At 42.4% G+C, this 121,896-nt stretch overlaps 4 protein-coding genes and 2 pseudogenes across 12 annotated transcripts; 2 read left to right on the forward strand and 4 right to left on the reverse strand.

Moving 5' to 3' along the window:
* Positions 1–12,913: 12,913 nt before the first annotated feature.
* LOC111175385 (large ribosomal subunit protein eL6-like) lies at positions 12,914–14,479 on the reverse strand (annotated as a pseudogene).
* A 4,980-nt stretch (positions 14,480–19,459) lies between these two features.
* On the forward strand, positions 19,460–36,939 carry SYNC (syncoilin, intermediate filament protein). Its single transcript, XM_022575109.3, is given in 5 exon segments — positions 19,460–19,602; positions 24,701–25,844; positions 33,470–33,594; positions 35,203–35,248; positions 35,251–36,939. Coding segments are annotated over 5 exon segments (1,395 nt in total). The 5' UTR covers positions 19,460–19,549; the 3' UTR covers positions 35,278–36,939.
* Positions 36,775–54,535, reverse strand: RBBP4 (RB binding protein 4, chromatin remodeling factor). The gene is made up of 12 exons (XM_022575108.3): positions 54,404–54,535; positions 53,696–53,843; positions 50,546–50,691; positions 43,803–43,976; positions 43,342–43,457; positions 43,068–43,228; positions 42,845–42,971; positions 42,383–42,460; positions 41,620–41,696; positions 41,140–41,197; positions 40,942–41,052; positions 36,775–37,781 (listed from the first exon to the last, which is right to left on the reverse strand). The coding sequence occupies exons 1-12, from the start codon at positions 54,417–54,419 to the stop codon at positions 37,716–37,718; spliced, it is 1,278 nt and encodes a 425-aa protein (XP_022430816.1). The 5' UTR covers positions 54,420–54,535; the 3' UTR covers positions 36,775–37,715.
* A 178-nt stretch (positions 54,536–54,713) lies between these two features.
* On the forward strand, positions 54,714–96,873 carry TSLIG1 (tRNA splicing ligase complex subunit 1). Of its 9 annotated transcripts, none has more exons than XM_089896873.1 (9): positions 54,714–54,813; positions 54,938–55,066; positions 63,357–63,381; positions 63,658–63,779; positions 63,994–64,076; positions 65,022–65,074; positions 67,086–67,122; positions 85,052–85,112; positions 92,696–96,865. In XM_089896873.1, the coding sequence occupies exons 4-9, from the start codon at positions 63,707–63,709 to the stop codon at positions 93,028–93,030; spliced, it is 642 nt and encodes a 213-aa protein (XP_089752999.1). In that variant the 5' UTR covers positions 54,714–54,813; positions 54,938–55,066; positions 63,357–63,381; positions 63,658–63,706; the 3' UTR covers positions 93,031–96,865. The 9 variants fall into 9 exon arrangements, with proteins under 9 accessions (XP_089752999.1, XP_089752990.1, XP_089752985.1 ...); XM_089896895.1 differs by lacking the exons at positions 54,714–54,813; positions 54,938–55,066 and adding an exon at positions 55,090–55,299 and having other exon boundaries at positions 92,696–92,797; positions 96,132–96,275; XM_089896864.1 differs by having other exon boundaries at positions 54,718–55,066.
* Positions 65,456–67,016, reverse strand: LOC115801802 (transmembrane protein 126A pseudogene; annotated as a pseudogene).
* ZBTB8A (zinc finger and BTB domain containing 8A) lies at positions 75,543–121,302 on the reverse strand. Its single transcript, XM_022575103.3, has 4 exons — positions 118,889–121,302; positions 89,947–90,767; positions 87,121–87,290; positions 75,543–82,558 (listed from the first exon to the last, which is right to left on the reverse strand). The coding sequence occupies exons 2-4, from the start codon at positions 90,764–90,766 to the stop codon at positions 82,226–82,228; spliced, it is 1,323 nt and encodes a 440-aa protein (XP_022430811.1). The 5' UTR covers position 90,767; positions 118,889–121,302; the 3' UTR covers positions 75,543–82,225.
* Positions 121,303–121,896: the final 594 nt, after the last annotated feature.

Below are 121,896 nucleotides of genomic sequence, written 5' to 3' on the forward strand. Positions count from 1 at the left end.
ACAGGTGAGGAAACTCAGAGAGACAAAGTGACTTGGGCAGGGTCACACAGATTGGAGGGCTGGTCCATTGGTGTCCTCACCCCGTGCTCTGGGCACACAGGAAGGGATGGTGTTTGGAGACAGTGGACAAGGGGGCTGAGGGGCTCAGGCATACCAGTGGGTGACGCCTGCAAAAGCTGGGTGGAGGGAGGCACTAGGCCCATGGTCCTGCCAAAACGGCCCCTTTCCCAAGCCCCAGTGGAAGGCAGACCCTCCTTCCTCCCCGCTCCCTGCTCTGCCCTTGCTGTTGTTGGCTCAGCTCTGAGGCACCTCTATCTCATTCCTCAGCATCTTCCATCCTCTCCTCACCGTGCCATGCTGAGAGGAATAGCAAGGACCTTGGCAGGCGGTGTCCTACCGTTCTGCACTCTGCCAGGGCACAGTGTTCCCATTGTCTTGAGCAGTGAGAGGTGTCCAGGTCCTGGGGAGGAGCGGGGGATCATGCCAGGCCTCTACTCTCTCCTCAGGCTGCTCAGCAGCCTTCTCTGGGGCCCAGGCTGTTTGTCCACACAACAGTGGACAAACACTGAGTTTGAGTGACATTGGGCAAGTCACCTCCCTCCTCCTGAATGGGGCAGCCCATGTAGATAATACAGAAAAGCAAGCCAATCAGCATTCTCCCATAGACCTGGACCATCCCTGATATTAACTTTTGATTGATTCAATTGCATTTAATGTGGCTAGAGTCACAGATGTGCCACTAGCTGTGTGACCTTGGGCAAATTTCTAGACTTCCCTGAGTCTCGGTTTCTTCCTCTTTAAAACAGGAATAACAATAATAACACCTCCCTACCAGAGTGGTTGTCGGGGTTGATTTAGATAATGCCTAAAGCAGGTACCACATAGTGTTTAAAAGAAAAAAAAAGAGAGATACTTAGTATTATTGGGAGATATCTGATTACAAACTGAATTCATGCTCAAAGAGAATCTGGGAAATGCAGAAAAGTACAAAGTTGTAAATCAAAATCACCTGTAATTCCACCCAGAAGCACCTTTTTTGTGATGATTTTCTTACACAGAGTGGAGTTGCCCTCCCTCACCCTCCAAGAGAATGACCCATGTGCTTCCAGGGAGGATGGGTGGATAAATCTGCATTTTCTGCATCCTCTCTGGGCCTCCGGTTCCCTGTCTGGAAAGAAAAGGGTTGAAGTAATCAGGGAAGACAAATAGATTTAATTTCATATGCTAACTGCTGCCTCAAATGGCTCTGGGTTCACAGTGCCGTGATCAATTAATCATGTCTGCCATGGACGCAGGGGATGCAGAATGGAGCAGTGGTAGTATATGTACCCTGTGTAGCCACTGTGTAGAGTCTAAGAAATCCCTAAGAACCACTTCAGTTTTTAACATTCTAAGAACCTTTCCCCCTTTTCATTCTACTTTCTGTTCCAGATCCTGGCTTCCTCTGGGGAATGGGGAGGGAATCCTTGCTTCTTCTCCCACCCAAGGCCTGTCCTTAGCATACTTCTGGGGTCTAGTACCCAAACTAGCTCCTACTTAACATTCTCCATAGTTGTACCTTCTCTGCAGAGCCCAACTAAGGCTCTCCCCCAGTCAGGCTCCAAACAGGGGAGCTGGGGAGGGAGGAGGGTTTGGGTGTTTTCCTCACTAAAAAGGAAATATGCAAATAGCATGCCTTCTAGCAGTCATTCCTCACCAGTCCAAGCTTGGGCATTTGAATATTAAATGATCCCATGCAAATGAGCACATCCTCTCTCCTTAGCAGCCCTGCAGTTCTTTGGGCAATAGGGCTTCAACCCAACCTGAGTGGATGGGTTCAGGGTCCAGATAGCCCTCTCTGCAGGTGAGAAAGGACAGTGCCTGAAGGACTCAACTGAAAGATTTACCAGTTCCCATTCCGGCGTGAGGGCTCTGTGAGGCGGACCTGAGCTCAGTAAGGGGACAGAGACTCAGAGAAAGCTAGGGACTCTCTAGGGATGGGGATGGGCTCCATCAAGGGGGAGGTTCTCTGTAAAAGAGAAAGGACTCAGGGGCTTCCATGGTGGCACAGTGGTTGAGAGTCCGCCTGCCGACGCAGGGGACACGGGAAGATCCCACATGCCACGGAGCGGCTGGGCCCGTGAGCCATGGCCACTGAGCCTGTGTGTCCGGAGCCTGTGCTCCACAACAGGAGAGGCCACAGCAGTGAGAGGCCCGCGTACCGCAAAAAAAAAAAAAGAAAAAAAAAAAAAGAGAAAGGACTCAGTGATGAGGAGCGGGACGGATGGTGGGAGTTCACTGAGGTGGATAAATCTCAAGAATCTGAGGTGTGGTCCCACTGCCCATCCCTTTCTCCCCCTCCCAGTCCTTCAGGCTTGCCAAGGGCTATAACCTGAGGGGCCAGTGGGGTGGTCCCTGAGATCCCTGAATAGGGTCATCCCAGGGTTCCAAATGTCTTTCTGGAAGCTGCCTCCAGCCTAAGGACCCCAGAGGTGGGAGGAAGCTCCCAGGAAATGAGAAAACCTGGGAAGGCTCTCTTGTCCCCCATGGCCCCAGGCCAGACCTCCCTCTCACTGGCTTCTAGGGCCTTGCTCTCGGCCCTGGCTCCCTAGCCCCTAAGGCCTCACAGTTTGTTGCTGAGGACTGTTTGGTGTTGCCTGCCTGAGGCCCCATCTCACTCACTGAGCTCCGTCCTCCCCACTGAGCCCCCAGGCCCCTCACTGAGCCCCCATTCCCCTCACTGAGCCCCCATTCCCCTCACCGAGCCCCATCCCTTCACTGAGACCCCCCATCCCCCTCACTGAGCCCCATCCCCCTCACTGAGCCCCCATCCCCTCACTGAGCCCCCAGGCCCCTCACTGAGCCCCCATCCCCTCACTGAGCCCCCAGGCCCCTCACTGAGCCCCCATCCCCTCACTGAGCCTCATCTCCCTCACTGAGCCCCATCCCGCTCACTGAGACCCTCATCCCTTCACTGAGACCCCCCATGCCCCTCACTGAGCCCCAACCGCTCACTGATTCCTTATCTCCCTAATGGAGGCTTGTTGGTAAACCTTCGTTTCCCGGATGAGCCACTGCAAACTGCAGCCCTGAGACCAGTGTTGCGTCTACCCAGCCTCTGGTATACCCATTTCAGCCACATCCTTGGCTTTGTCCTGGCCCAGGGCCCAGGTCGTGAGATGGAGGAGCCAGAGGCAAAGGGATCAATAATAGCCTGGAAGGAGAGCCCAGCTAAGGGCCTTCTTGGTCAGCTTCCATGGTGGCTCTGGGCCCGTTCTGCCAGTGGCACGGATGTTGAGATGCTGCTGCTGCAGAGAGGCAGCTCCCCCTCTGGCTTGCCAAGACTCAGGCCAGGCGCTGGAGCAGAAGAGCAGGCATCGGTCCCAGCCCGATCCCCTGAACAAAGCTGCACTGTGCACACCCTCCCATCCCCTCCACCCCTCCCCTCAGGCCAGGCCAGGGTCGGGCAGGGCCACACATGGAGGCCGGAAACAGAAGGACACCCAGGCAGCGAGGGGGCAAGGGAGAAAGGCTGTGAGCTCCAGGGTCAGGGACACAGAGTCAGACCTACAGGCAGAGAGGCTGTGGCTTACAGCCCTGAGTCTGGAGTGGCAGGGGTGGCCACCGGGTGTTCCAGGCGTCTCCAGGACACAGAGAAGCAGACCCATGGGAGGGAGACCCAAGTCCAGGCAGGTTGGAGGTGATGGTGATCCTGAGTGCCCTGGACAAGGGCACAGGAATCGCAGGCCCCACTGCACAGCCACAGCCTTGGCCACAGCCCCAAGGCTCCTCAGTTGACTTCACTCACCTGTGCCTCAGCACAGTCGCCACAACTCAGCCCTGCCAGCCCTGTGTGGGGCACTAGGAGCAAAGAGATGACAAGGCACTGTCCCCAACTTCATAGAAGCGGTTGAAATCAGGGTCTGGACTCAAGGGATTAGTTTATGCTCTAGATGCCTGGCTCACCCACAGTCCTTTCTAAGGATTTCTTCGGCCACTATACTCTGAACCAAGTGGCCCAGCTGCCCTGCCCCTAACTGGACCAGAGGTGGGCCTGGCCCTCACTCAGCTGGCCAGGGGCCCATGAAGTGGTCTGGCTGGAAACTGCCCTCCAGGAGTCAGATTCACTGAACGAAGCAGATCCTCTCTCAGGGAGTAAGCGGGCGACCCAGAGAGAGCCAGGAGCAGTATCATGAGGCCGCAGGAGCCAAGCCCAGCAAGGAGTCTCGCAGGCAAGACGTGCAGGAAAGACAGTAGTGAAGGCCCAGGAGGACCGAGCCTCTGTGACTCTAAGGGCCAGACTTGGGAGCCTGCAGCTGCGGCCAAGACGATACTCCAGGTCAGGGGAGCTGTTCGCTTCCTGAACACCTGTGGAGACATGTGAGGCCCCAGGTGAGGGGCACCTCCCCCCGTCTTCCTTCAGCCCCATCTCCTGAGCATTTCCCTGGTCCTTCTCATCCAAAGGAACCAAAGGGACACCGCCTCTCCATCCCTGACTCTCTGGCCTCCTCCCAGCTGATCCAGAGGGAGCCACAAATGGTAACAAGAGCCCTGGACTTGAATTCCAAAGATGAGATTTGAGTCCAGTTTTACCAGGTATCTGCCTCTCAGAGTCTCAGTTTTCTCCTTAGAAATATGGGAGTAAAGCCTACCCCAGGAGCTGTTGGGGAGAGTGAAATGAGGCTGTGGTGAAGAGCCCGTTTCAGCCTCCCCAGGGGTCCACCCTCCACACTCCCTCTGGGCCCTTGTCCTGTCTCACTGCTCCTATCCCTGTTCCAGATGGGCATCCAGGACTTCCATCAATCTGAGACCCTCACTCCAGTCAGACTCCCTCAGTCTGCGAGGTGGCTCCAGATACCTCCCCTGGAGCCGGGGCTTCTGGTCTAAAAGGGGAGCCTCCAGGGGACAGAGGTCAGAGGAGCAGTGGAATTTCAAACACTTGTGACCAGCCAGCAGGGAGATTGCTCAAGCGGGCCCACTTAGTCACGTTTTCCCTCAACCCAGGGGCTCCGTCCAGGGGAGGGGGCCCCGAGACAGGGAGCCAGACTCGGGTTAGAACAGGAAGTCCGGCTCAGCCCCCAGGGCTCATGTGAGACTGTATCATCTCGGCTCTGGGCGTGATGCCACATGGGAACCATCTCAAGCCACCTTCATTTCTACTCATGTCTCATCACCTTGGTGCTTTTCTCTCGGGGACTAATGGCCAGTCAGCCCCGGACTGACCCCTCACCCGTCAACACTGTCCCTAAAGGTATGAGCTCCGGAGCTTGAGAGACCTGGGTTCAAATCCTGGCTCAGCTACTCCCTGACTGTGACCTGGGCAAGCTGCCTCACCTCTCTGAGCAAGACTGGAGTGAATGAGGGGCTTCCCTGGTGGCACAGTGGTTGAGAGTCCGCCTGCCGATGCAGGGGACATGGGTTCGTGCCCTGGTCCAGGAGGATCCCACATGCTGCGGAGCGGCTGGGCCCGTGAGCCATGTCCACTGAGCCTGCGCTTCCGGAGCCTGTGCTCCGCAATGGGAGAGGGCACAACAGTGAGAGGCCCGCATACCACAGAAAAAAAACAAAAACAAAACAAACAACAACAACAACAACAAAAGACTGGAGTGAATGAAATGACAACACGGGAACAGCCAAGCAAGTGGCTAGGGATCCCTGAATGTCAGTTCCCTTTCTCCTTCTCAGAGCCCTGGACTGGGACCATTGATGGATCTGGAGGAGGCCAGGGGTCCTACCCTGAGTTGTAGGAGTCATGGGGTCAAATTCATGTGTCCTCCATGGGACCTGCAGCAGGTCACTGCAGTGCTTTGAGCCCACATTTTCATTTGTCAAGTGGAGGTACAACTGCTTAGCTAACGTTAGGGCTCCTTTTCTGGTCACAGAAGGCTACTTGGAGGAAGTAACTGAGACTTCCTTTGGGTGGGAAGAAAGGAAACTGGACAAGAGAGGGACTGCCCTTCAAGGCAGGAGGTTGATGGGTGGGGAGCAGGGGTGGCAAGGAGGTGAGTCACCATGAAGGAGTGAGGCACAGAGGCTGGGCTTTTCTGAAGGGTCAGGGGTCAGTGGGAGGAGGCTGCTCAATGTGGACTCACAAAGGTTCAGACCTAATCTGAGAGGACTCTGCTAGCGACACACAGAGTCACACACACCCTTGTCCACGTGGTCACACGAAGGCACCCTGGAGACATTCACATACTCCTGTACACTCAGGACATTCACAGAGTCACCCCCAGACACAAAGACACACTCAGAGACACTCACAAACTCATCCACACACGTTTTTACCTTAAGTATATCCACACCTTCAGACATATTCACACGAGCTCCTGTCCACAACATCCACACAGACAAAAGGGCAAACCCAGAGCTATTCGCGCAGACACGGGCACACAAAGACGCACTCAGGGACACTCATACATTCTTGCACACAATCCTGCACACTTGAGTACATGCTCACAGTCAAAGCCACACACGTTGTGTACACACTCCTGTACGATCTGAAGCATTCACAGACATTCCGTCAGGTACAGCACGGTCAGGTACATGCACACGCCGTCTCCCCTACTCACCCGTGCGGCCAACCTCACCCCCTTCCAGCCAGCTAGGCTCAGCGCTCTCTCTCCACCCACTTCCCACCGTCCTCTGGGGCTCCCTCTGGAGCTGGGGGAGGGAATGGGGCGGGGCTCACCCTGCTGATGTGGCAACTCTGCTCACCTGCAGCCGGCGCACCCTCCTCCGATGAAGGCTTAAAGAAGCAGGAGTGCCGGCCACGGTCCCCACCAGGTCTCTGTCCTGGTTCCTCTGATGGGAAAAGTGAGGCCCAGAGAGGGGTCAGATGATGAATGGGGCTTGTGCCAGGGACTCCAGTGCCAGGAGCTGACTGGGGAGGGGATGCTGGTGCTGGGAACTGGCAACACTGGGTTCCAGGCCTGGCCTGTCTCCTGCCTGCCCTGGCTGGCTGCCTGTGGAACCTGCCTCTCCTCACTGTTCCCGGTCTCCCTACCAGGCACTCCCACTTCTGGCAGTCCCATCTCCGTAGCCAGCTCCACAGGCCCAAGCCAGAAACACACACACAGTCACTGCACCCTGCCGACTCTACCTCCCCAGTGTTCCTCAAACCTGGGCTGGAAGGAAGCAGCCTGTGCGGTGGGAAGCCCACCTCTGCTACTTCCCAGCTATGTGACTTAGGGCAAGTCACTGCTTTTCTCTGAGCCTCAGTTTCCTCACCTAGAAACGTGGTGATGATCACACCCACCTCCCAGGATTGGACTGGTGAGAGAATTAAACAAGATAATAGATGTGGTGGCTGCAGGGCCAGGCCCAGGGACTCGGGACAGGCTTGGTGAATGAATGGAAGACACCTGAAGGACTTGCCCAGATACCCTGCACTGGGCCAGGTCCCCCACTGCTGAAGTCTCCCTGATCCCGTCACCTCCTGGGGGATCCTGTACGACCAGCCTCTCCCAGGTTTGCTGTTAGTTTTGCTGCTGCTTCCAAAGCCCCAGCAGCCCAATCCAGCCCCAATCACTGTACCATGGTGGGAGGAGGGCCTGGCGGGTGGGCAGGTGGCAGGGGTGGAGAGGGGTTAGGAGGACACAGCCATGCCCGTAGGAGCCACCAATCTGATGCGGAAGATCCAGCTCTGCTCCTGGAGTACCCAGCTTAATCAGACCCAGTCTGTCCTGAGGGCCCAAGAATAGCTAGTGGTGGTGGGGGGGCTGTGGCCCTGTCCCAAGGGCTCCAAGTCTGATGTGGGAGACAGCCTAATCCAAGAGCACCCAGGCTGGTAGGGAAGACACTCCCTGGCCCAGCTCCTCAAACTACCTGGGGAGACATACACTTCCCCTGGGATTCCCAGTCCGAGGGAGGCAATTCACTCTCCCTAGGGGCTACCAGACTAGGAAAGGAGACACAATTCTTGTTCTCAGGGACCCCAAGTCACAATAGAAGAGACTGAATACATACCTAGGACACAAAGGTACCCAGACACAGAGAAGCAGAAATGAGCACAGATGAACGCGGCTTTGTGCACGTGCCTCTTGTGTATGACGGTGACTCTATGCTCGCATGTGATTCTGCATGACTGTCGCCTCTGTTTCTGTGACCAGGCATGTGCCTCTGAGCTGAGGCTCTTGAGAAGGCTCAGTGAGTGGACCCAGTTGGGTCTAATCACTCATTCAATGGACATGCATTCACTGAACATTGATTTTGTCCCATTTGCTGGGCCCCACTCTGGGATGCTATGGAGCCTTCAATAGGTGTGGTTTCTGCTTTCAGAGGCATCACTATGTAAGGGTGGAAGATGAAGCACAGAATAAGCAGTCCCCTATGCTGCAACCTGTTTAGAAGCACAGGGGGCTGCAGTAGCATAGGGGAAGTGGACTTCCTGGAAGAAGTGATATTTAAGCTGTGCCCTAACAGGCTTTAGGGCTGAGGGAAAGTATGTTCCAGCTAGAGGCAACAGCATGTGCAAAGGCTGTGGACCTGGGGGAAGAGAGCCCAGGAAAGGTTTTCTGGAGGAGGTGACTGGATGGCGTTTTGGAAGAGGTAGGTAGGTATGGAGAAGGGGCTTGTAGTGGGACCAGCCAGAGGAAGTCTACTTGCCTGAGCCGTTACCTAGGCATGAAAAGGCAGTGTCCAGAGGAGCTTGAGGGTCTGAAGTAGAACCCGCACCTCCAGAGAGGAGAGGAGACACTCCTGAGTGGGGGGTTTAGGCGGTGAGCTCCTGGACTGGCCTGTGGGCTGTGCTAGGAGAGAGACCCAGCGCAGGGAGCCTGGGAAAGGCCCCCCAAAGGATCCTCAGCTGTAAAGGGAATTTAATAATAGCTCCCTCACAGGGTAGAGGTGAGAATGACAATAAATGCACGTTCCCAAGTCGCTCTCGGATGAGCTCTCCAGGAGCTCATTTATTCCTCTCAAGAACTATATTATTATGGTCCCATTTGAATGCTGATGAAGTAGGCTCAGAGAGGCCCAAGGCTAGAGAGCAGAACGCGAGAGTGGGCTGTCTGGATTAGAACGCAGCCCGAGACTAAGCCTGGCTCCTTCCCTTGAGTCCCGCAACCTCCCTCCCAGCACTCGAATGCGCCTCTTAAATCGGTAACAGCTGATGACTGCTGGATCCGGTGCCGTTACTATTATTTTTGCCTATTATTATCCCTGTGATTCCCGGAGAACATCCTTGATTCAACTCGGGCTCGGACCTCCCCGCCGCCTGCGCGCCCTCGGCCCCTGAAAACCACGGGCCCAGACGACCCCGCGCGGCCGCGGTGGGAACAGCAACCCCCGGGACCCGGGGGGCGGGGGGATGGGGGTGGTCGGTGTGATGGCGCCCCCTGGAGGCAGTGCTCGGCGTTGCCTCCAGGGACGACCGCCAGTGCGGCGTCCTCTGCACCCTTGGTTGGCTGCAGACAGGGGGCTCCCACACAGCGGTCCGAGGGGGCAGGGAGGAAGGAGGAAATAATGAGAATAACACTTATCGAGCGACTCTTGTACACTGGGCAAAGTGCTGGGCATTTCCAACACATTTTCTCATTTAACGCCCACCCAACCTCATTTTCCAGAAGTGGAAGCTGAGGTTCTGGGAGGTTAAGTAACTCGCCAGAGATGAAAAACTGGGTTTGAACCCAACTCTGCCCAAGTGTGTGGCCATGCCAAGGGCCCCTCTGGGGTAAGTCCGAGGAGGAAAAGGCCATTGGACCCTCACTGAACTATAAGCCTCTGGAGGTCAGGCATAATGATAACGATTATAAAAAATAAATTCAGTCATTAGTGGAGGCAGTACGTTGAATTTGAGTGCCAGCATTTCCTACCTGTGACTTTGCTCATCTAACCTGCTTAACCCCTCTGAGCCTCAGTTTTACATAAACATCTGTAAATGAGCTTTATTACAGGCATTATGCTCTAGGACTGTTCTAAGGATACACGGCAATAATGCAGACAAAATGCTTAGCTTAGGAATTCCCTGGCGGTCCAGTGGTTAGGACTCCTCATTTTCACTGCCGAGGGTGCGGGTTCAATCCCTGGTTGGGGAACTAAGATACCGCAAGCTGCATGGCGCCCCCTCCCCCCCAAAAGAAAAAGGTTTAACTTAGCACCTGGCATGTAATAGGTGCTCAAGAAAATAGCTAATACCATTTGCTCATATGGCCATTATTTATTTAAAGCCTAGGGGCTAGGGATACAGCAATGAAAAAATACAGGTATTTTTCTTGCTTTAATGATTTCCTAGTCTTGTGTTCCTGGGATCTAGCACATTGTCCGGCTTAATAAATGTTGAAATGAATAAATGAACTAATAAAGGAGTGAATGAATGAATGGACATATTGCAGTAAGTCAGTCCCTGGTTGCAGTTTCAGGGAGAGTAAGAGAGAGAAAAGAGAGTTTTTTAAATAATAGCTACTATTATTTGGGCACTTACATTGCATCGGGTACTCGAGTAAATGCTTTTTGTGTTCTCAGTTTGTCCTCACAGCAAACCCATGAGGTCAAAAGTGTTATCTGATTTTATAGACAAGAAAACAATCACTGTGAGATACGAGTGATTTTTCCTAAGGTCACACAGTAAGCGCAGAGGCAGGTGTTAGGCTTGGGTCTGCTGCCTCCAAAGCTTGGATTTGTACCAGGCTCCCTTGAAGCAGTGGGCTGGAGGGCCCGGCTAGGGCATCTTTCACCATCCACCTCCCCATGTCTAGTTGGTCTGCTGGAGCTCTTGGCATGCAAAAGAAACTCAGCAGAATGGCCTCCACCTGCACCAGTAATAATGGGGAATGTGCTGCTCTGAGCTTCCAAGAAGCAAGTTCACTTCCAATTGCTCCTGTGCTGAGCCTCATGTTTAATTACTTTTCATGACAGTCCTGTGAAGACGGTATTAGTCACCTATTTCACAGGCAGGGAGCCGAGGTTCAGGGTTGCCTTCCCAAGCTTATGTAGGGTGTGCCCTGGGGTCTGGTGGAGACAGTTGCCAAGGCTCCCCTACCTGCTGCCCTCTGGAGCCTCTCTACGTCCCAGCTCATCCCTCTGCCAGTTATCCCCCCAATCCTCCCCACACTCTTAGCCCCTCCCTGACCCGTTCTCTTGGTCAGGGTAACTAGAGGCCTAAGCCCAAGTAAGGTGAACTAAGAGGGACCTCTTGGGTTGGGACCCTGCTTGGAGTGGTGGCCAGGAGGTCACTGTTCACCTAAAATGGGATTTTAATCTGTTTGCAACTTTTTTTTTTTAGTAGAAAATGGTATTTTTAAAAATCTTTTTAAAATTGAGATATAGCTGGGCTTCCGTGGTGGCGCAGTGGTTGAGAGTCCGCCTGCCAATGCAGGGGACACGGGTTGGAGCCCTGGTCCAGGAAGATCCCACATGCCGCGGAGCAACTAGGCCCGTGAGCCATGGCCGCTGAGCCTGCGCGTCTGGAGCCTGTGCTCCGCAACGAGAGGCTGCGTTTGTGAGAGGCCCGCGCACCGCGATGAAGAGTGGCCCTGGCTTGCCGCAACTAGAGAAAGCCCTCGCACAGAAACGAAGACCCAACACAGCCAAAAATATATAAATAAATAAATTTTTTTTTTAAAAAATTGAGATATAGTTGATGTACAATATTATGTAAGTTACAGGTGTCCAACATAGTGATTCACAGTTTTTAAAGCTTATACTCCTTTTATAGTTGTTTTAAAATATTGGCTATATTCCCTGTGTTGTACAATATATCCTTGTAGCTTATTTATTTTCTACACAGTAGTTTGTACCTCTTAATCCCTTACCCCTATCTTGCCCCTTCCCCATTCTCTCTTCCCACTGGTAACTACTAGTTTGTTCTCTATATCTGTGAGTCTGTTTCCTTTTTGTTATATTCACTAGTTTGTTTTAATTTTTAGATTACACATATAAGTGATATCATATAGTATTTGTCCTTATCTGTCTGACTTATTTCACTTAGCATAATACCCTCCAAGTCCATCCATGTTGTTGCAAAGGGCAGAATTTAATTTTTTTTATGGCTGAGTAATATTCCATCATATATACACCACATCTTCTTTACCCATTCATCTGATGATTCCATATCTTGGCAATCGTAAATAATGCTGAACATTAGGGTGCATGGTTTTTTTTTTTTTTTTGATATATAACCAGGAGTGGAATTGCTGGGTCATATGGTAGTTGTATTTTTAGTTTTTTGAGACACTTCCTTACCATTTTGCACAGTGGCTACACCAATTTACATTCCCACCCACAGGGTACAAGGGTTCCCTTTTTTTTTCTTAACACATGTTACATTTTATTTTATTTATTAATTTTTTTGGCTGCATTGGGTCTTAGTTGTGGCGCGTGGGCTCTTCGTTGCAGCACGCGGGCTTTTCTGTAGTTGTGGTGCACGGGCTTAGTTGCTCCGCGGCACGTGGGATCTTAGTTCCCCGACCAGGGATTGAACCCGTGTCCCCTGCTTTGGAAGGCGGATTCTTAACCACTCGACCACCAGGGAAGTCCCCTTCTTTTTTATTTTACTTACTTACTTAATTAATTTTTAATTTTTTGGCCACGCCAAGTGGCTTGTGGGATCCTAGTTCCCCAGGCCCTCAACAGTGAAAGTGCGGAGTCCTAACCACTGGACTGCCAGGGAATTCCCTGAGGGTTCCCTTCTTTCTACATCCACCAACATTTGTTACTTGTGGTCTTTTTTTTTTAATGGACCAGTTACTTAATTAGGTTCTTTTTTTTTTTTTTTTTTTTTGGCGGTACGCGGGCCTCTCACTGTTGTGGCCTCTCCCGTTGCGGAGCACAGGCTCCGGACGCGCAGGCTCAGCGTCCATGGCTCACGGGCCCAGCCGCTCCGCGGCATGTGGGATCTTCCCGGACCGCGGCACGAACCCGCGTCCCCTGCATCGGCAGGCGGACTCGCAACCACTGCGCCACCAGGGAAGCCCTAATTAGGTTCTTTATAAGATGTTTAGAACACTATGTGGTGAGGATAAATTCCATTTGTGAGAGCAAACACAGAGCAGAGGTCCCCTGGAGCTGAGGAACAGCTTTGATTCTTTGCAGAATTTGTGAGTCCACAGCCTTCTGATCAACCTTGCACTGCTCTGTAATCTCGTATTTGTCTCTCTCTGTGTTGAAGACCTCTCCTTCCTGGTCCCTGGGCTTACACAGCTTCTTCTCTTTTTTGGCAGCAGCACACGTTTGCAGGATCTTAGTTCCCTGGCCAGGGATCAAACCCGTGCCCGCTGCAGTGGAGCGGAGTCCTAGCCACTGGACAGCCAGAGAAGTCCCCCTTCTTCTTCTTCTTCTTCTTTTTTTTTAATATTTATTTATTTAAGGCTGCGCTAGGTTTTAGTTGAGGCACTTGGGATCTTTAGTTGTGGCATGCATGCGGGATCTAGTTCCCTGACCAGGGATCAAACCCAGGCCCCCTGCACTGGGAGTGTGGAGTTTTACCCAGTGGACAACAGGGAAGTCCCCTCCTTCTCTTGAAGTAAGCATCAGTGAGATGTTCTGGGATTTTCACACCACCGGTATCAATTTGGATGGAGGTGACAAACTTCTGGTGTGTTCTACATGGAGGAACTCGACTGAGGGACAGAGGCCCAGTCACAAGTAGCAAGCTCACCTTGCTTCAGGAAAATGAACCTCTTGCCTCTGTGGCGCTCAGTGAGGACGATCAGAATGGGCCCAGGAGTGATGCTCGTGCATAGTTTTCTCATGTGCTTACTGAAGAGTTTTTTTGCCGTGACTCAACAGGTTTCCAGGCACATCTTCAATAGGATAATACCCAGGCATTTTGCAAGGTTTAACCACTCCAGTACCACCATTCTTTTTTTTTTTTTTTTTTGCGGTACGCGGGCCTCTCACTGTTGTGGCCTATCCCGTTGCGGAGCACAGGCTCTGGACGTGCAGGCTCAGCGGCCATGGCTCATGGGCCCAGCCGCTCCGCGGCATGTGGGATCTTCCCAGACTGGGGCACGAACCCGTGTCCCCTGCATCGGCAGGCGGACTCTCAGCCACTGCGCCACCAGGGAAGCCCCAGTACCACCATTCTTGTCACCACCAGCTTTTTTTGCGACAGTAGCAAGAACCGTCACCTTCTTTTTCTTTTCAACCTTGGATTTAGCTGCTGAATACTTCCTCTGGTACAAGGCCTTTTGGGAATACATAGCCGATTGGCAATATCTGCCAATTCCTCTCATCAGGACAGTGTTGTGGCTGCAGTGGGGCTTCCCCTTCTTAAGCTTTTTAACTTTGCCACCAGCATCAGCCTTCTTGGCTTCAGGTTTTTTCTCCTTAGTACCTGGCTTCTCAGCTCTTTTATCTGCCATCTTGCAAGATGGGAAAGAGCTACTTGTGGTCTTTTTGATGATAGCCATTCTGACAGGTGTGAAGTGATATCTCATTGTGGTTTTCTTGTTTTTGTTTTTGTTTTGTTTTGCGGTACGCGGGCATCTCACTGTTGTGGCTTCTCCCGTTGCGGAGCACAGGCTCTGGACGCGCAGGCTCAGCGGCCATGGCTCACGGGCCCAGCCACTCCGCGGCATGTGGGATCTTCCTGGACCAGGGCACGAACCCATGTCCCCTGCATCGGCAGGCGGACTCTCAACCACTGCGCCACCAGGGAAGCCCTCATTGTGGTTTTAATTTACACTTCTCTGATGATTAATGATGTTTAGTATCTTTTCATGTGCCTGTTGGCCATCTGTATGTCTTCCCTGGAAAAGTGTCTATTTAGGTCTTCTGCCCATTTTTAAAATCAGGTTGTTTGTTTTTTTGATGTTGAGTTGTATGAGCTGTTTACATATTTTGTATATTGACTCCTTATTTCTCATATCATTAGCAAATAGTTTCTCCAATTCAGCTGGTTGTCTTTCTGTTTTATTGATAGTTTCCTTTGCTGTGCAAAAGCTTTGAAGTCTAACTAGGTCCCATTTGTTTATTTTTGCTTTTATTTCCTTTGCTTTAGAAGACAGATCCAAGAAAATATTGCTATGATTTATGTAAAATAGTGTTCTGTCTATGTTTTCCTCTAGGAGTTTCATGACCTCCAGTCTTTTTTTTTTTTAATTTTTTTAAATAGATTTGTTTTATTTATTTATTTATTTTTTGGCTGTGTTGGATCTTCCATGGCTGTGCACGGGCTTTCTCTAGTTGCTGAGGGCTTCTCACTGCGGTGTCTTCTCTTGTTGCGGAACACAGGCTCCAGGCGCACGGGCTTCAGTAGTTGCGGCGCATGGGCTTAGCTGCTCTGCAGCATGTAGGATCTTCCCAGACCATGGCTCAAACCCGTGTCCCCTGCATTGGCAGGCAGATTCTTAAGCACTGTGCCACCAGGGAAGCCCCTCCAGTCTTACATTTAGGTCTTTAATCCATTTTGAGCTTTTTTTTTTTTTGGCTGCATCGGGTCTTAGTTGCAGCACGAGGGATCTTTGTTGAGGCACGCGGGATCTTTCATTGCGGTGCGCGGGCTTCTCTCTAGCTGTGTTGTGGGGGCTCCAGAGCGCGTGAGCTCTGTAGTTTGCAGCATGTGGGCTTAGTTGCCCCTCAGCATGTGGGATCTTAGTTCCCTGACCAGGGATTGAACCCGTGTCCCCTGCATTAGAGGGCAGATTCTTTACCACTGGACCACCAGGGAAGTCCCAATTTTGGGTTTATTTTTGTATATGGTATGAGAAAATGTTCTAATTTCATTCTTTTTTAATTTTAATTTTTAAAAATAGATTTATTTATTTATTTTTGGCTGCATTGGGTCTTCATTGCTGCATGCGGGCTTTTCTCTAGTTGCGGCGAGCAGGAGCCACTCTTTGTTGTGGTGCGTGGTGCGTGGGCTTCTCATTGCGGTGGCTTCTTTTGTTGCAGAGCACAGGCTCTAGGTGCATGGGCTCAGTAGTTGTGGCACACAGGCTTAGCTGCTCTGCAGCATGTGGGATCTTCCTGGACCAGGGCTCGAACCCATGTCCCCTGCATTGGCAGACATATTCTCAACCACTGTGCCACCAGCGAAGCCCTAATTTCATTCTTTTACATGTAGCTGTCCAGTTTTCCCAGCAGTGCTTATTGAAGAGATTGTCCCTTCTCCATTGTATATTCTTGCCTTCTTTGTCATAAATTAATTGACCATAAGCATGTGGGTTTATTTCTGGGCTCTCTATTCTGTTCCATTGATCTATGTGTCTGTTTTTATGCCAATACCATGCTGTTTTGATTATTGTAGCTTTGTAGTAGTTCACAACATTTTCTGATTCTGGTTTTGGGTGGTGATTTAGAAAGAGGGTCTCCCCAAATTCTCTGCCAAAGACTCATCTTCCCTAAGTTTAGTTCTTACCTTATTGGTCTCAGCAGGAAGCAGGGGAGAAAACTCAAAGCATTTGCCAGAAGAGGGTTTAATGAAGGAACTATTTACAGAGGTGTTGGCAGGAATGGTGAAGCATCCTGGGCTCACAACAGTGGGATAGAGTCACTAGCCCCAGGGCCTGAAGGGGCAAGGGAGGGAGCCTTGTTAAGGAACCTGGCAGAAGTCGTGCCCTGGGGTTGCAGGCCACCCAACGGGAGCTGTGCCTTTCAGTGGAGGAACATAGTAACTGTCAAAATCACAGTATTATAAATATCCTGATCTCACTCTCCTCCTTCCCTCTGATCTGGCAATGTCTCCTACTGGCCAAACTTTTCCTGAAACCGTAAGGCAAGGGGGCCCAGGTGAGACTGTCAGTGGTAGTCAGCCCCAGGACACAGGGCAGGGCAGAGAAGCACAGAGAATGAAGGGTAGGCAAAGAGTAGCCAGCCCAGGGGCTTCTCCTCTCTTCGTGGACTCGGCTTTGTGGAGGGGCTGAGAGACAGAGTGGCTGTGCTTGTCTCTCCAAGCAGTCTGTGCCTGACGCCAGAATGCCCTTTCTCCTCTTCCAGGCCCACGTTACTTCGTCCGTGAGGTTGTCCCCAGTCCTGGAGTTAATCTCTCCCATTCTTGGCTTCCTTGGTTCTCAGTGCCTAGCCCATCACTCAGCTCAGTGATTTAGCATTATTCTCTGCAGGGGTTTGTCGCCCCAGGGGACAGTTCTAGCATCCTCTACACTGTGAGCTCTTTGCAGGCAGGGCCCTGGGCCAAAGAAGGCCATTTGCTCTGACACAGGACCCAGCGCAGGCCAAGTGCCCATGTTTGCCAAGTGAACGGAGTCCTGTGGCCTCACCCACCTGCCTCTGCCTTGGTGTACACGGCCTGGGCACATGTGTATGTCTGTTTCCCTGAGTACAAAGGGGTTCCTTGGTGGCGAGTGGCCCAGGCCAGGCACACAGCAGGCATCAAATGTTGCCTGAATTGGCCTAGGGAGGACCATCCTCCTTTCCTTCATTCATTCAACAACTTTTTGAGATCCTACTATATGCCAGGCCCTGTGCTGGGCCCTGGGGACGCAGAAGTGAACAAGGCACACAAAGTCCCTGCCTTCATGGGGTTTCCATTCTAGTGGGGGAAGCAGAAAAGGAAGGAATGGAAAATGTACAATATTATTAAAGATTGCAGTACGTGCTGTACAGAAAATAAACAAGATGATGAGACAAACAGTAAAAGGATGGATATTTATGTGGGAGAGGAGCACATCAGGGAAGGTCTTTCTGAGGAGACCACATGTAAGCTGAGAGCTGAAGAAGAGAGGACATGAAGAGCTGGAAGGGTGTTCTAGGGAGAGGGAACAGCAAAAGCAAAGGACCGGAGGTGCTTCTGGGACGCTGGGGGATTCAGTGTTTCAGCCTAAAGAAGGGCTTAGGGGGAGTTTAAGAGCGGTTAAGGAATTAGTCTTGGGGGCGGCCCGGGGCCAGGTCCTGGGCTGAGGGTTGGAGGGGAAGGGACAGCCCTTCTTAATGCCACCCTTGCTGCCTGTTGCCTAGCACCACAGCAAATAGTGCTGCTGGCAGGCCCTGCCCTTGCTCCCTCGGCTCCCCTCTGACTGGCAATGGCTGTCAAATGACCAGCCCCGGAGGCTTTGCCAACCTCCTCCCCTGGAATATTTTAGAGGTAAGTCAGAAAATGACCAGCAGCCTCCAAAACTCGACTTTTTCTCATGCATACCTTACAAGGGTATATTTGGCTGCCCTGGGTGTTAATCTCCCACCCCCTTGCACTACACAGAGAGATATAAATATACGCCAAAGGCAGCACACTCAGAAACTTGGATTAAGGACCACATACTCAGGCCCCAGTGACACACAGAAGACACTCCACACAGCTGCTTATGAGCCCTCCCTCCCACACACTTCAGTCCCCAGTCTCCTGTAAGTACACAATCACGCACACAACTATACACACGCCCCACAACACAGTCACAACAGCCGGCCACACAGACACTCCACCACCAGCACAATCACCACACACACAATCACTCCCCCATGATTATACAGTCACATATCCGCGTGGGGTACATCCACACGACAGGTACTCCACAGTCATCACAGAGTCACACGTTGACACACCATCACACAGCCTCCCCCTCCACAGAGCACACACACAACCACGTGGTGTTCACACAGCTGGCAGCGGGCACACAGATCACAACGCACAGCCCACAAGCGTCCCGCACGGCCGCCCCCCCGCCCCCCCCCTTTACTCAAGGCCTCTCTGATTAAACACATCCAGCCCCTCTGCTGGTTACGTGAACAGCATTCTTCTGCGATTGAGTCAAAGACCTCCCCAGACAGAGGGGCTAAGTGGAAAAAAGGCATCAGAAGGGAGAATGCCCGAGGCCCAGGTCTGGGAAGGGGCCTGGCAGCTTCTCGCTTAGGGAGACAGCCTTCAGTGTTGAGTTTGATCCTGACACTGGTGGCCTAACGACTTGGGGGAGGAGAACGCCTTGGAGTGGGAAGAAGCAGGGCGGGTGGGGGGTGACAGGTGGAGCAAGCGGAGAGACCCCTGGAAACCTCGCAGCGTGAGGGCGGAAAGCGGTGTTAAATATGGACTGAACCTTAGAGGCTTAAACCCTCCCACGCAGTCCTCCCACCGCCCTTCCCCAGGCTCCGGACTGTCCCCAAACGTACGGCGTGTAGTGTTACCCCCTCCTCCGCCAGCCCTCGGCGACAGCTGCGGGGCACAGCGCTCAGGCGAGGGGGCATCGCAGGGCGCCGGGGCGGCGGCTGACACCCCCGAACTCCTGCGGGCGGCGGGCAGGGTGCGGGGTCCCTCGAGGTCCCCAACCCCACACCCTGCCCCCCTCCCGGGCCGGTCTGGCAGGGCAAGCGCTCTCCTGAGGCTGCGGAGATACCTTCCTCCACTGCCCCCCCGCCCCGCCCAAACCGGGACCCTCGGAAGGGAAGGGTGGAGAGAAAGAAGGTTCGGGAAGACCTCAGGGGGATTGGTTTTGGAGACGCCGACCCCCCCCATACCTCCCCCCACACCCTCCGCTGGTCGCGGGAGGGGCGGCGTCTCCCCGCCCCCGGGCCTAGCGGCCCGCTCCCTCCTCCCGCGGCGGGAGCCTGGGCCAAGTGGGCGCGCCCGGCCCGGGGCCGGCGGGATCCGGTGTCGGCTGCAGCTGGCAGTGCGGCGGACGGGCGCGGGCTGCCCGGGGGGCCACAGCTATTAATACCGCGGCCGCCCAGCCCGGGTCGCGCAGCCATGGCCAGCCCGGAGCCCCGGCGCGGCGGGGACGGCGCCGCCAAGGCCGCGAGGTAGGAAAGGACCGTCCCGGGGCCGCGCCGCCGCCCCCTGGGGAAGGGGTGCTGGACGGATCCCCACCCCCCGCGAGCGCCTTTCGCCGGGCGGGGGCGGGGGTCCAGCCTGGGTGGGGCACGGGGCGGAGCCACCCGCGAAGGGAGATCGGGGCGTCTCGTCCCGGCCTGACATCTCCGGTTGTCTGGGACTTTTTATAATTACCCCTCCCCCTCCCACGGGCGGTGCGAGGATTAACCGCTTCACACTAGCGGGCACCAACCGTGAGATGCCATTCGGCCCCCAGTGGCCAAAGACGCTACCCGTTTTCTTTCGTTGCTCACCCCAAATGCAGCTGGAGATGGAGGCCTCCAGTTGCTGAATTTGCCGTGTGGAAGAGACTTCGTGCAAGGTTGGGCGGCTGCCAGCTTGGAGTTGAGAGTGTTCAAGCAGCTGGTTCTCTCTGGTCTGGGGCTTGGGGTGGTGTTGGACGGGGCGGGGTTGGGGGGAGAGTCTACTGTCCCAGACCAGCAAGAGGGCCTTGGTTGGCAGGGGCCCTGGAGGGGAGGCCCTCTCCAACATTCAACGGTCAGCTCCGCCACTGGTTAGCGGGGAAGGGACCTGTGGCTGAAGGATTTGGGGCGAGTAGGGAGCATTTCTACCTCAGGTCAGCCTGTAACCCTGGACTTCCTCTTGTACCAAGAGGTAGAGGTGCAAACACACACACACCTGACACCCCTCCCCTGTCACCAAGGGCACAAAGCTGAGCCTTGTTTTACATGTGCACTCACCTGTACACACATAGGGGTACACACAGAGTCACACACCAACTCATGCCTGCACAGTATCACGAACACTCCCAGTCACATCCCTGATGGGCTGGGAGCTGCTGGAATCCTCTAGGGACAGGGACAAAGTGGCAGAGAGGGAGGCTGCTTGGAGCCCAAGGAAACCTGAGGTCAGGGGCCCCAGTTAAGCTGGCCCCCTTGCCCCTAGGCCTCCCATAATCTACTTTTCCCCAGCTCCTTAGAGAGAGACAGCAGTGTGAGGGCAGCACCTAGCAGAGGCCTGGCACTGTGGATGGGGCGACTGAGTGGTGTGTGGTAATAGCACTGCCTGCAAGTCAGGAGACCTGGGATCTACTTCCAGCTTTGCCACTCGACCTTGGGCAAGTTTCCTCCCTGGAGCTCAGCTGGTTGCTGCCTGCCTACCTTCTACAGAGCCCCACCCTGGGATATAGAGAGAATAACTGTACTGGTTGTTAGGAAATGGACTATCAGGGGAGACAGATACATGCTCTTCTGTAACACAAAGCACTTAGTTCAAAGATGAGCTGCCTACAAAGTGCCTTGAGAACACAAGAATGGGAGTTGTCTGGGAAATGCTTAACAGAGGAGGTGGAGTTTGAGCAGGGTTTGAAGGATGAGTAGAAATTTGTTAGGTAAATAGATATAAATATATTTTGAATGCTAGGGCCGAGCTCTATACCTGCCGTAGTTGTTTTACCTCTTTCAGACCTTATGCCTGTTCTAAGACGAGAGTGGTAAAAAGGAGCTCCAGCACTGGAGCCAGACTGCCGGCCTTTGCCAGGCTCCACCACGTACGAGTTGTAGAACTTTGAGTGAGTTCTTTACTCTGTGCTTTGGTTTCCTAATCTATAAAGTGGGGATAATGGATGAGCATCAGATAAATTAGTATTTATGGGAAACGCTTAGAATACTTCCTTGAACACAATTACGTTATTCCAGGGTGGAGTACTCAGCTGGAGCATGACGTGAGGGCCGTCTGCTGGCAAAGCAGGGACTCCGTTGAGGATCCGGGTGGGTCTGGCTAGCTGAGCAGGTGCATCCTTCCTGGCATTAGGAACTCTACTTTTCCAGGTAGTGTAGGACTGTTCTCTAGTCAGGTGGTATACAATGAACTGTATTTTCTCAGCTGGACCCTTTAGACATTGTGGGGTAAGAGTAGGAGGTAGAAAAGTTAACGCATGTTACGGGTTGTCAAGCATTGGGTGGGCTATGGGTAGTAATGTGAGATGAGGCTGAAGAGGTATGTTGAGGTCACATCTTTAAGGGCCTTAAATCTATGCTAAGCAGTTGGCTATATATGGTGAAGTGGAGCAAGATGGTTTGCTTTATATTATAGCAAGCTGCAGCACTGTCAAGAACAGACTGGGATGAGAAGGAAGAAGGCTTATGGGAAGGCTGGTACGAAAGTGCAGGTGAGGGATGATGACTCGGACGAGGGTCCTGGCAGTGAGGTGAAGAGGGAGATAGAGACTGGAGACTTTCTGAGATAGAAACGTCAGTTCTTAGTGAGTTGGCTGTTTAAAGACCACTTGTCTATCAATAGAGGGATGGATAAAGAAGATGTGGTACATATATATAATGGAATATTACTCAGCCATAAAAAAGAATGAAATAATGCCATTTGCAGCAATATGGATGGACCTAGAGATTGTCATACTGAGTGAAGTTAAGTCAGACAAAGACAAATATCATATAATATCACTTATATGTGGAATCCAAAAAAAAAAAAAAGGTACAGGGACTTCCCTGGTGGTCCAGTGGGTAAGACTCCACGCTCCCAATACAGGGGACCTGGGTTTGATCCCTGGTCAGGGAACTAGATCCCACATGCATGCTGCAACTAAGAAATCTGCATGCCACAACTAAAGATCCCACATTGCTGCAGCTAAGACCCAGCACAGCCAAAATAAATAATAAGAAGAAATAAAATATTTTAAAAAATGGTACAAATGAACTTATTTACAAAACAGAAATAGAGTCACAGATGTAAAACACAAACTTATGGTTACCAGGGGGGAAAGGGGAGGAAGAGATAAATTGGGAGATTGGGATTGACGTATACACAGTACTATATATACATAGATAACTAATAAGGACTTACTGCACAGCACAGGGAACTCTACTCAATACTCTGTAATGACCTATACGGGAAAAGAATCTAGAAGATTAGAGTGGATATATGTATATGTATAACTGATTCACTTTGCTGTACAGCAGAAACTAACACAACACTGTAAATCAACTGTACTCTAATTAAAAAACAAAAAAAAGACCGCTTGTCTCATCAGCCTGGTGTATGGTGATACATTTCTCTGAGCTGGAAAATACAGGTGTAACTAGCTCAGGGAGAAGGATAATTTGGTGGCAGTTGAGTTTGAGGTGCCAAGTAGCATCAGATGAAGATATCTAAAAAAGCACTCCAGGGCTTCCCTGGTGGCACAGTGGTTAAGAATCCGCCTGCCAATGCAGGGGACATGGGTTCGAGCCCTGGTCCGGGAAGATCCCACATGCCGCGGAGGAACTAAGCCTGTGCGCCACAACTACTGAGCCTGTGCTCTAGAGCCTGCGAGCCACAACTACTGAAGCCTGCACACCTAGAGCCCGTACTCCGCAACAAGAGAAGGCACCGCAATGAGAAGCCCATGCACCGCAGCGAAGAGTAGCCCACACTCGCTGCAACTAGAGAAAGCCCGCGCCCAGCAACAAAGACCCAACTCAGCCAAAAATAAATAAATAAATGCATTTATAAAAAACAAAAAAAGCACTTCATCTCTGGTAAAGTGAAGTGAATGGACTAGATGATTGTTGAGTTGTCATTAAGTTTTAGATTTTGGTGCAGGTGCTGGGGTTGAATGAGGCCAGTGATGTTTGGGGCCTGGTGAAGACACACTTTTGTGGTTTCCAGAGGGCCATCAGGAGATACAAAAGGGAAGCCAGGGATTCCTGGGGTGTAGAGAGGAGGACTGAGAACACGATTTAGAATAAAAATAATCTTTATTGGGAACTTGGAGCTGAGAAATAGAGCTGAAAACCTGGACACAAGTAAGCCTTTTCAAGAGAAATCAAATTCTTTGATATGTGAGGCTTTTCATTTATACTTTATATCTTAAAAAAGAAAAGTTTATTGAAAGCTACACTCAAATTTAGTCTGTTTTATAAGTGGTGCACTCTGAGTATCTGAGTTTCCTTGAGCAAATTACTTAATCTCTTTAACCTCCATTTCCTGATCTGTAAAATGGGAATAATAAATGTAACCACCTCATAGAATTGTTATGAGGATTAAATGAATTGATATATGTAAAACATTTAGAACAGGGCCTGGTATATATAAGACCTTTAAAAGTGTAATTTATTATTGTTTCCATAGTATTTTATATTTTCAAAGAATTGCTCAGAGATCCAAGGTAGGTAAGATGCATTTGAAACAGGAAAGACCAAAGCCACTTGAGGGCCAAAGCAGCAGGAGAGCATTCCTCAACAGGAACTGAGTAAGCTAGCAGGCAACGGGCAGCTGGGTTAAGGGGCTTATCTGTTAGAATCACAGAATCTGAATTCAAGAGCATTGACAGGCTAGAAGGATGGGCCAATTCCAACAAGACGAAGTTTTATAGGAACAAGAGATGTGGTTTAAAAGCACTTGGTGTGAAAAAGTCTTCAGGATTTTAGTCAAACTCAGCATTTATCAAGAATATGATGGAGCTGCCCTATATGCTAAGGGCATCTTGACTGCAACAATAGGAGTATAGTGTCCAGAGAATCACTGCTCAGAGTACACCTGGGTATTGCTTCCTATACCCATCCCCAAGGGATAGCGAGCCTGTCAACTTGGAGCCTGTCAACTTGGAGCCTGTCAGAAAGAAGTGACCCAAATGAGGAGGGTACTGGAAACCTTGGCATGCATGGAATAATTGAAGGATAGATCAGTTCTCTGTAAGTGTTCAAAGAGCTTACATGGAAGAAAAATTAGATTTGTCTGATTCTAGAAAGAAGAATCAAACCCAGGGAAAAATTGCAGGGAAGGTTTTACCTCAACACTAGAATTTTCTTATGACGGTGGAACATATAGTAGCTCAGGTGTGAGTTTCCAGTCCTTGAAGGCATGTAAGCAGAGACTCGACACTGACATCATGGGGATGGTGTCAGATCTAAGCAATGGGCTGTGTCGGGGTGTATCGATGGAGGGAAGGGGCAGACGTGTGCTCTCTGAGATGTGAGAATTTGATATAAATTAGGCCTGTGTCCTACTGGTTCCAGTCACAAACCATCCCAGGATTGTGGCTGCCCTCTCACCTTGTCATTTCTCTTGCAGGAATACAAGAGCAGAGGCCACTTCTCTGCAAGAGGAGAACTCTGAATCCCCGTATGAGGTGGGGACCTGGAACCCAGAAGTTACTCTGTCTTTGGAAGGGACCTTGAACTTAGAGGATATTCTCTACCCGGGGGACACAGGTAACTTTGATGTGGCTATGTATGTGGAAGAAACCGAGAAGCCTGAGGAGACGCTGCATATTGAGGAGACCAGGACGCCTGATGAGGCCCTGTATGTGGAGGAGCCAGGAAAGCCAGAGGAGATGCTATATGTGGAAGAGCCCGTGAAGCCGGGGAAGACTACAAGCCCAGAGCAGATGGTTTATGGGGGAGAGACAGTCCCGAGTGAGGAGAAACCTAACCCCGAGGAGAGCCTCAGAGCTGGGCCGAGTCCCAGCACAGAGGGGAGGCTGAGCACAGAGGACCTGGAATTGCTGGAGGGGCGTTTCCAGCAGTGTGTCCAAGCCGTGGCCCAGCTGGAAGAGGAGAGGGATCAGCTCATCCATGAGCTTGTGTTGCTCCGGGAACCAGCCCTGCAGGAGGTGCAACGGGTCCACCACGACATCCTGGCTGCCTACAAACTGCACGCCCAGGCAGAGCTGGAGAGGGATGGGCTGAGGGAGGAGATCCGACTGGTCAAGCAGAAGCTGTTCAAGGTGACGAAGGAATGTGTGTCCTACCAATATCAGCTGGAGTGCAGCCGGCAGGACGTGGCCCAGTTTGCCGAGTTCCGGGAAGTGCTGACCGCCCGGGCAGCCCAGCTCTCGGAGGAATTAGCCCAGCTTCGGGATGCCTATCAGAAGCAAAAGGAGCAGTTACGGCAACAACTAGAAGCACCTCCAAGCCAGAGGGATGGGCACTTTCTCCAGGAGAGCCGGCAGCTCTCTGCCCAGTTCGAGAACCTCATGGCAGAGAGCCGCCAGGGCCTGGAGCAGGAGTATGAGCCTCAGCTGCTGCGGCTCCTAGAGAAGAAAGAAGCTGCGGCCAAAGCTCTGCAGAAAATCCAGGCCGAGATCCAGGAGATGAAGGAGGCTCTGCGACCCCTGCAAGCAGAGGCCCTTCAGCTCCAGCTACAAAACAGGAATCTGGAGGACCAGACCACCCTTGTGAGGCAAAAACGAGACGAGGATGTGCAGCAGTACAGGGTAGGCCCACTTGGCATGAAAGGAAGTACAGTCTTTTAGCCTGGGGAGGAAAAGGGGATCGGGGCCGAATGTCTTTGGGCTGAAGGATACTAGCATATGTAGGAAGAACAATTTGTTCCTTGGGCCATTCACTCACTTCTTTATGCCATTTTCCATTTCATTCATTCAGGCCTGTGCTAGGGCTGAAAGTTATCTTGCACTCTTAATTTACACAGCACTTTTACACCAATTATCTCACTTGATCTTCATTAATCCTCCAAGTCAACTATTATCATTTTTCATAGATGAGGAAACTGAGGCCCAGTGAGTTGGAGTAATTTGAACTCTAGTCTGACCACCCCCAAATATTTCAGTGCTCTTTCCACGGCACAAGTTTCCAATTCTAAGTGAATCACACTTGGGTTTATATAGAGCAGGAGGGAATGAGGCTAGGTAGTATTCATTCTCTCCCCTCTCCCATATTCACCCTCAAGCCCCACCTATCTGATCTCTGCCTTGAAGTTTTTCCAGTCTTAAAAAACCGGGATGAAATCTATAAATCTCAATTCCTCGTTTTCCTTTTTTGTGCATTTGTCACCATTTCACTTGTATTCAAGCTATTTCTGATCGTGAGCCAGTTCTAATCCCTTTTAGAACAGAGTGGGAGACGAACACTAAGTGCATAAACAAGTCTCTCTCCCCCACAGACTGTGAGCTTTCGGAAGGTAGGGAGTATGTTTTACTTATCTCTGCCACCAGGCTCAGAGTATGCATCAGTTAGGCACTGACTTAAGAGCTGCTGGGCACCATGAGAAGACCACAGTGTGGTGCTTTTCAGAGCAGTACTTTTGTCTTTTGGAGCCCCCCTTTTTTTGGATGAACTTAATCTTATGCCCTACCAGAGATTTTGACGTATCCTTAAGGGAACATGTCCTCTGTTGAAAATGGCTGCATTTACTTCACTGAAGATTTTGTCAAGCTTTCTGTAGTTGTATTATGAAAACGGTGGGGTTTTTTGGTCATAATATTGAACGTTTTCAAACTATACATATATGCACTCCCCTCACTCACCCAACACTGCCCGCCGCCTTCACTGCACTGCTTTTTTACTGGGTCACAATCTAGTGAAAGGGCACTAATTATCTTTGCAGAAACAAATACTAACCTTAACAGCTTACACTCAATCAAATGTTACATTAACAATTGTAACCCAGGGTAGGAAGTAACGTGATTTAAGAGAGGTACAAATAAGAATGCTATGGGATAATAGTCGTGGATTAAATCAGAGAACCCATAACGGAAGACAATGTTATTTGAGCTAAGTGTTGAAGTATAGGTAAGATCTAGAGCAGTGCTGTCCAACAGAAATATAACGCAAGCCACATATATAATTTGAAATTTTCTAATAACCACATAAAAGAGAAATAGGTGAAGGTAATTTTAATATACTTTATTTAATCTAATAGATCTAAAATATAATTTGTAACTTGGCTGCATGTGAAAGGTGAAAAACTGAGAGGTGAGTTGAACCTGTAAAGGTAAATCGGGGCAGATCACATTGGATTTTGAAATCTGAACTAGGGAGTTTGGACTTTATTCAGTGGTCAGTTGCATCCATAAAGGTTTTTTTTATTTTTAAGAGCTTCTTTTTATTTTGTTATTTATTATTTATTCATTAAAATTTATTTTTGGCTGTGTTGGGTCTTCGTTGCTGTGCGTGGGCTTTCTCTAGTTGTGTTGAGCGGGGGCTACTCTTTGTTGCGGTGCGCAGCCTTCTCATTGCGGTGGCTTCTCTTGTTGCAGAGCATGGGCTCTAGGCGCGCAGGCTTCAGTAGTTGTGGCACACAGGCTCAGTAGTTGTGGCACAAGGGCTTAGTTGCTCTGCCGCATGTGGGATCTTCCCGGACCAGGGCTTGAACCCATGTCCCCTGCATTGGCAGGCGGATTCTTAACCACTGCGCCACCAATGAAGTCCCCATAAAGGTATTTAATCAAGGGATTAACATGATCGTTGCTCTCCTTTTAGAAACAGTATTGGTGGCAGTGTGTAAAATGGGCTAGAGACCCAAAGGCAAGGAGACTAATTAGGAAGCTACTATTGGTAAAAGGAAACAATGGTAGCAGGAATAAAAGGAAGGGGAAGGATACAAGAACAAATGTAGAATAAACTTGGCTACAGAATGAGTGGGGCAGAGAGGTGAGACGTCAAAGAGGATGCTTAGATTTCAGGCAAGACTAACTAGGATGGTGGTGCTCTAAGTAAGGAATCCTCAGGATTAGAATTTTCTGACATAGTACTAGAGTTGTAGAACTTTTTCCCCAGTGATTTTCGTCACTGTACTGGATTTGTTTCAGATTTGATGATCTGTGCACCTTTCCAAAGATCATTCTATAGAAAACAATCTTGATGGGTGTCTCCTATCGCCATACCATAATTAAAGTAGGAATAAAGGTATGAAGGAGCTAATTCTTCTCTTTCTTTTCTTTTTTTTTTAAATTTATTTTATTTATTTATTTTTGGTCGCGTTGGGTCTTCGTTGCTGTGCGCGGGCTTCCTCTAGTTGCGGCAAGCACAGGCTACTCTTCGTAGCGGTGCGCGGACTTCTCACTGCAGTGGCTTCTCTTGTTGTGGAGCACGGGCTCTACACACGTGGGCTTCAGTAGTTGTGGCTCGCGGGCTCTAGAGCGCAGGCTCAGTAGTTGTGGCGCACAGGCTTAGTTGCTCTGCGGCATGTGGGACCTTCCCGGACCAGGGCTCGAACCTGTATCCCCTGCATTGGCAGGCGGATTCTTAACCACTGTGCCACCAGGGAAGTCCCAATTCTTCTTTCTGAAATGGCTTCTTCCTAAACTGTTTGCCAAAGGCCATGTATGGCATCTGATTACTTTTCAAGGGTACGCTTCACTCTTATGACTATAAACTTTGCCTCTTTCATCACCATCATCCATTCATTTGACAAATATCTTCTAAGTGCCTATTTTCTATGGGCCAGGCAATGAGCTATGTGCTGGCAAGGGATGAGACGCTGTGGTGAAAGGTGGAGGTGGGGGGCAGCTCCTGTCCTCAAAAAGTTGATAGTCCAATTAAAATATAATAATAATAATAAATAAAATGAACAAAAAATAAAAATTAAACAGAAAAAGAAAAGAATAAAAGTGTATAGTCCAGGAAGGATGCCAGATAAAATTTCATAAAATCTAATACACTTGATCGTAAGATGCATCCTGATCCAAGTAAGATGTTAAATAATTAATATGCTTCAGTGTGATAGACAATGTAATAGTTGTAGGAATAAAGCATTGTACTGAAGCAGGTATAATTACACCTGGGGAGATAAGAGGGAAATTTCATTAGAGGATTAACAATAGCTAGCATGTACGTGAAGTTCTTTACATGTAATAGTTCATTTAATTCTTACATCTGAGATAGGTATAACTGCTGTCACCATTTGAAAAACAAGAAAACAGGTGAGTCAGAGAAGTCATCTGTCCAGGGTTACACAGCTAGGAAGTGATGAAGGAAGGATGTAACCCTGTGCCATCTAGTTCAAGTCCACACTCAACTACTACAGGGTGTTTGAGCTGAGCCTTAAAGAATGAATTCACTGTGTAGACAAGGGAAGGGTATTCCAGGCAGAGGGAACAGCTTATACAAAAGCATGAAAACACAAACGTTGTTATGGGAAGTGAGAAGCTCAGTGTGGCTGGATCATAAGGAATGTGAGAAGTAGAGAGATGAGGCTGGAGAGGTAGATTGGGACCAGATTGCAAAGGGCTTTATGTATTCTTTTTTTTTTTTTTTGCGATATGCGGGCCTCTCACTGTTGTGGCCTCTCCCGTTGTGGAGCACAGGCTCCGGACGCGCAGGCTCAGCGGCCATGGCTCACGGGCCCAGCTGCTCCGCGGCATGTGGGATCTTCCTGGACCGGGGCACGAACCCGTGTCCCCTGCATTGGCAGGCTGACTCTCAACCACTGCGCCACCAGGGAAGCCCGGCTTTATGTATTCTTTAGGTCAGTGGTTTTCCTAAAAAGGTTTTCTTCAAAGCCACAGACCCTTTCCCCAAAACAATTTTATATGGAATGCCAACATGTAAAACAAGTAAAAGTAGAGCTACTGTCTAACTAAAGACTGACAAGGTCACTCCAGCATGGCCTCCTCCTGTGGTTTCCTGGAAAACAGTTTGAAGACCATTTAAGAGCCTATCTATTATCTATCTATTATCTACCTATCATCTATCTATCTTTCATCTATTTATCTATCATCTATCTACCTATCATGTATCATTTGTCTACCTATCATCTATCATCTATCAATCTATCTATCATCTATTATCTATCATCTATCTATCATCTATCTTTCATCTATCATCTGTCAATCTATCATCTATCTTTCATCTATCATCTATCTATCTATCATCTATGTCTACTTTTATATCTATCTATATGAAGGCAATAAAGCAATTAAGAGTATGAGCTGTAAGTCAGTGGCAAATCCTGGCTCTACCACTTACTAACTGGGAAACTTTGGACAAATGACTTAACCTCTGTGGTTCAGCTTCCTCACATGTAAAATGGGATTAATAGGGCTGTTGCAAGGAATGAACTAGTTAATATCTGTAAAGTGCTGCTAATGGTGCCTGCCACGTAGTTACGTACTCTAAGTGGCAGTGTGGAGAGCCCGGAAACACCACTTAGAGGAGAGATGAGAGATGTGAAGTTAAATGGGTAGCATTTGGTGACTGGTGGCAGTGGGCGGGGTGAGGAATGTGCTGAGAATGATCTCAGAGGTTTTAGCTTGAAACTGGTAGACTTCTAAGGCCAAAAGGTGGAATATGCTTTTACTATCTGCATGCTTCACCTCAATGAGCATTATGTGTAGGGTGCCGGACATACTAAGAACCAGGAGCCTACCATCTGGTCGGGAGTTAGACATGAACAAAAAAAAGATTTCAATATAAGGGAACAGATGCTATCTAGGTGACAGAAATGGCAGGAGTAAAGGCACAGAAATCTGACTTGGTCAGACTAGAGCAGCACTCTCCAACAGAAGTATCATGCAAGCCACAGATGTCATTTAAAAATTTCTAGGGGAACTTCCCTAGCGGTCCAGTGGTTAAGCCTCTGCGTTTCCAACGCAGGGGGCGTGGGTTCAATCTCTGGCTGAGGAACTAAGATCCCACATGCCACACAGCGTGGCCAAAAAAAGAAAAAAAAATTCTAGTAGCCACATTAAAAAAAATGTAAGAAACAGGTGAAAATAATACATTTAACCCAGCATAGCAAAAATATTACCACTATAATTCGTAATCAACATTAAAATTTGAGAGATATATATATATACACACACACATATATATATATTTGGTGTCAAGTCTTAGAAATCTGCTATGTATCTTACACTCACAGCACGTCGCAGTTCAGACTAGCCATATTTCAAGTACTCAGTAGCCACATGGGGCTAGTGACTTCCATACTGGACAGTGCAGACTACAGGAATAATGGAGGTTCTAGTTAGAAGTAAGGGTCCAACTAGCAGGAGTCTGAATGCCAGACTAAAGAAAATGGAAAGCCTATGAAAGATTGAGATGATAAAGCAGGTTTGTTTTGTTTTGTTGTTTTAGTTTTTTTTTTTGGTCACGCCGTGCGGCATGTGGGTTCTTAGTTCCCCAACCAGGGATCGAACCCGTGCCCCCTGCAGTGGAAGCATGGAGTCTTAACCCCTGGACCGCCAGGGAAGTCCCAATAAAGCAGTTTTTAAAAAGTTAACCCAGTGGTGCTACACAGGATTAAGAATGGAGATTGTCCTTAATTTCTGTCACTGTACAATACTTCCTTCATTCTGTGACAGTTTCTCCCTGTCAACAGCTTATCAGTGATGGTGCAGACAGCCTTCACAAGCAGGTCTTTTGTATATCCAGCAAACAACAGGTTTGCTAGATGGTGAGGCTTGGGAAACTGGGGCACAGAGGTATGCAGATGCTTTCCTTTAGATAACATGCTCTTAGATTGTAAGGCTACATCTCTGTGTGGTATCAAAGCATGGCTAGGCACTAAAAAAGACCTTTGACAATGTTGATGAAAGTTGAGATTCAGCCAGAGTATCAAAACACTGCAGATTGACAGGCCACAAGTATATCAAGTGTGACTCAGTGAACAAATTATTTAGATCCTTCTAATGACAGTATGCACCTAAACTGGATTCCTATTGTTCTTCAAAATCTGAGGTAAAGTCATTGCTCCTTAAAGATGTGCCTTCCAATTTCAATGCTCCCTTCCTTTCCCAGCTACCCCATGGATCCTGAGGATCCATGTCAGCTAGCAACCAAGGCACAGACTGATTTGCTGACATCTTCATTCCTCAGGCATTAATCCTAGGCAGAGACAATTTACAGAATGCATCCTGCCTGGTTTTGGCAGAATGGCAAATAGTTATCTGAAGACCCCTGAGGGCCTCCAGGGCATAGCGCCTTCATCTTCCAACTTTAGAACGAATTGTCCTGATGTAATAAGCAAAGGATATAGGAAATTAACAACTCTGATACCCTCACTAATAAAGCATCTATCTGCATGCCATGTTGTGGTAAGTACTAAGTAAAGATATCTCCGACTTCAAGGAGATTCAAATATAATATTCAAGAATAATTGCTTAGGGCTTCCCTGGTGGCGCAGTGGTTGAGAGTCCGCCTGCCGATGCAGGGGACATGGGTTCGTGTGCCGGTCCGGGAAGATCCCACAGGCCACGGAGCAGCTGGGCCCGTGAGCCATGGCCGCTGAGCCTGTGCATCTGGAGCCTGTGCTCTGCAATGGGAGAGGCCGCAACAGTGAGAGGCCCGCGTACCGCAAAAAGAATAAAAAATAAATAAATGTAGTGATTAAAAAAAAAAAAGAATAATTGCTTACACAAAGACTTGGTTTCTTTCAACTTAAATTGCTGAAGTTGTTGGGCATTATAAAGACTACTGATTATTAATGGAAACAAACTTGTACATAGAGCAAGGGGTCTATAAAATTCTTAGTTCACCACTAGATAATCAAAATCCTCCCCGACACTTTTTTAACTTATTTTTGGCTGCGTTGGGTCTTTGTTGCTGACTTCGTTGCGGGCTTTCTCTAGTTGCGGAGAGTGGGGGCTACTCTTCATTGCGGCGCGCAGGCTTATTGTGGTGGCTTCTCTTGTTGCGGAGCACGGGCTGTAGGCACGCAGGCTCAGTAGTTGTGGCACACGGGCTCAGTAGTTGTGGCTCACGGGCTCTAGAGTGCAGGCTCAGTAGTTGTGGCGCACAGGCTTAGTTGCTCCGTGGCAAGTGGGATCTTCCCGGACCAGGGCAGGCAGATTCTCAACCACTGCACCACCAGGGAAGCCCCCGACACTTCTTAAAATTGGGAAACAAAAAAGTCCCTCTGAAAATCTGTCCACCCTTTGCAGGATTTTAAGATGTAAGCTGTGGTTAACAGAAAAGACTCCTTTCAGAACAGTATCACTGTCAAAAACAGTATCACTGCCAAAACACAAATTCTCTGAATCTGTTTCTCAACCTCAATACTGCTATGGAGATTAAACAATGTGTAAGGAAATGTACTATTATGGACAATGTCAGGTTTTTGTTGTTTGGTGCATTAGAAATGTTCTTGGCCCTCATGCAGGAACAGCTGGAGGAAATGGAAGAACAACAGAGGCAGCTAAGAAGCGGGGTGCAACTCCAGCAACAGAGGAACAAAGAGATGGAGCAGCTAAAGATCAGCCTTGCTGAAGAGCTCTCAACGTACAAGTCAGTTTTTGCTGCTACCCAAATCTCAACTAACACAGGCTGAGGGAATGGTGGGGAGGGCAGATGTTGCTCAGGGGAAATTTCTCTTGACAGTGAAAAGCAAAAAAAAAAGAAAACTGGGGGAAAAATTTCAAATTATGCTCATCCGTGAACAGATGGAAAATGGCTCTTTTTTTTTAAACAGCTATGCTACCCAAGAGCCTGGAACAGGCTAATGCTCCCACTTCTAAGGCAGGTGGAATCCAGACACAGCCGCAAGGTGATCCTTGTAGGTTACAAGAGCAGTGTCTGCATTGTTGCTGCTTTCCTAACCTAACAAGACTAGTGCCTTAGAAAAAGATCGTGTGTCTCATGACAAGTAAGTCATTTAGGGATAACACATACTTCCAGGTTGCCTGGTTCAAGCATTCAGGCTTCATTTGGAATGTTTCAATTTCTAGTAGGACTTAAAATATGTCCTGATTATCATCAGGAAATCCAGAACAGGATAAAACATCTAGGCTCTGTGCATTCTTACTTTCCTCACCCTACGGGACCCCATCTGCTATTCATAAAGTTTCCTTAGAATAGCAGAGAAGGCAGTTAGGGTACCTAATTCAGACTATGACTAAGGAAGCCAAGAAGGCTAAATTAATCTGTTAACAGTCATTTACAAAGCTGAAGAGGGTGTTGTTTGTAGACTAAAGGACATGATTATTGCTTAATTTGTGAAACAAGCAACACACCTATCCATTAAGTTCTTTACATACCAATATGTCCTCACATTCTTTATAAAGTGCTAGATTCTCTTGGATAAAGAAACTAAGGATTAAAAAAGATCAAGTTGGATACTAGATAAATATCCATAAATTTTTATTAATTTCCTAGTTAATCCTACATTTTGTATACAAATTCACAAATAACTATTATTACTGATGCTTTTCCTAAATTACTAGGATTTTTTTTTTTCTTTGGCCAGCCTGCATGGCTTGCAGTTCCATCAGGGATTGAACCTCGGGCCACAGCAGCGAAAGCGCTGAATCCTAACCACTAGACCATCAGGGAACTCCCATACTAGGATTTTCTTTTACCATGTTTCATCCAGGCATAACTGACTATGCCCATTGTTTGGGAGATTACTAGAACCTTGTAACCGAAGAAAATTATCTGCTAAACACCTTTGTGTGGATAAGATGAAAAGTACATGGAAAAGACAATGATTAATCCAAAGAATCGAAATTACAGAATTTCAGGCCTTGTAATACCTGTGTGTAAAGTTAACGTGGGCAGAAAAACTTTTTGGCTAGCCCTTCCCAAAGTCATCCTTGATTAGATGCAAAACACGCTCTAGCAATCTCTCCTCAATATGGCCTGCACTAAGCTTCAGAAATTCATTATTAAAAACTTTATACTGGGAATTCCCTGGTGGTCCAGTTAGGACTCAGCGCTTTCACTGCTGTGGGCACAGGTTCAATCCCTGGTCAGGGAACTAAGATCCCACAAGCCATGCAGCATACCCAAACAAAAAACCCCCAAAAAACCAACAAAAAAACCCCACAAAAACTTTATACTGTATTATTTCAAGTTGCAGAAAGTTTAAACTTATCCTTTTTTCTCTCAACCTTACAGGGGCTGTTTAGAAACATATGGCCGAATCTGTAACCAAGACACAACAAAAAAAACTTCTTAGCAAAGGATCACTGAGTACCCTTTGGACATACTTTTTTCTAAACAGAGAAGGGAGTGCCAGGGATTTGGCAAGCAGTTCACTCTGGGAAAGTTACAAATACTGGCTGACCTGTTTAAAAAGATTCTAGGGCTGGCTGGAGGCAGAATACTATCAGTCAACTCTTAGCTGGATTCTATTTCATAGGCTGCTGGTACTGATTTCAATGCACTGAGAAATGGAAAAATAAGTCTCCTGTAACCCATCAGCAACCCTCCACACGCACAAAGTAAAGGAAGAATGTATGGACACACCTTGCTGTATTGTGAAGAATGTATCTTACCTTCTGTTGACCCAAAGCAGAAAGTTTTTCAGACACACAGGTGGAGTCAAAAAGGCAGACGATTTTCCTTATATTCAAGTTGACCCCTGAACAATGTGGCGGTTAATCTGCACATAACTTAGTTGGCCCTCGGTATCTGAGGTTCCTCCACATCCACGGACTCAACCAACCACTGCAGGTATTTACTATTGAAAAGTATGTTGTAAGTGGACCTATGCAGTTCAAACCCACGTTGTTCAAGGGTCAACTGTACATGGGTTTACAATTTGAATTCCTTTGTGCCATGAATGTTAGACTTTAATTGAATCCCTTTACAAAGTTTACTTTTCTTTAAGTCTGTGCTGATTCATGTAGATTTACTCATGTGTCATGGTAATTTTCACTATACTCTAAAAGAACTACTGGGCTTCCCTGGTGGCGCAGTGGTTGAGAGTCCGCCTGCCGATGCAGGGGACGCGGGTTCGTGCCCCGGTCCAGGAAGATCCCACATGCTGCGGAGCGGCTGGGCCCGTGAGCCATTGCCGCTGAGCCTGCGCGTCCGGAGCCTGTGCTCCGCAATGGGAGAGGCCACAACAGTGAGAGGCCCGCGTACCGCAAAAAAAAACAAAAAAACAAAAAACTACTGACTTAGAAAAAAGAACCAATCCAGATTTCCCCAAAGGTGATTTTGATTTTTCACCTCATGAAAATGATTCTGGGTCAGAGTGATCTACTCCGTTAAATTGGGTGATTGAAGAACCTGGCATTTTACCTGGTTATGGCACTTGGCTTTCAAGAGCCTATTTTTCTAACCTCTAAGTACAGGCCCCAGTGAAAAAAATACTGGGGAGATTCAACCTCTCTATGAGAAAAGGTCAAACACCTTTTCCAAATTTAAATTTTGCCTTAAATTCTCTCTGCCACACTGCCTCTGACATTCTTGAAAGTTCATGTAGTTCTCCAGAGACAGACTTCAAAAAGATGTTATTTTATCAAAGACTAATCTGTGTACCTCTAATTCAGCATTTTATGTCTTTCACTTCCCCTGGGAAGGAGTAAAGCTCTTTGCTATACCTCTGGGTCTATTATATTTAATTCTGCTCTTGGTAGTCAAAGACGATAGAAAATAACTGTCACCTGAAAAACTCTTCTAGACGCCAGAGACTGGTGTTTGATGGATATTATATATTAAATAAAACCCATCAGCGTGGGATTATGTAGAAAAGCAATTTATTCCATTATAAGCGCTTACACAGTTAGTCATGGAGAGTAACAGGCCTGCTGGTGAAACAGGTCACCCAAAATAGAGATGGTATCAAACTAGTGGTCAAGGACTAACTCCTTTAAAAAATAAAAAAAAAAAAATAAAAAAAAAAAAGCAACTCTTATCCAGGATTAATTTAATTTTAAAAACAAATACAAGCTATTGATTTGCTCTTCTCAATTTAACTGGACAGTCTACCTGTGGTATAACTGTCAGGTAAAAACATACATCTTTACAACTTGGTGGTCCCAAGTTTTTTTTTTTTTAAACCATTTCACAGAAAGGAAAGAAATAATATGGAAACAGCTCAAGAAATACACTAACAAGCAAAAATATATGGGGAAAGAGGAACACATTGTTTTGACTTAACTGAAGAAACTGAGAGGAGACTGGTCTATGTAAGAAAATGTGTATCCTGGCAAGTTCGGTGTGAAGATTTTAGAGCAGGAATTTATATGACTTGAATCTCCCCTATTTCCTGAATAAAAATGACATCTTGTAGTATTTATACTTCATGGCTCAGACACCTACCTCACTTGGCTCTATTTCTTACTCACTCTAGCATTTACTTAAATGAGTCAGAAAAACTTGGGGATACAGCATAAGAAGAAAAATAACCACTCACAATATTCCCCTTTTTGTGGCTACTTTAGACCTCTGTTACTAGAAAATTCCTGAAGAAAATTTAAATATAAGTCTGTGGCTTTCCTGAATCAAGAAGCCCCCAGTTAATATTTAGAAAACACCTTCTGTTTGGACTAATAACATTGTTGATAGAACTTATTATAGAGGGATAACCAAAGTCTGTGTCTCAAAACCAGTGTTAAATCAATCTCAGGGTTGAGAGGAAGAAAAGGGGAGTCTAAAATCACAAGAAGTGCAGACATTCTCTAGGATCCTTGTCCTTCTGGATCCACGCTTCCTTCAGGGTCTTCGTCATTATAAATGTTCTCTGCCTGCCAAAACAAGAAAAAGAGAAAAGGATATTGAGTAAACATGAAAGTTACTTCTTGAAGTTAAAGTTTCAAATAGACGAGGCCAGGGAGACAGACTGTGGGCATATAGTCTGTTTTAACTATTCAACTCTGCAGTTGTTGGATGAAAGTAGCCACAGACAACCTGCAAATGGGTTAGTTGCGTGCCAAATAAAACAGGCAGCTGGCCACAGGCCAACCCCCCGGATTAGGATAGTCCCTAAAAACTGAAGGTTACCATTTGTCTTGATAATCAACCTTGAGTCTTTTAATCAGACAATTATTCGTAACAGTCAAAAAGTAAAAACAACACAAATGTCCATCAACTGATAAATGGACAAATAAAATGATATATCCATACAATGGAGTATTATTTGGCAATAAAAAAAGTCAGTCACATATTGTATGATTTCATTTATATTAAATGTGCAGAATAGGCAAATCCATAGAGAAAGTAGATTAATGGTTGCCTAGTACTGGGTGGACTGGAGGCAAATGGGAGGGATGGCTACTGGGTGTGGGGTTTCTTTCTGGGGTAACTGACTGTAGTGATGGTTGCACAATTCTGTGACTGTACTGCAAAACCCATGTTCTAAATCTCAATTTATAAATATTTAAAAAAGAGAAACTGTTCTTGCATAAAATAAACTCTACTTGTACGACTTGATGAAATACCCATATCCAAGAGCATCTTAAACACAGATGCCACTTTCACTTGGGCAAAACTTACTGTTCTTAGTATCTACTATGCACTTAGTATCACTAGGGTAGGTGCTACAGAGAATGGGATAGTCTTAGCTTTCAATCTGACTACAGGGACAAACAATGTATACAATTATGTGAGTAGTCTGACAACAGAAGTGTGGTATCTTCTCCCGTGCCACCAATGGGGTGTCCAACAACTCACTTCAATCCTGATGTTGACCACCTGGAGGTAGCACTGTGACCAAGGGCTCAACCCCACAAGACTACCCTCACTTCAGCAGAGGCCAGTGTCAAGCCCTGAGTGCCCAGGCTACCCACATACTCCTGCCCAACTTGGCTATAAATTTTCTCACAGCCACCCCCGCCCCCCAGGTTTGATGATTTGCTGGAATGATTCACAGAACTCAGGAAAGCGCTCTACTGGTTTATTATAAAGAGTATAACTCAGGAATGGCCAAATGGAAGAGATGCACAGGGCAAGGTGGGGATGGAGCGCAGAGCTTCCACACCCTTTCTGGTGGCATTGATATATTCACCAACCCAGAAGCTCATGAAATCAAAAGCTTTTTATGGAGCTTTCCCAAGAGTTTTTATAGGGGCCCCCTTAAGTTACCTCCTTAGCCTAAACTCAGGTGAGGCCAAAAGCAGCTACTTATAAATAGCAATAGAGACTCCTACCACTCAGGAAATCCCAAGGGTTTTGGGAACCCTGTGCCAGGAACCTGGACAAAGACCAAATGCTTACTCCTTATTATATCACAATAATTCTTAAAAACAAAACAAAACAAACACCCCCCCCCCCCAAACGGAGTAAAGTAACAACCTGGACTGGAGGTGATGGCCTTGAAGGTGATGTAGCTTAATCTCCTACAACATTCCCATGACAACCACTAAAATACCTTTCATTGACAGGCTATCTAAGGCAGCCCATTTCACTTTCTTGTTAGAACTCTAATTTTTTATATTAATTTTGTGTGGGTGTGTTACAAGGAAAAGGATAAAGTGGATTTTCTGTTAATACATGAAACAAATCCTTATTATAAAAAAATTATAATACAGAAAGGTATAAAGAAGAAAACAAGAATTCTCTAAACTACCAACCACATTTTGGCAAATAGCCTTCTATTAAATAGTTACATATAATTAAACGTAAGACTAGATACCCAAATTTTAATAAGAGGGATTCTATCATGCTGTTCTATAATTTGCTTTTTTCCTACTTATTAGCAGATCATGAATAGCTTATAAAACTAAGTATACTTCATTCTGATACATAATATTCCAAAGTACTGATGCAGTATATAATGTGTTAATCTCATAGGCCACAAATACTCCCATTTTATTTCTTTATTTTTGATTAATAGGGTTATTCTGTAAGAAAGTTCTGAATATCAAAAACTTTTTTCCTCATGTTGAGCCAAAAACTCACCTCTGGAGCTTCTTCCTGGCTCTAGATCTACTCTGAGACACCAAAGGTTTCTTTTGAATTATTTTCATTTATCAGGCTACTGTCACTTAAAAGTCATGCAGTTGTTTTGTAAATTGTGGTGAAAGACACATAACAAAATTGACCATCATAACCATTTTTAACTGTACAGTTCAGTGGCATTAAGTCCATTCACACTGTGTGCAGCTATCACCACCATCCATCTCCAGAAGGCAACTGTTTCTTGTATTGCTATATATCAGACATTACAGTTGCTTTTATTAAATTTCAAGTACTCTGAAAATTCAAAGGGTGATCACCTTCAATTGGGGTATAAAGGCAGGGAATGTTTTTGACATCTAGGTAAGATTCATGAAGAAATGGTACTCTTTGATGCTGTGACACTGCAGTAGGAACTGTGCTAGGTATGTTCATAAGTAATTTCAAGGGAATGATCATCCCTAAGGATTCGACTGCTAGCAAACAGGGAAAAACAGGAGGCAAGCCAACAATTAGGAGGTTACTGCAATAGCCCAGCAAGTAGTAATGAGAACCTGACCAAAAAACTAGGTGTGGAATACAAACAGGAAAGTTGGTTATATCTGTTTGTAAGATGAGTAAAGACAGGAAAAGCATTGCAGAGATCAACAATATAAAATCTGATAAGTGAACCGCACCTAGAGGTGAACAGACAATAGAGGAAGACCTGAGTTTTCAAATCTAGTGAGCTGGGGAGACATTGAAGCCATATAGAAAACAAAAAGTCAGGAGGTAAGGGGAGTAAGGAAAGGAAGGAGAAAAGAAAAGATTAGTTTTGTTTAGTTGAGTTCAAGATACCAGTGAGACAACTTGATAAAGTTAAAGGGTAGGCAGCTGAAAATGATAATGTGCAGGCAGGTCACACTCGGGAGTAAACTGAACTGAGTTGCCAGTTGTACTGATGGAGTATATAAATATGAAGTGATACTAGGTCTCATTTATCTAAACTCGCCCAAATAAAGAAACACTTACCATTTGCCAAACTTGCATGATATTGTCTTCTGATACAGAACAAATCACCCAAGGTTCATTGGGATTCCAGGAGAAATCAGATATCTTGGCAGTGTGACCACCATGAATAAACTGAAAGAGGAAGGAAAACAGATGAAAAGCAGACAGAGGACAATAAATCACAAACTATTTCAGTTCTGCTCAACATCTGTAACATACCAACAATTCTGGTGGCCCATCTTCTGCATCTTCTGGGGATTGTTCCTCTCCAATTTTACTAGCACAAAAAGATTTTTAGAAGTTAAAACAGGGACTTCCCTGGTGGCGCAGTGGTTAAGAATCCGCCTGCCAATGCAGGGGACACGGGTTCAATCCCTGGCCCAGGAAGATCCCACATGCCGCGGAACAACTAAGCCCACGAGCCACAACTACTGAGCCCACGTGCTGCAACTACTGAAGCCCTCACGCCTGGAGCCCGTGCTCCACAACAAGAGAAGCCACCGCAATGAGAAGCCCGCGCACCACAACGAAGAGTAGCCCTCACTCGCCGCAACTAGAGAAAGCCCATGCGCAGCAACGAAGACCCAACGCAGCCAAAAATAAATAAATTTAAAAAAAAGTTAAAACAGATTTACCTTGAGTAATTCTGGAAAGTGTAAGAAAATAACTCCACAAAGAGTAATAATTAACAAGACTTACCTTAAATCCCAGACATTCAGTCTGCGATCAGTACCACTGGAAGCCAAAATAGTCTCATTGTGAGGCGACCACTGAACCTATACATAAGAAAAAAGCCATCAATTAGAAAATTGAGGGGAAAAAATCTAACATTATATTTAACAATTTAACCCATTACTAGACCCAGGATATCAGCTCTTGTTCTATTTCATATTTTTGAAGATCTCATTTACTCTTATTGTCTAATTCCAGCTTCTAGCCAAATGTCATCCAGTGCTGACCTAAGAACTAAAGTACAGATCACACACAAAGTAATTATTTACCCAAGTACTTATAATGAATTCAGTATTACACATAGGACTGCAAAGACTATAATGTACTCCTCACAGTGCCCTTGCATTAAGCTTCCAACATAATGTAACAATTATTTCTTGAACTGAGTCAGAGGGCTTTGCATATGGAGCTTAATTAAACGGATGAGGCAGAAAACACGGAGTCAGTACTTTACGAATGAACTGTGAAATTAACAGATACAGCAAGTTATAAAGGATAAAGGAGTGGAAATAAGGGAAGAGACAAGCGTCAGGAACCAGGCAGATAAAATAATCAGGCACTAAGTTTAATATAGAAACAATGGAGGGAAAACAATCCCAATTCATACAGAGATCAGCATAGGCATAAAGATGATTTTTATTACTTATAGCAATGGGATAAGGCACAAGTGTGCCCACTCCCACATTCAGGTTTCCCTTGGGGCGGGGGGAGGAGCATTAGTTTCTCTCACCTGGAATATTTCATCCTTATGTGATTCAAAGGAATGCAACTTAAGTTTCAGATTTCTCAGATCCCACAAGGCAACAGTCTACATACAAAAATGAAAGCAAGTACAATCAATAAAATTTTTGTATCGAGAAAAAGAAAATCCATAACTAAAAGATCTCTGTGCATTCAAAAGAAGCCAGAGAGGGACTTCCCTGGTGGTCCAGTGGTGAAGAATCCGCCTTCCAATGCAGGGGACACGGGTTCGATTCCCCGGTCGGGGAACTAAGATCCCACACGCCGCAGGGCAAGTAGGCCCGCGCAGCACAACTACTGAGCTCACACACCTCAACTAGAGAGCCATGCGCCACAATGAAAGATTCTGCATGCCACAACTAAGACCCGACACAGCCAAATAAATAAATATTAACAACAAAAGAAGCCAGAGAAATCCACCCTGTTTTCTTGTAGAATAAATCACACTGACCTTGTCAGCTGATCCTGTGGCAAGAATGAACTCACTATAAGGATTGAAAGAAAGGCAGTTCACTTCAGCAGTGTGAGCATCAACTGAGTGGCTCGGTTTGGAAGTATTGTTTGAACGAGTATCCCAGCTTTAGTAAAAGAGAAAAAACAGGAAAAAAGCTTGAAATGGGTAACTAAATATAAAACTTAGATAATATATTGAGAAAAAAATGGATTCTACTCACATCATAAGTTTCTGATCATCAGCAACTGACCCAAACAGAGACTCATGGAGCAGATGCCAGGAGACGTCTTCTACTACTGCTGTATGCCCTGTAAAGATGGTCTTCGCATCCACAACTTTTCCTTCCTTTGGAACAGCACTGATGTCCCATAAGCAGATAGTCTTAAATGAAAAATTAACTATTATACAAAAGGGTCTCACTTCCTGACACACCCCAGAGGAAAAAAACTGATATAACTAGCCCAGATTTGCTTCAAAATGTAAAGGATACGCACATGGTCATCTGAAGCACTAAGTAAGTGCCCACTGAGATTTGGGTTCCAAGAAAGCCCATAGCCTTCCTTCTGGTGTCCACGGAGACGCAAGTCTGGGTTGCACTCTCCAGAAGGGTCTACAAAGTAACAGACACATCAAGACTATCCAGTCCACTTCCTCTTTGGATCTACTAAGCATAATGGAATTTTTATCAAGAGGTCTAAAGCTCTTACTTTTTATGAGACATACAGACCCATTATGACCAAACAGATAATGCTTAAGAGCTGCACATTCTATCCTATGTAAAAAAGCATTTTTTTCCCCCACGTAGGGAAGAAGGATGAAGGAAGAGTACCCACACATATCAATATAAATATAAGATGTTAAGTTATACAAAGAATAACAAGCAATTAAAATTGAGAGAAGCAATGTATCCCCACAGTGACTCATCATTTGTATTTGAATCGAAGAGGGCAAGTACCTGGTTTAGAAGGATGTTTCGTATAGTCAAAAACAAGAACATCACTGGATGGAGTCTTTGTGGCAATGATGCAAGGGTTCTGGGGCATATAGCGTGCCCTGTTTACTTCTCCTTCATGGTTGATCTTGATTTCTATTTCAATTTTTCCACTAACCGAGCCAAAACCTCCAAATTCTGTAAATACAATAAATTAATTGCAAATGAGGACAAAGCAAGAGCTACTCTATGTCACTCAAAGTATGACACAGGCAAGGCTTTTAATCAACGAACTGGTGTAATACTAGAAGCGATCTAAAAATTTGTTAGCAGTATAAAGTGCGTTCACATTCCTTATTTCATTTGATTCTTAGCATAACCCTACAGCGTAGGGAAGAGTTATTATCTCCAAAAAGTTTACACGAGGGCTTCCCTGGTGGCGCAGTGGTTAAGAATCCGCCTGCCAATGCAGGGGACACGGGTTCGAGCCCTGGGCCAGGAAGATCCCACATGCCGCGGAGCAACTAAGCCTGTGCGCCACAACTACTGAGCCTGCGCTCTAGAGCCCGTGAGCCTAGAGCCCGTGCTCCGCAACAAGAGAAGCCACGGCAGTGAAAAGCCTGCACACTGCAACGAAGAGTAGTTCCCGCTCGCCACAACTAGAGAAAGCCCGCACGCAGCAACAAAGACCCAGCGCAGCCAAAAATAAAAAATAAGTAAATAAAAATTTTACACAAGAAAAGAGAAGCTCAGAGGACCTACATTAATTTGTTTATGGTGACTTGACTATGGCAGAACCTAAATTGAATCCCTATTTTTCTGATCCCTAGCCTGGTACTCTTTCAGCTATACCTACAATGATTTAGGTAATAATATACCTAATAAGTATTACATTACTATCTAAAAGTAAGGAACACTATTGACTCCACTTCAAAAATTCTCACTAAGTGGCTTTCAAGCCTCACTTAAACTATCAAAAAAAATGTGCTCAATAAATAAAATCGAAGTTACTGTTTTAATGAATATTAAGTACACAGTGTGCTAGGTACTAAAGAGTCCCTTTTACTATTTGAAACTCTAGTTTGGGATGACCTTTCTGAAATACCGTCACATCTTTCCTCACACCAGTGAAGAAAAACAGAGCCACAACAGCTGGTTCCACTTTCCTGACCTCCCACTTACACTTGCCAACCAGAGTCCTTGGTTGAAATAAACCAGGTAGGCAAGGACTAGACAAAAACATTTTTTATTCATATTTGACTACTGTATGCACTTACAGAATTCTCCCAAGTACCATTATAAAATGTATAACAATATAATTTGTGATTATGTAAATCTTGGCAAAGCAATATTTAAACAAAGGTAGTTAATAAGTAACCAAAGAATTACAGAAGGCAGCATGATAAGGTACCTGAGTAAGAGTCAGGCCATGGCATAACTGACTGCCACTTACTATCTTGGTGGTTTTGGTGAAGGCCTTCAATTTCTGTGAACCTCAAACACCTTACCCATAAAACAAAGTTATGAGAGTAACTTGTAGATGAAAATGACACTCTGAAGGACAAAAATCTTTTCAAAAAGCAGAGACATAGTTGGGTAATATAATTAGCAGATAACTTTCAACCTCAAAATAACTTTATAAGTTGAAAAGCAGTGGTTTAAACAAGCTAAAAACCTAGAAACAGTTCAAAATAGACTCTAAAAGAGAAAAAACCCCAAACACATTAAACAATTTTCCCCCCAGAATTCTAGACCACAAGCATCTACATTGTAAAAAAAGAAGGCATGATTAGGATATGTGATCTCAAAGAACTTTTAGTCCAAACACAGGGAGATAAGATAAGCACACAATTATAGATGACTATGACAGAAAAGAATAATTGCCAGAAAAGAGATACCAACAAGGAAAGAGCAATAGCTGGCATGGAGCCCACAGAGCAAGGGGGTAATTGTTATATAATGTGGGTTATTTCAGTATCAGCTATATACTACTAATCAGAGCCACCCCCCCCAACTGTAGTTGAAGTACAGTAATAAGAAATCAGCTTAGAGGATTCACAATTGAGATTTATGAAGATGAGGATTTATCTATTTAACAAATAGATCCCCCAAGTTGAAGGTGATACGCAAAAGGCCAAATCTGATGTAGGAAAGAAAGACTGAGGTAGCAATGTACAATAAATTGAATGACTATCAAGGTCTAACTATGTTGCTATTTTGTTTGCTTCTCTCCATATAAAATACCATTTAAAAAGACTGAGACTGGGGCTTCCCTGGTGGCGCAGTGGTTGAGAATCTGCCTGCCAATGCAGGGGACACAGGTTCTCGAGCCCTGGTCTGGGAGGATCCCACATGCCGCGGGGCAACTAGGCCCATGAGCCACAACTACTGAGCCTGTGCGTCTGGAGCCTGTGCTCCGCAACAAGAGAGGCCGTGATAGTGAGAGGCCCGCGCACCGCGATGAAGAGTGGCCCCCGCTTGCCACAACTAGAGAAAGCCCTGGCACAGAAACAAAGACCCAACACAGCAAAAATAAATTAATTAATTAAAAAGAAAAGTACCAATGTCACCGTGGATGTGAGGATTAGTCAATGCTTTTGAAAAAAAAAAAAGACTGAGACATAACAATATAGTAAAAGTGTCTAGCCTGATGAATTTTTACATATGCATATATCCGGGGAACTACCACACAGATAAAAATACGGAACATCTCCAGCCCTCTCTCATCCTCCCACAAGGTACCACTGTGCCCCTCCCAACCAATGCTGCCTGACAAACTAGATAACCGGCATTCTAATTTCTACCACCGTACCGTTTTTTTTGAGTCCATAAACATTTTGAAACTAAGAAGAATAAGTTGTAACATCTTGAGTCAAATATTCCATTATTTCATCATGATTTAGTAATAGTTTATTATATATTGAGGCAAAAGACTAAAGATTACTTAAAAACAAAAACAAACGCCCCCCCCCAACCCATTCCCCAAATAAGTTGCTAAAAATAAATCTGTTGATATTTGAAGATGCTGGTAACAGAGTCTGAAGTAAACTTTTAAACCGAATCTATTTTCAGGCTTAAAATGTGACCACAGCCTGGCTGAATCTAATATAAACACACACATTCTTTTTAACGTCAAAACAAGCCTAAGCCAGTTTTTAGTTCTTTCTCTTTGAAAGTTTAATGATCTTTTGAAGCTGTCTGCCACCAAGTACCTCAAACCAAATGGGGTCAAGTAGATGGTAATCAATTACAATAGTTCAATCTGAGAGTCCAGGACATTTCATCTGAGAGCAAGGAGGGACTAGGAAGCTATCTATATAACAACAACCCAAGAAGCTTTAAGAGACATTAGTATATATCTACTTCCAGCACTGTTGAGACCACATGGAGAGCACCTGCCCCGCTTCAAGCACCAAGCTTGTTCAGTCATCCGAGGGTGATGTGAAGGACGAAGGAGAGGTAAAAGTAAGAGAAAAGGAAGGAATGGGAGCTGATATGCTATGTAACCTTAGGGCAAGTTACAAAACAACTGTAAGTGTCGGTTTCCTTGTGAGGATTAAATAGGGTGAAATACAGTCATACAAATGTATCATACATATTACTGGTATTTTTCATAGTTCCTCTATTATTAAGTATTAGTAAGGGGGATAAAGGTATCATCAGAACATAAAAGTAAATTGGTTTGATGCCACTCAAAAAATTCAGTTACCAGAAAGACTGGAGTGTATGTTAAAAGATGCCATTTCAAAAGCCAGGGAAGACTTATATGAGGAATCTAAAAAAGAATACAAATGAATCTATATACAAAACAGAAACAGACTCACAGACATAGAAAACAAACTGATGGTTACCAAAGGGGAGGGATTGGGGGGATAAACTAGGAGTATGGGATTAATAGATACAAACTACTATACATAAAATAGATAAGCAACAAGGATTTACTGTATACTCAATATCTTGTAGTAACCTATAACGGAATATAAAAAAACCCCAAAAAACCCCCCAGACCTAATGAATCACTATGCCGAACACCTGAAACACAATACTGTAAATCAACTCTACTTAAAACAACAAAAACAGTGAAGAAAATGGATTAGTCAGCAAATGGCATTAAAAAAAAATTGCTAACCACTTAGAAAAAAGCTCAGATTCCTATTTCATCCCTAAACCCAAAACAAATACAAGAAAGATTAAAGTTTTAATAGTCAAAACACAAAAGTACCAGAAAACAACAGCTAACTATTTTAAAATCTTGGAATGAAGGCCTTTCAGTGAATGACAAAATCGGAAGGACACCAGAGGAAAGCTGGATAATTTAAAATTCACAGCTTCTAAACAAAATAGGACTCAAAATTATAAAATAAAGAGGGAAAAAATTACCTATAACCTATTAGTTAGGGATAACTTACCTTATATAGAGAGATAACTCAAAAGAAAAAATGAGCAAAAAACATAAATAGGCAGCTCAAGAGAGAGACAGACAGACAAATATTTTAAAATAGGTCCAACATTATGAATAACTTAAAAAGCCGAGTAGGGAATTCCCCGGCAGTCCAGTGGTTAGGACTCCGTGCTTTCACTGCTGAGGGCACGGGTTTGATCCCTGGTCAGGGAACTAAGATCCTGCAAGCAGCGTGGTGCAGCCATTAAAGGGAAAAAAAAAAAAAGCAAAGTAAAATAAAGAGTGTAGTATTACATTCAATGTTGGCAAAGGCATGCAGAAACAGACATCAATACATCTGCTATTGGTGAAATTGTGAATCTTTCTTTGGAGGGCAACTTAGCAGTACCAATTATAATTGAAAATGTTCTTGCCACTTGATTAACATTCCACTTAATCATTCTACAGCAAAACTATGCAAGATACATGTACAAGAACTGTTTTTGAAGCCAAAAGATTGGAAACCACTTAAATGTTAATTGAGGGATGGTTAATTATAGTATACAGCCATCAAAAAGGAGGCACATCTCCATATGCTCACACAGAAAGATGTCCAAGATACACCAGGCCAGAAGACTATATTTTATGCTGTATTCCCAGTACCAAGAAAAATTGCCTGGCATACAGTAAGTACTTAATGTATTTGTTGAATGAGTGATCCAATAAATGGGATAGATAAACCATTCAGAAAACTATCAATTTAACAGCGATCCATAAGGGATAGGTTTACAGGGGGAGGGGGGTTCACAGTGTTTTATATTTGCTTCATTTTTTTTTTTTTTTTTTTTTGGCTGCACTGCACAGGCTTGCCGAATCTTAGTTCCCTGACCAGGGATCCAACCAGGGCCCCCACAGTGAGAGCATGGAGTCCTAACCACTGGACCACCAGGGAATTCCCTGCTTTATTAAAGATGATTTATTATATTACCAATCAGAATATTTGCTTTATGTCTAAATAACCAAAAGTCCTATTTAAAGACAATTTATTTAATAAAAGGAAACAGGCTCAGAGAGGCTAAATGATTTATCCTCAAACCACACAGCTAGTGAGCAGCTCAACAGGGTCTCAAGCCCATCTTCTGATTCTTTTTTTTTTGATGTGGACCACTTTTAAAGTCTTTATTGAATTTGTTACACTATTGTTTCTGTTTTATGTTTTGGTTTTTTGGCCGCAAGTCATGTGGGATCTTAGCTCCCCGACCAGGGATCAAACTCGCACCCCGTGCGTTGGAAGGCGAAGCCTTAACCACTGGATTGCCAGGGAAGTCCCAGTCTTGATTCTTAAGTTCAGTGTTTTATCCCCTCAATCACTGATGCCTACCTAGAGAATAACTCTGTAGTAACCATATCCTATAGTTCACACACTTGGGTCAGCGACACAAAATCGTTTGCTGACCTTTATCCTAAGGACTTATTTTGCATTCTATATTACCCTAAGCTAAATATGGAATGATCAAAAGAGTAACTGTACATTACAATCCTGGCAAGTAACTGGAACCCAAAATATCTTAGATAAAGAATGGATTCTGCTAATCAGGAGAAATCTAAGATAAAAAACATTAAACATTCATTTTTGGCACAAATCTCAATACTGAGAGCCTATCTTCTACCTCCCAGTAATAATTTGAGTTCAAGGACAACAATAAAGGAAACCCACTCATTTCTATCTCTTCTGAAAGGGAAAAAGTATTTCATGAACAGTTAAGCCCTTAGGATATCTCCTAAAAATAGGACATAATTAAACACTCAATTTTTATGTACTATATAGCAAATGCCATGGTTAAGTCATTTATACCACTTAAACCCAGAAAGTGTAATTTAAGCCAGTGTTTTTCAACCTTTTTTTTCATTATTGCCCCTGTAAGGAACCTTGTAGGACATTTTTTCTGATACCTTGATGAAATTCCTGTGTATTTGTTTATGCCTGCTATGTGCTTTAAACAGTTCAAAGAATAAGATTGTTTTCACACACACACCCCTCTGAGAACCAATTTTCACTCCCGCAGGGGCAGTATCTCCCATGTTGAGAATGCAAGCATGCGTAGCAGTAATATATGGTGGATTTTTGCTTCTTTCAATTCTAGAAATTTCCCCACCACCAAATTTAGTTGAAGAAAGTTTACAGAAAAGGTACAGAACCAAGTATGTGTTAAATATGTCTTCTGACATCTAATATCTATACTGCAAAATCAGGCTTTCCAAAGCTTAGTTATCTTGTTCCTAACTTGAGAGACTACTTTATCAAACTGTACACACTCTTTATAATTTAGAGATATGAAAAATATAACCCATATACCATTCCTTCCTTCACCTTTAAGATTCCTACCTCCTTTTTCACTGTCGTAGTGTGAAGCATCAAACTGAGCATCATCGTTAGGGAGCTGCACACTGGCTATCACAAGGTGGTTTTGTTCATCTGACGTGTGTGTCCCCAGGACAAGTCGATGAATACTGAAATCTTTCCCTTCTGGTCTGTAATAGGAATATATGGTCAGTATTCAAATCAGTACACTAAGAGAGACTACAAAGTCAGTGACATACATGTATGCACAAGGCACTATTACAACCAGGTTTTCAGAGGAAGAAGTCATTAAGAGCCATAGTTCCTACTTTTCACATATCTTCCATAGAGCTGAGTATAAGGACCACAGAACACTTAATTTCGTAATTATTTCTTAACTTAGCCAAATATTTACAATTACTTTGAGGAAAAAGTCTGATGGAATAAAATACGAATTAGCTACTCACCCTTTACAAGGAGTTGGAGGGAAAGAAAGCAATTGGTGGGTATACTACCACTTTAGGTTACTTCATTAGGTTAACGTCATTAAAAGGGAAAGGAAGTAACATCAGGTAAACTAACTGTTCAAATACTACTGAAGCACAAAGATGATTAAGATGTGATTCATATCCTCAAAAAACCAGGGACAATTAAACAGTCATATACACAAACATTTTAAACACAAGTCAACATATAATTCATGAAAAGTACCCAAGAACATGGAAATTTAGATATGAAAGATTAGTTCTGGAATAAAGGACACGTTCTTAGAAGAAGTGTTACCTGAGCAGGTCTCAAAATGAGAGATAATCTAGAAGAGGGGGACAAGGGCTTTGGAAGACAGTATTCTAAGGGAAGTAAGCAAAGGGAAGATTACAAAGTGCCAGACACCACGTTAAGCATTTCACATACCTCATATCACTTAAACACCATAACAACACTCTGAAGTACTATTCTAATTTAAAGATGGTTTGGGAAAATTAAGCAACTTGCCTAAGATCACAACTACCAACTAACAGAACTAGAACTGAAGTCCAAATCTGACTTTGAATGTGGGAAAGCAAAGTGAGAGAGAAGGCTAGAAAGCAGATAAAAATCAGACTCTAGGGTACTGAATGCCAGCTTAAGGCATTCTGGACTCTTTACTGTAAGGAACAAAGAACCATGGAAAATTTATAAGGAACATAGCATCATCTGAGTTACTTCAGAAGGATTAATTTAACAGTGTAAAGCAGAGGTTCTTCAAGCGTGGTATCAGGAACAATAGCATCAACATCATCTGGGAACTTCAGCATGCAAATTCTGAGATCCACTATAGACCTACTCAATCTGAAACTTGGAGGGGAGCGATGGTTTGTGGTGCTCAACAATCTGTTCTGCAGGGAATTCCTTGGTTGTCCAGTGGTTAGGACTCAGCGCTTTCACTGCCATGGCCCAGGTTCAATCCCTGGTCAGGGAACTAAGATCCCGCAACTGCAAGGCGTGGTCAGTTGAAAAAAAAAAAATCTGTTTTACAATCCCTCCAGCTGATTATGATGTCTGTTAAAGTTCTAGAACCCATGGTCTAGATGGGAAAGATGCTACAAAAGAATTGATCAGGGCTTATAAATGGACTGTCAAGTGGATAAAGGGGGAAAAAACCTAAAAAATGTCAAACCAAAGTCAACTATGAAAAGGAGAAATGGGAACAATAGAAAAAGTTGGGTTGGGACCTCCATGGAAAAAATATACTCAGTTTGAAATATGTCATGTTGGGGAAGCCAATAAACTACTCCAGATAAGACAGCTGAAAATTCAGGTAGCGCTCAGAAGTTGGGTCTGGAGATAAATCAACAGAAATTCCTCTGCACAGAGTTAATAGGTGTCTACATCTTACATGGGAAAAAACAGAGGAAAGATAAGAGGGCTGTCAACATAAAGTTGGGGATACCTGCATTTAGAAAGTTAAAGACTCAGAGCAAGTGAGGGAGGGAAGAAGAATATTACAAAACTGTGATTGTATGGTTTTTTGTTTTTGTGTTTAGAAACAAAATATGAATAAAAAAGAACACACACACACAGTAAACAGTAGACATTAGAGATAGTTGCTTAAAGGACCCCTCATTCTAAAAAAATAAATAAGTAAATGACATTGTTATTCGAGCAGAATACAAAAAAAAAAAAAGGGGAAGGATATTTGGACCAATGTCTAATACTGCAGAAAGATTTATTTACCTCGATTCATAAAGTAGAAAGCTACTAAGACTAGAGCACAGATTTCGGCCTTGGGTTATTTAGTCTTAATTCACTGCTTTCCAAACATAGCTAATCACATTATGTGGAAAGCTTTTCTAGAATGACTTAATAGGTATGGGGTGGCCAGTATTTGGGATCCTCTGGTCCAATATCATTTAGCACATGTCTACAGTAAATCTGGAATCACCATTCAACTATTCTCAAGTATCCTGGCGCAAGTTCCTAAGTGGTTTGAACTGAGAACTCCTGACAGAAATGACTCCACTTATCCTGAACTCAAGTAATTCTGATGATCAGCTGAATATGGGAACTCCTGGTCATGATAAACCAGCTTCCAGCTCTAAATTTCTAAGTACTTATTAACATACTTAGGACAGATGTCGCCATTTAAAAAAAAAATGCCAATGTGAAGGCAGCAGGCTCATTCTTAAGTTATTAATAACATTTATATAAAACTTGTTGAGCTGAAACGTAGCCAAATAACCACAATTCGCAAATATCTTGACTTCTAAAGACCTGAGTTTTGAAGGAATTTACTTACTTAGTACACTTATAGAATTTCTAAGTGTTGTTCTGAATGGCAGGTACCATGTCACGTTCATCTTTGCATTAACCAGCTACTACCAATGACTGTGAGATTCAAATTTCTTTTGTTGAAAGAACTGGACTCATAATACTTTTTGAAAGCTGACAAATTTTACATTACTGTTTGGCCAACTATAGTTATAATACAGCTATTCGATTCAGAATCAGATAAAGAAGACAACATGTTTTCTCTTATCAGGTAAACTGCAAACTTGTTTTACATTTTGCGTTTTTTGGCCTAGAAAAAAAATGTCACCACTAGGTTCTGATCACGTGCCCGCTACGGGTGACTGGAGAAAAGGAAAACAGGGAAAATCAATGCAAGAAATCTACACCGAGAACACAACAAAATAACGTTCAAAAGATTCCTATCACCTGGTTACATCAGGAAGCCACTGTGCAGTTAGGCTGGGCCACTCCAGAGCATGGGTCATCACCAAATCGTAAAGAAAAGGAGTGTTCTTTTTCCATATTTTGTATTCTTCATTGATCACACGTTCTTCTACGGCGTCATCAAAGGCTGCTAAAACATTAAAAACAAATTTAAGTTAGCGACCACAAATGGAAACCGAGTAGACACTTTCAAAGCTACCGGCACGGCTCCAGAATCCCGATTCTGAAATGGAGGTTTGTCTAAATCTCCCCGAGGCGCAGGCACCAACACCGCTCTCCAGCTTCACGGGGCCTAACTGCTGGGGTCATCCCGGCCAGACGCCGTTAGCCGTTCGGGCGACAGCGTCGGCAGGAGAACAGAACCCGCGAGGAGGGCCAAACACCGACCCCTGCGGGTAGCGAGCGCTGCAGAGAGGACCCGGAGAGAGACAGGCAGACCGACAGGGAGCGCGGGGAGGGACCAAATACCCGCCGGGGCCCCCACCGCCACCCTCCCGCCGCTGCGCCGGGCCTCCGCTCCCGAGGAGCTGGCGCGCCGTTAGCCCGCCCCGCGGGGCGATTTCTCCTCACGCCTGCGATGGCGGGTACGGCACTCAGCAGAGTCCGGCCTGTCCTCACTGTTAGGCCGTGTAGAGGCCGTTACGCAAGCCCGGCACCCCCGCTCTCCTGTGGCCGCCCCGGTACCCTCACCTTCCTTGTCGGCCATGGCGGGCAGGCAAGCCGGGGGGATCGGGTTGAGCTTTGCGAGAGGGGCGGGGAGGCTGCGGGCGCTCGCTCTGCGCGCGCGGCCTCTATTGTTTCCTGCTGCCCCTGAGTGAGGGCCGACTCGCGCACCTTCGCGCCAACACCGGCCAATCGGAGCGCGCCGAGCGGCGAGGTGGGCGGGGAAGCCGCGTTCGTAGCCTATCCAGACGCGCGGAGTCGCTTGCCGCGGGGTCGAAGCGCGCGCTCCTCCCCTGCCCCCACAAGGCCCGGAGCCGACTTCCTTCGATTGCGCGCGCGCGGGGTTGGTGAGAGTGCGCCTCTCGAGGTCACGTGAGAGGTTTAGTCCGCACGCTCTTGGGTGCAGCCATTTTCTTGAAGCTAGCGATCCCTTCAAAGTAGGACTTTAGATGAGGAGTCTAAAATGTTTTCGGGTCTAGTTGTCAACTCTGGGGGTGAGGCTGCAAGAAAAGGCTTCTATCAGACCTCGAGATGTCTAATTTAAGTGTCCCTTGCTCCTAGGTCCTCCAATTTATTTGTTCCCTTAGTTCTTAGAAAGAACTATTGATGAAGCAAGCCCAGAAAATGAGGCCTTGGACTTTTAAAGATCTCCAAGCGGCGGGACCTAGGACGGAAGTCTTAGGGGATTAAGTAAGTCCTCGAGAATGGAGTCCTGGCCCTTTAAGGGTGTGTGTTAAGGGGCGGAGTCTAGGGCGGAAGTTGTAAGTCCGGGCCGAAGTCCGGCTGACGAAGGGCGGAAGTTGAGTTTGGGGCCCAAGCCGCAATCATGGCGCTGGAAAGGGAAGATGTTAGAGATTACAATTTGACTGAGAAGCAGAAGGCGATCAAGGCCAAGTATCCTCCAGTCAATCGGAAGTACGAGTGTGAGTAGGTGGCTCACTTCTCTCCTTGCCGGGGGCTTCCGGCTTCCTCTTCCATTTTGCCCCATAGGGTGGCTCAGGCATTCCCGTTTTGCCCTTTATTGTAGGCTTTTATGTACTTCTCTGGGGAACGCTGAAGGCTAAAGCCTCCTGGTCTGAGAGTCGGGAAACCCGGGCTCCCAAATTTACAGCCTTTTGAACTTTTTCTGCATATGCCTAATTACATTTATCTTGTGGGAATTTTACTTCCGTATTAATTCTGAAGGTAACGTATTTTCAAGCGTTTGAGGGGTTGTCGCCCCCAAGTATCTCCCTCCAACTGTGGGATAGTTAGAGTGTGCCTAGGGTAGAGGACTCGGAAAGCTCTGAGTAGGGGACTTCTAAATTGGTGTCTTACCTGTATCGTGTTGTTAGCAAAAAGACCTGGTCTTGTCATTTTTAGCTTAGTGACTTTAGGCAAAAAAATCACATAACCTCTTTGCATTCAGTTCCTTCATGTGAGGGATAAATGAGATAATAATAAATGTGAAAGTATAGTGCAGACTCTGAAGTTCTACATAAACGTTAAGCTGCCGTCCCTAAAGGTGGATGTGGTTTGGGGAGCACAAATCTGGCTCTTATTTCCTTTCTTAAAGTTCTTTCATTGATTTCCCATTGTCCTCTGTATAGAGTCCAACTATTTACCATAGCATACTAGGCTCTGTACTTTCTGGACCCTGCATATCTCCCTAGCTCACTGTCTCTCACTTAATTTTTTAAAAATTACTTTTAATAGGTCATATATATGATTTAGAATTCAAAAAATACAACGGGTATGCAGCGAAAGTCTTTCTTTCAGCCCCGATCCCCAGCCCCTTAGTCTTGCTATCCAGATCGACCATCCTTAACATTTTCTTATGTGTACATGCAAAGGTGTATGTTTACTTAATTTACTTAACCAATTTCTAGTTGATGGACATTTATACTTATACTCGTTTGCCAATAAAAATAATGCAGCAGTGGATATACCTGTGCATCCATTGTTTGGCACATGTGCACGTGTATCTGTAGAATAAATTTCCAAAAGTTACATTGCTTTTTCAAAGGGTATCTGCATTTTATCAATGTTTTTTAAAATTGAAGTATAGTTGGTGTACAATGTTGTGTTAATTTCTGCTGTACAGCCAAGTGATCCAGTCATACATATATAGACATTCTTTTTGATATCTGCATTTTAAACTTCAACAATTATTGCCAAATTGCTTTCCATTGAGGTTGTGCCAGTTTATACCCTTGCTAGCATTGTGTGTGTGCCTTTTTTCTTTCCTTTTAAGAAGCCTGAATTCTTTTTTTTAATTCATTTTTAAACTTATTTTTACTTTTTAAAATTTATTTATTTTTTGGCTGCACTGTGCTGCGCGGCAGGTGCGGTCTTAGTTCCCCGACCAGGGAGTGAACCCGTGCCCCCTGCATTGGAAGCAGAGTCTTAACCACTGGACCGCCAGGGAAGTCCCGACTGTGCCTCTTTTCTCACACTTTTACCAATTTACTGTGTTACCACACTTTTTGATCTTTTCCAGTCTGTTAAGTATCTTATACTAATTGCATTTTACTTATAAGTGAGGCTGAACGTATTTTAGTATGTTTGGAGTTATTTGTATTTACCTTCTGGAATGTGTATATTCATATTTTTAACCCGTTTTTTCTATTGGATTGTTGGTCTTTTTTACTGTGCAGAAGTTTATTTTTATGTAGTGAAATTTGTTAACCCTTTTTATGGCTACTGGGATATCATACTTAAGAAGGCATTGCTCACTCTGGGACTGTAAATTAATTCTCCCATGTTTTCTTCTAGTACATTTGAAAATAAAACTTTTTTTTTTTTCTTAGGCCATACCACATGGCTTGTGGGATGTGGGATTTTAGTTCCCCGCCCAGGGATTGAACCTGGGCCCTTGGCAGTGAGAGCACAGAGTCCTAACCACTGGACTGCCAGGGAATTCCCCAAAATAAAACTTATATTTTAGTATAAGGTACATATAATAGAGTACACATGTTACAAATGAATTTTTGCAAACTGGATACACCTGTATAACTAGTAACCAGATCAAAAAACAGAATGTTACAGCATCCCTGAAGACCCTCTCATGCTCCTTTCTCCTCTCTCCGTATTTTTCCCATTAGCCTGACTACTAACACCATACATGAGCTTTGCATGTTTTTGTACGTAATCTAAATGGAATCATGTAGTATGTATTCCTTTTGTGTTTGGCTTTTTTTGTCTCATATTTATGAGAACCGTATTTTTGCTAATAGTTATAGATTGTTCATGTTTCTAGTATTTATGGTTTTTAAAAAATATATATTTAAATTTTGAATACCTTAGGATTAGGGTAAGGTGGAAATTAAGTATCAATATCTGATAATTATTTTCCAGATGCTATAAAATCATTTATCAACAGTCTGTCTTTTCCCCTGTGATTGAAATATGACATCTTTATCGTATACAGAATTCCTCTAACTATATTTAGGTCTATAGCTGGACTTACTATTCTATTCCTTTGTTTTAGCTCTCTTTTTATGTGCCAGTGCCACATTTTAAATTATTGAGGCTTTATTGTATCTTTTAATATCTTCTAGGACAATCTCCCTCTCAGTACTTGCTCCTTTCCTACCATTCTTATTGTTTTTATTTTTTTCTCTATATGTAGATAAAAATCAGCTTGTGACGATCCATAAGAATTACTGTTGGTATCCCCTCCCCCCTTTTAATCATTTGTTTCATCTTCTCTCCATCCTGAGGCTACTTAGGGGCCCAACCCTGAATCACCTTATTAGCATAGACTCAAGTGTGGTCAGAAGGGACTCTTTATGAATAACACTGAGTGACACTCCTGTCACTCAGAAAATTCCCAGGATTTTAAGAGCTCTGTTCCAGGAACCAGGGACAAAGACCAAGTATATATTTTCATTATACCACAAAAACATTCAGTGAAAAGCAGCAATTAGGAATGAGAGAAAAGGGCCTCCCTGGTGGCACAGTGATTAAGAATCTGCCTGCCAATGCAGGGGACATGGGTTCGAGCCCTGGTCCAGGAAGATTCCACATGCTGTGGAGCAAGTAAGCCCATGCACCGCAACTACTGAGCCCATGCACTGCAACTACTGAGGCTGCGAGCCACAACTACTGAGCGCATGTGCCTCAACTACTGAAGCCCGCATGCCTAGAGCCCATGCTCTGCAACAAGAGAAGCCACCGCAATGAGAAGCCCATGCACTGCAACGAAGAGTAGCCCCCACTCGCCGAAACTAGAGAAAGCCCATATGCAGCAACAAACACCCAACGCAGCCAAAAAAATAAATAAATTTATTAAAAAAAAAAAGAATGAGAAAAAATAAACAATAGTGTATTTTTGAGAAATAGTTGAGAAAAGACCATTTGCTCAAAAATCCTGTTAACATTTTGTTTGGGAATTCCCTGGCCATCCAGTGGTTAGGACTCGGTACTTTCACTGCCGGGCTGGGGTTCAATCCCTTTCCGGGGAGCTAAGATCCCACAAGCCTTGCAGTGAGGCAAAAAACCGAAAAAAAAATTTTTTTATGTTATGCCTCATGATTACATCTATGGAGATGATGTAATCTGTTTCCTAAGAATTGAATCTTTGCATTCCAGGGATAAATCCCACTTGGTCATTCTGGATTCTACTTGCTGACATTTTGTACAGAATCTTGGCATTGATGTAATGTGAGATTAGTATGTTTCCTCCAGCTTCATTTCTTGCCACTGACTACCCCCAGATCTACCCCAAGCTCTCCCTGTAGCCCTGTTTTTCCTTTAAGACTCAGCTCAATTGTCATCTCATATATTCATTCAGCAACATTATTGAGCACCTGTTGTGTATCAGACACTGAGCGGAAACTGGGAATAAATGAGTGAGCAGATAGATAAAGATCATCCTTAGTCTCTTGGCACATAAAGTGTTAAGTCTTGTTTCCTTTGGGAATTCTTACCTGAACCCCTTAGTCTAGCTTAGTTTATCTCTTATTCTCTCCTATAATAGAATTTTCAAAGTGGGTGGTTTCTAGAACCCTAGGTTTCCCCAGACTTTTTCAAAGGATCTGTGAAGTTAAAACTACTTTCTTAATAATACTAGATGTTACTTGCTCTTTTCACTGTGTTGATATTTGCACTCGTGGTGCAGAGGCAGTAATAGGTAAAAGTCCTGGCCCCTTGGCACAAATTGAGGCAGTGGCACCAAACTGTATTGGTAGCCATTGTATTATTTACCACTATGTACTTATAATTAAAAAAAGAAAAAGTCATTTTTACTTAAAAATGTCCTTGATGACTTGGCAAGAACTATTAATTTTATTAAATATTAACCATTGAGTACACACCTTTTTAATATTCTGTGTAACAAAATGGGAAGTATGCATAGTGTTTCTGCTGCTTCTCAAAGTATTGATGCTTACCTTCAGGAAAAGAACTTCTGTGATTGTTTGAGTTGTGAGATGCCTTTTTTCTCGGAACACTATTTTTTCTCAAAAGAATGACTGAAAGACATACTATTGTTATTCAGACTTGGGTATTTCCAATATCTTCTTGAAAATAAAGTAATCTGTCACATCAAGGAAAATAACAATATTTGTTGGTATATTGATAATGTATATTATATAATGATAAAATTCAAGCTTTCAAGTGAAATCAGAATTTTGGAAAACTTGTATCTGCCATCATGAGCTTCACGGTTTCCCAGTGCTTAAAGACTTTTCTGATGAGATTGGAGGTGATATTAACAAATAGATTTTTAAAAATTCTATAGAATGTGTCAACATCGATGAACTGATATTATCCCAAAAACCAATGCTTGATATTACACAATCAGGCAAAGATAAGATCTGTTCTAAGCACAAGATAGAGCAATGGATTTTAATGTTACAGAGTTCGAAAAATTCATTGTTAAAACCTCAGATTCTGCATTGCAACTAACCTTTAAAAAACCACCAGTTTCTAGTTTTGGTGAAGGAAGACTATATACAATTTTTTTTCCTTACTCCGGCTGTGCTGCCCATATGCATTTTTAAAATAAATTTATTTATTTATGTATTTATTTTTGGCTGCATTGGGTCTTCATTGCTGCGGGCAGGCTTTCTCTAGTTGCGGCGAGTGGAGGCTCTTCCTTGTTGTGGTGCGTGGATTTCTCATTGCGGTGGCTTCTCTTGCCGTGGAGCACGGGCTCTAGGCACACGGGCTTCAGTAGTTGTGGCTCGTAGACTCTAGAGAGCAGGCTCAGTAGTTGTGGCACACGGGCTTAGTTGCTTCACGGCATGTGGGATCTTCCTGGACCAGGGCTCAAACCCATGTCCTCTGGATTGGCAGGCGGATTCTTAACCACTGTGCCAGCAGGGAAGTCCACATTTTTTTTTAGCTCTTAAAATACTCCTTTTTCCTCCTGCATATCTGTGAGATTGCAGCACACTGAAAAGCCAGACATTAAAAATACTTGCAGAAATGCTAAACAGCGCCACTCTTCTCACTACATTTTTTGAAAATGTAGTCATTTTTCATAGAAATATATAATTTATGTTAAATAAAATGAGCTTATTATTTGTATTTATTTATTTATTATTTTTGGCTGCATTGGGTCTTCGTTGCTGCTCTGGGGCTTTCTCTAGTTGCGGCGAGAGGGGGCTATTCTTTGTTGCAGCGCACGGGCTTCTCATTGCAGTGGCTTCTCTTGTTGCAGACCTTGGGCTCTAGGCACGCGGGCTTCAATAGTTGCAGCCGTGGGCCCTATAGCACTCGGGCTTCAGTAGTTGCGGCACGTGGGCTCAGTAGTTGTGGTGCTTGGGGCTCTAGGACGCACGGGCTTCAGTAGTTGTGGCGTGCATTGGCAGGTGGAATGTTAACCACTGCACCACCGGGGAAGTCCCTGGGCTTATTATTTTTAAGTGAATTAATACATACTTAAAAATTTTTTTCAGTTAAAATTTCTAGGTTAGTATTGCCAGATACAACCCATATAAACAAAAGCTCTTTGGGTCCTCAGTAATTTTTAAGAGAATAAAGGGTTCCTGAGACCAAAAAATTTGAGAACTACTGCCCTATAGCAATCTGTCATTGTCTCTTTAAACTGTCTTAAAAAATTGAGGTACAATTTACATGTTATAAAAGTGCTCACATCTTAAGTATAAAGTCCAATGAGTTTTGATAAACAAATGACATCTGTGTAACCAATACTCGAGTCAAGCTCTAGAACATTTCTGTCACCCTAGAAAGTTCCCTTTGCTCCTTTCCAGTTAGTCCCCTAGCCCCTTACCTTGAGGCAGGCACTGCTCTGATGTCTATCACCACAGTTTACTTTTGTTTTAGAGTTTTGTATAAGTGGAATCACACAGTATAGATTCTTTTCTGTCTGGCTTCTTCACTCGGTATCAAACACAGCTAGATGTTAAACTGGTGAATGGATTTTATTCGGTAACTACTGACAGCAGGGGAAAGAGGTGAGCTCCCTGACTCTTGTTAATGCATTGTATCAGTAGTTCATGCTTTTTTATTGCTGAGTAGTGTGGCATTGTATTCCTCAGTTTGTTTATCCTTTCTCTTGATGGATATGGGGTTTTTTATTTGGGGGAATAAAATTGCTGTGAACCTTCTATGTCCTTTTGTGGCCACATACTTTCATTTCTCTAGGGTTAATACCTGTTATTTTCTTTTAACTTGTTTGTCATCTCTGCTGATCATTGAGCCTCTTAATGCCTAAAATGTATTGAGTTCTCAGTAATATTCTGAGTAAATTAGAGATGAGCTTAAACCTTGGGTGTTACCAGAACAAGATGTGTTATGTAAACGGCACTAAACTGGGAGTCAGAAAATCTCAATTCTAGTCCCAACTCTAATCAGCAGTGTAGTCCTAAACAAGTCGCACAATCTCTCTGGATTTCAGGTTTCTTCTTGTAATTGAAGGAATTCTGTTAAATGAACTCTAAGACTTCGTTATAGCCTGAATATTCTATGATTCTGAGCAGGAAGAATTGATGGAAGTCAGGTAAGAGTGAAGGATAGACTCTAAAATCATTTGTTTTTTAATTAGTTAATTTTTTAAAATTTGGCTGCCCTGGGTCTTCATTGTGGCACTTGGGCTTCTCTAGTTGTGGTGCGTGGGCTTAGTTGCCCTTTGGCATGTGGGATCTTAGTTCCCTGACCAGGGATCAAACTCACATCCCTTGCCTTGGAAGGCAGATTCTTAAGTAGTGGACCACCAGCGAAGTCCTGACTTTGAAATCTTGAGATAACAGATCCAATGGGAACTTGCTGTAGTAGCAGTTGTTATTTCCTAGTGTTGCTGTGAGAATATCAGGAAAAAGCTCATAATACATATTGTAGAGTTTACTTTCCAAAACAGTTTTATTGGTCAAGGATATCATTGAGGAGTCCTTCAAATGAAAGAAATCAACAAATATAAAACTTGGCTCTTGTTAAAAATAAAAAACTGTTTTGTCTGGGATTTGGCTAGCTGTTCATGAAAAGGTGAAGTGAAATCTGGAATTTTATATCTTTGATGATGTAGTTTCTAGAATTTTGGTCATTCACACGAGTAGATATTTAGAAAAGATACTGATTTGTTTTGTTGAGGAAAAGTAACTAATGGCAGAGAATGGCATTTGTTTATTGAAGAACTATGATGTATTAGACACTTTTTAGATCACCTAGAAGACCGTGGCTTTGATGCCTTCCAGAAATTGTCATTCATTTAAATATAAATCTAGGCTTTTAAAAAAATAACCCTTTAGCATCAATATGCTAATATTATGGAAGTATTAATTCTTTTATTTAATATTAGTTCATTTAATATTAACAGAATAATAACTGTGAATGCTTAGAAGAAATTTTTAAAAATAAAAAATAACCCTTAACAGAACAATCAACTTTTGTGTAAATGGTTAGTGAAAGGTGTGTGGCCAGCCCACATTTTCTTGCTGTTCAAGGATTATGTTCTTAGTAATGATCTAGAGTTATTTTCTTGTGATTTGCAAGTCAGGTTTAGTTACTTATAAGTGTTTTTTCCTCTCTCCCTCAGATTTGGATCATACAGCTGATGTCCAGTGAGTATAGCTAGAGTTTATGCCTTTGCAACCACGTGCTTAACATAGGAAGGCTGATGTTTTAATCTTGATGTCCCGAGTTTTAATTTTTCTCCTCGTCTTTTGGTTCCTTTAGAACATGCAAATGATGGTTTAAAAGCACCTGGTTTCAGTGTCATTAAACTGATTGAGACCTTTGGTTTTGTATTTATCATGTTAATTTTATTTTGACTTTCCTGACAAGTTTTCTGCTTTGCAGTGGATTATATTACACAGGGCATGAATGTATTTCTTTAGGTTACACGCATGGGGAGATACTCTGGAGGAAGCATTTGAGCAATGTGCAATGGCCATGTTTGGTTATATGACAGATACTGGGACAGTGGAACCCCTCCAAGCAACAGAAGTAGAAATCCAAGGTAACCAATTTATTCACAAGGAAGAAATTGTTATAGATGTTCAGTATTCTATGTAAATTCAGTATATGCTCACAGTAAGAACAACAAAATTGATTATGAGCTTGTTCTTTCAACTAGCCTAAGAAATTCATTGCGCTGTTAAATTCAAACCAGTTTTTTAGAGACAAGAGTTATTAAACATGATACTGTCATGGTTCTTTTTGATCCTGTGTAGGAGATGACTTACAATCTCTTCTGTTTCACTTTTTGAATGAATGGCTTTATAAATTCAGTGCTGATGAATTCTTCATAGCCCGGGTAAGCAATAGTTTTTCTTTTTTACTGAGCAAATGCGTTCTTACCCATATTTTATAATAAGACTAGTGATTTAAAATAGAACATGTGATGCAAAACCAAGCCATACAGATGATGATTTGCAGAAATTATAATAACCATAGGCTCTTCTTGGATAACCCGAGTTTGCTTATGTATGTGCATTTTGTATTTAGATCTCTTATTATATACTTGTCACTCATCAGGATTGTGTGACAAGAACACACCTATTGTTGCCACTGTCTCTGCACATTTTATGTCTCCCAAGTTTGAACTGTATTTATGTCCGTCCATATGTTCCTTTTGTCCCATTTGTAATTTGGCAGTTCTACCATGTTGGCCTAAGTGTAAAAATTGATGCTTTTAGTTTTCCTTAATGTGAAAAAGGAAAAGCCAAATGGAGTTTACTTGTTGCCACCAACCTCCAGAGGGAACACCTCTCCAACCTCATTGTCATCTAACACACATGGCCTTCCTTGCTTCCGTAATTCCTCCATTCTCTCCCTTACCAGCTCCACTACATATATTCTTCCAACTGGGTCATTCGTCCTATAGAACTGGGTCATTCGTCCTACAATATTATATAAAAATAGGCTGAGAGTTTTGTCAACTCTAAATAAATAAAACTGAAAAAAATCCAGAGTGATTGAAACCCTAGGTCATCCTCCTCTATGTATCTTACAGAAAAATTCTTTTGACTCATATTTTTAGATTGTACATTTTTAAGAATATGTCCCTTGAATATGTAAGAAAAAACTATTTCCTTGAAATATATAGTTTGTTATTCTGTTTTAGTTAACATTTTAGTTTTCTTTGCTTCAGAGAAGTTTTATGCTATTATCTTGAAAAGATGATAACCTAGACATGTTTTAGGAGCTGGTCTGTTATGAACATATATTAAAATTAAAAGAAATTTTTTTTCTTCTTTAGGAAGTAAAAGTACTTAATATTGATCAAAGAAATTTCAAATTACGGTCAATTGGGTAAGTTTTGAAAACCTTTTAAGTAGCGGGTCATGAAAGATGTTAAGTTATTCTTCAGTGAACTCAGTGGGCAGGAAGACAAATAGCAATGTTAAGTCAGAAGACCAGTTGCATCCCAGTAGGGCTTTGCAGGTTAAGCTTCTTGAGATACCTAGGAGCCAGGGTTCACCTCAGGTTTGGTGGACCAGAAACTTGTCAGAACAAAGTTGTTGTGTGTTATTAAACAGGATTCCCAATTTGTTGATTTTTAGCACAAAAAATATATCATTGGTAGAGGGCACAGATATTTGCATAAAGCTTAGCTTGGTGATGAGAAATGCTGATGCATCCTTTCTTATAGATCCTCACACCTGGACTCCATTTCCTTCTATTAACAAGTTATACACTTCCTTCCAGAGTTTGCAAACACTTGATTATGGCACTTTGATTGGATTTGGTGTTTTCCGAGTTTCTTCAGTCATTTAATGATATCTTTTAGGTGTTTTGTTTTTTTTTTAACAAGTCTCTGTTTATTCATACTTAGATATAGGTTATTTTTACTCTTTTATTTTTGTGTACAGATTTACTTAACAATCACGGTTTCTAGGACAGGTTCAGGTAACTAAAAAGCCTTTATAAGTAGTTTATATTCTCTAGACCCAAGGTATGCTGCAAGCCCAATCTGGAGCAAAATGGGAAATAACATCTTTCTAAAGATAGGCTTAGAAATCCTAATCTAGTAATTTAAGATGTTTCCTTTCTCGGGTAGCAGGGCTGAGTTATATCTTGCTGCTAGGCCACCATTCACAGGGATAGCCAAGAAAACAGGGTACAGACCACCAAAAACAAGACCAACCAATTCACCTCGTGTGAAGGTACAGGTTTCACAATGCAAATCACCTGTATTCAAAGGTAAACTTACAAAATCTTTGTAAGATACGTGTGCCGTCAAAAATGGGATCTCTGCCATTGCTAAGCCAGCAGGTATATGAGCCTGTGTCACATGTAAGATTCGTCGAAAAAGACTATCTGCTATTAGGCCATAGAGGGCAGCGTTAAGTCCAACGTATGTTGATCCATTTTCAAGTGGATTCCTTTCTGTTTTGGAATTTGGTTAATTTTTCTGGTTGTGATATCAATTAAGTTCTCCTTGACAGTATCATCTGGTTCATGATTTTCCATCTTGAGCCTTACACTTTCCTCCCAGCACTCACTGCCTCCTCTGGTCTTATTCAGCCACGTGAGGGCTCACTCCAACCCTTACGCAGCTCTTTTAGGTTATTTTTATATAGAGCTTATCTTTTCTATTTTATGTTGAATTTTTTTAGTTTCTTTTTGTAAAGTGAGAGCTTTTATTATCTCCTCCTCCCTTTTTTTAATGGGTAAGAAAACAGGGTTGTCCAAGGGTACTTAGCTAATAAATAGTTGAACAGAATTTTAAAACTTTGCTCTTTCTACTACTGCTACTGCTTCTGCTACTGTGATCTTCAGCCACATGTGTTGAAGGGAGAGAGGATGTTCATCCCAGGTTCCAGGGCAGTACCTTTCTAGGGCCTTCCATGTACACACCATGGACATTTTTTGAAAAGTTATAAAATACAAACCAAGTTCAGACTGTATTACAGAATCTAGTATTTTGCCTTTATGGTGTTCAGACGTGCTTTCTCCAGTGGAAGATATTAATTAGTTCTGTAGTCCTGAGTACAGTGAAAATTTTGAACATGCTACTCTGTTGTGAACCAATATTCATTAAACAATGTTTATTGAGAATCTACCTATATACATTATACTAGGACACTTTTTTTTTTAAGAGCAACTATCAACCTTCTTGAAATGGCTATTGTACACATAAGTCCCTCAACAGCTGTATCTGCTAACAATCAAATTGAAATTTATAGCTCCCTTCCCCCTCCATCTCTTTTGGCTTTCTAGTATCTAAACCACATTTATAAGGCTTATTTTAAAATGTGGAAAGAGAGAATAAATGTTAAATCCTGGAAATCTTAATCATGTTTCACTTTTCCTTCTCAAGGTGGGGAGAAGAATTCTCATTGTCCAAGCACCCTCAGGTATGTTTTTAAATCCAGCCATTAGAAACATTTTATACTACCTTACCATAAAGTCAGTGAATGTGACAGTTAACTAGTTCTAATAAGTTAGTGTAAAGTCCTAAATTTTTCTCAGACTAATATGACCTGTCGGGACATATTATGTTAAAACACTGATTTCACACAGCTGATTTGGAGGATTAGGAATCAGCACTTGGGTCATAGGGTCAGGTTTGTTACAGAGTTGTGGGGTGTAAAAATCCCTTTGCCTTATCGAGTTTTGATGTCCTCCCCCATAATGAAGGTGTTGGACTAGATGTTCTCTAAAGTGTCTTCTGCCTTTTGTGCTTCTCCAGATTCAGTATTTGCCAGCATGTATGGCTTCGCTCTATACGAGTCAAATCTCTTGGAATAGGGGGAGGCAATTTTTTTCCTAATGTTTTGTGCTTTGTGGGCAGAGAATGATGGAAGAGCAACTATTCAACTCTTCTCTTATATATAGCACTAAACAGCCAAGGACAACACATTAATGAATGAATGTGGATGTGTTCCAGTAAAACTTTTTTTAAACATTTCCTCCACTACTATTTAGAAATGTAAAAACCATTCTTAGTTCGTGGGGCTGTACAACAATAGGTGGCAGGCCGGATTTGGCCTTCAATTTGTAGTTCACTGACTCCTGTGTTTAGGCCAAGGAGACCTAAGTTAGTTGGAGGCGACTGGAAAATCCTGTTCGCTTCTGGTAGCTGCAATAGAATTTCTTCAACCACAGTGCAATAAAATGAAGCCTGGGAGGGAGCCTCGGGGAAGAGAAGCATAAAAAGAACAGAAGCCAGTAGAGAGGGAGCATGTGGACTGAAAACAAATTATTTTTATAATACAAATGACAGTGGCATTTTCTTTTGAGTATGTTATATTTGAGATACCTATTAGACATCTAAACGGAGATGTTGGATAATAGGCATTTGACTGCCATTCAGAGAAGGGAATAGGCCGAGTTCCCAGGGCCCAGGTTCAACTGTATGGAAGAAGCCTTAAGAGGGAGCCCTGACCCAAACAGTAGGAAAGCTTTGTGTTCTTGGATTCAACCCATCTGATAAATGAAAAAGCTGATGCCCAGAGAGGTCAGACAGCTTCTGTATCCAGTTGCAAACAAAGCCAGGACTATAATATGCTTCGTCTCCTAACTCAATGATTTTTTTGCTGTACACATTTGCCTCTCATTTTTACTGGATCAGTGGATAATACTATACTAATTTGATAACTAATTGTTTCGTCTGAGTTTTTCAGAGCAATATTAGAATTTTGACTTTCTGCCAGTCGTTGCTAGAGTTAATGATTCTGATTTTGATGTCCTTTTTCTTCCTGTTTTTTCTTTAACCCCAACTTCAGGGAACTGAAGTCAAGGCAATAACGTATTCAGCAATGCAGGTCTATAATGAAGAGAAGCCAGAAGTTTTTGTGATCCTTGACATTTAAGACACACACAAAAAAGAGCCTCCCTATGAAGAACTGTTTTTTCTCTTCCTTTTGAGAAGATACCATGATACCATGATATAAATTCTACAGTATCTTAATATATGGAGATTTGCAGAACAGAAATTTTTAAATTAAAATGTGACTTACAGAAATGGAAAATCTAGGTACAGCCTTGGTCTGTGTTATCCAAATATTCAAAGTTTAAAGAAACCTTTAGGTGGCAAGTATGGTATCTCATTTGTTAATTCCCTGCTGTAGCAGCAGGTGCCTTACACCCTTCCCATGGAATGCCAGCCCTCCAGCCTGGTCCCAGAAAGGATCATTGATCTAAGAGCAGCCTGAGAGACTCTGAAGCCCCCATGCTCTTACTGAATGCAGCTTGGAAAAAAAAAGAAATTTGAGGAATCCTACAACCAGGATTTTGCTTTTCTTCCAAATTGGTTAACACATATATTTTCTATACGTACATGAAAAGAGGTCGTTTTAGATTGCTGTGGGAAAGAGCCATCCTGTATTCCAGTTGGTTTTCTCAGATGAAACAATTATAGTTGAACAATTGGAAGGCTTCTCTAGAAAGAGCCCTGATTTACTGTTCTCACTTTTTTCTAAGCACTGAAGTATTGACACTTTCCTGTTTTCCCATAAGAAAAATTTGATGCATGTACAAATGGGCCCTTCTTTCTAACATATAGTTTTATATTAAAGCCATTATATTTAGAGAAGAAAAGGAGACTTTTTTAAAATGTCTTTGGTTTTTAAAAATTACCTAAGCTTTTCATTCCTAAGGAGACAGGAGGCCAGGAAAACAACTTTAAAATGATCTGAACTTTTCAAAGTAGATAACCTTTGAAAACATGAGGCTGCTTTCATTTGATTTGCAGCATTATTCCATTTTCTATTCATTGATTGAGGTATTCTTCCTTGTGATGCAAGAGTTTGCAAAGTTGCTATTTATTCACACATATGTGAAAAAAGATTGCCACTGGGTGCTGCCAAATATCATTATAGTGTGCTGAACTTGACCTAAAAGGAAGAGATTGTCTGTGAGCTTTCTAACTGTTCTCTTGGAGCACCACATTATTTTTACTCTGGGGATTTTTTTTTTTTTTTTTTGGGCTGCGCCACACGACATGTGTGATCTTATTTCCCTAAACAAGGATCGAACCCGTGCCGCCTGTCTTGGAAGCTCGGAGTCCTATCCACTGGACTGCCAGGGAAGTCCCTCTCTGGGAATTTAACAGAAAGTAGCGGGGGGTAATGAAGACAAGGGCAAGAGCCTGTGAGGTTTTTTTTGTTTGTTTTTTGTTTTTGCGGTACGCGGGCCTCTCCCGTTGCGGAGCACAGGCTCCAGACGCGCAGGCTCAGCGGCCATGGCTCACGGGCCCAGCCGCTCCTCGGCATGTGGGGATCTTCCCGGACGGGGGCACGAACCCGCGTCCCCTGCATCAGCAGGGGGACTCTCAACCACTGCGCCACCCGGGAAGCCCGAGCCTGTGGATTTAATAGTAGCTCTTCAAATGGATACACAGCAGGATCTCTGAGGTAGCACTCCTTTACCTTCTTTATTCTCAGGCATATTTTATAATGTAAATTGTGGACCTCCAAGCAAAACAATGTCTAGAAGAATCTCTTTACCTTTTGTTAGGATGAATTTCCAGCCTGAGATGGGGCTCTTTCTTTCGACTCCTTTACACATCATGGGCTACTTGGGGGGGGTTGATTGTGCAAGTGAACAATGGGATACTGTGAGGGGAATGGGAGAGCTGAAGCCAAAGTAAGAAGAGCTCTTGGGATGTATTAAGCCAAGTAGGGTACACATTTGACTTGGTGGGGTGGGGGGAAAGCATAGCCATATCTCTTAACCACCAGAGCTGTATAATGGGGCTCAATAAAAACAAGGCAGATGTAATTATGCAATACAAATTATATTTTCTTATTTTTAATAAATTTATAACATTACAATTTCAGGTAAATTTTAAAATTTAGTTTGTGTTAGTTTTAAAATATGCCAAAACAAAGATACTGAATAGAAGGAAAATGAGTATGTTACCCTTTATACGTGAAGTGTTGGCATTCTTGATCCATCAGTAGCAGCACACGTTTTATTTATTTTTAGTTTATTTATTGAGATGGTTGCACCGTGCTCTCACCAGATTCTTCTGCCAGTTTCAAGTATGTGTCTTTCCCTAAGGAACAGATTTCCCCCATTGCAGAGCTAATTCTCCTTCCCCATAACGTACCCACCCATCTTCACTTCTGTCTTACTTCTGGGCTGCCGTTCTCATTTCTGAAAATGTCGGGTAGCAAATCCGCTGCCCAAGGAGTCAGGCAGGTAATGGGAGGGCTGCAGGTGTTGAACTGAGGGTTTACGCAGGGGCCAAGCGGGCAGCTGCCTCTCAGCTCCAGCCCTCATTTCTAATGGGAATACAAGCCTAGGGTGGCAGTTTTTCATAAAACCCCAGAGAGTGGGATTTTTATGTAAAACCTCCCAAGTTTTTGGAAAGAAACCCAAACCACTGTGGGTCATCACAATGAAGTACAGACAGGTTGTGTGCGGGCAGAATCTGGTCCACAGGTTGCTAGTCTGCAGCTGCGTTTTAAAACCGAGCTCAGGGAATTCCCTGGCAGTCCAGTGGTTACGACTTGGTGCTTTCACTGCTGTGGGCCTGGGTTCAATCCCTGGTAGGGAAACTAAGATCCCACAAGCCTCGCAGAGTGGCCAAAAATAAATAAATTTTAAAAACCCAACTCAAATCACATTTCCACAATGCCTCCCTTACCATTCAGCCTTCAGGGGTCTCTGAACTATGCCTCTCTAGTTAGCTTTAAAGATTTGCAGGCTTATTCAATTTTATAATTGTTTAATGTTCACTAGTCTTATACCTCTGAATAGAAGGAAAGCTCCTAGACGGCACATAATAGATGGTCAGTTACTACTTAGTGGTCAGCGGATTAAGCATCTTAGAGCTACGTCAAACTCTTAGGCAGAGACTGCAGGTCAGCTCCTTGAGCATATCTGTAAGAACATAAGAACCCCAAGCCACAAGCCTCAGTTCCTAGCCTTTGCTCTACTACTGTTTGACCTTGGACCTACTTCCTCATCTATGTGTTATAGGTGTGTATTAGTGATTCCTCAATTCCTTTCCAGTTCTAAGTTTCTGTGATCTAGTAATATTTTAAACAACTGAGCTGAGAAAAAGAAGGTATCTTACTGGAACAGTTTAGCCTAAAAGGTCCAGATCACACCATCCAGGTCTGCTCACTAATCAGACAGCCATTGTCATGGGTACAGGGCTGTGTTACATGATGGCAGTGACTTCAGGAAAGTAACAGTAGTGATGTGATGCCTTTTTCTCACTGGTGCCTCTCCAAGAAGGCTAAGTGGTTATGTGTGTCCTTACAGCCACCCTTGCTAGTTCTCTTTCCACCTTGCTATTACCACTTGGGCTTCGGAAGAGAATGTTCAAGAAGAAATGGTGGAAAAAGTACAGTTTACACCCTCCTCAAAGTGGGGGAAGTGCACCAAGTGGACTACAGTTCTGCCCCTTCCTGAAGTCTGAGCTTCAGAAGGTTTGGGGAATTCCAGATTGAGACTGAGAATGTAGTTTCTTCATCTACAAAAACCAGGGGGTGGGAGGGGGGGACAGGAAATTGGAAAAGATAGCTTCCAAAAGCTCCTTCCAGAGCAAACTTCCTCAGAATTTAGTGACTGTAGTAATTTATCAATGTTTTTTCCCATATAACATGCTCTGTACTTTTTTGTTCTGTTGCCTGTAAAATGAACAATTAATGTTGAATTCTGGACATGCAAGAAAATAGTTTTAGGGCCAACATATTTATTTTGTCATAAACACATATCCAGGTCTCCTCTGTACAAAACATTTTCCCAGATGCTTTCTGTATATTACCCATTTGTCCTGCCAGCAATTCTATATGTAGTACAGTTGTCCTACATTTTACAAATAAGGGGATTAGTGACACCTAAAACCTACTGGCTAGAAGAGGCAGATTTGGGACTTAGGACTCTGTTCACTGTATTTATACAATATCTTTTAATATATAACAAATCACATTTATGTTCTGTTGTTCTTTTGATCCAGGTAATAGCCCTGTGAGGTTAGCACAACAGCTCTCATTACTCAAGTTTTATTTTATTTTTGGCTGCGTTGGGTCTTCGTTGCTGCGCGCGGGCTTTCTCTAGTTGTGTCGACGGGCTTCTCATTGCAGTGGCTTCTCTTGTGGAGCATGGGCTCTAGGCGCGCAGGCTTCAGTAGTTGTGGTGCACGGGCTCAGTACCTGTGGCTTGCGGGCCCTAGAGCGCAGGCTCAGTAGTTGTAGTGCCCGGGCTTAGTTGCTCTGCAGCATGTGGGATCTTCCTGGACCAGGGCTCGAACCTGTGTCTCCTGCATTGGCAGGCGGATTCTTAACTGTTGCGCCACCAGGGAAGCCCTCAATTTTTATATATAAGGAAACACTTTACATTTGGGTGATATTTGTAAGGTGCAACTCAAAAATAGATGATTGACAATGGCTGTCTCATTTTCTCTGACACATACTCTAAAAGTTCAAAAGCTAATGTTATTTAGCAAAAACATTTTGACTATAGAAATATCTTGTATCAGTACAAGACAGTAGAAAATAGTGGGTTTATATTATTTTTTCCCATTGCCACATAAATACACAACTGTGTGTGTTTTTTAAATTACTTCCAAATACAAACTTTAAGTACATTAGAGTCATGGATTCACATCCTGACCATGTCACTCACTGGCTATATGACTTTGGGAAATTTCTTGAACCTCGCTGAGGCTGGGTTTCTTCAACACTGAAATGGAGATAGTGACTACTCACAGACCAGGTGTCCCCAGCTTTGCTACCATAGTTAAGAATCTTATTTTGTAGAAGAAGAGAAAGGGAGTAATTTTGGAATTATACTTGGAACTGTGGAATTTAAACACTACTGTGCTAACAGTTTTATTTTGAGGATTTGGGGGGTACAGTGGTTAACAGCACAAACTGGAGCCAGATCATGGGGGTTCAAGTCCTGGTTCCACCATTTACTAACTGTCCACTTTGGGGCATGTTGCTGAATCTCCGTGTGCCTCAATTTCCAAATTTTAACTCGTGACAATAGTTGTTGAGAGAATTAAATAAATGTATACACATAAAACTCAAGACAGTGCCTGGCACATAGTAATGCTCAGTGAGGGCTAGTACTATTATTGGGACAAGCTTAAATGCTAACAGCCACCTTACTTTTTCACCTTTTAATTTTTTTAATTTTTTTTTTTTTTTTTTTTTTTTTGCGGTACGCGGGCCTCTCACTGTTGTGGCCTCTCCCATTGCGGAGCACAGGCTCCGGACGCGCAGGCTCAGCGGCCATGGCTCACGGGCCCAGCCGCTCCGCGGCATGTGGGATCCTCCCTGACCGGGGCATGAACCCGTGTCCCCTGCATCGGCAGGCGGACTCTCAACCACTGCACCACCAGGGAAGCCCCACCTTTTAATTTTTTAAAAAGGCCACAGCGCTTGGTTAGGGGGTGACCAGCCTAAGGATAACCCTGGAGCCAGTGCCATTCTGCCAGAGTCTCTTGTTTATTAAGAAGGGCAAACAAAGCCACTCCCTTCTGCTTCTCCTCCTGCTTTCTCTTCAGACTTTTTCCTTTCCTGCTTCTCTACTCCAAATCTTTCCTGTTAGTCTAATTTTCTTTCTTCCATTATCAGAGTTGAGCTGTTTTCAAAAGCTGTGCTTGTCCCTTTATGCCAAGCTGGGTGCCTTTCTACAGGACCCCCATTTTACTGTCCCATCCTGATTCCCTTGCAGCTCGAAGTATTAACCATTCAAGGGGTGTGTCACAATTAGAAGAAAGATGAATCAATTATAGGGTAACTTTGTTTCTGCCTTTATGTTCCCATGGCCTCTCCAAGTCTTCTCTCAGTACCAGTGTAGCCCGCCCATCATCACCCACCATCAAAGTTCACACCATACAACTCACCAGTTCCTACCTTTGAATTCTTGTGCAGATTCTTTTTCTCTTTTACAACAATTGCATAAAGTTCCTTAAGTCAGCTAATGTGTGTAGTAGTCAACTCCGCTTTGAAGTTGGAAGCACCTTAAGGAGCAAGGGAACTGGCTTCTGGTTATTATTTGTACCTTCCATCTTTTAATGGTCTGTTTCAGTGATGCTTCCAGTTCTTCCTGATTCCAAAGCCCCCTGGTGACATGCTCCTTAGGGAGAGATCTTTAATGTCGTGTTTTCATATCCAAATTCTGAGTTCCTTGTTTTTATCAACAGTGCTCTTATCCTTCCACAGCCCACATTGGAGTTTTCTTGAACTCCTCTTACACTTCCATCCCCTGTACTCAACTATTTGCTAGTTTTCCTTAGTTACACTGATCATTTATCTTCTCCTTTCATTGTGTCTCCTAATTGGATGTTCTTTCCATTATTCAAGGTGTAGCTTAAAATCATTTTTTTTTCTCATTTTAAATATAGCATTGCTATTTTACATGTTGGCATTAAGGACCATTTTTGTTATCTGTATTTATTTTTGAGTAAAAACGAAATTAATAAATGTGATACTCTCCCCACCCAAATTTTTTGTCTGAATTCCATTTAGGAATCTGGGTGCTTGGTAGATATTGAGACATTGGTTGGGTGAATAAATGGATGTACTTCTGGCTGTTGGTACTTTCTACCACACATCGTCATTGGCCATATATGTATGTCTCTCCAGCTGGAATGTAAAATTCCCCCAGGACTTTATTTCATTTCTCTCCCTTGCATGTGACAAGGGTTCCCGAAGTCACTACAAATGCCTCATCTTCCAATATGTGGATGTTTATATGTATGTCTGTTACCTAAAGGTAGGAGTCAAGGCCTCTCCTTCCAGTTTCCTTCTTGAAACTTCCTAAATTTTCTGAACTTGGCCAAGTCTTTTCACCACTCTAAGCTTCAGTTTCTTCATCTGCCATAATACAGTACTACCTGCCTCACCTGGCTGTCAGGCTAAAACATTTGTTGCTCAATTTTTCTCTAAAAGAGTTACGACTCCCTGAAAAAGGAAGGAGGGGAGGGAGGCAAGACAGGTAAACTAAAAAACGTCAGTGAAGTGCCCACAGAATCTGGAGAGCTAGGCTCTCATCCGGTACCTCTCTTCCAGCAGCATCGAGGCCAAGGGCGCGGTCCCCCCTCTGTGTGACGGGGGTGGGGAGGAATGGGGGTGACGCCCAAGGCAGTGACCCTCTGTAACGCACAGACTGCACTATGGGAACCGAGAGTAGAGGTAAAGGACACTAGCTCCCCCTGGCGGTAGGGCGGCGGTTTCGCACACCGCTAGCCAACCCACTGCGTGGGCTGGACTCAATGACGGGTCCGTTCTCAGGCCTGTTTCCTCCTGTTTTAAATGGGGAGGCATGTGTGCCTACCTCAGCGGCCTTGGATCGAGTAGGGACCCGGCAAATAGGGGCTCTTTATCGGGTGCACACTGCACACAACACAGCGTTTTCTATTCATCTTGCACCCCCAGAATTTAGCTTTAGGGGTGTCTGGTATGTCGGGGCCCTCTACGGGGAACTTTGGGGATCTCGCTGCCGGACTCTGTGATAACTTTTCAGGAAAAGTAGTTGTGCGGGAAACAGGACTGAAAAGGAAAAGAAAGGTTCCTACTCCTTAATCCCACTGACTGGTGCAGCCCTCCCTGAGAGTAGGATGAAGCCACGTGGTCAACCGCCTGAGCGCGAATAGACGTTGCTGCTGCTTAGGGGAAAACACAGGGCTTTCATTTTTTAACACGGCCCCCAAATACTGGAGCGTCTGGTGCAGGTGCCGTTTTCCACTGCTGTATTCCTTGTGGATTTTTTTCCTCCAGGGGAAAAAACGTTTAAAATCAACTCAAATATGCAACAAAAGACACATTATCTTCTTGTATTTCAGCGTTTAACCTTTTTGAATTATGCAAGAAAGTGCCACTTCCTTATTGGATAATTTTCTTTTTTGGTAGGAGATTAAGCAATGGTGTCTGCATATACAGTACTACTGAACGGATATACTTGTCATGTTTGAATTGCATACATAACCTCAATTATGGGAATGAGGATGGTGCTTTATGCCAAAGTCGTTTCAAGTTATTTTACAAAAAAAAATTTTAATGGCAATACTTGAAGTAAAGCAAAGACATTTATTTTTCTTTCCAAATTAATCTGAAGGCTTCTTTAAATAAGACATCTTTCTTGGTTTCTCTGGTATGGCATTTAACTTCAATAAAAACTGATTTAATTCAATTCATTGATGGAATACAAATGTGTAGCAATTAAGTTTCACAGTGCTTGGAGAGTGTTCTGGTTTCTTTTTCAAAAGCAAAGAAAACATTAAACTTGCAAAATTTCAGGATATAGTATTTCGGTCACATTTTCCTAATATAGTTCTTTAATTACTCTGAATTACTGTGTGAATTCCCAGACTGCAACCCATGATCAAATAAAAATGCAAATACATCTCAAAGTAAAAATGGGCTATTTTAATTTAGTGTCCATACTATTTGACCCTAATAAAAAGTTTAGATGAGGGGGCATACACAATATCTTAAAATTTCACAAAAATTAATATTTTCTTGGACTGGGCAACCATATTTTAATTTTTTTTCCTTAATGATAGGGTTGCGAACCAGTGGACTGGAATATGAAATGGTTCCACTGCCCAACTTTAGCATCTATCTATCTGGGGAGAAAAAGGGAAACCTTGACTAGGGGACCTATTTTGCACATAAAAGACACTGGAAAGATTAAAAAAAATGTATCCAGGCCCCATCTGCCAGAGATTCTGCTTCACTTAGGCATCTGTATTTTTGAAATTTCCACAAGTGATTCTCAAGTGCAGCCAAGGTTGAGAACTACTATCTAGGTAAAAATGTTCCATTTTTTCCCGTATAGGCTGAATAAAATAATTTACTCAATAAAAGAATTAAGTAGTTGTAAATAATATCAACAAGGAATTAAAAGATTTTCCCAGTGGGAAAATCAAGAAACTATATAATGGATCTGTGTATCTAGAAATCCAAAAGAGTGAAGTAAAGTATAATCAGTTCTTAGATATACTTTACAAGTTGTCTTTAATAATGTTTGCAAATGATCTAATCAAAGCCCAAAGGTAAAGAGATGACTGGCATTACCCTGGTCACTGGTTTCCTATCTAAAGATGATGAAGTACCAATGGCTTTTGCTGGTGTGAAGAAAATTAAAAGAGGCAGGGAAAAGTGTTTATCATGCTTTTAAGTAAATACATTTCGAAATATTTTGCATTTAAAAGTTAAGAGTCCCGGGACTTCCCCGGTGGTCCAGTGGTTAAGAATCTGCCTTCCAACGCAGGGTACACGGGGTTGATGCCTGGTCAGGGAACTAAGATCCCACAGGCCGTGGGGCAACTAAGCAACTACTGAGCTGGCGTGCCACAACTAGAGAACCCACGCACTGCAACTAGAGAGAAGCCCACATGCCACAATGAAGACCCAGTGCAGCCAAAAATAATAATAATAATAATTAAGAGTCCCCTGGCTTCTCCTGTGTGTGGCTTATTAACATATTTCACTTTTCATTGGCACTAACACAGGTACTTTAGGGAGAAGGCTGATAAGTTAGAAAATGAAGTTTATAGATTCTCTGTGGATTTCATTTTTCTGTTCTATTCATGGCTCAATTGGCATGAATAGTTGAGAAACTCCTATATCAAAATAAAATATTAATTATACTTCACAATATATAAAATTGGCTAAATAATGCCACTTGTGTGACAACCTGAATTTTTATCATTGAAACTCTTGTAACCAAAGTCACATCCTTTACATAATATTTATTCTGTATAGGATTTATCCACATACAATGACGTCAGCTTTAAAACAATTGACTGTAATTTGTATAAACTCATCTTATAAAATAGAGTAATACACAACACACCTCAGTGATTTAAGCTGATATTCTAGGACTCAGGAAATTGGATCATTCTAATTCCTATTTTTGCCACTTTCACTGGGCTGTCTTAGGCAGGTTGCTTTACTGTTCTGTGCCTCAATTTCTTTACCTTTCATGTGATAAATGTCCTATTTCATAGATACGTAAAGAATAACAAAAATTATTAAATAGTTTGCAAATATAAAATGCTATATAAATGATAAATAGTAATACTGATCCACTCTAATATAAAAGAACTTAGAACTTTCCACTTATAATCTAAAGTTTGGTCCTCCAGTACCTACTGTTATCACCCTTCCCAGTTAAACACATCTTATGCTGTACTGTTTTTAGTGATTTTTCCATAGTATTAATTTGAGGACTCCAAACATACATAACGAATATGAGTGGAAATTTCAATATATCTTAGCATGACTCAGCAAAATAACTTTAACGAATTGAGTTCTGAGCTCATAAGTAACTGAAACACTAAGCTTTTCATCCATTAAGCAGTAACTTGGCCACATAAAAGCAGTAACTGTGTTTGATTTCATCACTCAGACATACAATATTGAAAGATTTGTTCTTAAAAAGGTCTTAAGATATATGATAACTATAGAAGGAACCTTGTAAAGATGTGATTTGCTGCTCTATGGTTACCAGCTTATAAGTGCAAGGAGTAACAGGAGTAATGAAGTGAGACTGTAATGCTCAAAGGGAATTCAAAAAGTGATACAGCCCAAGGTTTTCAGTGCTCTGCAGAGTGTCTGGGGAAAGGTTTGTAGGGAGCTTAAACCAGAGCAGCTCTGTCCTTTAGAGTTTCCTTAAATGTTGAACTTCTCTATGAAACAATTCATTTTAAGAAGGGGTTTCTTGGGTAAAAAAAAATCTTTTAACCCACTGGCCTAGTCAATTTTGCTTCCTCCAGACAGTAGGCACGACTCAGTGGTGCTTTATATTGCAAAACTTCATCCTATCAACCGGATCTTGAGGACCATAGATTTAGAAGGGTGTTCAGAAGCTGATAAAACAGCATTCTTGTAAGAGCAAACTTTGGTCTAACCAACTTCCATTATTTTCCTAACATTAAAAAGAAAAAGGGCTTCCCTGGTGGCACAGTGGTTGAGAGTCCGCCTGCCGATGCAGGGGACACGGGTTCGTGCCCCCGTCCGGGAAGAGCCCACATGCCGCGGAGCGGCTGGGCCCGTGAGCCCGTGAGCCATGGCCGCTGAGCCTGTGCGTCCGGAGCCTGTGCTCCGCAACGGGAGAGGCCACAGCAGTGAGAGGCCCGCGTACCGCAAAAAAAAAAAAAAAAATCCATAAATAAAGCTTATATTAACAGATTATACCCCTATGTAATATTTTCCCACATTTAAAAGCCAAAGAATTCAGTTTTCTTAGAAACCATTAATAGTTATACTCTAGAAAAGAATTGGTCTCTAAAGTCTTAGATAAATATGATATGATACTGGAGTTATTATTTACAACTTACAAACATGTCACGTATGTTCTTTTATGACACTAAAATGATAGAACAGATGCGCTGTCTAGTTTGGTAAATTTGATAGCTGTTTTGTGGAGATTGCTTGATGCTTGTTATAAACAATTATGAGAAAGCATTATTTCTGATAAGGCTCTACAAGTGCTGGTGGCACTGTGTTCAGTGGACCTTGCTGACAATCATGCTGATGTTTGCATGCAGAATATAGTAGCATCAAAGAACATTTAGATCATAGACTAAAGTGCATTAGAGTATACACATGCAAGCACAACTTCATTTCTATAAATAAAGCTCAAGTCAGTCATTTTTCCTATTGGTTCCAATGATTAAAAATCAGATTACAATTTTGAAAGATGTTATCATCCTCTGGTGAGACTAAAGAATGACAAGTGTTCCCTCCCTCATTTGGAACAATGTAATTGTTAAGACGCCTGACTCAGGAATGGTCATGTTGGGAGACAATGAACTCAATGCACACTATCCGGTCTTGAAGCAATTGGAAATTTACCATCAGGGGAATCTTGAAAAAAATCTCAGAATTAGGTACCATAAAACAAAGTGGTTATTCATCTATTTATAAAGAAAACTTAAAGAAATTAACCATTTTGGCCCACAAATTGGTATTAAGGACAATCATTAATTAAAGAATAAGAGAAAATAACATTAAAAAGTATCTTGAGGTATGTCATGGCAGTTAAAAATACAGTATAATACATGGAGCCTCTATCAAAATTAAAACAAGCTTAATTGGGATAACTTGCCAAGACCTTTATGAACAGTTCTTTACTTCTAGTATTTAGATTTTATCTTTACAACTAAAATAATGCATCTCCAATTTGACTGTAATTTTGGAATGTTTCATAATTCATATAGGGGAGGAGTTAAAACTTAATTTTGTATTCTAGTAGAAAAGTTTGTTTTGAAGAAATATATAAATTATATAAACTGCTTAAAGAACTTAGGAGAATAATGTGTTCAAATAGTTTTATATATAAAATTTATATATAAATAACATAAAAACATGTCAATAGGTACTATAGGGACATTACTTAGCACTACTTGAATAACTCTAGTTCAAGATATTATATGTTGTTGAAGGTGATTAAATTCCTCTTCTTTCATACTTTCTAATTCTCATAGGCTTCTTTTTATAATTATTGCAGATTGGTGAGGTTTGACTTCACTTCTTCACCATTTCAGGGGACTATCCAGGGAGAGACAGTTGAAAGAGGACTGTTTAAAATCAAAACCCGTCCAGTCACCAGTCCCACCACTTAAACTTTCTGACCTTAATTTCCTCATTTGTAAATCAGAGACAATACTATTTACCTTGCTGCTTAGGTGGGGAGATGTGTGAAAGAGCACTTTGTAAGTAATATAGTAGTATATAAATGGAGGAAATTAATCTTAAGAACCGGTAAGAACCTCCAGTTTTCTTTTTTTCTCTGGAGAGGAAGAGAGCTATATAGACCGATCCTCAAAAAACTACCTTGACAGTATTAGTTTCCTGCTTTAAGAAAGTGATGTCTGTATATAATCTCTGATCAGCTTCTATTTTAGAGTTTGTTCTTTTTAAACACTGACTACATAAGAGTAATTTTTAACTTAATGACAAAAGTTTCAAATATGAATGATTTCAAACAGTTTAGGTTTGTTTTCTGCCATAATTCTAAAATATTTAGGATATTGGGATAATGATAGGTCATTTTCAGTCTGAAGGTAATGGACTAATTAGTTTAGTCAGGTAGGGTGCCAGAGCCTTAAATGTGTTCTTACCTGGTTCCCTGTGAAAATTCAATAGTGGTAGTTTATATGTTTTTGAAACACCTTGAAATTATCTTATATACAGTTTGGTTGTGGTGAATTTATTTAAAATATTTTCTTTGAAAAAAGTTCACTAAGTAGATCTTCCAATATTAAAAAAAAAAGGTATCTCTGTAATAAAAGTAAGAGGATTAATTGTTCATCCATCATGCCAACTCAAGCTAGGTCTTTCTTTCCAGTGCAGCAACAGATTTTAGGGCAACAAAGTTCAGAATGGATACAATGGCCTGTTCAGAAAGCATGCAAGTGATATCAGGTCATTACTTTCAGGTCAGTCTGATAATTTGTTAACCAGACTCTGACCATGGAAAGAGAGAGTTATGGGAAGTCAATGTAAGTTGCAGACATGCCAGATCTGTTGGTTCACATCCCAGCTACCTGATGTTGGGCTTTATTTCCTTTTCTTCTTCTTCTTCACTATCATCAACCTGTTGTATGACCAGATCAGCAGACCCATCCTCTACAATCTCCACGTATGATCTATTCTCATCTTCACCCAAGTGCCACCTGGAATCCTTATCTCCATCTGATGGGGACATAAGATGCTGTTCGGCTTCCAAATCAATGGGGAGGCTGTCTATGCCAACTTCAGCAAGGCACTCATTACAGAGTCTGTAGCGCCTGGTTCCTTCCTGTACCACTTGACCTGTTAGATCAGTCACATGGCGTTTGCATTTTCTGCAGATCAGTTTGCATGCCTGGTGAATCTGTGTAGAGATTTAAATAGTGATAAAAAAAGATTTTTCAAAAGCAGAACAGTTTGATATTCTAAGTACCAATTCATAAATTTAAAATGTTCAAAGCCAAGCATTAGTATTAAATTAACATCTAGTTATTAGAAAAAAATCACAGGTTTTGGTGATAAATTAATGTCACAGAAATATTAAATACCAGCTTTCTCTAAATAATGTCTACTATGTTTTTATGATTAATATTATGTACTTAATAATTTCACATATCCCTTAATCCAATAATATTTTTATATCTGAGGTAACAAGGGACACATTCCCAGAATAATACAAAATTATTGCAGACACTTAATATCTGCCATATACTTTTCTAAGGACTTTACATATCTTTTTTTTTTTTTTTTGGCGGTACGCGGGCCTCTCCCGTTGCGGAGCACAGGCTCTGGACACGCAGGCTCAGCGGCCATGGCTCACGAGCCTAGCCACTCTGCGGCATGTGGGATCTTCCCGGACCGGGGCACGAACCCATGTCCCCTGCATCGGCAGGTGGACTCTCAACCACTGCGCCACCAGGGAGGCCCAGGACTTTACATATCTTAATTCAGGGGAAAAAACTCATTTCATTTGAATACTAATATTTTGTTATTTCGCTAGAGAAAGAAAAAATATTGTCCCAAATTTAAATTTATCAAAAAATATTTTCAATGTAAGGATTATTGCCACTTTTATTAATGAAAGATCTAATAGAAAGAAGACTGGACTAGGAATTGGAAAGCCTGGGTTCTAGTCCTGCTTTTGTCATTTAATAACGATGTTATCTTGAAGCAAGTAACTTAAAACATTATAAACCTGCTTCCAGGGTGACTGTCAAAATATTTAACAACTGGTAAGGTATGGGCACCACCCAAACAGAATAGAAGCCTGACTATCAGAATGGACACTGGTTATAAACAACCACTACGGTGGTTCTGCTACATATCAGTCTATTACTATTCCTAACTGCTCCGTTATTACTAATAGGGATACAACTCAGGTTGTGTGGACCAAATGAGTTAATATGTGTGAAATGCTTTGGGAAGAAGTTGTAATTGATGAATAATTGTATATTATAGTTAGTAACTTTGTTCAATAGCTGTCAGAGCAATAGATTATAGATTCTAATCTAAAAATTATTACATATAATTAACTATATATGCTGAATTAATGTTTATGGCATATTCATTTAGATAATGTCAGAATGGTATGAAAGTGGGCCACCAAACACAAATAGTCAAAAAACCCAAGAGAACTAATGCAGTCTGGTAAAATATCTAAGAAAATGTATGGGACTACCACTCAGTACAGTTATTATCTTCTGCTTAACCACTGACATATTAATCAGTAAATGTTGAAAGTACATAATTTGAGTGTACCTTTATTTCTCCTGAGATAGAATCAGTATTATGGTTATCCTATGTGGCACTGTTTTTATTACAAAGTTCTGACACAGATTCATGTTCATCCCCCTCCAAATCCAATACAGTTATGAAGACAAAGAAATTAAGTGAAACACTGTAATGTTAAAACTGAAAATATCATCATGAACTCACTATTTTAAAAATATATACCTTCTAGCTCAAAAACAATCTAAAAAGGATACCCTAATAACAATGAGCACCCTGGGTGTCCAAATTTTGGTTTCTAATTTCATTCCCCGCTAAGAGGTACCAAAGCTCCTTTGAGAAATGGCTGATTCCAGTTTTGTGGCACGGGAAGTACAAGATGAGCCTAGGGCTCTTTTGGAGCCAGAGAACAAGAGCAACGAAAATTTAATGGAGTTGTGACAAAAGGACACAAGAGCCAGCTTCAAAGGTCCCCACTGCACAAATCTGAAATTTTGAGTATCAAAAAAATAATAATTGTTATGGATCCAAACATAATGAACCAATGAAAATTCATGAGAACATATGCTATTTAAAAAAACAAAGCCAGAAAAAACTCATATACCATTTGAGGCTACTATTAAATCACTCTTTACTTTGAAAATTGGTGGTTAAAGGGAAATAATTAAACATTTATCTTGCTTCTCCTGCAGGAACCCTATTTCAAAGTAACCAAATAGCCCCAGGTGATGAAGGAAAGCTTTACTTTATAGAATTCCAGCTAATAATATAGAAGGAAGGATAATATTAGTAAATCATTCCACAACTCCAAGTAAAATTAATAATTTGGACAGAGATTACCAATTGGTATTAATACTATTAAATGAATAGTTCATGGGAAAATGGATAGTCATATAATACCAAAATAGTTACACAGAGATTCCTTTCTAATTACAATGCAATGGTGGGATCATAGTATCATCACCCTAATCCAGTGATCAATTGTAACAACATGAATGATGGGCCCACCAGATACGATGTGTCTCCTAATGTGACACAATATGAAACATACAATTTTGTCTTTGATGAAAGTATTTAACTTGAATCCATTAAGCCTCTAGATAAAACTTCTCGTTTTCGGAAAATGCAGGGGGTGATAAAAGAACAAGCTAAAGATGACACCATGCAGAAGCAAGCAGAGAAATCCAGAGGTAGGATATTTTGTAAAACAATTGGCTCAATATCTTCAGTAAGTCAATGTTATTTTTAAAAAGGTGGGGGGGTGGCAGGGGCGGGTAGGGAACTATGCTAGCTCAAAAACATATTTAAGGGATCTAACAATGAGATGAGTTCTGGATTGGATTCTGGCTTAGACACACCAGCTATAAGTGGTATTTTAGGAAACTATAGGTAAATTTGAACTGTGTGACACATAAAATTTTATTGAGATGGAAAGGTAGAGATTATTCACTAAAGAAAGGTTACAGGGGCTTCCCTGGTGGTGCAGTGGTTAAGAATCCACCTGCTAATGGAGGCGACACAGGTTTGAGCCCTGGTCTGGGAAGACCGCACATACCGCGGAGCAACTGAGCCCGTGCGCCACAGCTACTGATCCTGCACTCTAGAGCCCACGAGCCACAACTACTGAGCCCGTGTGCCACAACTACTGAAGCCCGCACGCCTAGAGCCCGTGCTCTACAACAAGAGAAGCCACCGCAATGAGAAGCCTGCGCACCGCAAGGAAGAGTAGCCCCCGCTCGCCGCAACAAGAGAAAGCCCATGTGCACCAACGAAGACCCAGTGCAGCCAAAAATAAATGAATAAAATAAATAAATCTAAAAACAAAAAAAGAAAGCAGGTTACAAAATAGCATATACAGTATGATATCATTTTGGTTAAAAAAAATAAATGCACATGATAAAGTGTTAAGAATGGTAATATCTGGGTGGTAAAAATATGGTATTTTTATTTTCTTATTCTTACGTCTATTTTCGTAGTTTTTATAATGCATACTTATTGCTTTTGTAATAATAAAAGGTTATTTTAACTTTTAAATTAGCTTCAGAGATTAATGAAGGCAGAGATTTGTTTTGCTCCCTGCCATATACCTAGCTCTTAGAAAAGGGTCTGGCACATAGTAGGTGCTCAATATATATTTGTTGGATGAATCCCTAGAAAGCAATGCATCAAGTGACCAATACCCTTCCAAATTAAAAGGAGCTCGTATAAATGAAATAAAAGTATGGGTAATAGAACATCAATTTTGGAAAAAATTTTTGCTGCAAGATGAACAGCAGAGTAATTCCAATGTCACTACCAATGTCACCAGGGAAGTCCCATCACTACCTTATTAAACCACCAGAGCACTGAACAGAAAATTCCCTGAGATTTTTCTGACTGCTGACAGTCCAGTCCTTGACTGAGAGTCGCCCTCTTGCCCATCTCACTCCATTCCTTCAGGAGACCAGAGAAACTGGAGAGACACTAGAAAGAGGCTGTAGTGGAGAGAGGTCAGAAACTAGACTGACAACCTACCAGACAAGGATTCAAGAATCACTAGCAGGTGCTTAATATCTGACGTGGTGATTCTGACATAGATATTTAAAAAGTTTTAAACATTTTAGAAGTTTACATTGTCTTTGGCTCTGAAAAACCGGGATATAAAAATAATAGATTTTAAGTGAATTGAAATGGATATTCAAAAGAATATCTTATTTCAAGGTTTCAGAGGAGAAAAAAAAACCTATTTTAAAAAATATGGGGCTTCCCTGGTGGCACAGTGGTTAAGAATCTGCCTGCCAATGCAAGGGACAAGGGTTTGAGCACTGGCCTGGGAAGATCCCATATGCTGTGGAGCAGCTAAGCCCGTGCACCACAACTACTGAGCCTGTGCTCTAGAGCCCGTGCTCCACAACAAGAGAATCCATGACGATGAGAAGCGCGCACTGCAAAGAAGAGTAGCCCCCGCTCGCCGCAACTAGAGAAAGCCCATGTGCAGCAACGAAAGACCCAACACAGCCAAAAATAAAAAAACAAATAAATAAAAATTTAAAATATATAAAATTATGCATTATGTGCAAAGTAAAACATTAAATTGGAAAAATTGTTTAATATTGCATAGTTGTGTGAAAAGATTTTTCTCAGTGAACTAGATTATCCTAGAGCAGATAAATGCATGTATTTCCTAAAAAGTAAAATGATGAAAAACCATATACATACTGTTCGAAAATGGCTACTTAGATGGTCTAGCCGGCTAAATCTTTTCCCACAAGCTTGACAGGGATAGGGCCTTTCTCCTGTGTGACAACGAAGGTGGCGCTTGAGGTCTGCCTTCCGCTTCACCACATGTGTGCAGTACGGGCACTTGAACCTCATCCTGGGCAGGTCATCTGTCAAGAGACAGTTTGATTAAGTCACCGGAAAGTTCATAATCACCGTTCTGATAACATCAAGAATCCAAAAGGGGCTGGAGGGTCCAATCTCGGAAAGGTAGGCAACAAGGAGAAGGAAGAAATTTTATAAAGACTAGATTGTCAGTGTAATCCTAAGTATAGAACCGTACCTTCAGGATTTGATATATTTACAAAGCCTGGGTAGATTTAGACTGTCCCACTCATCTTTTTATTTAATGGCGTAGAGTCACTAGATTTAAGTAAAGAAGTAGTACTACTAGATGTTAAAACTACAGACACAATCCAGGGTCTTTACGCTTTTAAGTAATTTGTTTTATTTACATGGGTTTATCACCCCCCACCCCCCCAACCCCCCCTCTTAACTTTTCTTTAAAAAAATTTTTTTAATCATTCCACCTGGGCAGGAATCTGACTCGCAGGCATTCAGTCATAATCCCACAGATGGTAGCTTCACCCCATTGGCTCCGCAGCCAAGCACACACACCAGATGTCTGAACCCCCTTGCTCTTACTTTTCATACAGCTGTACTGCTTTTCTTTTAAAGGTTAAAAAGTGTCAAGGATCTTTAATCGTTTGTTTTAAAACTCACACATATTCAAAATGTTAGTTGTGGTTGGAGGCAAACCTCAATTTAACAGCAGTTAAGTTCAGCTGTTCATTATTGAAGTTAGATTTAAATAACCTAGAGTTACAAAAGTGCAAAGCCCAAGAAAGAATAACTTTGTTGCTGTTTTAAAATGCAACAGAGATTTCCCATTTTTGCTCTGTTATTTCTGTCTGCCTTGGTCAATGGTAGAGCACCTCAGCATTTTCAGAAAGCTTTATAATATGATACAGTTTCATGTGTTTTCATGTTAGTATCCTACAGGAAAATGTGATTAGTAAAAATCAATCAGGTTGCCTATTACTTTTTTTTTTTTTTTTTTTGCGGTACGCGGGCCGCTCACTGTTGTGGCCTCTACCATTGCGGAGCACAGGATCCGGACGCGCAGGCTCAGCGGCCATGGCTCACAGGCCCAGCCGCTCCGCTGCATGTGGGATCTTCCTGGACCGGGGAACGAACCCGCGTCCTCTGCATCGGCAGGCGGACTCTCAACCACTAGCGCCACCAGGGAAGCCCCGCCTATTACTTTAAAATATGTTATCTATAACCAAATTATTTTCAAATTTACACAACCAGGGAAATGTGAATATTGATTGGCTTTTAGTGATATTAAGGACTTGTTAATTTTGTTTAGGTATGATAATAATGGTATTGTAGTTTTTTTTCTAAGACTATATTTTAGGGACACATTCTGAAATACTTACACATGAAAACATATGATGTCTGAGATTTGCTTAAAAATGGGAGTGGTCGGGGGCAGAGGTACAGATGAAACGAGACTGGTCATGAGTGGGACTGGGTAACGGGTGCATGGCGGTTAATTAGACTACTCTACTTTTATATATACCTGGAATTTTTCTAAAATTAAAAAACTTAAATATATCAACTAAATCTTTTTTTTCTTTTTTTTAAACATCCTTATTGGAGTATAATTGTCATCTAAATCTTATACTCTGCAAGAGTTTAATTTTATCATAATTTTTCTTTAAATTCACATGTAAACTATTAAGCAAATTTGCTAACTGATTAATTGGTGGGGGAACTGGATGATATACATTTCTAATCTCTGTTCTCTACTTTGAAACTATCAGCCTCCAATAATATCTCTGATTTTACTACTGTCATAAAAATGAGATGCTTCATGGTGGTACAGAGATACAGTATCAATATTATATGTTGTATTAGTTAAGTTTTTTAAAAATTATGTATTTATATCTTAATAAAATCAGATTTAGTTTAATTTCTTTCCGATACTGGGTCTGTGAACCTTTACCAATATGTATAGTTGCTCTATTTAACTTTTCTGTATAAAAATACTGCTCCTGAGTGAATACTCAGAAAAAAAAGTAGGGCTTCGCTGGTGGCGCAGTGGTTGAGAGTCCGCCTGCCGATACAGGGGACACGGGTTCGTGCCCCGGTCCGGGAAGATCCCACATGCTGCGGAGCGGCTGGGCCCGTGAGCCATGGCCGCTGAGCCTGCGCGTCCGGAGCTTGTACTCCGCAATGGGAGAGGCCACAGCAGTGAGCGGCCCGCGTACCGCAAAAAAAAAAAAAAAAAAAGTAAACTATTTAAAGTGAAAATATGATATATAACTGAATATGATGTATAACTGTACAGCAAAGTGTGCTGTACACCTGAAACTAACACAACATTGTTAATCAACTATACTCCAATATAAAATTTTAAAAAATAAAGTGAAAATATGTGTATTAAGGATTGAACCATTTTACAAAAGAACTTTAAACATTTAACAATAATCTAATTGCCCACAGATAAGCAGGTTTCGAAATTCATGGGTTTCTGACCCTCAGAACTCTATTGTTTTGACTTCATTAAATTTATCCAGTATTATAATTTTTAAAATTTGTGTTTTATGCATAGATTTCATTAGAGAAGTATGACTTAAAAAAAAAAATCACTTGTTTCAACTGCCCATAACACCTAAAAGTAAGGGCATGTTGAGATAGGATTGATTTACATCAGAGTCTTGGAACCTGACTGAGGGGACTGATTCTCTTTCTGGGTACCTGGAAAACTTCTTGATGTGACATCAGATCCTTGACCATACTGATAGCCAACAGGAGTAGAGTCCATTTCCGCATCCATTTGTGCCTGTTCTTCAGATTGCGAAACGTGGCTGGAAGAATCAGATGTTCGTGCTTCTCGTTTGCTTGACTTACAATGAGCCATTTCAGAAGGCTGTGACAACCTCAAATGTTTGGATTTTTTAATGGAATCTTTCCTTTGTTCATGCTTGGCCAGAGGCTGTTGAGTATTCCTTTGGGAGGCTGGATGGTAATTATACTTACTCCAAGATTTCCCACTTATACCTGTTCCTTGATCTGGGCTTAGGTGAGAATGTGGAGAACTGCTTTCATCTTGCCAGCCACCGCTATAAAAAGAGGAGCGTTCTATACCATCAGAACTGGCATTTTTATCCGAAAGGCTGAAATAGCGATCCTTTTCTTTTTCACTAATGTCTAATGAAGATTTAATAAAGGTCTTACATACACCAATGACATCAGTCATCTGAAGGAAGCTAGCAGCGGACATCACTTCTATGACATTCTGACCTGTGAGAGAGAGCTTGCCGGAATAGACAAAGTCCAGGATAACTGTAAAAGTGTCAGGGGAGAAAGCCTGAAACGTTGCTGTGGTTGGCTGACTTGTCTCCTTGGAGTTCTGGGAAAGAAGCATTTTAAAGTAGCCGCTACTAGCAAATAATACATTTCGATGGGCTTTAAAGACCTTTCCTTCAACCAGAATACTGCAGTCACAAAATACATCCTGCCTGCGCTGCTCATTCAGTTGTTGCAGGAGGTGAGACTGATGAGAGGAGATCTCCATTCTAAAGAGGAAAAGAAACAGTGGTTACCAAAATCGGAGTAACACTGCTTCTCCGAGTCAAGTAAAATGACAGTCAGAAACCTCTGTCCTTTTTCCATTAAAAACACTTTCTCCTTAGAGAATATCGTCTCCAAGACACAGAAGATAATGGGTTTCAGGATATCATGTAAGACTCTACTCTTAGTTAGTTATTACATTTTTAGACAATTATTTGTTCAGTCACTGAACCTGATTGAGCATCTTCTATAAATCAGGCCTTCTGCTATATATGGTGAACTAAACAGGCTTGATTCTTGCCTCCATGTAGTTTTTAATCTAGCCGGGTACCAGCTTGAAACAAATACTCATATGAAGTTATAAATGACAAGTTAAGTGCTAAGACAGAAGGAGCGTGCTCTTAGTATAAAAAGGTGAACTAGTTTAGATTGGGATGGAGAGGGTTAGGGAATACCTCTCCAAGAAGTCACATTTAAGCTGAGACCTCAAAGGCGACTAGGAATTAGCCAGGTGAAGAATGAAGGGAGAAGATTTCTGATTCCAGCAAAATGGTGGTCTAGAAAGTGCTGAAACTTTGCTGTCACAAATCTCTAGAGATGCTGGCTAAAATACTGCCAAAGCTTTAAATTGTATGGCTGAGCTGCTGGGGCAGCAACATGGGCTCCGGTTTTTATCAGTAACAGAAATTGGAACTCTCTAAGGATTCAACTGTAATGAAAAAGGACTAGTAAACTTTGCCCTGAAGTCCAGGGAAAAGGCAAAGAAAGTTTGTCTTTGCAGGGCCTTAGTTGGGAAGAAAAAAATCCCTAGGTGAGATATCAAACCCAAGGTTGTGCTTTGTGAGGTTCTGGAGTCCAAATTTATTTTACCTGCTTGGTGTGGGAAACCTCAAACTGAAAAATTACCATGAGAATTAGTCCTGGGCTGGTGGTGTCTGTGGGGACACCTTGCAGAAGCAAATGCCAAACTGCTCAGGAGGGAAGCTCTCAGAACCCAGGCCAGGTGGGAAATAAGCTCTGCTTAAACCGAACTCAGTCATTCCCGTCTCTGTACAGAGTGGATCATTTCCAATATTGTACCACCATGATGTCTAATATGGCCTATCTTAAAAACTCCCCTTGATTTCACATCTATTTCTGGCTACTACGCCATTTCTCTGCTCCCTTTACACAGAGTTCATTGAAAGAGTTTTTTGTCTTGGTTTTTTCATTTGCTATCTTCACTTCTCCCATTCTAATCAGGTTTCCATCCCCATCCATCAAAACCCACTTTTTGAAAGATCATTAGTAACCTGCATGTTGTCAAATCCAATGGTCACTTCTTTGTCCTCATTTTACTGACACAGTGGATCACTCTTTTCATCCTTTCAAACACTTGTTGCACTTACTTGGCTGCCAGGACACCACTCCTTCATGGTTCTTCTACTGCTCACTCCTCAGTCTCCTCTCCTGGCTCTTCCTTGTCTAATCTCTAAGTGCTTTGGGATTCAGAACATGCTACCCCTCAAAATGGCACCTTGGCATATTGAGTATTTTGAACTGAAGGAGTCTGAGTAAACAGCAGAATCAGGAAGGTCACTCTGACACCCCCTCCCTTTTCCACTGCAACAGATCACAAAACCCTCAGGTGAGAGGTGTCCACCCTACACCCAGAGGAAAGGAGCCTCCTTATCTCAGAAGACAAAGGGACGCTGAGAAGACTCTGAACAAACAGGCTTTTCTGGGTGTGCCCCAGTTTTCTAACCTTACCTCTTACTCCTTATTCTACCACATTCTTCCACGACTCTCCACTCTTCACCAAGCCTAGCATAAAAATACTCAGGTCTGTCTCTTCGGGCCTTCATTTCCTTATGCAGCCTTCTGTGTCATGTAAAATTTATATTGAGTAAATTTGTATGCATTTCTCCTGCTAATCTGTTAGTTTGATTTTCAGACACAGCCCGGAAGAAGGTCAAGGAAAATTTTTTCTCCCCTACAGCTGGAATGTCGCAGGCCTCAGGGCTCAGACCTCTCCTCTACTTATATCATTCCCTAGGTGAGCCCATCCAGTCTCATAGCTTTAAATACCATTTTACATATCTAGCCCCTGACCTCTTCCCTGAACCTCAGACTCAAATTATCTGTTTATCTGCATCTCCACTTAGATGTTTAATAGGCACCCTGAGCTCGACAGATCCCAAACCACTCTTCATTCATCCTCATCTTAAACCTGCCTTTCCTATAGTCCTATCCATCTCAGGAAATGGTAACTCCATTCCACTTATTTAGACCAAAAACACAAAGAGTCATCTTTGACTGTGTGTTGTCAGCTTTACCTTCAAAACAAATCCAAAATCCTACCACTTCTGTGCTACTGCTGTTACCACTTCACTCTGTCACCTATTATCAACAGCCTCCTAATTAGTCTCCTTGCAACTTGAGTCTAGTCTGAATACAGCAGCCATGGTGACGCTTCTGAAACACGAGTGAAATCATGTTACCCCTCTGCACAAAACCCTCCAAAGAAAGGTTCCCCACCCAACCCCAAAGTTCTTCTCATGACCTACACCATCTGCATCCTGCCCCTCCTGGTACCTCTCTGCCCGCATCCCTTCTGCTCTACCCCTCACACACTGCATCCCAGCTCCAAAGACCTCTGCTTGTTCCCAAACATTCAAGGCATGTTCCTGTCATGCAGCCTTGTACTTGCTATGCCTTCTGCTTGGAAATGCTTCCTCCAGATATACACATAGCTCACATTCTCACATTTTCTAGGACTCTGCTCAAATGTCACCTTATCCTTTACCATTTCCTTTACCATTAGCCAGGTGAAGAATGAAGGGAGAAGATTTCTTCTCCCATTACCGTTCTTTTTTTAAAAATTAATTAATTAAATTAATTTAAATAAAGGCTTTCCTTTACCATTCTTTTTACTTTTTTTTTTTTTTTTTTTTTTTTCGGTACGCGGGCCTCTCACTGTTGTGGCCTCTCCCGTTGCAGAGCACAGGCTCTGGACGCGCAGGCTCAGCGGCCATGGCTCATGGGCCCAGCCGCTCCGCGGCACGTGGGATCCTCCCGGACCGGGGCACGAACCCATGTCCCCTGCATCGGCAGGCAGACTCCCAACCACTGCGCCACCAGGGAAGCCCTACCATTCTTTTTAAATTAATTAATTAGTTAATTTTTGGCTGCGTTGGGTCTTCGTTGCTGTGCGCGGGCTTTCTCTAGTTGAGGCAAGCAGGGGCTACTCTTCGTTGCAGTGCGCAGGCTTACTGTGGTGGCTTCTCTTGTTGTGGAGCACGGGCTCTAGAGCGCAGGCTCAGTAGTTGTGGTGCACGCGCTTAGTTGCTCCGTGGCATGTGCGATCTTCCCAGACCAGGGCTCAAACCCGTGTCCCCTGCATTGGCAGGTGGATTCTTAACCACTGCACCACCAGGGAAGCCCCCTTTACCATTCCATGTAAGCACCTCCTCCCACTCTCTGTCCCCTTTCTCGTTTACTCTTTGTTTTCTCCTACTAGAATTTAAGGTCCAAGAGAGCAGAGTTTGCCTGTTTTGTTTACTTATATATTCCCAGCTCCTTGAACAGCACTTGAGCAAACAACAGCTGCTCAATCAATGCTGTTGAATGAATGAGTCAAAAATATTAAAAGACACAAGGCAATTGTTCTTTATAAAGAAGAATCAGCAGGCATAACAAGCAGGGAATTAGTACCAAAAGAATTTGAGAAAAATAGTACAAAAATATAATAGGCTATTAAATAAGTATGTTTAAAATGATCAAAGATAAAAGGTGATGTAGACTAGCACATATTTATGAGCACAGACACTAGAACCAGGTAGCCTGACTGGAATTCTAGTGCTATCACTTAACTAGCTGTGTGAACCTGGGCAATGTATTTAACCTTTGCATTGCTGTTTCCTTATCTGTAAAGTGGAACCAAAAATAGCACTTATTTCATAGGATTATTGTGAGGATTGAATGAGTTGATGTACATATACCACTCAAAACAGTGTTTGGCATGTAGTAAGTACTTCACAAATTTTAGCTATTCTCCTTTTATTTTATTATTATTATCCATAAGAAAAGGAACAAAAAAGAAGAGGTAGGTTTGAAGAGGAATCAAATGAACTTAATATATGAAAAATATAAGTAATGAAATTAAAACACCTCATGCTGCAAGATGAGTGCCCCATCTGCAGTCTCATGTCCATATTCCTGGCAGGAAGAAGACAAAAAGACAAAAGGCAATTACCAGCCCAGCCTATCTTCTTTTTTATCAGGAAAAAAAAAAAATAGTTCTTCCAGATGCCACATCCAGGGGACTGACACTTGCAACTCAATGGCCAGAATCATGTCACCTACTTTTTAGGTGTGCACTCCCACTAATGGTATATATTAATTTCTACTTCTCAATTTTTGCCAACACTTAATATTATCAGATTTTTAAATTTTGCCAACCTTATGGATATGCAATGGTATGCTATTGCTTTTATTTGTATGGACTGAACAACTTTTAATGTTTGTTGACCATGATTAAGTGAATTTCCTTGCTCATTACAATGTTGTCAAGTAACACTGAATAACAGCTAACCACAAAAACAATGTTATACAATAGTATTTATTTAGCTTAGTGCCTTTGGGTTGGATGGGGCAGCTTGTCTAAAGTGGCTGTGTTATTACATGGTCTTACATCTTCCTCCTGGGACTAGTAGGCTAGCCCGGACAATTTCCTCTCACAACAGTGGCTGAAGTACAAAAGACCAAGTGGAAATACATGAGGTCTCTTAAGGCTTAGGCTTGTAACTGCCACACTGTCACATATTCTAATAGACCAAAGCAAATCACATGGCCAAAAGGGAGAAATATCCTCTGGTCTGTTAGTGAGAAGAACTGCAAAGTCATACAACAAAGTGTGTGAATGTTGGTAGGGGGTGATGAACTGGGGCCAATAATGCTATCTACACCATATCCTTTCTTATTTGTAAAACTGGATTATCTTTTTCTTATTGATTTATAGGTATCCTTTATATATCTAACATACTAATCCTTTATCAGTTACATGCCTTGCAGATATCTTCTCTCATCTGTGGTTTGTCTTTTTAGCTCCATTAAAGGTAGTTTTCATTAAAAAGCAGCTTTCAGTTTTAATACAGTCAACTTATCAATCAAAGTGTTTTCTCTATCTTGTTTAAGAAATCACTATCTCAAGGACATAAAGATATTTTTTAGAGTTCTGTTTTTCACTTTTAGGGCTTTAATCTACTATTGATTTTGCATATGGTATTCTAATTTTTTTTCATATAGATAATCAATCTTTCTGGCACTGTTTATTGAACAGCAAATCCTTTCCCCACTAAACTGTAATGCTACCTCTGTTATTCATCTAGTTTCCATAAATTCATGGATCTATTTCTGAGCTGTCTGATGCCACAACTAAGAGTTCACATGCTGCAACTAAAGATCCCGCACACCGCAACGAAGATCCTGTGTGCCGCAGCTAAGACCCGGTGCAGCCAAAATAAATAAATAAATATTTTTAAAAAATTCTGATTGTCTCTTTGTTCTTCTATATAAAAATTAGGATAAGCTTATCAAGTTTCACTTAAAAAATATCCTATAGGGATTTTTTTTCTGGAATTGAATTTATAGTTTATGGGAGAATTCACATCTTTATAATATTGAGTCTTATCATCCATGAATATGGTATAATTCGCCACTCAGGTCTTCTTTCATATTCTTCAGTTATGTTTCCTTATTTTCTTTAAGATCTTGCATGTTTTTTGTTAGATTTATTTCTGTTGCTTATAGGTTTTATTGCTATAGTGAATGGGATAGCAGGCTTTGTCAGCTGAATGGAAATGCTGCTAAAATTTTACCATTAAGAATGATATTTAGGGACTTCCCTGGTGGCGCAGTTGTTAAGAATCCGCCTGCCAATGGAGGGGACATGGATTCAATCCCTGGTCCAGGAAGATCCCACATGCTGCACAGCAACTAAGCCCATGTGCCACGACTACTGAGCCTGTGTGCCACAACTACTGAAGCCCGCACGCCTAGAGCCTGTGCTCCACAACAAGAGAAGCTACCACAGTGAGAAGCCTGTGCACCACAACGAAGAGTAGCCCCCACTCGCCGCAACTAAAGAAAGCCCATGTGCAGCAACGAAGACCCAATGTGGCCAAAAATAAATAAATAAATAAAAATTAATTAATTTTTAAAAAGATTTATTTATTTATTTTTGGCCGCGTCGGGTCTTCATTGTGGCACTTGGGATCTTCGTTGAGGCATGTGGGCTCTTCGTCGTGATGCGTGGGCTTCTCTCTAGTTGCCGCATACAGGCTTCTCCCTAATTGTTGTGTGTGGGTTTTCTCTCTCTAGTTGTGTTGCGCGGGCTCCAAGGCGCGTGGGCTCTGTAGTTTGCGGCACGTGGGCTCTCTCGTTGAGGCACGTGACTTCAGTAGTTGTGACATGAGGGCTTAGTTGCCTTGTGGCATGTGGGATCTTAGTTCCCTGACCAGGGATGGAACCCCCGTGCCCTACATTGTAAGGCAGATTCTTTGCCACTGGACCACCAGGGAAGTCCTGAAGCTGTAGCTGTTTAAAAGCTGTTACTCTAATTGTTTCAGTGGACGCTTTTGTTTACCAGTCTGTTATGTAATTTCCCTTCTGTTTATTCATTATTCTATTCCTACTACTCCCCCTGCTCACTCAGTACCTTTTTCTGGTAATAACTCCTCAACTTTTCTTAAGAGGATCACCCCTTCACTTCTTTGGTTCTTATGGTTTGGGAGATATTGACTCAACTCATCACTCCAGAGGTCAACTTGTGACCTAGACCTGGCAAATCAGAGCACTGCATTCCCATGGCCAGTTACTGGTCTGGGCATGGACACGTCAAACAAGGCCAGAAAAAGAGGTTCAATCAAAACAAATCTTAGCATTTTTTATTGGAGCGACCAGAAAAGAAGACCACTCTTATGAGGATGTGAGCCTGGAGCTATAGTAGATTTTCTGCCACCATGAGGAGAGAGCCGACATGAGAAAGGGCCAACACTGAGGAAAGCAGAGCAAAGAAACAGAAGGGCCAGATCCTATCAACATCATTTTACCCTAGACCAGAGGTGTTTGGGCTGTGCAGCATGGCATTTGGGATCTTAGTTCCCCGACCAGGAAGAACCTGCATCCCCTGCATTGGAAGTGTGGAGTCTTAACCACTGGACCGCCAGGGAAGTCCCGGTCATTCATTTCTATAAAGGGTCAGATAGGAAATATTTTAGGGCTTGTGGGTGTGAGAATGTGATTTACAATAAATATATATTTTGGAGTTTGTCCAGGGTTCCTGGCTCACAGCTCCCCAAACCCTTGGAGTTTCCTAAGCAGTAAGAGCAATAGGAACATCTTTTGTTATAATATTTGGTCTTTTGTTCTCAGTTCCTGAAATCGCATCAGAGCCATAAAGGTGAAATGGACATCTTGTTATTATGAAAAGCCCCTTTCAACCGTAACTGAGTTTATGTTAGTAAGGTGACTTTCAGAAGTCCCCTAAAGATCGGAGGAAGTTGCCAGGGAAACCAATCAGTGGATTAGATTAATTAGATTAGAGGGTTGGAACTTACAGTCTCACCTCATGACCTCTGGAGAGAGAGGCTGGAGGTTGAATCAATCACCAATGGCCAATGATTTAATCAATTGTGCCTATGTAATGAAGCCTCCATAAAAACCCAAAAAAGACAGGGTTCTGAGCTTCCAGGCTGGTGAAAGAGAACTCATCCACTTGCCAGCCCTAAACTCCACAGGGACAGAAGCTCCCGGATGCAGCATCTTGCCCTATGTATCTCTTCATCCAGCTGTTGATTCATGTCCTTTAATACACTTTGTAATGAACCAGTAGTCTAGTAAGTAAACTGGTTTCCTAAGTTCTGTAAAAGCCACTCCAGCAAATCAATCAAGGAGGGGGTCCTGGGAACCTTTATAACCAGTTGGTCAGACGCACAGGTAACAACCTGACTTGTGACTGGCATCTGAAGTGGAGGCAGTCTTGTGGGATTGAGCTCTTAACCTATGGAATCTGATGCTATCTCCAGGTAGATAGTACCAGAATTGAGTTGAGTTAGTGTTGGGAGAATTGCTTGGTTTGGGGAAAAAAACCACACATTGTAGTGGGCCATAGATCTCTCTCACAACTACTCAACTTCACCACTGTATTGCTCAAGTCAGAGCACAAACGCATCTAGACAATATGAGAAGGAATGGGCATGGTTGTGTTCCAGTAAACCTTTATCTGCAAAAACAGACACAGGCTCCTTTTGCTAACCCCAGCCCTAGACCCAGTCATGGCTTAGGCTATATCTATCCTTGGACTTCTCAGTTATTTGAGCCAATAAATGTCCTTTTCCTTCAGCCAATTTGAGTTGGCTTTCCTTTTAACTTGTAACCAAAGAATCCCAATTTATGTTATATCTGAATATTCTGAATTCTTTGGTAACTTTCATCTAACTATTAGGGCAACTTTTGTTTAAAATCCATTCTTAATCCGGAAAGGAATCAAAGTTGGCTTCACAGAGGAAAGATTAATTGATGTCCAAGTCATTGCCAGTTCTTTTTCAGACATAAAAGTGTTACATAAACACAAATTCTATTCTTAAAAGATTTAATAAAAAGTTAATTCCTTGGGGGGGGGGAAACAGATTTTCTTTTTCAGTTTAAGTTTCAATAAGAATTTGCTTTCCAGGCAATTTGTAGACATTTGAAGTGAGCATCAGTATTGTTAAGAGTTGCAAACTGCAGTCACTTTGTACAAATTTAAACAGGCTCCTTGCTGAGAGTTGATAGGGAGTGGGGGGATGTTAACAGTGAAAGTAAAGTGGAAAATTTCTTCTCCTGACTGCAGAGACTTGAGCACTGCCTTTGACAAGCAGAAGAAACAACAGAGGACCTCTGAAAAGGCTGAGAGCTGTGGGGAATGACTTCAGCAACGGACGGTGTCAAAGGGCAGTCACACAACTCTTCCCTAAAGTGAAATACCCCAAGTTGGCAGCTGAATTCCTAGTGCTATATACTCTTGAAAATATAATTTCAAGATAGGATTGAGAGTGAGTTCCAGGGGCTTAATGAAAAGACTCCAATAAATAAAAGGGAAAAGGCAGTTCATACACACACACACACATACACACACACACACACACACACACACACATATCTAGGTAACACACATATGGCAGGGAGGAGAAAGAGAACAATCAAGGATGACTCCAAGCTTTATGGCCTGAGTACTGGCAGAAGGGACTTGCCATTTGTTGAAATGGGAAGGACTGGGAGAGAAACAGGTTGTAGGGGCTGGTATCTGGAGCTCAATTTTGGACATATTAAGTTTAACATCTCCTGTTATTTATCTAATAAGAAATAAAGAGTGGGCAGCTGGATATATGAGTAGCGTTAAGGAAATAGGTCCAGGCTGGGGATATAAAATTGGGAATCGTCAGCATATAGACGGTATTTACAGTCATGAGATTAGATGTGATTACCAAAGAAGGAGGCTACATAGAACAGAGGCAAGTCCTTGGCACTCCAACATTTAGAGAACAGAGAGATGAAGAGGACCAAGAAAAGATACCTGAGAGGAAAGCCAGAAAGATAGGAAGAAACATCCTGGAGGTGAAGAAAGTGTTTCAGGGAAGAAGGGGCGATCAACTCTGTTAGTTTGGGTAAGATGAGGACTGAGAGTTGACCACTGGGATTTATCAGTGGTGTGTGTGTGTGTGTTAGGGTGGGTTTAAGGGAGAATGGAATGAGAGAAACAAGCACACACAACTCTTTTCAAAGAGTTTTGCTTTAAGGGAAAGAGAATAAGGGAGGAAACTGGGGTCAAGGCTGAAGAAGAATCTGAATATTTTAGAAAGAAAAAAAAATAACTGAAGAAATAAACTTCCAGATGAAGCAGGAAGGGGTTGAGAACACATTAAAATGGTTACTATTAGAAAGGATTAGTGAGGGGTGGGAGAAGAGGGTACCCTCTCTGCAACAGGAAGAGAGAGTGAAAAAATGTACAGATATCTAAGAGAAGGAGGTGACAAGGGAGCTCATTACAGATGCCGTTGATCCCTAAAGTATCACTATTTACGAAAACGGTGAGGATGGGGGAAATGTGGTAGAATTACAGTAGTTAAATGTAAAAATGTATAGCTGATTTTTAATCTACTCTGATTTATACTTTTCACTCAAATCACAAGATTAAAGTATCATAACATAAGCTGAGCTTAAACCATAGTAGATACTCAATAAATATTCAGTGGATTTGTACTGGTGAAACTGTTTCATTGCTAGACTATAGCAATTGACAGGCAGGAGAAGTTGCCATTTTTCCTTAACCTACCCATCTATGGATGAATAAGTTTGTTTTTTGCTCTTGTCAGGAAGCAGGGCTTTCATAACTAAGGCAACGGATTTTGGTTTCCGTACTGATCATTTTTACCTCTTCCTTACCTATTTAAGCCAAACAACTGTCCTTTTGTATTCTGCTCTGTTCTGATGGGTAGCGTCTGGGGCTGAGAGTCTGCAACTTCATGACCCAGGATCTTTCATCAGTTAACTTTCTGTAGGATATGCTAAATGGGTCATAATGGATATCAGAAGACCAGGGGAAGAGAGAAATTTCCAGCTTCTAGCTCTCACAGTGGCTGGTGTTTGTTGTAATAGCAGGATGGGAGGATTCTGGACAGCAGCTCAGGCAGATGCAGAATCTTTTTGGTGGTTCCAATTCTGATCGAGGTGGCAACTCTTCAGCAGATCTAACACTGTGTCTCCAAAGGTCCAGCAAGCAGTATATGCTTGTGGGCTCAGCTTTAAGGGCTGGTGAACTCTAAGCCCTTGTGATTAGCAGCTTGTCGCCTCTGAGTATCATTTCCTTCTTTCTTTTTGTTCCTCTAGACCCCATCCTCATTTGTGCTCTTCTAGGCCTTCCCACACCCTTGTATTGGGTTGGCCAAAAAGTTCATTTGGGTTTTTCCGTAACATGTTATGGAAAATAATTTCGTGTATTATATTATCTCTGTCTGGAATATCTAGAATGACTCCCATTTTCTGGATAGGACTATATAATCTTGGCGACAGAAAAGGTTCCAGGAAATAGACCCTCTAAGCTTGAACAGAGTGATGGCCTTACTGCCAATGGAAAATGGAGATGTAGTAGCACTATGATTACCTACCTACCTTATCACCTGTGTTTGCTTAGGATAAAGTCCTATTGAAGGCAGTGCTTTGGGAGATGAAGTGTAATTGCTGCCTTTCCTCAGCTCATACATATGGTTCCAAAGTCCCTACAACAAGTTGACTGAGGAAGAAAAAGTTAAGGCCGATTTAGAGATGGTTTGGCACAATATGCCGGCATCAGCTGGAAGTGGATAGTTGAAACATCACAAATCCCATCAGGAGTGTCCCTGAAAGATTCTGGGAAAGAAAATCTCCCCAGTGAGCATCTGGTTGTCCACTCTGCATAGAGAAAGAGATAGACACAGGTATAGATTTTACCCTGATTCATGGACAGTAGCTAACAAGTTGGCCAAAGAGTTAAGGATTTAGAAAGAACCAGACAGAAGAACTGGTGAGCAAAAGGCATGGGGCGAAGAGGCAGGTGGAAATACCTCTTGGAATGGCCACAGGGTAAGAGACGTTAGTGTCTCACGTGAATGCTTAATAAAGGGTACCCATTGCAGAGGAGGCTCTCAGAAATCAGGTAGACAAGATGATCTGTTCTGTGGATGTCAGGCAGCCTCCTTCCCTAGCCACCATGAAGCTTGCTGTATACTCCACCACCCAGAAGCAGCTTACCTGATAAAATGGTGGAATAACCAACTGAATATTCCATTATGGCCCCATAAGAGAGATGATACCCTGAGAGATCGGGGTGCTATCCAAATGGATGTGGTATATAATTTTTGCCACTGACCAATATAGATGCTATTATTTCCATAACTAGAATACTCACTTCTAGAAATCAAGGGATGAAAGTGGCAGTGCCTCCTTTCACTTTTACCTCTAACAGCCCACTTACAGAATTCTTGCTTTCTGTCCCTACAGAGATCTTATCTCTCAAAATAGGAATGTTGCCACCAGGGAAACAGTGCACGCTTCCACTAAATTTGATCATGACTGACCTAAAAGAAGAATGAACGTCACCCATTTTGGGGAAACGATGATGGTGTCATTGTTTGTATGAAGGATAGTTGCATACTGGAAAGCAGACTCGTGAACTTGTTTAGAATTTTAAATATGGGAAGAGTGGTATATGTGGATGCCATGTAGACAAAGAGGGTGGACTATATTGGTCATTTACCTGTTGTCTCTCAGTTCAACACCTGCCATGCTCTACTCTACTCTCTACTGATGTAATTGGAATTCTGCAAATGACATTTCCCAGGCTTCCATCCTTGCAGCTGGCTTCCTGTTAGAGTCTATCAGTAGGAGGCGCCAACAGGAGATCAGTAAAAGGAAAAATGTTTCCTGCTTTGGGCAGTGAAAACGCAGCAATTTCTGGTGGCTGCTGGCTGTTGGCATAGCGGCAGCAGGAGCAGGTGATTCTGGACTCCAGTAGACTTTCCAGCCTTTGGACTTCCCCTCTCTGATAGAAGTGGTACCTCTCCGGCAGATCTAGAACGACTGTGACAGCAACTCCAACTGCACAGCAGCCAGCACAGACTTGAGAGCTCCAGCTCAGGGGCACAGCAGCTTCTGATCTATGATTGGAATTCTTTTTTGCTGTTGTTTTTAAATATTTATTTATTTAATTTATTTTGGCTGCTCCAGGTCTTAGCTGCAGTACGCAGACTTCTTAGTTGCAGCATGTGGACTCTTAGTTGCAGCATGCATGCGGGATCTAGTTCCCTGACCAGCGATTGAACCTGGGCCCCCTGCATTGGGAGCGTAGAGTCTCACCCACTGGACCACCAGGGAAGTCCCCATGACTGAAGTTCTTCTAGCTCCCCTGGCCCCTTTTTTTTCCTTTTGCTATTCCAGCCCTTTTTAAACTTTTGGAAGCAATTTCATATATTAAATTTCTTCTCTTTGAAATACCCAGAGTGGTTTCTGTTTCCCTGAGGAGACCCTGACTGATAACATTTCTAGTCCCTGAAAGAGATAAATCTAAAAAAAGATCTATCCTGAGACTTGCCCTTCTGGACAAATGATATAATCTTCCTTCTCAGCTTCTCTCTTAACTTGTACTTCTTACAAACAACCATAGTCAATAGAAACTGCATTTATTTTGTTGTTGTTATTGTTGGTGCATTGTTTTTTGCCATTAACTTATTTAAGCAAAATTTTAAGCACTCACCAAAGTAAAGAAGATAATATAGAGAATACTTGTGTATTTATTACCCAGCTTAAACACTGATCGATTTTGCTAATTTTGTGTCTTGTATCTGCCTCCATTTTCCACCCAGAATATTTTAAAATAAAATCACAGGCATCAAACCATTTCACCCACAATATTTCCTGTGTACTTTTTACACGAGCCTCCTTCCATTTCTGTAATTACAGTTGGACCTCTGTTATCCTTTGCCTGCACAGGACCCCTTTCTCTTCCTCAGCATAGGATTCTTCTTTTTCTTTTGGGAACTGCCTTCCAAAATTTGGTGATGCTGTTCATCCCTTTGCCTCCCTGACTCCATGGACATATGAACTACACTTGTCAGTCTGAGTGTGTTATGGAAGCTAGAGAATAAAGGTCTCACTACGCAAGGGCATGGGCCTTAAGGATCGCATGAACCTAGAACTGCAAAAAGTTACCCTCAACAACTGGGAAAGCCCACCTAAGAACTATGCTAACACAGAATAAAACTAGATAGAACTGTTTCAGAGAGAGTCCTGATGATATTATTTTAATACCTGAATCCAGCTGTGCCTAAAACCAATGCTCCTTCTGGATTTTTAGTTATGTGAGCCAATAAATTTCCTTTTCTGCTTAAATTTAAGTTGGATTTCTATCATGTGTGACCAAGAGTCATTTATTACTAATTTGTAACACTCTCCAAGCCTGCAGCGATAGCCCATTCAAGAATACTCTATTTAGCAGGGAGAACATATTTCTATAAATGGGAACGTTAATAGAATCAGTGCCATTAAGGTCATCATATCACTAAAGCATAGTTTCTGGTGTTGCTATTTTGCAGTTATTTTTTCCCTTCATATTCCCTGAAATCCTGGTATGCCTCCAGGCAAAGTTTCTTCCAACTTTGTTCATTCAGATAGTTGTGAGTCATTTCTTCTCAGGCTACAGTAATTCCTATGATAGCTTTCATGATGTCAGAAGTCTTCCACCAATCTCTAATTAACAGCTGATCAGTTTTTTAAAAGTGTTTCCCTGGTTTGAACCACTGTAAAGTATCAATTTTAACATCCAAAGTAGTATTTTTGTTTAGTACTCTTACGGTAACTTTAGCTTTAACACTTGTGATAAGTTATTACGGGTCAAAATCATTCGGCAGAACATGAAATAATGACAGAAAGTGAGACTGTGGCATAGAAACACAAATAGATTAGTGAGGGCTCTCAAACTCAGGAACATACCATCTGCTAAATCAGCTCTCTTTAGTGCTAACTGTATTCACTGGCTGAGCGGTTATTTTTTAAATGCATTAACCACAATTCAGTACTGTATCAAATTTATAAATATGAACATATACAGAGATGAAAAGCACTATAATAAATTAGTGCTCAAGAAGTTACGTCTATAATGAAATTTCTTTCGTGTTTAAAATAATCTAGGTTCTAGCTAATAGTAGGCTTTGAAATCCCAAACTTCCTAGAAATTATTTCATAAAAAAGACTAAAAAAGCAGTTGGCTAGAGACTGGGGCCTTCACATTCTCATTATAGGCCCAAAGATCCAGCTTTTGCTGAATCCTTATATGCCCAAGTCTCTGGAATACAGACAAACCAGGGATACTATGCTAACAGAGGTAGAATATACTCAAGGTTATATCATACAATTGCCGAAACAGGACATCTGGGAATATTGCTAAAGAAGCATGAAATCAATACCCAATCTTTTACTATCATATCCTATCAGTTAAAATCTAATAATTCCTCTATTCTAATCTGAAGCACAGTAGTAGGTCATGACTTTACAATTTTTTGCTATTATAAATAATGCTGCAATGAGTACCTTTGCACACAGATCCTTGAGCACTTGTGAAATAATTTGATTCCTAGAAGAGTACAGACAGATTACCTTCCCAAAACACTATATCAATTTAAATCTTTACCAACATGAAATGACAGTGCCCTTTTCCCCCAACACTTTCATTAACTCTGGATATTATCTCTTTAAAATGCTTCTCTTCTACCCTTAAGGAAAAATACCAGAGAAATATCAATACTATTATTTAACATTGTCCTGGAATTACGAGCCAATGAATTAGGCAATATAATTAAAATATGAATATTGGAAAAGATGAAATGGTTATTGTTATTGCAGATATTATATATCTTTAAATGCAAAAGTAAAATTAGAAAACTATTTTCTAAAGTAAAATTCTGGGCTTCCCTGGTGGCACAGTGGTTAAGAATCGCCTGCCAGTGCAGGGGACATGGGTTCAAGCCCTGGTCCGGGAAGATCCCACATGCTGTGGAGAAACTAAGCCCTTGCGCCACAACTACTGAGCCTGTGCTCTAGAGCCCGTGAGCCACAACTACTGAGCCCACGAGCCACAACTACTGAAGCCCCCGTGCCAAGAGCTTGTGCTCTGCAACAAGAGAAGCCCCCACGATGAGAAGCCCGTGCACCACAATGAAGAGTAGCCCCCGCTCTCCGCAACTAGAGAAAGCCCATGCACAGCAACGAAGACCCAATGCAGCCAAAAATAAATAAATAAAAATTAAAAAAATAAAATAAAATAAAGTAAAATTCTTGGGCTTTTGTCATGTTGAAGTAACTGGTACTAGACTTTGCCTTCTGCTATAAACAATTAGAAAACTGGACAAAATACATGAAAAAATTGTCTTCGGACAATGAAAACAGGGCAAGTGAGACTGTGATCTCCAAGAAAAGGAAACAAACGAGGCAGCCTATTATCACTTTGGCTTTCTGGATTTTGTTACAGGGAGGGGAAATCAAACTGGATTGAATAGACAGAGGTGGTGTTCAAGAAGGCTGAGGCGCCTGGCAGTTGTGGGGCAAAGTACCAGAGAGAGGCAACTACACAGGCAAAGAGATCAATAAATCTGCACAGGAGTATTCTAGAGTCTGTGCTGAACACTAATCTACAAATGTGTAAGGTTAAACTACAAGAGTTCAGCTGAAAAACAACTGGGGAACTGTGAGCAGAAAAATTCCCAGAGCTCACCCAGGGTTAAGAGACAATTAAGTTTTGACAGTCAGGATAAAGATTCTTCACTGAACACCTAGGGCATTTACTAGAGACCCCAGAAGAGAAACACCTTAGTAGAAGGACTAACCTAACTCAACAGTAAAGATGACTCTAGAACTGCCCCAAAGTTCAAAAACAAGCTTCAAAATCATCAAGCTGATTCATCTGCAACTTAACTAATATATAAACCAAAATTCAAAAGTCTTTGAAGGAAAACAACAAAATTCAGATACTCAAAAACATATAATTACAATGTTCACCATTCCATCAAAAATCACTAGACATGTGAAAAAGCAAAAAAAGTCACCTTAAAATCAGAAGAAAAACTGGTCAATGGAAACAGATCCAGGAATGAAAGAGATACTAGACTTAGTAAACAAGGATGTAAAAAAGAGTTAATATACTTAATAAAATTTTATATTTAAAAATTTTATATTTAAGTTTAATTTAAAATTTGAAGAAAAACATGACTATATTGAGAGAAAGACAAGATATAAAAATAATCAAAAAACTCTAGAAACAAATACAATATCTGAAATTAAAAATTCGGGAGATGGGCTTAGTGGCAGATATTATAAACTGCACAAGAATAATCCATGAATGTGAAGACACAGCAATGGAAATTATCCCAACTAAAGTTTTTTAAAAGAACTCGGGCTTCCCTGGTGGCGCAGTGGTTGTGAGTCCGCCTGCCGATGCAGGGGACATGGGTTCGTGCCCCGGTCCGGAAAGATCCCACATGCCGCGGAGCGGCTAGGCCCGTGAGCCATGGCCACTGAGCCTGCACGTCCGGAGCCTGTGCTCTGCAACGGGAGAGGCCACAACAGTAAGAGGCCCGCATACCGCAAAAAAAAAAAAAAAACTGACAAAAAATAAACAGAGCCTTTGTGACATGTTAAACAATATCAAATTGGTCTAATATATTTGTAATTGACGTTCCAGAAAAGGTGGGGACAGAAAAAATATTTGAAACAAAGAGGAGAAACATAAATATACAGTTATAAGGTCCTTACACTATACATCAGAGGTTGACAAACCTTTTCTGTAAAAGGTCAGATAGTAAATATTTTAGGCTTTGCAGGCTGGTAGTCTTTGTTGCAACTACTCAACTCTGCCACTGTAGCATAAAAATATGCCATAAACAATACGTAAGTGAATGGCTGTGATTGTGTTCCAATAAAACTTTACTTACAAAAGCAGGGAGTAATCCCCATTTGGCCTGAAGTCTGTAGTCTGCTAACCTGTGCTATATATGAAGTGGTACAATATGTGATAATAATAAGGGAAAATGCATATTACAAGACTTGGAGCAACCGTTAAATATAAAACAAAGAAATTAAGCTAATAAGCCAACAGTGGGGATAAAATAGAATACTGAAAATTACTTAATATTCTTTTATTGAGGCAGGAAAAAAGGGGAAGAGGAACAACAGAGATGGCATAAATAGAAAACAAATAGCAAGACGGTACACTTAAATCCAACTATATTGATAATTATATCAATGAAAATATTCTGAACTGCATTTAAAAAGGAGATTGTCAGACTGGATAAAACTGATGACTCAAATATATGCTGTCTACAAGAAACACACTTTAAACTTAAAGATACAAATGTTAAAGTAAATAAAGGTAAAAAAGCATATGATTAATTGTAAGAGAGCTGGAGTGGTTATATTAATACCAGACAAATCAGGCTCAAGACAATACCAGAGCTAAAAAGATATTTTATAATGATAAAAGGATTAATTCATTAAGAAAATATAACAACGATAAATGTGTACATAATAACACAGCTTTAAAATACATAAAGCAAAAACTGGCAGAAGTGAAAAAAGAAATACTGAAATTCATAATTATTACTGTATATTTCAACACTCCTCAGTAATTGGTAGAAGGAATAGATAGAAAAATCAATATGGATATAAAACACCTGATCAACACTATCAACCAACTTGGCCAAATTGACATTTATAGAACACTCTATACAACAGATTAATGGAATAGAATAGAGTCAGAAAAAGACATGCAAATATTTTATCAATCAATTTTTTTAAGTAAGGCTCATTTCATCAATTGTTTTTATAAAGGTGACACAGTAATTCAATGGGGGGAGTAATATTTTCAAACAAATGGTGCCAGAATGACTGTATATCCATTACAGGAAAAAAATAAACCTTGACCCTTACTTTACACCACATATTGATACAAATTTTCACTCAAAATGGATCATAGAACTCAATGTAAAAGTTAAATTTCTAGAAGAAAACATAGGAGAAAAATCTTTAGGACCTTGGGGTAGGCAAAGATTTCTTAGGACACAAAAAGCACGGACCGTAAAGAAAAATTTGACAAACTGTGCTCTTTGAAAGATACCATTAAGGAAATGAAAAGCCCAGCCATGAACTAGGATAAAATATTTGCAATACATATATCTGACAAAAGACTTGTATCTAGAATATATAAAGACTTCAAAAAACTCAATAATAGGACAAACAACTCATTGGCAAATGATTTGAACAGATATTTCACTAAAGATATACAAATTAGCACATGAAAAAATTTCAACATCATTAATCATTAGGGAAATACAAATTGTGGTTTTACACAATGAACAATGAAAGGTCATTACACACCCACTGTAATGGCTAAAACTAAAAAGACTGACAGTACCAAGTGTTGACAAGGATGTGGAGAAAGTGCATCTCATACACTGCTGATGGGAATGTAAAATGGTACAATCAATCACTTTGGAAAACTGTTTAGCAGTTCCAATAAAGTTAAACCTACTCTAGGACCCAAGAATTCCATTCCTAAGTATTTACCCAAGAGAAATGAAAACATGTCCACAAAGAGACTTGTATCAATACAAGAATCTTCATAGCAGCTTCATTCATACTAGCGCTAATCTAGAAAGAAATGTCCATCAGCTGGTGAATAGATAAATTGTGGTACATCCATACCATGGAATAGTAGTGAGCAACAGGAAGGAACAAACCTCTGATACACACGATGACATGAATGAATCTCAAAAGCATTAGCCTCAACAAAAGAAGCCAGACACAAAACAGTACAAACTGTGTGATTCCAGTCACATGAAATTCTAGAAACAGGCAAAATTAATCTAGAGTGACAGAAAGGAGATTGATGATTGCCAGGGGCTGAGGGTGAGACAGGGGCGTTCACTTCAAAAAGGCATGAGGAGGGCTTCCCTGGTGGTGCAGTGGTTGAGAATCTGCCTGCTAATGCAGGGGACACGGGTTCGAGCCCTGGTCTGGGAAGATCCCACATGCCACGGAGCAACTAGGCCCGTGAGCCACAACTACTGAGCCTGCGCGTCTGGAGCCTGTGCTCTGCAACAAGAGAGGCCGCAACAGCGAGAGGCCCGCGCACCGCGATGAAGAGTGGCCCCCGCTTGCCACAACTAGAGCAAGCCCTCGCACAGAAACGAAGACCCAACACAGCCAAAAATAAATTAATTAATTAATTTAAAAATATTTTTTAAAAAAAGGCATGAGGAAAAAAAAAGATAGGACGGAAGTTCTGGGTGATAGAAATGTTCTGTATCTTATTTATGCTGATTGTTACACATGAATACATATCAAAACCCACTGAACTTGTACACTTAAAACCGGTACATCTTATTGTATGTAAATTATACCTTAATAAAGTCAATTTTTAAAAACTCCTTAGAAACAAGAGAATTTGGGAAGATATCCCAGTTATAAAATACACAAGGTGAATACACAGAAAATGAGTAGCTAGTTATCAGATGCAACGGAAGGTTCTTCTTGCAAAATAGTGAAAATTAAATATTTTAACAAGAAATATGCAGAAACTTTATGAAGAATATGATAAAGCTCTGTAATGAGGATCATAAAAGAACACTTGAATAAACAGACTACTACCTTAGCTTCCTTTCTGTTCTCTGCTTTTACCAGAGGGATCTGCTAAAATGTAAGTCAGGTCATATCATTCCTCTGCTCAAAACTTCCAATGGTTTCCCTCTCAGAAAGAATGCCAAAATCTTCACCCTCGTCTAAAAGGGCTGCAAGATTTCCCTTCCTCCCTCTACCTGCCCCTAGCTCTAACCTCATTGGTTTTGATGTTTCCCAATGTGCCAATGCACTCCTGATGGCCCTTGTGTCGGGAACACTCTTCACCCAGATCTTCACATAACTTGTTCCCCAACTTTATACAAATCTTTGCTTCAGTATCACTATCAGAGGTTATCTTGACAAATCCATCTTTAGTGTGGGAAGTTTCAGTTGATCGCTAGGGCTCAATAGCTGTTGTCATAGAAACTATGTCATATGTGGCACAGTTTAGAAACCAGGGGAAAGGATTAAAAGGAAACATGATAGCTGTCTTCCAATATTGAAGGACAATTATGTGGAAGAGGAAGTAGAATTATTCTTCAGCAGTAGACTAGTCCTCTGGACTGATCACTAGAACGTAAGTTCCAAAAGAGCTGACTGTTTTGTTCACCTCAGCATCCCTTGCACAGAGCATGTCTGGCACACAGATGCTCAGTCATATTTGCTGAATAAATGTTCAGTGTAGTTCTGAAAAGCAAGAAGGACGGATGGATAGGACTAAAGGAGGACAGATGTTAACTCAGTATAAAGAACAGTTTCTTAAAAATGAGAACTTGATGGGATTTTTTTGAACTCAGGTGTCTTGATCTAGTGCCTTCATATTTATATGCAAGCAAACTAAGGTTTGGAAAGTTTTAAGTCGATGGTTATTATACTGCTTGTCTCAGTCCATTAGTGGGTTTTGAAATCAATTTAGTTAGGATTTTAAAGAACACAAAATAGAATTTAAAATAGTAGAGCTTATTGCAAATAGTAAGAATTCTTATATGAATTTTTTGTTTCAGATAGAGACAGAGATTAATAAGCAGAATCCCAGGTATGTGTGTATTGGGTCAAGATGTAAAATGTAGTATTTCTTACTGCGGGTTTTGGTAAAAAAAAATTTTTTTTTGAGAAATACTGGGTTAAGCTGTTCAACAACAGAATTTGCCCCCTTGCAAAGTAACGAGTTTTTTTTGTTTGTTTTTTTTTTTTTTTTGCGGTACGGGGGCCTCTCCCTGTTGTGGCCTCTCCCGTTGCAGAGCACAGGCTCCGGACGTGCAGGCTCACGGACCCAGCCGCTCCGCGGCATGTGGGATCTTCCCGGACCGGGGCGCGAACCCGTGTCCCCTGCATCGGCAGGCGGACTCTCAACCATTGCGCCACCAGGGAAGCCCCCAAAGTAACAAGTTTTATTTGCAGTTGAGGTAGAGGCAGAATGTCACTGACTTAGGGTGAATACGCTTGGGGAGAGGTGGGGCTAGATGACTTCAGGAATTTATAGTTTTTCTTTATATTTGTCTATATTTTCCAAAAGGATCATACATCCTTTTTAAAGTGATTTAAAGTAGTTTTAAACACATATATATGAAACACATTTTACAGTAGAAATTAGACATTTTAAATGGAGATGAGATGGTTTCTGTAGGTTGACATTTAGCACCATTTGTCCTGGAATCCAAGGCAAAAGCAAAAAAAGAGAAATACAAACAATTTATATAGTGCTCACATCATTTGCCCAGTAGAAATGAGCACTGTTCTGGCACTACCTCTTAGGAGGCATTTGTATGTGAATTATTATGAGGATATAAAATTTCATTATAGAGAATATTTGGACTAATACAATAAACTTCCTAATTGGTCTCCTTGCCTTTTATCTTTCTCTCTTCAATCCACCCTGAAGTATGTTTTCTTTCCAGATTCTCCTGTTTAGAATTCTTTAGTGGCCCCTTCCTGCCTACTAGATAAAGTCCATATTTCTATGAATGGATTTAGTACCCTTTACGACCCAGCTTCTGCCAATCTCTGCACTCTCATCTCCTACCAGCTACCTCACCTCCCACTCTTAAGCTATATGCCATTCCCAGGCACGCTATACCTTTCATGCCGCCAAGCTTTTGTACATATTGTTCCTGTGCTACAATAAAACCACTCTTCTCAGTCTGAGAAACTCTCACTCTTCGTTCAGAGTCAGCTCAAACAGAGGATCCTTTGGGAAGCTTTCCTTGACTTCCCTGGGCTCATGTTTTTGTTTGTTTGTTTTTTGGCCATGCCACGTGGCATATGGGATCTTAGTTCCCTGACCAGGGATCAAACCCGTGACTCCTGCCTTGGAACCGTGGAGTCTTAACCATTGGACCACCAGGGAAGTCCCCTCTGGGCTCATGTTAATTGCTATTCCCTCCATGCCCCATTGTACTGTATACATGTATGCCATGGCAAGTGCTAGAATGCATTTTATTTGCCTATTCTGATGTATGTTTCCCTGCTACATTGTATTGAATAATATCCATATGAGGAGAGACCACGTCTATGTGTATGCCCAACTTTAGTTTAATGTTTGGGATGTGGTAGACATTCAATAAATATCTTCACCAGTGTCCTTACACTAACTAAGGTTCTTTTTTTTTTTTAAATAAATAAATTTATTTATTTATTTATTTTTGGTTGCATTGGGTCTTCGTTGCTGTGTGTGGGTTTCCTCTACCTGCGATGAGCGGGGGCAACTCTTCATTGCAGTGTGTGGGCTTCTCATTGCGGTGGCTTCTCTTGTTGTGGGGCACGGGCTCTAGGCACACGGGCTTCAGTAGTTGTGGCAGGCGGGCTTAGTAGCTGTGGCTCGCAGGCTCTAGAGCGCAGGCTCAGTAGTTGTGGCACACGGGCTTAGCTGCTCCGCAGCATGTGGGATTTCCCGTACCAGGGCTCGAAGCTGCGTCCCCTGCAGTGGCATGCGGGTTCTTAACCACTGCGCCACCAGGAAAGTCCTGAACTAACAAAGGTTCTTTACATGGCTTTCCCTATATGTTGCCTCTAAAGTCAAGGACGTCCTGGGACTTCCCTGGTGGTCCAGTGAGTAAGACTCGCGTTCCCGATGCAGGGGGCCTGGGTTCGAGCCCTGGTCGGGAGCTAGATCCCGCATGTATGCCACAACTAAGAAGTCTGCATGCCGCAACTAAGAGCTCATGTGCCGCAACTGAAGATTCTGCATGCCCCAGTGAAGATCCCGTGTGCTGCAACTAAGACCCAGTGCAGCCTAAATAAATAAATAAATATTAAAAAACTAAAAATAAAATAAAGTCAAGGACATACTATAATTAATTCAACAAAAACATTTCAAAGGCAAGCTAAGCTAATATGCTTTGAGTACACTGTCCTTTGGAATTTTATCTTGACATGGGGTTCAAGCTGATTAGCTATCACCTTTTTTTGTGTCCTCACTGTGTACTATACATAACTTTACCGTGACATATATCACACTAATTTTTGTGTCTGTCTTTTCCTGTAAACTCTTTGAAGGCAGGTGGAGTCATACTCATCTTTTTTTAATCCCCATTTTATGGCACAGAGTCTGGTCTACAATCTATTAAAAGTTTGTTGGTGATAAAATATATCTATTTTAGCCCCAAACCCAGCATCTTAATAGAAGCATCCCAGTAAAGTCAGCAACAGAACAAGGATGCCCTCTATTACCACTACATATTATTTAACACTGTTCTGGAGACATTAGCCAATGCAATTAGACTAGAGAAAGAAACTACAGAAAGGAACACTGGAGTGTAGGAGGTAAAATTACCATTGTTTTCAGATAAGATGATTGTATACCTGGAAAATGCAACAGAATCAACTGTAAAATTACCACAAACAAAAAGAGTATTCATTCAGGGCTTCCCTGGTGGGACGGTGGTTGAGAATCCGCCTGCCAATTCAGGGAACATGGGTTCGAGCCCTGGTCCGGGAAGACCCCACATGCCATGGAGCAACTAGGTCTGTCCGTGTGCCACAACTACTGAGCCTGAGCTCTAGAGCCTGCAAGCCACAACTACTGAGCCCACATGCCACAACTACTGAAGGCTGCATGCCTAGAGCCCGTGCTCCACAAGAGAAGCCACGACAATGAGAAGCCTGCGCACCACAATGAAGACCCAACACAGCCAAAAATAAATAAATAAATAAATTTATTTAAAAAGAAAGAGAGAGAAGGACAGACCAGTGGAGTATACTAGGAAATCCAGAAATGTACCCCAGTATATGCGGGAATTTAATATATGATGAACAATAAAAAGATAAGCAACTTACTATGTGGCACTGGGACAATTTTTAGCCTTCTGGAAAAAGAAATTAAGCTGGATTTTCACCTCCCATCGCATATCAGGATAAATTACATATGGATCAAAGACTTAAGTGTGAAAATAAGGCCATAAAAGTGCTAAGAGAACATTTGGAAGATTTATAAACTCAAAGTGGGAAAGGCCTTTATAACCATGACTCAAAATACAAAAGCCATAAAAGAAAAGATTGATACATTTAATTACATAAAGATAAAACAAAATTCTGTATGGCAGAAAAAATCACAAAAAGGCAAAAGACAAATAACAACATGGCAAAAATGTCTATTAGAGAAAGGGCAATCTCCATAATATACACCAAGCTTCTAAGAAATTGGCACAGTAACCTAAGATAAAATAAGACAAAGGATAGTTAACAGAAAAAGAAATACAAATGTCCCTTATCATATGAAAGGATGTTCAACCTCAGCCATAAAAATATAAATGCAAATTAAAACTATACTCTAACACAACATTGTAAAGCAATTATACTCCAGTAAAGATGTGAAAAAAAAAAATAAAACTACATTGATGTTTCATTTTTCCTCTCTCAAATGAGCGAAAAAATCCAAACATTCGATAATATTGATAAGACTGTGGGAAAGCAGGTACTTTCAATCTTTACTGGCAAGAATATAAATTGGTATGACCCCATGGCAGGCAATTTGGCAACAGTTCTCAAAATTATTAATGCATATATTCTCTGACCAAGCAATTTCACTTCTGGGAATTTATCCTACAGGTATATTGGTACATGATCAAAGTGACACATGTACATAGTTATTCACTGCAGCACTGTTTGGAATAGCAAAAGACTAGAAAAATGTCCGTCAGTAGGGGAGGACAGTCAGATGGAAAGATGGCTATGATACATACATGACACATATGATACATGATACACATAGTTAAGTTTTTTTAAAAAAGGGAAGGAACAGGGACTTCCCTGGTGGTCCAGTGGTAAAGAATCCGCCTTCCAATGCAGGGGATGCGGGTTCGATCCCTGGTCGGGGAACTAAAATCCCACATGCCGAGGGGCAACTAAGCCCGTGTGCTGCAACAACTGAGCTCGCACACCTCAACGAGAGAGCCGGCCTGCTGCAAACTACAGAGCCCACGCACCCCGGAGCCCATGCGCCACAACTAGAGAGAGAAAACCCGCATGCCACAACGAAGAGCCCACACCGCAACGAAAGATCCCGCACACCTCAACGAAGACCCCACGTGCCACAACTAAGACCCAACGCAGCCAAAAAAATAAATTTTAAAAATAATAAAAAAATTTTAAAAAGCAAGGAACAGAGTATATGTGTGTGTATGTGTATACACACACAAAATACAAGGGAAAAAAGCAGAAACTCTGGAAGGATTAACAAGAAACCCAGGATGATGGTTGCCAGTTGGAGGCAAGGTGGGACCTGGGAGACAGAGGCAAAGATGGAAGGGAGACCTTATATGGTATAATTTTTTAATATTTTGAGTTTTTTTTTAATTTTTAAAAATTATTTATTTATTTATTTTTGGCTACGTTGGGTCTTTGTTGCCGCATGCAGGCTTTCTTTAGTTGCAGCAAGTGGGGGCTACTCTTCGTTTCGGTGCACAGGCTTCTCATTGTGGTGGCTTCTCTTGTTTCAGAGCACAGGCTCTAGGCGCGTGGGCTTCAGTAGTTGTGGCACGCAGGCTCAGTAGTTGTGGCACGTGGGCTCAGTAGTTGTGGCTCACGGGCTTTAGAGCGCAGGCTCAGTAGTTGTGGCACATGGGCTTAGTTGCTCTGCGGCATGTGGGAATCTTCCCAGACCAGGGCTCGAACCCGTGTCCCCTGCATTGGCAGGCAGATTCTTAACCACTGCGCCACCAGGGAAGTCCCAATATTCTGAGTTTGAATCATATGAATATATACTCAAAAATAAAAATTTTAAAGTGTGTCAAACAAGTGGGTGAAATATTAACTATCAGTCTCATATTTAGCCAGATCTAGGTTGCAATTCAAGATTAAGATATCTTGGGAGCTCTCAGAGTAATGATATTCTGTGCCTACTTAAGTCAAGATTCATGTGCTACATGAACAAGTGACAAGATGACATTCCATTATGAAATGTTAAGAGGTTGTATTTCTTGGGAGAAAAAGAGAGAGAGAAAGAGAAAGAGAGAGACAGAGAGAACAACCAAGCTACTGCCAGATGAACAGCTACACTATTGCAATTGTCAATCTGCTTACTGGTCTGAACACAGTGATGATGACAGGAATGGGAAGGAAGGAAAAGATACAAATGTCTTGAATGGGAAATAAATCCATGGGTCTTGATGGCTGATTGAAAAATCTTACTACATATTTTCAGAAAGCCCCACAGTAGTCCCCAGAGCTCTTATAATTCTTATTCGATTTGCCTAATTGTACCAAAGTGTACCACGATTTGTAATTGGCTGTGGAAGGCTAGAGAGACATAAAGAGAACACAGCGATTTCAAAAACACAGGTGTTTAGTAGTATCACTAACAGAAATTAGGAAGCCAGGAGGAAGAAAGCCAGGTTAGAGAAAAAACAATGACTTAGGTTTTAAGTACATGGTGTTTGATGTGAGTGGGAAATCAGGTAGCCGTGGCCGGAGGGCCACTGGAAATGCTAGTCTGAAGTTTAAGAGGGGAAGTCAGACTTGAAGGTGGAGACGTGGGAGATATTTGCAAATAGAGATGAAGGGGCTCAGAGGAAATCCGGGCTGAGGAAAGAACCAGGAGGACTGTGCCGACCGTGGAGCAGAATGGGGAAGAGAATCCAGAGTTACAGACAGAGAATTACAGGGAGAATCAGGAGAGCATGTGACATGTACACGGAGGGTGCGGAGCTTTAAGAAGCGGTGAAGGGGTCAACACGGTGAGAAATGAAAGGGCCACAGCAATAATAATAGTAGCAATGTGCACTGTCTCCTGAATCCCAACACACAGCAACCTACCAGGTAGATGGTATTGCTAGCCCCATTTTACAGAAAAGGGTATTAACCCAGGGAATCCCCTGGAGGTCCAATGGTTAGGACTCCCTAGGACTCTCTGCTCTCACTGCTGAGAGCCAAGGTTCAATCCCTGGCTGGGGAACTAAAATCCCATAAGCCGCAGCAAGGCCAAAAAAAAAGGGGGGGGTGGGCAGATATTAACCCAGACAGTGACTCCAAAGCTGCAGGATGTAACTGATGAGCTATACTCCTTGAACACTGTCTCGGGGAGAGCTGGGAGATCAGAGTTCTGACACTAGTTCTACCACTAAATTAGCTATATGTCCATGGACAAGTAACTTTCCCTTTCTAAGTTTCATTTCCTTCTCTGCAAATTGAGGGTATTGGTCTAGATAAACTCCAGCTCGTATGTAAATTTGAGTCTTTGATTAAAGCAGAATGGAAGAAATACATACACAAGATAGGCAATGAATTAAAAACTTAGCCATAAGTGAACAGGGAGACCTGGCCAAGAAAATCAGAATGTTGAATGTTTTATACAGTGACTTTTCAAGCAATAAACCCATACTCCGATACATAAAATCGATAATTGCAAAACTCTACTTTTTATCTATATATTTAAGTCAGGTATAACATCAAGAATTAAAATTTTTCATACCTGGAAATTTATAAATGCTGCTCTTGAAACCCTGCTAAGTTGATTGAATGGAGTAAAAAAAGGGAAGATTCCAAGTCTGTATATGAAGGATTGTCCTGTAGAGACAGAAAAGAGCTATTTACAATGAACTTTTGTAATAAGAGACAGAAACATCTGCTAAGGTACATAATAAATATTCAAATAAATTATATGGGAGCATTTATCAGGTATCATTTTTTAGCATACAAAAATACATCACCTGGCACAGAATATTAGCTGACGGGAATCTTATCCACCTATCTATCTACCTATTTATAACCCAAACCTTAAAATAAAATCTGCAAGAAAAGATTTCCAAAATTAAAATATATTATGGCAAACTGAAAGCAAACATACTTTTTAATTTTGAGAATAAAATAAACTTCTTAAGACAATAGCTATTCAAAGGCAGGCCAATAGATGAAATACCAAGACAGCAACATATGTTCTATTACTCTTTTCCTGCAAGTGGCATCAATATGATTTGCAAGAAAACCAAACAGAATAGCTTTAAAGATTCAACTTGAAAAGTTAAACATTTCTTTAAAACTCTATGGTTAAGAGGGAAGTGGGGGGAAAAAGTCCTACTACATATGTTCAGAAAGCCACACTGCAGTCATCCAGATCTATCATTCAATTTGCCAGATTGCACTACAGTGTACCACAATTTGCGAGAGGACCTGCAACAACGTGTATTAAAAATGTTTCAGTTTCTACTATATTCCAAACCTTTTTCATTACCAAAAAAAAAAAAATCTGTTCAACTATTTTGTACATTGACCATGAAGTTTGGTTAATGTAGTGACTGTTAAAGCTTTATGTCCATAAGCAGTGGAAAAATGAATTTAATGCTTTTTAAATCAATGAATTAAGCTAAGAATTCCCGTCAAAATAATTTTGACTAAATTAATGAAATCACTTTTTAAAATAATATGTTTTTTTCTGATTATAAAAGTATTATATACTTACAGAAAATTTTAAAAATACAGGGAGGTATAAAGAAGAAAACAAAATGAAATAACTTTTAAATGAGCATCCTGAAAACACCACCAGAGAAAAGAGAACTGCTCAAATATACTTTAGTTAGTAAAACAAATGAACCAGCTATCCACTCATGAGGAGGTCTAAATTCTGGCAACTTAAACCATGCAAAACACTGCTATTTAAAACACTGACCTAGAAGTTTACAAAAAATTTTTTTTGAACAGCAACCAAAAGAGAAAATAGCCAAGATGATCTGAGTATTCCATAAAGTGTCATGTGATTTCCTCTTATGATTGGCAAAGTTTATTTAAGAAGAAACAAGTCCCACAGTCTTTATATGTGGGAAGAACGGGAGATTTAAAAAAATTTTTTCTTTTAATTTTTTATTTTTTGATGTTGGAGGTAGGAGTTTATTAATTCATTTTTGCTGTGTTGGGTCTTCGTTTCTATGAGAGGGCTTTCTCTAGTTGTGGCAAGCGGGGGCCACTCTTCATCGCGGTGCGCAGGCCTCTCACTATTGCGGCCTCTCTTGTTGTGGAGCACAGGCTCCAGACGCGCAGGCTCAGTAGTTGTGGCTCATGGGCCTAGTTGCTCCGCGGCATGTGGGATCCTCCCAGACCAGGGCTCGAACCCGTGTCCCCTGCATTAGCAGGCAGATTCTCAACCACTGCGCCACCGGGGAAGCCCCTAAATTTTGTTTTTTAAACAAAGGGACAAAAAACAAACTAAGAGCAAAAGGTGATGGAGTTGGGAAGCAGCAAACTTCTTACAGTGGTTTATCAACACTTTTTATGTGTTTACATTTAAAGTACAGCAAAGAATAGAATTGGCTATGAAAAGGATTTTAAGAAATACCCATAATTAAAACAGCAGGATCTAATTTAGGGGTAAACTAGGATTCTGTGCTTGGAGGAACAAAACAAATAACTTTTTTTTTTTTTACATCTTTATTGGAGTATAATTGCTTTACAATGGTGTGTTAGTTTCTGCTTTATAAAAAACAAATAACTTTTGAGAACAACTCCTCCCGACCCTAAAAGCTCATCTACCCGAGGAGGGCACTTAGTAAAGGGTATTCACTTTGATAGCTTTAACGTCAGTATTTCAACAATGCTACTTAAGAGCACTAACTAGCACTGTGCAGTGTACTGGGTCTGTACAGTGGCAAGCAAAATTAATTCCGAGGCTTTTTAAGAGAACTGACTTCTGAACATAGTCTGTACCCAAAACAGTTTATACATACTTGATGAAATGTCAGTTTTAGCGATAACCAAGTTCTACCCTGGCAGAAATTAGTTAAGAGTAGATTTGTGTATTACCCTCCAGCATCCTTTCTAACTTCCTTGTGGAAAATTAAAAAGACCATTTCCCAGACTCCTTTACAGTTACGTTTCCCCACATGAAATGGGGCCCATCTATCAATGTTTTTCTGTGAGATTTGGAGGCAGAAATGAGGTGGGAGCCACCTTTCTGCTGCTCTGGCTGTTAATGCTGGCAAGCACATTTATGGAAACACTGGGTTTTTCTGCAGCATTCCAGTGCCCAGAGCCTCATGGTTGTCAAGAGACAAGTTTGGTGGAGACAGCCGTGACTAGCTGGTGGGTGTTAAGGAGCAGTTTCAGAATAGCAATTTCTTGACCCTTGAATTGCAGTGAGCAGTGTCATCTGGAACTCAGAAGTGCCAGCGGTGGCCTCCCGATTCCCTCCCTTGGAGGCCCTGTTTGGCAGTCTGGTCCTGGGAATAATTTCTGAAGGCCCAGCACAGAGCCCACTCCTCTCAGCCCTTCCAATGATTCTGCAAACGAATTAGAATGCCAGAGCGGTTGCTCTTTCCTGCAACTAGGCCCAGATGACATATTAGCACATCAGTTGCCTCAAAACGTAAGCAGAAGGGTGATTAGTCTGTGGGCAGCAGTACCAGGCAGCGCACTTGCCGGTACAGGCTCTGGAATCAGACTGCCTGGGTGCAAATTCTGGCTCTGCCACACATTAACCTTCCTGGGAAG

Source organism: Delphinapterus leucas, chromosome 1 (genome assembly GCF_059928025.1).
Source record: "Delphinapterus leucas isolate spDelLeu-1000000601 "Yukka" chromosome 1, BTC_Dleu_Yukka2, whole genome shotgun sequence".
Lineage (NCBI taxonomy): Eukaryota > Metazoa > Chordata > Mammalia > Artiodactyla > Monodontidae > Delphinapterus > Delphinapterus leucas.

Bases quoted from the DNA above. Each gene is read 5' to 3' on its own strand.
- RBBP4 (XM_022575108.3), bottom strand. The intron at 43,458-43,802 runs GTACTTGCCCTC...GTTACTTTGTAG, and splicing joins GAAACATCCTTCTAAACCAG to ACCCTTCTGGAGAGTGCAAC. The intron at 41,697-42,382 runs GTGAGAGAAACT...TCTTATGTATAG, and splicing joins ATAAGGATGAAATATTCCAG to GTTCAGTGGTCGCCTCACAA.
- TSLIG1 (XM_089896859.1), top strand. From the start codon at position 55,203: ATGGCGCTGGAAAGGGAAGATGTTAGAGATTACAATTTGACTGAGAAG. The intron at 55,300-63,356 runs GTGAGTAGGTGG...TCTCTCCCTCAG, and splicing joins AGTCAATCGGAAGTACGAGT to ATTTGGATCATACAGCTGAT. The intron at 67,123-85,051 runs GTATGTTTTTAA...CGGAAAATGCAG, and splicing joins CATTGTCCAAGCACCCTCAG to GGGGTGATAAAAGAACAAGC.
- ZBTB8A (XM_022575103.3), bottom strand. From the start codon at position 90,766: ATGGAGATCTCCTCTCATCAGTCTCACCTCCTGCAACAACTGAATGAG. The intron at 87,291-89,946 runs GTACCCAGAAAG...GTCTCTTGACAG, and splicing joins CACATCAAGAAGTTTTCCAG to ATGACCTGCCCAGGATGAGG. The intron at 82,559-87,120 runs GTATGTATATGG...ATCTCTACACAG, and splicing joins TAAGTAGCCATTTTCGAACA to ATTCACCAGGCATGCAAACT.